This window comes from Sinohyriopsis cumingii, chromosome 7 (assembly GCF_028554795.1).
Source record: "Sinohyriopsis cumingii isolate HCF-2022 chromosome 7, ASM2855479v2, whole genome shotgun sequence".
Lineage (NCBI taxonomy): Eukaryota > Metazoa > Mollusca > Bivalvia > Unionida > Unionidae > Sinohyriopsis > Sinohyriopsis cumingii.
This window is the reverse complement of record NC_142967.1, coordinates 89,618,598-89,762,776: the sequence shown is the minus strand read 5'-3', so window position 1 is coordinate 89,762,776 and position 144,179 is coordinate 89,618,598. Positions and strand designations below refer to the sequence as shown.

Below are 144,179 nucleotides of genomic sequence, written 5' to 3'. Positions count from 1 at the left end.
AGGGAGTTCATCTTTAGCATAGACGACAGGATTCCAAGAAGACGTATACGAACTGTGGTTCAAAAGGTAATAAAGTTCCCAGGTATCCATTGTTTTGTGTTTTCTTCTTCACAGGTAATAATAAGTTGTCAATTCGATCCTGACTTTTTGCTTAAAAATGTCTGACGAATAAACGGTTATTCGTTCTGTTTCCTCACTCTGATTCAGGAGAGCTTCGATACGATGGATCTCTTGAGTGGTTAATGGTGGACAAGAATGTTCACGCAAGTCTTTATACCACTGGTGCAACACGTCTTTGTTCGAGATGAGACTCCAAGCTTCGTCCAGATACTCGTCCAATTTTTCTTCTTGACTTAACATCAGGCATTTATCGTGTTGAATTTGACTGGGATGATCGTTTTGACATCCATAGCAGTTTTTCTTGATCAATTCTGTTATTTTGTCGACCAAGTGTTTGGCAAAACAGGAGACTAAATGGGCTTCTTGTTCTGGCCATCTTGACTTCATCATGATCACTTCTTCTTCCACAGTTTCCTCACATTTCATGTCCAAAGTTTCTTCACTAGGTAAAGAGGGATAACAGTCTTCCATGACTTCTAATAATCTAGAATGACTTCTCTCAAACTGTTGATTTCTATGGTATTATCGAATTCTGCATACAGGATGACGTTCACTGTCTTGTCCAGTGGCTTTGCAAACTGAAGTTCCACACGAATCTGGCCTGATTTTATAGGGTGGAAATGTCCCTCGTCGCTGCCTTGGTCTGGAGTGAAATCGAAAGCCCACAAAGCATAGCCTCCGTCATATTCGTCGTAGTCAATGCCGTGACTGGTGTTGGTTCCTAACTGACCGGTGGCTTCGTACAGGGACAAGTACGATCTCAAGTAATTTTTGTTGGTAAAGTCAGTTTCAAAAGGTCGGGTACACAAGGTCTTGCCATCGCGACTGACTTCGATTTTCTTCACGTTGAAGTGTTGAAAGTTGAAAGGATTTTTAGGGAAGGCTCCGTTGAAGGCTTCATTCTCGACCATACCAAGGATTAAACGCTTGGGTAACTGTCCTTGAAACAGATGATCTTCGATCATGGAACGATGTTGAGCGGGAATGGTGAACGTTTTCACTTCCACACGTCGGATGGGATACTTGGCGGTCGTTCTGCTCAACGTTTGACTGATGTCGTTACCTACTTTGGGTAACACTTCCACGCGTCGTACGTAGAGTTTGGCCTCTAAAATTGTGCTTTTAGGACCCTTAGTAGCATCAGCAGCCTGCAAATGGAAAGTGGCACTGCTGCGATTCAGTCTCAAGCGAATATTGACCCCGTTCAGCAAATATTTCTCTTGCAACCACATGTCCAAATGCAAACGATCCATCAGTTCTAAACTCTTTTTACCTAGGATTTTGTTTTCTCTTCCCTCAAAGCCTTCATTGCTTGGATCTATTTCGTCGAACTTGTCCGGTGTGTCATCTGCCCACAGCACACAGGCACTGAGATGACTTGTCTTGGCATCTGTTCCGTACGTCAAGAGATTTTCCAGGTAGGCACGGTAAGGGTATGTATCCATGCTGCTGCTGACTAGTTTGTTATTCAAGTACAAATCCACTGAGCTGAACAAGGAATGCATGAAATTGTTGACGGGAGCTATATTATCATCGTCTTCTACTCCTTTATCATCTTTTTTTAGAACTTGGACTTTTAAGTACAAGTAACTGCTATTCAGATCGATGTAATCTTCGGGCTGTCCCTTGATTTCAAACTCGATGGGAGCGGAATCGGTCAATGACGAGACGGGATGAAATTCCACCCATTGGGATTCTTGCATGGTCATCATGGTGGGGGGCATGGCAAACAGATCCAGTTCCGTCTTGGAACAAGCGCAAGACTCTCGGTGCATCATTTTTTGTTGTTGCTGTGTCTCAATAATCGAAAACGTCTAAGTCTCGAACGGTTCTTCTTTTCTTGGCCTTTCTCGCTTGAAGTCTGGTGAAAGGGTGTTTTCTTCGTCGTCGTCTCTTTCTGCCTTGTCCTTGCTGAATGCCTGACTCGGTAGCGTGCAGGGCATTTATAGGTGTGTCTCGTCGGCCTAAAATGTCTTTGCCCGTTTGTAACAAGACATTTTTACCAGCCCTCATGAAGGCTTCTTTAGGGTTTTGTTTGTCGATGATGACATTTTGGAGAAATTCTTTGCCTTGCGTCAGTGCCGCATCTTTCAAGGCGTGCAATCCGCGTGTCACCATCGGTTTCAACACCGGGGCCACCGAACGAAAGGCCGATTTTAACATGTCTCCTAAACCGTGTCCTCGCTGTCGAGCAACCCCTCGGTACACTGGATACATGACTTAAGAGTCGTGAGAGAACCGTTTTCGAAAATGGAGTTTCACCGTGACTTTTCCTTTGGTGAATGGAATATTTTGTCCCAAATCTCCTTTTATAGCAATGTTGACCGTGTCCAAATACGACTTGCTGACCGGCAAATAGTGAGGATGGACAAATTCGCGGTGGATGTGGTAAGTGTTTCCACCTTCCTCGTCAGCGTTCGTGGCAGAATCTACTTTGAAAGGAATGACACGCAGTAATGGTACGGAGGTGTGTCCCACCACGTTGTATTCCACCACATCGGAATACACAAAGATCAAATTCAGTCCTTGGTTCAGTTCTACCGGGGTACGAAAATACTTGACAAAAGAATCGTTGTCGAAAATGCCTGGTAATTCGCCTTTTTGTTCTACTTGCTTCCTCATCTCCATGTCACCGCCCAACATGTCAAACAATCCAGGACAAAATACAATGGTTACGATTTTAGACCGTTCAAATTTCATCAAGAAGCGACGAGCTACTTTGTGGTACTCCATGGTGACACTTTTGTTCTTGACATTGACATTGGTACTCTTAAAAGCTTCCCCAAACACACTATTAAACTTGGTAGCTATGGTGTTGACCAAATGATGACCACTGAAATAATAGCCTGGGGGAATCACAAAGTTGTAGGTCCACGTTTTAGTGTTTTGATTATAGTCTTTATTGGTATGTGTGCTACTAGTCTTATCCAACTCTTGTTGCAAATGTGAGTCATGAACTTCCACCGTAAAATAATTTTGCTGGGGAATGACATTGTGGACTTGGGTCGGGTGAATTATTTCTACTAAAGCCACTTCCCAATGGGCTTCGTGATCTAAGGGGATGGCTTGAGGTAATTTGGCCGTGTAACAGCACAATGTGTTGTTGGGAAACACCTCCATGGAACTGTCACTGGGTAAGGTTAAGTAAAATTGGTTTCGGTGACTCATAATTCCAGAGTTCTGTGGCTGTCCGAAGGGTTAGTGGACGTCAGAGGCGTGTCTCCGCCCAAAATGGGGTTCTGGTTGTGGTTGTTGTTGTTGGAGTGGTGACTGGCACTGGCACTGGACACAACGTTCCCGTTCGAGGAGAATTTCAGGGAGGGATTAGGAAGTAGGTAACCGATGCAACTGCTCAATAAAATGGTCCACAATTGTTTGTCTCCTTGTTGCAAACTCAGATTGGCGATGGCTGCCCCGATGACACAATACACCACGAAGATTTGGCAGAAAAAGACGATTTGCGTTTTAGGCACACGTTCTCCACACCACACCCACAAGGGTTGTTTTTGTAAATCTTGCACAGAAGAACTAGGGGAAGAAGGACTGGTCGACGTAGCTGCGTCTGCTGCTGTGTGAAAGGGCATGATGGTCACTTCTTCTTTTTATAGTCGATGACTTGCGAAGCGTCGATCCAAGAATCGAAACTGGGTGGATATCCTTTCCAACGTACTTTGACTTCTTTGACACGTCGTTTGCCCACTTTACGGGTTCTGCGTTCGAGAATGCTTTCGATGTCGTACACGTCGTCTTCTTTTTTGGTGACACGTTGTAACTCGGGCAAATAAAACGTTCCTTTGAGTACTTCTCCGTTCATGTCTTCCAATTTATAGACGGCAGGATGACGGCCATGTACTCGTCCAGTGACGCGAAACAGTTCGGTCGTCCAGTTAGGTAAGTAACCTTTGTCGAAAGTGCGTTTGGTTTTGCCAATGCGCACCCAATCTCCTACGGTCAACTCTCCACTTTCCTTGGGGACAGCCCTCGTCGGGGACGTACCGAACAGACGCTCAAACACCAGCATTTCGTTGTCGGGAGTCACGTCTTGCGGGACACGTCCGATGCTTCGATGGTAAGATTGGTTGTACGCTTGCACCAGGTGCGGTAAGATGTCGATGTACTTCAGAGTGTGGTGATGCGTAAAATATTTCCACATGCGTTCTTTCAAAGTGCGTTGAAAACGTTCCACGATGCTGGCTTTGGTTTCGGGATTCTCGGTGGTAAAAAAAATGAATGTCACGTTTCTTTAATTCTTTTTGGAAAGCTTGGTTCAGAAATTCGGTACCTTTGTCCGTTTGCCATCGAAGAGGGTGACGACCGCTTTGTTTCAGCACTCGTTGCAGGGCTCGCACTAACTCGCTGCTCGATTTGGAAGTCAAGGGCACGACCCAGGTAAATTTGGAAAAGACGTCGATGACACAAAACAAATATTTGTAGCCACGATTGTAGCTGGCCAAATGAGAGACATCGGCTAAATCGGCTTGCCATTGATGATCGATGCCTTCCACTCGGGTGCGACTTCTGGCAAACTTGCGTCGAATGGGTTTGTGTAAAGTGTAGGTAGCTTGTTCTTGTAACCATCGTTGCACTTGAAGTAAACGGAGACTTTTCAGTCGCGTTTTGGCAGCACGATACAATTTTTGAACTCCTGCGTAACCTGCAGGATGGGAGGGATCGTAGTAAATGCTGGCTAAGACTTTTTCCATTTTTTTGTGTTTGTGTGTTAATAAGTCACCCACTCTTCGGTGATGCTACTTTGGGTGGGTCGAAAGGGTGGTTTGGAAACGGATTTACGTGTCCGATGGGCTACGGGAGTAGAAGTCGAAGGTAGTGGTGGAGGTGGAGGTGGCAATGGAATGGCTTTGGTTTTCTTTTCTTTTTTCGCTTCTGGTTTCCCTTCTTTCTTTTTCACTTCTGTCGAAGGAGGCGTGGACATCATCTTTTTAACCCAAGCTTTCATTTTTTCTCGTTGGGGTGTGGGGGACGGGGTCAATAAGGATGCTGCAATCTTACTCGAAATGGGAGCTGCTGACGGTGTTTGAAACACTTCGCGCGTTTCTTCCTCAGGTCTTTGTGGGGTAGCATCTCTGGTGACGGTTGGGGATGACAGTAGTGGTGGTGGTGGTGGTAATGATGATGATGGTGCTGGACTTTTCATCAAGGTCTTAAAATCTTTTAGAGTGGGTAAAGCTGTTTCGTCTAAAGCTTTCTGGTGAAAAAGTTGCAGTCTTTGCAAGAGTTGACCGTACTTTTGCGATTTTTCTGTTTCGGACAAATCTTGGCGATCCATCAAGGATTGCAATTCGTGTTGTAACTGGGACATCTCGCTCAAATTGGGATTGGGAGGTAAATGCGGGGTGCGTTGTTCTTGCCAACGATGGTATTCCATCCATCGTTTGTAAGGCACTAAAGCTAGTTTTCGTCCTTCCATGGGGTTGTCAGGGGTGAATTCTGAGATCTTGGGACTTCCGAGGGCCTTTTTATCTTGCTCCCACCAGTCCTCCCAACATGGTTCCCAAGACTCCTTTCAGTATGGGGCCTAACAAGAGAGGTAAAATGCCTCCACGTTGGACCAACATCTTCTTTTTTTGACGAATGGGAATTTTCTTTTGAACCATTTTCCGAAGAACGTGACGATGTTTGCCTAAGCATTGTTTCTGGTGTTTGGACAAAGGGATCGTGCCTTTCAAAACGTTCAAACAACATTCGCACACGGTATCGATGACCTCTTTGGAGGCCGTTTGAATGAGTTTTTTTCGTAGGGGTGGAGAAGCTTTGGACAGGACAGATAACATGTCCCCATGTTTGGCTAAACGTGGTGGCAGTCCTTTCCTTTTCTTTCCTTGGGGTTTTCTGGAGGGTGACATTTTTGCTTGTGGGTTCCGGGACATTCACCGAACAGACACTAACGTCGATGACTTAACGCACACCCTTTTATCTTTTTTTTTGGGGACTATCGCTTTGTCATAAAGGTGACAATGTTTTTCCCAAAATCGCCAAGGAATCCTCCCCTTTGTTGATGCCTCTTTTTCTTGGAACGACTGTGTCTTTTCTTAGGGTAATGTCGATGCTTGGCTAAGCGCTTTGTCGGATGACGCGTCTGCCTTTGTCTCTTTCTTTTTTGGCTTCTTGGAGGTGACATCTTTTACAAGTTCACTGATACCCCTACTTGGTCACAGACCTTTTTTATACTGGAACGCGTCGCCACTGATTGTCTTTACGGCGTATCAGTTTGAGGACAGGCATGACACGTCGTGCAGGGGTACGCAACGGACTAAATCGAGCCAGTTCTTGCTTGGACAAATCCAGTAAACTTTGTAACATGCCCGATCTTTCATGGACTTTGATTTTGGGAGAAGGTACTTTGTGAGCAGCAGCCACTGCCGCTAAATTGGAAGGTCCTGCCACTGGGGAAGTTCTTTTGGGGGTCATCAACGGAGAAGTTCTTGGTGTGATCAACGTCTCCAAGTACTCTTCAGTTCCTGGTGACATCAACGGAGAAGTGGACAAACGTGAGGATGCCGGAGACGCCGTGGCAGGTCGTGGTTTGCGAGTGTAAGGTTGCGTCCTGGCCGAAGTGCCTCTCTTGCGACTAGTTTTCTTCTGTGGACTTTTCTTTTTCTGAGGACTTTTTCTCTGTTTCTTTTTCTGGGGGCTTCTTTTCTTTTTCCGGGGTGGTGGTGTCTGGTAAGAGGAGGGTCCTGCCACTGGAGAAGTTATTCTTCTTGGGGACCTGGTCTTTTTCTTTTTCTTCTTGGGGCTTCGTTGAACTTTTGTCTTGGGGATAACTTTGGGGGCATTAGGATCCCATCTTAAAAGTGAGCGAATGATGACCCCTCCTAGAGTACCGCTCCCTCCAGGTTTCAAAATGATTTGTTTTTTGGTTTGAGTGTCGATGCGGGGACCGGCCAGTTGGACCAAAGCGACTTTGTTTCGATCGAAAAAGCGTTGGGTTTGATGAGGAATCTGAATGATTCCTTGGAGTATTTGACGTGCCGTCACCGTGAACCATCGTAAGACTTCTTTGAGACTAGCTTCTAAGACACGAGCTCGTGTTTGTGGATCTTTTTCTCGACTGATGCCATACAAGGCACGAATCAATTTGACGGGAAGATGCGACTGAAGGGACGTCATGTTCGCACTGTGTGAGACAGACGAAAAAGGGTCTGAGGTTTTTATAGATTTTTTTATGGGGAGTGAAATGAAGTCGAGGACGGAGACGTGTACAGGACAGGCCCTCCGTCTTGGCACCAGTGGTGAAACAAGTGGGTACGAAATCGCAAATCCTCGGGGGTCGTAGGTTTCAAATCGACGAGTAAATAGGCGTGTGGCGTTTGAGTGGCATCGTCGTACGCCTGAGTCAGCCAAGGCGTTCCTAACTGTTTGGCTAAGACTTGCACTTGCGATTTATCTCGAGGACTTTTAAACAAGACCACGTAATGCGCATTGAGACTGATGGTGCGATGGGCTTTACTTTGTTGAAACAAATTTTGGGTGATGTAAACGACACTGGCATTACGGTGATGCCCTTTAAGCGTAAACCACAATTTAATTTCTTCTTCGTCTTCTCCTAACATGTCGTCGAAAATGACCAAATGGGTTTGACGGGAGTCAGAGACGATGCCATCGTCTTCTTTAGGAATGCCTTCCACAAACACGATGGAATCGCCTTGACTTCATCGCAAGAGGCTGTACGCCGATTGCCACTCTTTGTAACACCACACGATCCGTTGAGGTGGCCGATCGATCAAATGATGTTTATGTTCGATCAAACGTTTGACGAATTCGGTTTTGCCTGAACCGCTAGGTCCAGCAATGAGCATGTTAAAGGGATGGCGAAGATACAAAGCCTCCCAACTGGCACGATCTAAGTGTTCGTCGATGACTTTGACAGTAGAGGAAGAGGGAGCAGAGACAGTAGAGGTAGCCATGGTGTGAGAAATGTCACTTGTGACACGAAAAACAAACAAGACAAGAGTTTATATACTTTTTTTCAGAACACGTTTATTGAATGTTTTTTTTTCAAACATGAATACGAAAGACAAAAATACATAAAAGCCAAAGGGTTAAGTACAAGGATAAAAGGCACATGATAACGATGAACGTGGAATAAAAACAAGTGTCTGTACAACATGTTTTGGGTAATGTTCTAACCAGTTCAACAGGGGGTAAGGTCACACAAGTGTCCTCCCGAAAGGGTCTTTCAGGTCTGTCCACGACAGTCCTGTCCTGGGTGACGGGTTCTTCTGGCACCGTCACTAACAACAGTTGAAAAGTAACTTTTTTCCTTGAACAACTCTCGTGCATACTGGGCCACTTCTTGGGTCCAAGCCTCAAAACCCCATTCTTTCCAGGCACGGACATATGTCCAATGGGGATGTAAGTCACAAGCTATACACACATCGTCATACACGTCTTGGGTAGCTAAAAGTTGATGAATCTTTTTTTCCTGTTGAGGTTGAGAAATATCCAGATGAAAACGCAAGACTTTGAGCAAAAGGAGTTTTTCGTGACCATTTAAGGCCATGGAGGTGGTAAGTACTGATCGTAAAGAGTCCACAAGGAATCGGCTGGTAAACGAAATCCCAGAAAACAAGTCACTAAGACACACACCACTTGTCGTCCCAAATTGAATGGATATAGTTCTTGTAATAATTGATGGTAATGATCCACGGTTTGAATATGGTCATTGAGTTCCTTCCACGGAATCTGTTGGATGACATGTGACATAAACCGTGGCATGGCAGCCTGTTTTTATATTCTCTTTTTTTCGGATGCAATAGACGTACTTTCTAGCCAGAGATCTTCGTTCTCCAGTAGGGAATCTAAATCTTGCATACTGTAACCGAAACGTCAGAGTTCGTTTAGGTGTTTCCTCTTCCTCTAAGTAGATTCCACGTAAAATATGTTGGTAATCCTTTAACTTGTCTTCCTCAATGCGTTGCACTAGGTGAATCTCGAAGTAACCATAATCATGAACATGTCGATCATTAGCGACCTCAAAGTTTTGAACAATGTCTGACCATTGAAAGAATTTCTGACGAATCAGTTCTCTTATACCATTCAGGTACCAGTGGTTAAAGATCTGGTGACGTATCGGATGCAATTGTTCTTTACGTTTGACTTGTATTTTGACCAGCTCTCGGTAAATGCATTCTCTCAATTCCACAGGCAAGGCACGAATGTTCTCTAGCAAAGTATCCATGAATAGGTCATACTAAATCCTCTTTGGTCTGACACAAGAAATGTACTGTTTGCACAAACATGGTTTTACTTCAGTGTTGAATTTAAATCGTTGAGTCACTAATCTACACATTACAATTCGTTCAGAAGTTTCCTCTTTCACCAAGTTGACATTGTGTTCAAGATGTTGGTAATTCGTTAACTCTTCCTCTGGAATTCGATGCAGTACGTTTACAATGATGTAGGTAGAATCGTCCATACCAAACCAATCCTTTTTAAAACTAGAGGATCGTTCATCAATGTCTGTCCAATGGAACACTTTCAATTGAATCAATCCTTGTATAGCCTTCAGGTACCAGTGGTTCAAACACCGGTGACGTAACGGATGCAATTGTTCTTTACGTTTCACTTGTATTTTGACCAGCTCTCGATAAATGCGTTCTCTCAACTCCACAGGTAAAGCACGAATGTTCTCTTGTAAAGTATTCATGAATAGGTCAGTCCGTACAATTCACAAAAGTAATCCACATAGTGAGTAATTTCTGACCACTGTCATTCAGGGTAACGTCCAAGAATGTCACTGAACTCTTTTGATGTAAACGGTCTAAAGCGATACAATAGGAGGAATGCACCCTTGACCCAAAGAAATCTAACACACTGGTTGACTTTTTTCACTTTCCTCTTATGAATTTCTCGACACAAAAGTTCTACAGTGACCCATTGAGATTTCACTCTGGCAAACCCCTGCCAAACTTCCTTGTAAATCTTCTCTTGCAGTTCTTTAGGTAATGATTCAATATCGTTTTTGAAATGAAGTTTAAGTACTGGTCTCGGTGATGTCCAACATTTGACTCCTAACCAATCTGGTTTCTTCTTCGTCAACGACATGGTAAGTTACTTCAATGTCTCGGTCCCACTAAGGGTAAGTAATGACAATTCGGTGACCATCGAGCATGTTCTACGTACGCTGAATCTTGCGGTTCCCAGTGGTGAAGTGACACACCGCAACTGAAGCACTTGACTTTATCTCCTTCGCCCAAGTAGAAAAATCCGGCTCTGGCTAATTCTTCGGGGGTCGGTCCTCCCAGATACTTTGGCCATTTTCCTTTGAACGATTGAAGACGATTTTCAAAGTCGCAGTATTCCGACAAACGCACAGGAAACGAATATTCGTCTTTCACAGGTTCGTTTCGATGAGGGTTGGGTGACAGGAACAGGAGTTTGCTCAGGGCTGGATGACTTCCGTAGGGAGGTAAACGTGAAGGTCGACATTCCCCTTTAAACCCGGTAAAATGTCTAAGAGGACGAGCGGCATCGCTTTCGCATCCCTCAGGTTTGACACGCACAGCATCACTTTCCATGATAGGGGCAGTGAGAACAAAGTTCCCATGATGCTTTACGGCATCGCTCAGGTCACAAGGTACAGCATCGTATCCATCGCAAGGCTCACAATCGCACTCGTCTGCAAACTCCGTTACGCAATTACAATGGTAACCACATGGACAATCGCAGTTTCCTTCCGGACATTTTCCGTCGCAATGCATGGGTCTTATCCATCCAATATTAGTCACACTAGAGGAAGATACAACTTTTTTACAATCCCCAAACTGGAACGATGTCTCTTTCAAAGTATTCATCTTGTTCGCTCGGTCTTGGTAGTCCCAATGAACTATCGATCTTGTCTAGGGTTCCTTTTTTATATACAGACCAATACCGACGTGACCGTACGGTAAGGTGAAGTGATTGGGAAGTCGCACTCGCTTCTGGTATACAATTTGATAGACTTTTTCCAAGGGTCGACTGACGATGTGGTGAGTGGGTAAACGTACAATCTTGTTCGGTTGATAGGTGGTCACTTTAAAGTTTCCATCCTCTCCCGATTGCAAGGCTTCTTTCAATACCCCAAAATTGACCACTCGACTGGTACGATAATTCAGAGTCAGTCCTTTCACTTTGCACGTCGTGTGCACTTCTCCTTGTTTGTCACGGTATTCGTAGCCGTAATTTTTGGGACCGCCACTGACGAAACTTAGAATCTTGTCGTCGGGATGCTCGTCTGTCCAGGCTCCTAAACGGTCTCCTTCGATGTTAGGGTGATGTTGAATCGGGTGATGGATGTAAATGCAACTGTCCGTGTCAAAGTACAGGACGCGTTCTTCTAACAGTTCTAAAGCTTCGTACAATTTTAAGCGAGCATGGGCTGTCACGTAAGCCGCAATGATGACATTTCCAAAAGGGTCGTCTTGTACAAAGTCCAGATCTTCTTCGTAATTGACCAAGATCAAATTCTCTCGAACGACGTCCACGTGTTTCATGTATTTGGTTTTGTCGTGAATCATCTGGAAGTAGCGGGAAGGTTCTGTCAAATATTCCGTCTTGGGTAAACACGGTCGTTGTGCCATTTTCCCCCACAAGCAATTTAACATCACTTTGGCAAACGATCGCCTGCCTTCGTTTTTCTCGATGTGGTCTAAAGTGATGCCTTCTTGTTCGTAGTATTTCTCTTTGAATTGTATTTGGTCTTCGGGAGTGTGACACCAGGAAGGATAGCCGCTGGCTTCTTGCTTCAGTTTCAAAAAGGCATCCACGTAGTCGGCGAAAATGCCTTTCTGAGTAGGGTCACCCTTGCGGTATTGTTGTGTCTTGGGAAAGTGGCAAATTTCGTACACTTCTAACAGTTGGTATCCCATGTCCAGAGCTTTGAACAATTCTACGCTGACCCAGGTTCCCGTCAAGGCCCGTTCTTCCTGGCTGTGCTGACAAGGTTGGTCTTGGTTGCACGTTTCGGCACAAGTACGGCACAAGGGAAACATCAGTTTGCCTTGACAATGGTGAGGTAAGACGGGATGGTATAGGTTCGTGGGAGGCAAAACTTTACACTTGATCAAGCCTTCGTATTGTCGAATGTTGACCAGGTCGATGTGTTCCGTGAACAATTGCGGGTGCCCTACAGGAAAGCGACAATATTTGCACACGTAGGGATACAGCGAACACACGTCCAAGTATTTGATTTCTTCTCCTTTCTCTTCGTCGGCTTGGTACAGCAAACAGGTGGCATTGGTCCTTCCTCCGTACAAACTATCCCTCGGGTTCAGCGGGTCCATGAACTGGTAACTTTCCACGAGGCGTTCAAACTCGGGATCGGTTTTCATACGATGATCGTATTCGTGTTCCCACATTTCCACCACTTGGTATCCTTGCTGTTCTAACTTTAGGCGCCGCTGACAAGTGTCCTGGTACAGGTCTTCCATGGTCCGTTGCAAAAACTGATTTTTAGTGTCACGGTCAGGGTAACAGACGGGACATCCGTGAAATAAGCAACCGTTAAACTCGTACACGATCTTGGGGTTTTCTAAGTCCCAGCCATCGACCGAATACGTTCCGATGGTCTTTTCGCCTCCTCCGTTGCGGGCATGCTGAATCCATTTGTCTTCCTTGTCGCACAAGTAATGTAACCAACGTAGGGCTTTGACCGAGTATTGACGTTTGACATAGTGGGTCGTTTGAGGGCTGATGACAGCTACGGTGTTTTCAGGCATGAATCGTTGCCGGTACACTAAGGAACACGCTTTGGCAATGGTGCAAGCTTCTTTCAAAGGATCGACCCCTCCGTGTTCCATGAACAGTTCTCGAAATTTTCCACAGCAACGCCGTAAAATGTCCACGTCGGAACGACAATACTTTAGCATTTCTTCCTGAAAGTCGAAAGGGTCCGAGGCGTGAGCCTGGTACCAAGCGTAGAAAGCTTCTCGTTGCTCGGTACGCATGTTGTCGGGGTCGTAATAGTGAGTCTCAGGCAAATGGGGTAGAACGGCGTGTTGATTGGCTTCCGTGTTGAAAAAGTGTGGAAAGTACCCTTTAGCCATTTCTGTCATTCCAAACGTTTTAGGCATTCGGCTCAAAGGCATGGCCAAATAGCTCATCGAATCTTTAAACTGTACTTGTTCCACTTGCATGAAAATGATTTTGGCTCCGTTCAAAGTCACTTTAGGATGTTCGGTGCCTTGTTCCGTATAGCACCTCAAAAGAAACTGTCCATCGTATCCGGAGAAATTGTGAGCCATCACCGTGGCATGACGATGACAATCTCCGTAACGTTCGATGTCCTCTTGGCTCCACGTCTTGTCGACGGGGTCTAAGACCCATCGAGCGAAATCGTCTAGCGTCTTTGGTCCCCGAAAGATTTTTTCACGCCCTCCAGGAATCTTGCTGCAGTGAGGGCAATGACTGAAGATAGGTTCTTGAATGCACTTCTCGCACGCTCGATGAGCCATGCAGAAATTAGGAATGTGAATGCCGGTCTCTTGCATGCATTCGAAATCGAAAAAGATGAAATTGCCTTTCTTCTTGTGACTGTCCTCTTTCTCTGATGGGGGTTGGTATTTTTGCACGTAACATTGGTGTTCCAAGTCCACAATGTGGTGACAAATGTGACATTTTTTCTTTCCTGAACATACGTGTGCCTTGGTATTATTGGTACGTATGACTTGTTCACACGTAGAGCACAATCTCAGCAGTAGACAAGCGCATTTCTTCTGTGAACCTTGCGTCTTCAGATGTTGTTGGTAACAGGTAGGGCTGACAAACGTGCGCAGACAAGTGGAACAAGGCACTGGTTCTTCGCTCAGACAGGGTGAAGAGGCCAAACATCCTGTGCATTTAGATCCACAATGCTTGTGTTGCTCTCGATTGTTATAACCATGGTCACATTTCTCACAGTAATAACTGTATCCCAGAAATCCAGTGATAGTGGTAATCGTATCGAAATGGTCATCGTGATAATAAAGGTGAATGTATTTTCCGTCCTTAAAATCTTGGCCTCGAAACAACAGAGGCCCGCGCATTTCTTGAGGGTGCACTTTCAAGGTGTAGCGTGGAGCTAGGGCATCTTGCAATTTTTGCATCTCAGGAATGCCACAGGGTGTGTCTTTGGACAGGCCAGCTTGTTGCAACAGGAGTTCTGCTTCGCTTCGTTGTTTGGCTCGGTCGGATCGTTGAATAGTGTTCCAGGTTCTTTTCCATTCTGCCGTGTCGTTCTTGTTGGCATAGGTTCGCCCCACCACGATGGCACGGGCTAAACACATCTGGTCATGAGGGTTGTTAATTCGGACGAGACTTGTTTTGGTGTTGCGAAGGTCGTCCACCAATAACATCTTTTTGCGTCCAGTCCCTTGAGGAGGAGAGACATGGGTCATGTCCAGTGTGGCTTTACCATCGGTGATGTCAAACTGATCATTAGATTGTTGTACGTGTTGAATCTTGTCCATGACTTTGGAAGCAGTCAATTCTGCAGGGGTGCTAAACTCGATCCAAACAGGGGATTTCAAACCGTCGTGTTGTATGGAAAGTCTCAAGCGATCGTCTTCTTTGGGTTGACATTGTCGCTTGAGTGAAGTGAGCAGAGAATCCCACACCCCAGTGATGAACACTTCTGCTTTCTCTAACGGCACTTCAGCCTTGAAATCTTTAAACTTCACCGTGTATTTGTAAGCCGTGGTTCTAAATTTTCTAGAGGAGCGCTTTTCCGTCTCTCGAATGGAATAGTACTTTTCAGGGTTGACTAAGGGTGGTGAACTTGGTTTAGAGGGTTCGGATTCTGGTTCACTCATGTCCTCTTCAAAATCACTGGCATGAATTTGTGCCAAGATTTCAGCCCTGGTTCGAGGCGATAAATCACGTTTCTGCCTCTTACTTTCTTCTTTCTTCTCGAATGAATGGGATCGTTTCATCTTGAGTGCAAAACGTCAAATGACTCAAGTTTAAACACCATAGACTAATTTATAGTCATGGCAAACCAGCGTATATAAAAGGGTGTGTGTCTTGTCCTTTTCACTATTCATTTCACTCTCAAGCCGAGCACAACGATGGAAGAGACTAACCAAATCGAACGTTTCGTCAGAGCTTTGCGAAGGGTCATTAGAAAATTCTCTTCAGACCAGCCTACGGACTACTCTCCTTCCTTTCGAGATAAAAGTCAAGATACTTGCTATATCTGTCAGAAGAAAGGGCATTGGTCTTCAGAGTGTCCAGACCGTCAAAAAAGAACAAAAACAGGAACTAAAAAAGACAAAAGTCAAGATACCTGTTATTATTGTAAAGTAAAAGGACATTGGTCTCCAGATTGCCCAAAAAAGAAACAAGAGGAGTCAGAAGAAAAGAGGGATTCTTCAGAAGAAGAGAGGGATTCTTCAGAAGAAGAGAGGGATTATTCTGAGGAAGAAAGCAGACAGGTGAAGAAAAAGAAACAGGAGAAGAAAAGAAGAAGGGAAGAAAGTGAGGAGGAAGAAGAGGAAAAGAGTGTGACGGTGAAAAAATTCAAAAAACAGAGAGACTAAACAAGGAGACAGAAGAAGTCAATGAACTTTTAATAAAAGTGTTATGTTGTGAATTGTGAATTGGATTGTAAAAAATGGAGAAAAGAATAAATGAATGATATAAGGTAAGTGTCTTTGAGTTATGATTTTAAAATAAGAAGCTACACTCACGCACTCATACAAAGACACGTACTATAGGGGTAAAATGGGTGGGGGTTTTTTTTGAGTTATTGGCAAATTGAAATTGTATTTCTTTTCGAGAAATGTGGGTGGCCCTGAAAAGGGCCTTTTTCTTTATGGTGTAGGGGTGAGTTTAAGCAATCAATTTTAACTGCCTTAAGCCTTTGCCACGGCCAAGGCCTACTTCTGGACTGCGTAATGTTGATGATTGGGTTGAAATCACTAAGGGTGGTACGGTAGGCTTAGTCACAGGGTTGACGTGTTTGGCTCGGGAAGGTCGTATTCTCTTCGGTCGTAATAAAGAAGTCTGATACATTTGTTTCAGACTTCTTAACTCCGCTAAAATGTCCAACAGTACCGTGACCGTTTCATTTTCACCCTCTTGTTTCTTTGCTGCTACTTCTTCTTGCTGTTGTTGCTGTTGTTTTTTCTTACCTCTTCTTCTTGCTGCTGTTGCTGTAGGAGAAAAGCCTGTTCCGCTTCCTTTTGTCGTTGTATAAATTTCTCCAATTCTTCTTTCTGTCTCTGTCTAAAATTCTCCACTTGCGGTAATGAAGAAGGTAACGAAGGTTCCGGAACAAATTCTTGCGAGGAGAGAAAATCCACAAAATCCCAATTCACCTCTTCTGAAAGTAAGTCCGAGTTCCCTTGGGCAGTCTCCCCTGTTGGTGCACTCCAATGGATCGTTTTCTGAGTTTCCGTCATGTTGAATCACTGTCGCATAGCTTGACTGCACACAAGCGCTAACGAATCTATATAGACTACGTGACGTCACAGACTGCTCTCTTCGGATTGTATGCGGGCTGACTGAATTCTGTAACGCGTGTTCGGATTGGTGAATGAACTCAATCCGTTTCAATCCTTCCTGTCCCTATAAATAAGCGTCGTTCAATGCATTGATTCACCTGTTCTCGTCGCTTCAAGATGTGGACTACAGTTGAGTCATCCACCCTTGTGTCTTCCATGATGTTTCGGACAGACTTGCTCATGTATGTCCGATCCAAGTGGACCGTTGTCCACAGGACAAACACCAGCCTGTGGATACGTAGGATTTACGTGGAGAGGCAAGGATGCCTCAAAAGAGTCCTGATGTACGGGCCAACAGTGAGACGCAGCCTAAGGACAAGAAGAAGACCAATGCGGTTTCCTTTATGTTAATGAATACATTAACATAAACCCAAAGGCCCTTTTCAGGGCCAGCCATATTTCTCGAAAAGAGATAGCCTTTCCATTGCCTACCCCTTTTTTTTAAAAAAAAATTTTTAGAAAAAAAATCCCATGTTCCATTCCCCTTGTCCCTAAACAACCCCAAACTCTATTCCCCATGTTAAATTCCCCTTGTACGTAAAGTGGCCCACAATTTATTCCCATGTTAATTCCCCTTGTACGTAGATTTGCCCACGATTTTTCTCCATGTTAAATTTCCATTGTACGTAGATTTGCCCAAGGTGTATTTTAATGCTAATTCCCATTGTACGTAGGGTGCCCCCCTTCACTACTGATACGTTCTGTGATGAAAGAAATAAAGGAGGAGAAGGAGGATGAAGAGGAAAGGATAAGGATAAGAGCATGGAATGAAAAAATTGAAAAAGAAGAAGAAAATGAGAAGAGGAAGAAAGAAGAGGGGGAGAAGAAGAAAGAAGAGAAAAAAAGGAAGAAAAGAAAGAAAAGAAGAGAAAGAGTGTAGGACAGAAAATAAGAAGTTGGTGGAGAAATAGAAGAAATTAGAAGCAGAAGAAACCCAAAGGCCCTTTTCAGGGCCATTCATAGGTCTCGAAAAGAGAATGACTTTCCATTGCCTACCCTTTTTTTTTTTTCTTTTTTTTTTAAAAAAAAAAATCCCATGTTAATTTCCTCTTGTCCCTATACAGGCCCACAATAGTAGTTAATGGGGATCTTATAGGGTCTATGGGATTTATCATTACAGACCCCCTTGGGAACATATAGGGTCTATGTAAATTTAACATGGAGAAAAATCGTGGGAACATATAGGGTCTATGGGAATTAACATGGCCAAAAACCCTGGGACAATATAGGGTCTATGTAAATTTAACATGGACATAAACCCTTGGGACTGTATAGGGTCTATGTAAAATTGAAACAGGGAGGGTCTCTATTTTTTTTTTTAAAAATAAAATAAAAAATAAAATAAAAAAAGGGGTAGGCAATTCAAAGACTATATCTTTTCGAGAAATATGGCTGGCCCTGAAAAGGGCCTTTGGGTTTTCTTCTTCTTCTTCTAATTTCTTCTTTTCCTCCACCAAGTTCTTATTTTATCTCCTACACTCTTCTTCTCTTTCTTTTTTTTCTTCTCCTCCTCTTCTTTCTTCTTCTCTTCCTCCTCTTCTTTCTTCCTCTTTTCATTTTCTTCTTCTTTTTCAATTTTTTCGTTCCAATTGCGTATTCTTATTCTTACCTCTTCATCCTCCTTCTCCTCCTTGATCTCTTTCATGACACCACTAATCTTGTCCTTTGCTTTCCTTAAGTTATTAATTTCCATCTTCACACGATGGGGACTATAGGAATAATGGTCTTCAACCAGTCTTAATAGCATCTGTTCCATTATTCCTAAGTTGTCTAAAACGTCTTGCAAGGTTTGTATTTTGTCGATTTGGTTTGACGCCATCTTCTTTTTATTCTTTGCAGAATGGTTTGAACGACGAACACTGTGGGTTATTATAGTGAAAGCGCGGACGTGATGGAAAACATCCCCCTAAAAAACATAAAATGGATCTTACCTAGATCATGACCCAACAACTCGCGAACGTGAAGGAAAACATCCCCACTTTTCTCATTTCATATAATATAACCCTAACTATACTCTCCACATACGCTAAGAAACAATAAAGAAACCCATAATCTACTATTCACACAAACTTACTTTATTAGTTACTAACACAAACACAAACACACAATCACATACACTTCCACTATTAATAAAGAGTTAGTGTTTATTTTCACACTACTCTACCTACACACATTGGCAAATCGATCGTTATTTCTTTTCTAGAGTATTGGGTAGCCCTGAAAAGGGCTGTTTTGTTTGGAACTTCATGGACACCTGGTTAATGGTGGCACCTTCCAGGCCTGGCGCCACATACACATCTTATCCCCCAGTTACTTTTTACCTTTTGGGGGGAGAGAGCAGAGGCAGGATATGTCGCTTCAGAATCCCAATTTTCGCTCTCTGGGATTTTGAAATTTCTTCTCTCCTTTTCCTCCTCCTCTTCTTTGTATCTTCTCTCCTCCTCTTTATATCTTCTTTCCTCTTCTTCTTCTTTATATCTTCTCTCCTCCTCTTCTTTGTTTCTTCTTTCCTCCTCTCTTATCCTTCCCTCCTCGACAATGGCTTCCGCGGCCAGTTCATTTAATATGCGCCTGGCATATTCCAGATGCACATGAAGCTCCAAAAGTTTCTCAAGTCTCGTGTTCATTTTTCGGTGTTGATCAATCAACAAGGGTAGCTGGACTGCCGAACGAGTTTCAATTTATACTGAAAGCGCGGACGTGAAGGAAAACATCCCCCTAATAACATAAAATTCATCTTACCTAGATCATGACCAAAAAAAACAACAACGCGCGGACCTAAAAGAAACACTCACTCACTTTTTATGCTACCCATCACTATTTTAAAATTTTTTTATAAATCACTTCAATAGACTATCCACATACTCAAAGCAATTCAATCTAACTCCAAATATGCACCTCAAACACTAAGAAAAGATATCATTTTAATCTACTATCCACACCAACTTACTTTAGCACTTACAAACACACAAACACATACACTCTCACTATCAATAAAGAGTTAGTGTTTATTTTCACACTACTCTACCTACACACATTGGCAAATCGATTGTTATTTCTTTTCTAGAGTATTGGGTAGCCCTGAAAAGGGCTGTTTTTTTGTTTGCTATGGCATTCTTTTTTAGTTTCTAAGAATGCGATGTCCTCTGAGGATAGACTTTCTGGCGATAGGTCTGCTTCTTCGGAAAGAGAAGAAGAACTCTTTGGTGTCGATACGACAATCGACAAAGCCTCTGTCAGCTTCAGGTTGTTGCTGCTGTTGCTGTTGTTGCTGCTGTTGCTGCTGTCTCTGAAGTCTGTACTTCTCCGTCCATTCTTCTTTTTCCCTGTTCACTTCTTCTCTGAAGAGCTCTTCTATCAGGTCTTCAGTGATTTTTAACATTCTCACATTCTCTATTTCTTCTGGCTTCGGTATCAGACTGTGTCTGACCCTATGCAAATTCACGTAGGCTTCGTTGAGCTTAGCTAGTTTGGAGCACATCTTCTTAGGAGGATGAGTCGACAATGGATGGCTAGACTGGAAACAACCCCGGTTATTATAGTGAAAGCGCGGACGTGAAGGAAAACATCCCCCACACGGTTTTTTGAGCCGCAACGTTCAATGAGTGTCATGAGAGGGATAGTAAGAAATGAAAGAGCATCAATTCAACATTCTATAAGAATAAACAAGCTATAAGCTAAACAAAAGACAAAAGCATTTTTTCAAAACACAACATTTTTTATTCAAAAATCACTTAACACTAAACAACAACTCTAACATTTTTAACAATAATCCAACACTATAACATCAAACAATTTTTTTTCAAATCACAAACATTTTTTTCTCAATTAACCATCTACTTTAAACAGGGCTGACAACGTTGTGAATGAAATTGTGATTTCCACTGTTGGAAATCATTAGGCCATTGATGGACACTACGTTTCCTAGCTTGAGACAAAAGATAAGCATAATGGTCACAAAACCATCGATCTACTTTCACATCGTTTCTAGCAGAAGAACGAGGATCAAAATGAGTCACTAAATGTTCTAAGGAATAGCCCAGGCTGCGATGATGCAGAAAATACACACAATATTGTCCGCACACCAAGGAATCTGTGCCTTGTAATTTCACATTATTGAATCGGGTGGTTTGAGCATTTCTTCTCATAAAGTCGATGATATCGTCTTCCAAAGGGGGCAATCCATACGAATCGAAATATTCCACACATCCTTCTTGAGGAAAGTAGACGGCTACCCAGTGGGTTCCTGGGAGATGACTGTCGTCCGTGTTGATCACGTAAGCTTGATGGTCTTTAGGTTTGCGATGAGGGAGTTCATCTTTAGCACAGACGACGGGATTCCAAGAAGACGTATACGAACTGTGGTTCAAAAGGTAATAAAGTTCCCAGGTATCCATTGTTTTGTGGTCTTCTTCTTCACAGGTAATAATACGTCGTCAATTCGATCCTGACTTTTTGCTTGAAAATGTCTGAGGAATAAACGGTTATTCGTTCTGTTTCCTCACTCTGATTCAGGAGAGCTTCGATACGATGGATCTCTTGAGTGGTTAATGGTGGACAAGAATGTTCACGCAAGTCTTTATACCACTGGTGCAACACGTCTTTGTTCGAGATGAGACTCCAAGCTTCGTCCAGATACTCGTCCAATTTTTCTTCTTGACTCAACATCAGGCATTTATCGTGTTGAATTTGACTGGGATGATCGTTTTGACATCCATAACAATTTTTCTTGATCAATTCCGTCATTTTGTCGACCAAGTGTTTGGCAAAACAGGAGACTAAATGGGCTTCTTGTTCTGGCCATCTCGATTTCATCATGATCACTTCTTCTTTTTCTACGGTCTCCTTACATTCCATCTCCAAAGTTTCTCCACTAGGTAAAGAGAGATAACAGTTTTCCATGGTTTCTAGTAATCTAGGATGACTTCTCTCAAACTGTTGATTTCTATCGTATTATCAAATTCTGCATACAGGATGACGTTCACTGTCGCTGGCAGAGGATCTGCAAACTGAAGTTCCACACGAATCTGGCCAGATTTTATAGGGTGGAAATGTCCCTCGTCGCTGCCTTGGTCTGGAGTAAAATCGAAAGCCCACAAAGCATAACCTCCTGCGTAATCGTCGTACGTAATGCCGTGACTGGTGTTGGTTCCTAACTGTCCGGTGGCTTCGTACAGGGACAAGTACGATCTCAAGTAATTCTTCTTTGTGGGATCAAAGTCGGGTTCGAAAGGTCTGCTACACAAGGTCTTGCCATCGCGACTGACTTCGATTTTCTTCACGTCGAAGTGATGAAAGTTGAAAGGATTTTCAAGGAAGGCTCCGTTGAAGGCTGAATTCGAGACCATACCAAGGATTAAACGTTTGGGTAACTGTCCTTGGAACAGATGATCTTCGATCATGGATCGCTGTCCAGTGGGAATGGTGAAGGTTTTCACTTCCACGCGTCGTATGGGATACTTGGCGGTCGTTCTGCTCAACGTCTGACTGATGTCGTTTCCCACTTTAGGTAACACTTCCACACGGCGTACGTAGAGTCTGGCTTCCTCGATTTTGCTTTTAGGATTGCCAGTCTTAGTAGCATCAGCATCAGCCAACAAATGGAAAGCGGCACTGCTGCGATTCAGTCTCAAGCGGATATTGACCCCGTTCAGCAAATATTTCTCTTGCAACCACATGTCCAAATGCAAACGATCCGTCAGTTCTAAACTCTTTCCACCTAGGATTTTCTTTTGTCTTTCCTCAAAGCCGTCATTGTCTTTTTTTAATGTGTTAAACTCATTTGCGTCGTCAGGTTCCCACAGCACACAGGCATTGAGATGAGTATCCTTGGCATCTATTCCGTACGTCAAGAGATTTTCCAGGTAGGCACGGTAAGGGTAAGTATCCATGCTGCTGCTAACCAGTTTGTTGTTCAAGTACAAGTCCACTGAGCTGAACAAGGAATGCATGAAATTGTTGACGGGAGCTATATTCTCAGTGTCTTCTACTGCACCATTATCCTTATCTAGAACTTTGACTTTCAGGTACAAGTAACTGCTATTCAGATCGATGTAATCTTCGGGTTGTCCTTTGATTTCAAACTCGATGGGAGCGGAATCGGTCAGTGAGGAGACGGGATGAAATTCCACCCATTGGGATTCTTGCATCGTCATCATGGTGGGGGGCATGGCAAACAGATCCAGTTCCGTCTTGGAACAAGCGCAAGACTCTCGGTGCATCATTTTTTTCTGTGTTTCAATAATCGAAAACGTCTAAGTCTCGAACGGTTCTTCTTTTCTTGGCCTTTCTCGCTTGAAGTCTGGTGAAAGGGTGTTTTCTTCTTCGTCGTCTCTTTCTGCCTTGTCCTTGCTGAATGCTTGACTCGGTAGCGTGCAGGGCATTTATAGGTGTGTCTCGTCGGCCCAAAATGTCTTTACCCGTTTGCAGCAAGACATTTTTGCCAGCCCTCATGAAGGCTTCTTTAGGGTTTTGTTTGTCGATGATGACATTTTGGAGAAATTCTTTGCCTTGCGTCAGTGCCGCATCTTTCAAGGCGTGCAATCCGCGTGTCACCATCGGTTTCAACACAGGGGCCACCGAACGAAAGGCGGATTTTAACATATCTCCTAAACCGTGTCCTCGCTGTCGTGCAACCCCTTGGTACACTGGATACATGACTTACGAATCGTGAGAGAACCGTTTTCGAAAATGGAGTTTCACCGTGACTTTTCCTTTGGTGAATGGAATATTTTGTCCCAAATCTCCTTTTATAGTAATGTTGACCGTGTCCAAATACGACTTGCTGACCGGCAAATAGTGAGGATGGACAAATTCGCGGTGGACGTGATAAGTGTTTCCACCTTCCTCGTCAGCGGTCGTGGCAGAATCCACTTTGAAAGGAATGACACGCAGTAACGGCACGGAGGTGTGTCCCACCACGTTGTATTCCACCACATCGGAATACACAAAGATCAAATTCAGTCCTTGGTTCAGTTCTACCGGGAAACGAAAATACTTGGCAAAAGAGTCGTTGTCATGAATGACTGATAATTCGGGGCTTTTTTTTTGTTCTCCTATCTTCCTCATCTCCGTGTCACCGCCCAATATGTCAAACAATTCAGGACAAAATAAGAAAGACATGAATTTTTTGGACCCCTCAGAAAATTTCATCAGAAAGCGACGAGCTATTTTGTGGTATTCCAGGGTGACACTTTTTTGGACATTCCCCAAAGCTTTATGGAACACGCCATTAAACCTGGAGGCTATGGCGCTGACCAAATGATGACCACTGAAATAATAGCCTGGGAGAATGAACAAGTTGTAGGTGGTTGTTTTAGTTCTGTCATCAGAGGTTTTATTGGTATATGTGCCAATCTTATCCAACTCATCTTGCAATTGTTTGTCATGAACTTCCACCTTAAACCAATTTTGCTGGGCAGTGATATTGAGGACTTGGGTTGGGTGAATCATTTCCACTAAAGCCACTTCCCAATGGGCTTCGTGATCTAAGGGGATGGCTTGAGGTAATTTGGCCGTGTAACAGCACAACGTGTTGTTGGGAAACACCTCCATGGAACTGTCACTGGGTAAGGTTAAGTAAAATTGGTTTTGGTGACTCATAATTCTAGAGTTCTGTGGCTGTCCGAGGGGTTAGTGGACGTCAGAGGCGTGTCTCCACCCAAAATGGGGTTCTGGTTGTGGTTGTTGGAGTGGTGACTGGCACTGGCACTGGACACAACGTTCCCGTTCGAGGAGAATTTCAGGGAGGGATTGGGAAGCAGGTAACCGATGCAACTGCTCAATAAAATGGTCCACAATTGTTTGTCTCCTTGTTGCAAACTCAAATTGGCGATGGCTGCCCCGATGACACAATACACCACGAAGATTTGGCAGAAAAAGACGATTTGCGTTTTAGGCACACGTTCTCCACACCACACCCACAAGGGTTGTTTTTGTAAATCTTGCACAGAAGAACTAGGGGAAGGAGGATTGGTCGACGTAGCTGCGTCTGATGTGTGAAAGGGCATGATGGTCACTTCTTTTTATAGTCGATGACTTGCGAAGCGTCGATCCAAGAATCGAAACTGGGTGGATATCCTTTCCAACGTACTTTGACTTCTTTGACACGTCGTTTGCCCACTTTACGGGTTCTGCGTTCGAGAATGCTTTCGATGTCGTACACGTCGTCTTCTTTTTTGGTGACACGTTGTAACTCGGGCAAATAAAACGTTCCTTTGAGCACTTTTCCGTTCATGTCTTCCAATTTATAGACGGCAGGATGACGGCCATGCACTCGTCCAGTGACGCGAAACAATTCGGTCGTCCAGTTAGGTAAGTAACCTTTGTCGAAAGTGCGTTTGGTTTTGCCAATGCGCACCCAATCTCCTACGGCCAACTCTCCACTTTTCTTGGGGACAGCCCTCGTCGGGGACGTACCGAACAGACGCTCAAACACCAACACTTCATTGTCGGGAGTCACGTCTTGCGGGGCACGTCCGATGCTTCGATGGTAAGATTGGTTGTACGCTTGCACCAGGTGCGGTAAGATGTCGATGTACTTCAGAGTGTGGTGATGCGTAAAATATTTCCACATGCGTTCTTTCAAAGTGCGTTGAAAACGCTCCACGATGCTGGCTTTGGTTTCGGGATTCTCGGTGGTAAAAAAATGAATGTCACGTTTCTTTAATTCTTTTTGGAAAGCTTGGTTCAGAAATTCGGTGCCTTTGTCCGTTTGCCATCGAAGAGGGTGACGGCCACTTTGTTTCAACACTCGTTGCAGGGCTCGCACTAACTCGCTGCTGGATTTGGAAGTCAAGGGCACGACCCAGGCAAATTTGGAAAAGACGTCGATGACACAAAACAGATATTTGTAGCCACGATTGTAGCTGGCCAAATGAGAGACATCGGCTAAATCGGCTTGCCATTGATGATCGATGCCTTCCACTCGGGTGCGACTTCTGGCAAACTTGCGTCGAATGGGTTTGTGCAAAGTGTAGGTAGCTTGTTCTTGTAACCATCGTTGCACTTGAGGTAAACGGAGACTTTTCAGTCGCGTTTTGGCAGCACGATACAATTTTTGAACTCCTGTGTAACCTGCAGGATGCGAGGGATCGTAGTAAATGCTAGCTAAGACTTTTTCCATTTTTTTTGTGTTGATTGGTGTCTTAATAAGGCACCCACTCTTGGAAGAGGCTACTCTTTTTCTCTTGGGGTATTTTCTTGGATTGCAAGGCTTTGCGTGTGCGACCGGCAATAGGTGTTGAAGAGGAGGATGTCTGAGCAGGGGATATCGGTTCTTGTTTCACTTCTGTCTTCACTTTCTTTTTCTCTTGTGAGGAAGAAGGGGTGGCCATCATCTTTTTAATCCATCCAATTCTGGAGGTAGGTGGTGTTGTTAACTTGCGTACTTTTTCTGGTGGAGTTTGAAACCCTTCTTCTTCTTCTTCTTTTCCTTTTTCTGTCTTGGTCACGGGTAGTGGTGGAACTGGTACTGGTACTGGTGATGGTGCTGGACTTTTCATCAAGGTCTTAAAATCTTTCAAAGTGGGTAGAGCTGTTTCGTCTAAAGCTTTCTGGTGAAAGAGTTGCAGTCGTTGCAAGAGTTGACCGTACTTTTGCGATTTTTCTGTTTCGGACAAATCTTGGCGATCCATCAAGGATTGCAATTCGTGTTGTAACTGGGACATCTCGCTCAAATTGGGATTGGGAGGTAAATGCGGGGTGCGTTGTTCTTGCCACCGATGGTATTCCATCCATCGTTTGTAAGGCACTAAAGCTAGTTTTCGTCCTTCCATGGGGTTGTCAGGGGTCGATTCTGAGATCTTGGAACTTCCGAAGGCCTTTTTATCTTGCTCCCACCAGTCCTCCCAACATGGTTCCCAAGACTCCTTTCAGTATGGGGCCTAACAAGAGAGGTAAAATGCCTCCACGTTGGACCAACATCTTCTTTTTTTGACGAATGGGAATTTTCTTTCGAACCATTTGGCGAAGAACGTGACGATGTTTGCCTAAGCATTGTTTCTGGTGTTTGGACAAAGGGATCGTGCCTTTCAAAACGTTCAAACAACATTCGCACACGGTATCGATGACCTCTTTGGAGGCCGTTTGAATGAGTTTTTTTCGTAGGGGTGAAGAAGCTTTGGACAGGACAGATAACATGTCCCCATGTTTAGCTAAACGTGGTGGCAGTCCTTTCCTTTTCTTTCCTTGGGGTTTTCTGGAGGGTGACATTTTTTGCTTGTGGTTCCGGGACATTCACCGAACAGACACTAACGTCGATGACTTAACGCACACCCTTTTATCTTTTTTTTGGGACTATCGCTTTGTCATAAAGGTGACAATGTTTTTCCCAAAATCACCAAGGAATCCTCCCCTTTGTTGACGCCTCTTTTTCTTGGAACGACTGTGTCTTTTCTTAGGGTAATGTCGATGCTTGGCTAAGCGCTTTGTCGGATGACGCGTCTGCCTTTGTCTCTTTCTTTTGTGGCTTCTTGGAGGTGACATCTTTTTTACAAGTTCACTAATACCCCCGACTTGGTCACAGGCTCTTTTTATACTGGAACGCGTCGCCACTGATTGTCTTTACGTTTTATCAGTTTGAGGACAGGCATGACACGTCGTGCAGGGGTACGCAACGGACTAAATCGAGCCAGTTCTTGCTTGGACAAATCCAGTAAACTTTGTAACATGCCCGATCTTTCTTGGACTTTGATTTTGGGAGAAGGTACTTTGTGAGCAGCAGCCACTGCCACTAAATTTGAGGGTCCTGCCACTGGGGAAGTTCTTTTGGGGGTCATCAACGGAGATGTTCTTGGTGTGATCAACGTCTCCAAGTACTCTTCAGTTCTGGGTGTCATCAACGGAGAAGTGGATGAACGTGAGGATGCGGGAGACGCAGTCACTGCCGTGGCAGGTCGTGGTTTGCGAGTGTAAGGTTGCGTCCTGGCCGAAGTGCCTCTCTTGCGACTAGTTTTCTTCTGTGGACTTTTCTTTTTCTGGGGACTTTTTCTCTGTTTCTTTTTCTGGGGGCTTCTTTTCTTTTTCCGGGGTGGTGGTGTCTGGTAAGAGGAGGGTCCTGCCACTGGAGAAGTTATTCTTCTTGGGGACCTGGTCTTTTTCTTTTTCTTCTTGGGGCTTCGTTGGACTTTTGTCTTGGGGATAACTTTGGGGGCATTAGGATCCCATCTTAAGAGTGAGCGAATGATGACCCCTCCTAGAGTACCGCTCCCTCCAGGTTTCAAAATGATTTGTTTTTTGGTTTGAGTGTCAATGCGGGGATCGGCCAGTTGGACCAAAGCGACTTTGTTTCGATCGAAAAAGCGTTGTGTTTGATGAGGAATCTGAATGATTCCTTGGAGTAATTGACGTGCCGTCACCGTGAACCATCGTAAGACTTCTTTGAGACTAGCTTCTAAGACACGGGCTCGTGTTTGTGGATTTTTTTCTCGACTGATGCCATACAAGGCACGAATCAATTTGACGGGAAGATGCGACTGAAGGGACGTCACGTTCACACTGTGTGAGACAGACGAAAAAGGGTCTGAGGTTTTTATAGATTTTTTGATGGGGAGTGAAATGAAGTCGAGGACGGAGACGTGTACAGGACAGGCCCTCCGTCTTGGCACCAGTGGTGAAACAAGTGGGTACGAAATCGCAAATCCTCGGGGGTCGTAGGTTTCAAATCGACGAGTAAATAGGCGTGTGGCGTTTGAGTGGCATCGTCGTACGCCTGAGTCAGCCAAGGCGTTCCTAACTGTTTGGCTAAGACTTGCACTTGCGATTTATCTCGAGGGCTTTTAAACAAGACCACGTAATGCGCATTGAGACTGATGGTGCGATGGGCTTTACTTTGTTGAAACAAATTTTGGGTGATGTAAATGACACTGGCATTACGGTGATGCCCTTTGCGCGTGAACCACAATTTAATTTCTTCTTCGTCTTCTCCTAACATGTCGTCGAAAATGACCAAATGGGTTTGACGGGAGTCAGAGACGATGCCGTCGTCTTCTTTAGGAATGCCTTCCACAAACACGATGGAATCGCCTTGACTTTCTCGCAAGAGGCTGTACGCCGATTGCCACTCTTTGTAACACCACACGATCCGTTGAGGTGGCCGATCGATCAAATGATGTTTATGTTCGATCAAACGTTTGACGAATTCGGTTTTGCCTGAACCGCTAGGTCCAGCAATGAGCATGTTAAAGGGATGGCGAAGATACAAAGCCTCCCAACTGGCACGATCTAAGTGTTCGTCGATGACTTTGACAGTAGAGGAAGAGGGAGCAGAGACAGCACAGGTAGCCATGGTGTGAGAAATGTCACTTGTGACACGAAAACGAACAAAACAAGAGTTTATATACTTTTTTAGAACACGTTTATTGAATGTTTTTTTATCAAACATGAATACGAAAGACAAAAATACATAAAAGCCAAAGGCTTAAGTACAAGGATAAAAGGCACATGATAACGATGAACGTGGAATAAACACAAGTGTCTGTACAACAATCACATCTTTTGGGTAATGTTCTAACCAGTTCAACAGGGGGTAAGGTCATACAAGTGTCCTCCCGAAAGGGTCTTTCAGGTCTGTCCACGACAGTCCTGTCCTGGGTGACGGGTTCTTCTGGCACCGTCACTAACACGGGTTGAAAAGTAACTTTTTTCCTTGAACAACTCTCGTGCATACTGGGCCACTTCTTGGGTCCAAGCCTCAAAATCCCATTCTTTCCAGGCACGGACATCTGTCCAATGGGGATGTAAGTCACAAGCTACACACACATCGTCATACACGTCTTGGGTCGCTAAAAGTTGACGAATCTTTTTTTCCCGTAGAGGTCGAGAAGTATCCAGATGAAAACGCAAGGCTTTGAGCAAAAGGAGTTTTTCGTGACCATTTAAGGCCATGGAGGTGGTAAGTACTGATCGTAAAGAGTCCACAAAGAATCGGCTGGTAAACGAAATCCCAAAAAACAAGTCACTAAGACACACACCACTTGTCGTCCCAAATTGAATGGATACAGTTCTTGTAATAATCGATGGTAATGATCCACGGTTTGAATATGGTCATTGAGTTCCTTCCACGGAATCTGTTGGATGACATGTGACATAAGTCGTGGCATGGCAGCCTGTTTTTATAGTCTCTTTGTTTCGGAAACAATACACGTACTTTCTAGCCAGAGATCTTCGTTCTCCAGTAGGGAATCTAAATCTTGCATACTGTAACCGAAACTTCAGAGTTCGTTTAGAAGTTTCCTCTTCCTCTAAGTAGATTCCACGTAAAATATGTTGATAATCCTTTAACTTGTCTTCCTCAATGTATTGCTGTAGGTGAATCTCGAAGTAACCAAAATAATGAACATTTCGATCATTCACTAACTCAAAGTGTTGAACAAGGTCTGACCACTGAAACAATTTCTGACGAATCAGTTCTCTTATACCATTCAGGTACCAGTGGTTAAAGATCTGGTGACGTAACGGATGCAATTGTTCTTTACGTTTCACTTGTATTTTCACCAGCTCTCGGTAAATGCGTTCTCTCAACTCCACAGGCAAAGCACGAATGTTCTCTAGCAAAGTATCCATGAATAGGTCATACTAAATCCTCTTTGGTCTGACACAAGAAATGTACTCTTTGCACAAACATGGTTTCACTTCAGTGTCAAATTTAAATCGTTGAGTCACTAATCTACACATTACAATTCGTTCAGAAGTTTCCTCTTTCACTAAGTTGACATTGTGTTCAAGATGTTGGTAATTCGTTAACTCTTCCTCTGGAATTCGATGCAGTACGTTTACAATGATGTAGGTAGAATCGTCCATACCAAACCAATCCTTTTTAAAACTAGAGGATCGTTGATCAATGTCTGTCCGATGGAACACTTTCAATTGAATCAATCCTTGTATAGCCTTCAGGTACCAGTGGTTCAAACACCGGTGACGTAACGGATGCAATTGTTCTTTACGTTTCACTTGTATTTTGACCAGCTCTCGGTAAATGCGTTCTCTCAACTCCACAGGCAAAGCACGAATGTTCTCTTGTAAAGTATCCATGAACAGATTATTATGGTAAGAAGTTACTTCAATGTCTCGGTCCCACTAAGGGTAAGTAATGACAATTCGGTGACCATCGAGCATGTTCTACGTAGGCCGAATCTTGCGGTTCCCAGTGGTGAAGTGTCACATCGCAACTGAAGCACCTGACTTTATCTCCTTCGCCCAAGTAGAAAAATCCGGCTCTGGCTAATTCTTCGGGGGTCGGTCCTCCCAGATACTTTGGCCATTTTCCTTTGAACGATTGAAGACGATTTTCAAAGTCGCAGTATTCCGACAAACGCACAGGAAACGAATATTCGTTTTTCACAGGTTCGTTTCGATGAGGGTTGAGTGACATGGGTAGGAGTTTGCTCAAGGCTGGATGACATCCGTAGGGGGGTAGACGTGAAGGTGAACATTCCCCTTTAAAACGAAACCCAGTAAAATGTCCAAGAGGACGAGCGGCATCACTTTCGCATCCGACAGGTTTGACACGCACAGCATCACTTTCCATGATAGGGGTAGGGGCACTAAAGTTCCCATGATGCTTTACGGCATCGCTCAGGTCACAACGTACAGCATCGTATCCATCGCAAGGCTCACAATCGCACTCGTCTGCAAACTCCGTTACGCAATTACAATGGTAACCACATGGACAATCGCAGTTTCCTTCCGGACATTTTCCGTCGCAATGCCTGGGTCTTATCCATCCAATATTAGTCACACTAGAGGAAGATACAACTTTTTTACAATCCCCAAACTGGAACGATGTCTCTTTCAAAGTATTCATCTTGTTTGCTCGGTCTTGGTAGTCACAATGAACTATCGATCTTGCCTAGGGTTCCTTTTTATATACAGACCAATACCGACGTGACCGTACGGTAAGGTGAAATGATTGGGAAGTCGAACTCGCTTCTGGTACACGATTTGATAAACTTTTTCCAAAGGTCGACTGACGATGTGGTGAGTGGGTAAACGTACAATCTTGTTCGGTTGGTAAGTGGTCACTTTAAAGTTTCCATCCTCTTCCGATTGCAAGGCTTCTTTCAATACCCCAAAGTTGACCACACGACTGGTACGATGATTCAGAGTCAGTCCTTTCACTTTGCACGTCGTGTGCACTTCTCCTTGTTTGTCCCGGTATTCGTAGCCGTAATTTTTGGGACCGCCACTGACGAAACTTAGAATCTTGTCGTCGGGATGCTCGTCTGTCCAGGCTCCTAAACGGTCTCCTTCGATGTCAGGGTGATGTTGAATCGGGTGATGGATGTAAATGCAACTGTCCGTGTCAAAGTACAGGACGCGTTCTTCTAACAGTTCTAAAGCTTCGTACAATTTTAAGCGAGCATGGGCTGTCACGTAAGCCGCAATGATGACATTTCCAAAGGGGTCGTCTTGTACAAAGTCCAGATCTTCTTCGTAATTGATTAAGATCAAATCCTCGCGAACGACGTCCACGTGTTTCATGAATTTGGTTTTGTCGTGAATCATCTGAAAGTAGCGGGAAGGTTCTGTCAAATATTCCGTCTTGGGTAAACACGGTCGTTGTGCCATTTTACCCCACAAGCAATTTAACATCACTTTGGCAAACGATCGCCTGCCTTCGTTTTTCTCGATGTGGTCTAAAGTGATGCCTTCTTGTTCGTAGTATTTCTCTTTGAATTGTATTTGGTCTTCGGGAGTGTGACACCAGGAAGGATAGCCGCTGGCTTCTTGCTTCAGTTTCAAAAAGGCATCCACGTAGTCTGCGAAAATGCTTTTCTGAGTAGGGTCACCCTTGTGGTATTGTTGTGTCTTGGGAAAGTGGCAAATTTCGTACACTTCTAACAGTTGGTATCCCATGTCCATAGCTTTGAACAATTCTACGCTGACCCAGGTTCCCGTCAAGGCCCGTTCTTCCTGGCTGTGATGACAAGGCTGGTCTTGGTTGCACGTTTCGGCACAAGTACGGCACAAAGGAAACATCAGTTTGCCTTGACAATGGTGAGGTAAGACGGGATGGTATAGGTTCGTGGGAGGCAAAACTTTACACTTGATCAAGCCTTCGTATTGTCGAATGTTGACCAGGTCGATGTGTTCCGTGAACAATTGCGGGTGCCCTACAGGAAAGCGACAATATTTGCACACGTAGGGATACAGCGAACACACGTCCAAGTATTTGATTTCTTCTCCGTTCTCTTCGTCGGCTTGGTACAGCAAACAGGTGGCATTGGTCCTTCCTCCGTACAAACTATCCCTCGGGTTCAGCGGGTCCATGAACTGGTAACTTTCCACGAGGCGTTTAAACTCGGGATCGGTTTTCATACGGTGATCGTACTCGTGTTCCCACATTTCCACCACTTGGTATCCTTGCTGTTCTAACTTTAGGCGTCGCTGACAAGTGTCCTGGTACAAGTCTTCCATGGTTCGTTGCAAAAACTGATTTTTAGTGCCACGGTCAGGATAACAAACGGGACATCCGTGAAATAAGCAACCGTTAAACTCGTACACGATCTTGGGGTTTTCTAAGTCCCAGCCATCGACCGAATACGTTCCGATGGTCTTTTCGCCCCCTCCGTTGCGGGCATGCTGAATCCACTTGTCTTCCTTGTCGCACAAGTAATGTAACCAACGTAGGGCTTTGACCGAGTATTGACGCTTGACATAGTGGGTCGTTTGAGGACTGATGACAGCCACGGTGTTTTCAGGCATGAATCGTTGTCGATACACTAAGGAACACGCTTTGGCAATGGTGCAAGCTTCTTTCAAAGGATCGACCCCTCCGTGTTCCATGAACAGTTCTCGAAATTTTCCACAGCAACGCCGTAAAATGTCCACGTCGGAACGACAATACTTTAGCATTTCTTCCTGAAAGTCGAAGGGGTCAGAGGCATGAGCCTGATACCAAGCGTAGAAAGCTTCTCGTTGTTCGGTACGCATGTTGTCGGGGTCGTAATAGTGAGCCTCAGGTAAATGGGGTAGAACGGCGTGTTGATTGGCTTCCGTATTGAAAAAGTGTGGAAAGTACCCTTTAGCCATTTCTGTCATTCCAAACGTTTTAGGCATTCGACTCAAAGGCATGGCCAAATAGCTCATCGAATCTTTAAACTGTACTTGTCCCACTTGCATGAAAATGATTTTGGCTCCGTTCAAAGTCACTTTAGGACGTTCGGTGCCATGTTCCGTATAGTATCTGAGAAGAAACTGTCCATCGTATCCGGAGAAATTGTGAGCCATCACCGTGGCATGACGATGACAATCTCCGTAAAGTCCGATGTCCTCTTGGCTCCACGTCTTGTCGATGGGGTCTAAGACCCATTGGGCAAAATCGGCTAACGTGTTTGGCCCCCGAAAGATTTTTTCACGCCCTCCAGGAATCTTGCTGCAGTGAGGGCAATGACTGAAGATAGGTTCTTGAATGCACTTCTCGCACGCTCGATGAGCCACGCAGAAATTAGGAATGTGAATGCCAGTCTCTTGCATGCATTCGAAATCGAAAAAGATGAAATTGCCTTTCTTCTTGTGACCGTCCTCTTTCTCTGGTGGGGGTTGGTATTTTTGCACGTAACATTGGTGTTCCAAGTCCACGATGTGGTGACAAATGTGACATTTCTTTTTTCCTGAACATACGTGTGCCTTGGTACTATTGGTACGTATGCCTTGTCCACACGTAGGGCACAATCTCAGGAGTTGACAAGCACATTTCTGCTGTGAACCTTGCGTTTTCAGATGTTGTTGGTAACAGGTAGGGTTGACAAACGTGCGCAGACAAGTGGAACAAGGCACTGGTTCTTCGCTCAGACAGGGTGAAGAGGCCAAACATCCTGAGCATTTCGATCCACAATGCTTGTGTTGCTCTCGATTATTATAACCATGGTCACATTTCTCACAGTAATAACCGTATCCCAGGAATCCGGTGATACTGGTAATGGTATCGAAATGGTCATCGTGATGATAAACATGAATGTATTTTCCGTCCTTAAAATCTTGCCCTCGAAACAACAGAGACCCGCGCACTTCTTGAGGGTGCACTTTCAAGGTGTATCGTGGAGCTAGGGCATCTTGCAATTTTTGCATCTCAGGAATGCCACAGGGTGTGTCTTTGGACATGCCAGCTTTTCGTAACAGGAGTTCTGCTTCACTTCGTTGTTTGGCTCGGTCCGATTGTCGAATGTTCTCCCAGTCTCTTTTCCATTCTACCGTGTCGTTCTTGTTGGCATAGGTTCGTCCCACCACGATGGCACGGGCTAAACACATCTGGTCATGAGGATTGTGAATTTGGACAAGGCTACGCTTAATGCTGCGAAGGTCGTTCACCAATAACATCTTTTTGCGTCCAGTCCCTTGAGGAGGAGAGACGTGGGTCATGTCCAATGTGGCTTTTCCATCGGTGATGTCAAACTGGTCATTAGATTGTTGCACGTGTTGAATCTTGTCCATGACTTTGGAAGCGGTCAATTCTGCAGGGGTGCTAAACTCGATCCAAACAGGGGATTTCAAACCGTCGTGTTGTATGGAAAGTCTCAAGCGATCGTCTTCTTTGGGTTGACATTGTCGCTTGAGTGCAGTGAGCAGAGAATCCCACACTCCGGTGATGAACCCTTCTGCTTTCTCTAACGGTACTTCGGACTTGAAATCTTTAAACTTCACCGTGTATTTGTAAGCCGTGGTTCTAAATTTTCTAGAGGAGCGCTTTTCCGTCTCTCGAATGGAATAGTACTTTTCAGGGTTGACAAAGGGTGGTGGACTTGGTTTAGAGGGTTCGGATTCTGGTTCACTCATGTCCTCTTCAAAATCACTGGCATGAATTTGTGCCAATATTTCAGCCCTGGTACGAGGCGATAGATCACGTTTCTGCCTCTTACTTTCTTCTTCTTTCTTCTCGAATGAATGGGATCGTTTCATCTTGAAAGCAAAAAGTCAAATGACTCAAGTTCAAACACCATAAACTACTTTATAGTCATAGCAGACCAGCGTATATAAAAGGGTGTGTGTCTTGTCCTTTCACTATTCATTTCACTCTCAAGCCGAGCACAACGATGGAAGAGACTAACCAGATGGAACGTTTCGTCAGAGCTTTGCGAGGGGTCATTAGAAAATTCTCTTCAGACCAGCCTACGGACTACTCTCCTTCCTTTCGAGATAAAAGTCAAGATACTTGCTATATCTGTCAGAAGAAAGGGCATTGGTCTTCAGAGTGTCCAGACCGTCAAAAAACAGGAGCTAAAAAAGACAAAAGTCAAGATACCTGTTATTATTGTAAAGAAAAAGGACATTGGTCTCCAGATTGCCCAAAAAAGAAACAAGAGGAGTCAGAAGAAAAGAAGGATTCTTCAGAAGAAGAGAGGGATTCTTCAGAGGAAGAAAGCAGACAGGTGAAGAAAAAGAAACAGGAGAAGAAAAGAAGAAGGGAAGAAAGTGAGGAGGAAGAAGAGGAAAAGAGTGTGACGGTGAAGAAATTGAAAAAACAGAGAGACTAAACAAGGAGAAAGAAGAAGTCAATGAACTTTTTATTAAAGTGTTGTGTTGTGAATTGTGAATTGGATTGTAAAAAATGGAGAAAAGAATAAATGAATGATATAAGGTAAGAGTCTTTGAGTTATGATTTTAAAATAAGAAGCTACACTCACGCACTCATACACAGACACGTACTATAAGGGTAAAATGGGTGGGTTATTTTTTTTTGAGTTATTGGCAAATTGAAATTGTATTTCTTTTCGAGATATGTGGGTGGCCCTGAAAAGGGCCTTTTTTCTTTACGATGTAGGGGTGAGTTTAAGCAATCAACTTTAACTGCCTTATGCCTTTGCCACGGCCAAGGCCTACTTCTGGACTGCGTAATGTTGATGATGATGATAATGATTGGGTTGAAATCACTAAGGGTGGTACGGTAGGCTTAGTCACAGGGTTGACGTGTTTAGCTCGGGAAGGTCGTATTCTCTTCGGTCGTGATAAAGAAGTCTGATACATTTGTTTCAGACTTCTTAACTCCGCTAAAATATCCAACAGTACCGTGACCGTTTGATTCTCACCCTCTTGTTTCTTTGCTGCTACTTCTTCTTGCTGTTGTTTTTTTCTTACCTCTTCTTCTTGTTGCTGTTGCTGTAGGAGAAAAGCCTGTTCCGCTTCTTTTTGTCGTTGCATAAATTTCTCCAATTCTTCTTTCTGTCTCTGTCTAAAATTCTCCACTTGCGGTAATGAAGAAGGTAACGAAGGTTCCGGAACAAATTCTTGCGAGGAGAGAAAATCCACAAAATCCCAATTCACCTCTTCTGAAAGTAAGTCCGGGTTCCCTTGGGCGGTCTCCGCTGCTGGTGCACCCCATTGGATCGTTTTCTGAGTTTCCGTCATGTTGAATCACTGTCGCATAGATTGACTGCACACAAGCGCTAGCAGATCTATATTGACTACGTGACGTCACAGACTGCTCTCTTCGGATTGGATGCGGCTGGCTGAATTTTGTAACGCGTGTTCGGATTGGTGAATGAACTCAATCCGTTTCAATCCTTTCTGTCCCTATAAATAAGCGCAGTTCACTGCATTGATTCACCTATTGTAGGAGCCTCAACATGTGGACCGACGTTGAATCTTCAACCCTTGTGTCAACAATGATGTTCAGGACGGACATGCTCATGTATGTCCGATCCAAGTGGACCGTTGTCCACAGGACCAGCAGCAGACTGTGGATAAGAAGAGTCTATATAGAGAGACAAGGTTGCCTCAAGAGGACTCTGATGTATGGCCCTGCTGTAAGACGAAGTTTGAGGACAAGAAGATGTCGCAAATGCCCTTTATGTTAAGGGCATATTAACATAAACCAAAGGCCCTTTTCAGGGCCAGCCATATTTCTCGAAAAGAGATAGTCTTTGAATTGCCTACCCCTTTTTTTATTTTATTTTTTATTTTATTTTAAAAAAAAAAAATAGAGACCCTCCCTGTTTCAATTTTACATAGACCCTATACAGTCCCAAGGGTTTATGTCCATGTTAAATTTACATAGACCCTATATTGTCCCAGGGTTTTTGGCCATGTTAATTCCCATAGACCCTATATGTTCCCACGATTTTTCTCCATGTTAAATTTACATAGACCCTATATGTTCCCAAGGGGGTCTGTAATGATAAATCCCATAGACCCTATAAGATCCCCATTAACTACTCACAATTTATTCCCATGTTAATTCCCCTTGTCGCTATACAGGCCCACAATTTATTCCCATGTTAATTCCCCTTGTCGCTATACAGGCCCACAATTTATTCCCATGTTAATTCCCCTTGTCGCTAAACAGACCCACGATTTTTCTCCATGTTAATTTTCCATTGTCGCTAAACAGGCCCAAGGGGGTCTTGTAATGCTAATTCTCATTGTCGCCAAATCGCCCCACTTAACTACTCACCATGGACTAATTTATAGTCATGGCAGACCAGCGTATATAAAAGGGTATGTGTCTTGTCCTTTCACTATTCATTTCACTCTCAAACCGAGCACAACGGTGGAAGAGACTACACAAATCGAACGTTTCAACAGAGCTTTGCGAGGGATCATTAGAAAATTCTCTTCAGACCAACCGACGGACTACTCTCCTTCCTTGCGAGATAAAAGTCAAGATACTTGCTATATCTGTCAGAATAAAGGGCATTGGTCTTCAGAGTGTCCAGAGCGTCAAAAAAAGAAAAAAAGGGGTTAGAAAAGACAAAAGTCAAGATGCCTATTATTATTGTCAAGAAAATGGATATTGGTCTCCAGATTGCCCAAAAAAGAAACAAGAGGAGTCAGAAGAAGAGAGGGATTCTTCAGAAGAAGAGAGGGATTCTTCAGAGGAAGAAAGCAGACAGGTGAAGAAAAAGAAACAGGAGAAGAAAAGAAGAAGGGAAGAAAGTGAGAAGGAAGAGGAGGAAAAGACTGAAGAAATTGAAAAAACAGAGTAAAAAAATGAGACAGAAGAAGTTAATGAACTTTTTAAAGTGCTCTGTTGTGAATTGTGAATTGGATTGTAAATATTTATAGAAGAATAAATTAGGTATAACAAGGTAAGTGTCTTTCGGTTTTGATTTTAAAATAAGAACCTACACTCATATACACGTACTATAGGGTAAAATGGGTTGGGGTTTTTTTTAGTTTGAATGGATGTTGGCAATTGAAAGTCTATCTCTTTTCGATAGGCGTGGGTGGCCCTGAAAAGAGCCTTTTTTTGGTGTAGGGTGAGTTTAAGCAATCAACTTTAACTGTCTTAAGCCTTTGCCACGGCCAAGGCCTACTTCTGGACTGCGTACTGTTGATGATGATGATTTGGTTGAAATCACTAAGGGTGGTACGGTAGGCTTAGTCACAGGGTTGGAGTGTTTAGCTCGGGAAGGTCGTATTCTCTTCGGTCGTAATAAAGAAGTCTGATATATTTGTTTCAGACTTCTTAACTCCGCTAAAATGTCTAACAGTACCGTGACCGTTTGATTTTTACACCCTTGTTTCTTTGCTGCTGCTTCTTCTTCTTCTTGTTTTTTTTTCTTACCTCTTCTTCTTGCTGTTGTTGCTGTAGAAGAAAAGCTTGTTCCGCTTCCTTTTGCTGTTGTATAAATTTCTCCAATTCTTCTTTCTGTCTCTGTCTAAAATTCTCCACGTGCGGTAATGAAGAAGGTGACGAAGGTTCCGGAACAAATTCTTGCGAGGTAAGAAAATCCACAAAATCCCAGTTCACCTCCTCTGAAAGTAAGTCCGGGTTCCCTTGGGTGGTCTCCACTGTTGGTGCACCCCAACTGATCGTTTTCTGAGTTTCCGTCATGTTGAATAACTGTCGCATGAATTGACTGCGCACAGGCGCTAGCATCTATATAGACCACGTGACATCACAGACTGCTCTCTTCGGATTGGATGCGGGCTGACTGAATTTTGTAACGCGTGTTTGGATTGGTCAACAAACTCAATCCGTTTCAATCCTTCCTTTCCCTATAAATAAGTGCAGTTCACTGCATTGATTCACCTGTTCTCGGCGCCTGAACATGTGGACCGACGTACAATCTTCCACGCTTGTGTCTTCGATGATGTTCCGGACGGACATATCAATGTATGTCCGATCCAACTGGACAGTTGTCCATAGGACAGACGCCAGCCTATGGATACGTAGGATCTATGTAGAACGTCAAGGATGCCTCAAAAGAGTCCTGATTTACTGTCCTGCAGTCAGGACAAGAAGAAGACCAGTGCGGTGCCATTTATGTTAATATATCTTAATATTAACATAAAACCCAAAAGCCCTTTTCAGGGCCACTCCAATCTCTTGAAAAGAGATAGACTTTCAATTGCCTACCCTTTTTATATTTTGTTATTTTAAAAAAAAAAATCGAGACCCCTTCCTGTTTCAATTTTCGCCTGTTCCATTTCCATAGACCCATCAGGTCGGGACCCTATTAAAATAGCAAGTTTATGGTGTCTTAGTCCCTTGAAGAGTTACAGCATGTATAAGGTGTCTTAGTCCCTTGAAGAGTTACAGCAAGTTTATGGTGTCTTAGTCCCTTGAAGAGTTACAGCAAGTTTATGGTGTCTTAGTCTGTTTAAGAGTTACAGCAAGTTTATGGTGTCTTAGTCCCTTGAAGAGCTACAGCATGTATACGGTGTTTTAGTCCCTTGAAGAATTACAGCAAGTTTATGGTGTCAAGAGCTGTGCACCCCCTTATAATGCTTTTCAGTATTTTCAGGGATATTTTCAGTATTTCATGTCACCTTTCAGTATTCTTTCACAAATGCACACCAATATTAACGCACAACATTACCGATGCATCTTTATTACATCTTGTAACCAAACTGACAATACAAACAATGATCCATATTGCAAAACTGATGCAAAATATTTCATATTTACAATATTTGAAACATATAACAGTTAAAAATAATGTATTAATGATCATCAGTGTTGAGCTTAGATGCTGAAGATTACAGCAAAGCAGTGTCAAGTTCAGTGCTACATGTATGCTGGAATGAGGATCATCGACTTCTGTACTTGTTCAACTGAGTGCTAGCATTGGGATTAAAATGGATGACCAGGTTTTGATTTAATAAGCAACAATGCTTCTAGAGTGTCGTCTCCCATTGATGACCTCTGCACTGTGGACATTACTGTGGGGAATGGTTAATAGTCGATCACTTTATGCTTCTCCGATTTTATGTGGCGAGAATGTCATTCCCGCCACCACTCCTGTCGCCCTTTCTGCTGTTAGAAATGAACGGCCAGCTCTTGCTGTATGATGTGAGAAACTGCTGTACTCGTCGCTTCATGTCTTTGATTAAAGTCAGTTCTTCTTCAGTCACTCTCTTCCTCATAGATACCATTTCAAATACATTTCCTGAATTCTGCACATGCGCCGTTGCAGAGCATTTTGCACACGACCCATCTATTTAATACAGAGGCTGAGAGCTATGACTATACATTCCAGTTTGTTTGTACCCCTCTAACAATTTCAATAACCAAAACGTTTAATGTGATACAAAGTGCACAGAACTAAGTCAACTGAATCATTGATTTATACTTTCTAACATGACTGTAACCATAATAGCACTAATACAGGCATCCCCTGCACCTTTCATGCTTAACGTACTTTCCATACAACATATTGCGTACACTATGGGCTAGTTTATTTCTATCAGACGACATAATGACATAGTTGATCCCATTCGGTAAACTGCCAGATAATTCCGAAAATTACCATTGCGTTGAGAGTTTGGTATATTCCTTTGCACACATGAACATAGAAATTAAACCTCTTGATAAATCAACGTGAAAAGCAAATTTGTTGTTGTAATTATTTTCCTTTGCTTGATGCGACATTGTAAATTTTGGAAGCAGAGGACATATGTATGTACATCGGTAGTAATGCACACGCCCCTTTGCAAGAAATGGACTTGTCCCAGAACTGGAAATGGATCTCGAGCATGTCCATTATATGGAAAACTTCCGTTAAGCATGAAACGCGCAGAAGATGATGCTTGGGACACTACTCAAAGTCGGGTTAGAAATTGTAAATCAATGAATGAATTGACTAAGTTCCTTGCACTTTTTATCACATTAAAGGTTTCCATGATTGAAATCGGTGGGGAAGGGTACAAAGAAACGGGGATGTACAGTCAGACTGTAACTACATCGGGTTGCTATTGCTTTACTTTCATACTTATTTCCTTTCTTTTTTTCGTACTTGCCAAATACAAATTTTCCGTATTTTACCTCGCACGAAATCAATTTAGCTCTTGATGCCATATTTCCGTATTTGATCTTTTTTCCCGTACTAAATACAGAAAAATACGGAGGGTGCACAGGGTTGTGGTGTCTTGGTCCCTTGAAGTGCTACAGCATGTATAAGGTGTCTTAGTCCCTTGAAGAGCTATAGCAAGTTTAGGTTGTCTTGATCCTTTGAAGAGCTACAGCAAGTTTAGTGTCCTAATCCCATGAAGAGCTACATGAAAAACAAAGAAAAAGAAAAGGAATCTTGTTCTGTAATTACTATACCGCCATGTCTGCCTATTCTGCACGTCGGGTAATACTGTGCAACGATACATCGTTTCTGTAAATATTTGATCACGTGCTATTTTGGGCCAAAAATCCATTTTGTATCCAGAAAGAAGAATCGTACATTAATTAAGAAAAGTGATATTCATAAAGTGTGCAAAAATATCCCACATTTAGCCTCGAAATGCACATAAAAATGTGATTTTTAAATGGCAACGTGAAGACCAACTCCATGACCTTCTTGAACCTGTAACCCAGAGAATTCGATTTAATATGCATCTTTTAGAATCATACAAATAAATACATTATATTAAAAATGAAATGTGTGCCTTAAAACAAAACTATTTTAATCCAAGTTTCCAATTTTGCAAGTTGTCCCACACATACAAAATCGTCTGCTACCCAACGTGTCTACTTGCCGCTAGAACATAAATTCACAAGTTCCCCGACATATAGTCTGTTTCTAAATTCTGTAGTAATTTTTCCCCATCAACAAGACGTTGTAAACACATTACATCCTATTCATTATTGTTTTTCTTCCACGTAATAGCTTATTTTTCATAAAATGTTGAACTTTACTAACTTTTTTACAAGATCGGTTTACTTTGCTTAATATCTCTTGCCATTTATTGGCATTTGTATGTTGAATTTTATAAACCTAGCTATAAACCTGATCTAATTACTCGACTGAACTGCTGACAGAAACAGTCCAAAGTAATATATTTCATTTCCATATCAAGATGGATAAACATTACACCTTTTCAAAGCTATGCGCAGTATAGGCCGACATATCGTGAGTCAGGAAGACAGGGGGGTGGTATCCCCTGTGTCCAAAATTAATACTATTTTGAACAGAATATTCTGGTGACAATTGCATCTTTTCAAATGGTAAGCATTGCTGTATTTTATTTTTGTCAATCGCACGAATTCGGTATGCGTTTTGCTTCAATATTGGAAACGAAAACCTTAGGTGGACAGAAATGCCCGACAGCAGTGTAGTAGAAGTTTAACTAAGCCAATACATGTACTACTGAAGTCAAGCTTGAGTTGGTTAGCTTTTTCTGTACAAGTGCAGTAATGCCTAACCTGCTCAAGCCAGCAGACTTAATACACAATGAAAACAAAGATATACCAAATGAATTTTGTATAATGGAAATGAAACACAGTATAAAATGGGCAATGGGGATTATCATTTTGTTTGGTCTTTAAATTCGTGGTAAGAGCAACAACAAAAAAAAAACAAATTATGAAAATGACCTTTAATGACCGCCAACCTTATGTGCAATCAAATTTCTAAGAATTATATCTAATTGCGAGATAGCAACAAGCCATTGAGCTGCATAGGGTTTGCAGCTGTACTAGAGGTAAACAAGGTCTACATGTACTGTAAAAATTGCAATTTTTCACTTCATGTTGTCATTAAGGACCAACTAAATATCACAAGTAGTGTTTTTGTGAAAACTCCATGTTGATGTGACCTTCAATTCAAAAGCACTAGCAATATCAAGCTTTTACAGATGGCTGCCATTACAGCCATACATGATCTCATGTGATAACACAAGTAGTGTTTTTGTGAAAACTCCATGTTGATGTGACCTTCAATTCAAAAGCACTAGCGATATCAAGCTTTTACAGATGGCTGCCATTACAGCCATACATGATCTCATGTGATAACACAAGTAGTGTTTTTGTGAAAACTCCATGTTGATGTGACTTTCAATTCAGAAGCACTAGCGATATCAAGCTTTTACAGATGGCTGCCATTACAGCCATACATGATCTCATGTGATAACACAAGTAGTGTTTTTGTGAAAACTCCATGTTGATGTGACTTTCAATTCAGAAGCACTAGCGATATCAAGCTTTTACAGATGGCTGCCATTACAGCCATACATGTGATAACCATTTTCATTTAGTACCAACTAGATATCACAAGAAGTCTTGTGGTGAAAACCCAATGCTGATAGAACTTTCCATCTAGCAAGAGTAGTGACAAGATTTTCAAGATGGCTGTTGTGGCGGCCATATCAGATCAGATAAGCACAATATTAAGACCAACACCAAAATAAGTACTGAAGAGAGAACTCCAGGCTGATATAACTTTCTGTTCTGAAGAAGTAGCAATCACAAGATTTTCAAGATGGCTGCGGTGGGGGCCATGTTAGAAGCCAGATCAGCACCAAATATAACATCCCATTTTAATTTAAACTCAACAGGATATCATGACCTTTACTGACAATCTGATGTTGATATGACCATCCATTCAGAAATAGTGACTTCAAGATGGCTGCCATGGTAGTCATATTATGTCTCTGAGCAACACTATTTTCATTTAGAATTAGTACTAAACTTTCATTTTCAGTATTACTAGTATTTGCACACTTTATGCTTTTTTCCTGTTCTTTCTATCTTTATTGTATATCGATTTAAGGTAATGAGTAGAATTTACGGTTACTAGATACCTTATCACTAGGTGTGCATCGAAACAATATAAAATGCTTCACAATTCTTTTTTCAAAGGATTAAAATAAAACAAACATGTATGAAGGCTAATATTTTATTACTATTTGACATTAATCAAATACTAGTAGCTTGATTAATCTGTGGGAATGAAACACAGTTCAACATGGGTAATGGGGCTTATCATTTTGTTGGGTCTTTGAATTCATGGCCAGGGCAACAACAAAAACCACAAAAATTTCTAAAACGAAATTAGTTTTGGATAAATAGCAATATGAAAATTTGTGCTGATGAACAAAGAGTGACAGGCATTAAATGAAGGATGGACGACAGGTAATCCCATATTCTCTTCTGGTCTATGACCAACCGAACTGAAAATTAAAATGATGACCCATTGTAAAACCTATAGGACACTCTACCCATACATCCTTCCACTCCATGAGAGTAACTTGTAAAGCCACAAAATTGATAAACATTTTTATCCACATACATGTAAATACACGTTTTTTTGAAAGTTGTTGGAAAGAACGAGTTTAACATGGCATAGTGGTTAGTACTGTCAGGCAGTTCTTTTCTCAAAATCATCATACTGTTTCACATTTACTAAATATTTTTAACTTTGACATTGTGAATAAAACTCAAAATGAATTGAGATATATAAAAGCTTCCAAAGATCTACAAATATCATAGTGCGGTCATCCGATAAAATACCTAACCTGCAACTTGAAAATAGGGACTGAAAACATCTCAGCACTGAACATCATCAACCACAAAAATAGTAAATGGTAGTAAAGTGTATATTCTATCGTGGGACATGGACTAACCCTATTCAACCTGTGTTTTGACTTGCATGACCTTCCACTATTTAGTAATTTTAGTAACACTAACACACCACACATATATATAGTAACACACACACACCACTTATATATATATATATATCAATTTACTGGACAAGACAAAAGACTTCTTTACCTATCAACAAAACCTTTTGAAGGATTTCATCTGATCATATGATATTCATACATTCTTTCTTTCTGCGGCATACCACACTGACAGATGAAATGATCTGCAGGTTTAATAAAGAATGGATCATAAACTTTGGATTATATACAAAAAGTAACAATTATGCCATTATCAGGAATGGTACTTTTAGTGGATAATACAGGGATAGTACTTTTAGTGGATAATACAGGGATGGTACTTTTAGTGGATAATACAGGGATGGTACTTTTAGTGGATAATACAGGAATGGTACTTTTAGTGGATAATACAGGGATGGTACTTTTAGTGGATAATACAGGGATGGTACTTTTAGTGGATAAAACAGGGATGGTACTTTTAGTGGATAATACAGGGATGGTACTTTTAGTGGATAATACATGTATGTTTATAAAACAATTAGAATGTATTCTTTCAAAAACTTCAAAAAGATAAAGATGACACTGCCTATTATCCAAATCATACTGAATTTGCCATGGAGTCAAGAAAATCTAAAGTCAAGGGCTTACATAATTGGCCATGTGTAAGGTTCTGCAGAGCACAAGAAATCAATAGTGTAATCTGAGACAGAAATTCCCTACAATGAAGAACAAATTAACTCTAATACAGTGCACAAGAGATCAATTATGTAATCCGAGTCAAATTCCCTATAATAAAGAAGAAATTAACAAAGTGCTTTTTTTCTCATCTTTTACATATAATATACATATCTTTTACATATAATAAACATCTGAATGTTTGAAGAAATAACCCAAAACGACCAGGACAACACAAAATTTAATAAGTAGATAAATGTATTCGACTTACATAATTTAGCACAACTTCTTTGTGCATGAAATATTAAATCATAATTATAAAAATTTTATCAAAGTCACATAAATTATTCTATGATTATTCTGTTCAGTAGTACTTCAATTAATTTATTTTCATACAACCTTGTATCTATATATTTAGAGTACAGGGCCTTGTACCTATATCCATCTCTATATAACATGCATCCTTGATCTCAAATAATCTTTCAAACCTGTTCACATGCTACTGAAGAAAAGGAAGGAGTAATAAATGTTTAAATATTCAACCTTCATATAAATATAAATGAATAATTCAATCATGTGTCTGAAATTTAATTTTAACATGGCTTGTGGATTTCAATTAGGCTTTCTACACCAGCTTTCAATCTGATTTTTTGCTTAATCTTTACCAAACTGTATTCAAAGACATTTCAAGAAAACTGGCATGCACAGAGACAAACGAAACTCTATTACCCAGAGTAGCTCTACTTCAGCACAATGAAAATTATTAATCTTCATGCACTGCATTATTGAAACATGTTCATCAAAATAAAAAAAATGAAATAATTTATTCTTCATAAAATTATCTTAGTACTGAATCCTAAAACCCTGGTCTACCTGGAGCCAAGTATCTTGTGAGCTCTTAATGTGTATAAATCTCCATTTCAATCAATAATCAATAATTTTGATCAGCTTCATTTTACAGTATATTATGCAAAATAAATAGGAATTTTAAAAATAACATAATGCATAATCTTAGTTATATTACTGAGAAAAAGCATAGACAGCTCGCAACATGTCTAAACATCTAACAAGGAAAGCGAGTGAAATTTTAACCAAAAAAAGGCTCAGCATTATTTACAACTGTCTGTACAAAAAAAGCAGGTGCTCAAGCAAACCAATACCTGAGAAAAATGAAATTACGATAGGAACACCTAAAGAGGGCAATATTACTTGAGAATATGGCCCGATTGCCTCTGTGCATGAATACACATGCACAAACAATTTTATTGTCTATACTCATATTTAAGAGCAAGTAATTGTTCCTAACCCTAACCATATGTTTCAGGTATCATACCATACAAAGGACAGAAAAATAAAATGACTAGTTATTGTGATCCATGATTGAGTCATAAGTATATGTACCTTTCTTTCTTTCTTTAAACAAACATTAAACATAAATGTCTTATTGGGAAAAAAGTCAGTTTTGGTTGCAAAAGATATTGTTGACTGGTATGTATTCCTTTCCATGCTGACAGAAATTCCCCACTGCTTGTCTGTACATCTGAAAAACTGCACTGACAATACACATTTATAATTAAATAACACTGAATATTTTCTGGTGAATTCCCTGCAGTAATGCTAGCACCAAGAGAAGAAGGGTGTTCGATGAGAGAAGCTCTGTGTGTATGAAAAACTTTCTGTGCGTTTACGACCATGCACTCCTTTTGTCCTCTCAACTGTTACCGCAGGCATCTGGACTAATTGAACAGGGGACTTTCCATCTTTTAAAGCTTGAGTCAAATTCAAGATCTGGAAAAAAGAACAAAGAAATATGTCAATGATACAAAGTGCCTATTTTACTCTCAAGTTAAAATCAAAATGGGTATTAAAACTACAAGAAGGCCTTGCCTAATATTGTTTCAATCAAATGAATTTTTTGTATGGTTAATATTGTCCACATTATGAAATGAAACACTTTTTCCCTGTGCAAGACATGTAAAAAAATTGAGTCATAACTGAGTTACAAAATTCTTATGTACGGTAAGCACGAAATCAGTGGCCCAAGTCGGCCCAGTATTGCTCACCTGGCATATATTGGTCTAAAAAGGTAAAAAAAAAACTGGTGAGACACCCACGTCAGTATAATGTTGAAGCTATTTGGTTGAAACTGGTTGTATATGATGCATTGATTAAATGTTTCCTATCAATTTGTATCCAAACTGGCAGAGCCATGCTGCAGAATTCGAAAATATGTCTTCTATCTAGTTGTTATGGAAGTCAAAAATAGGTCTCCAACTGGTTCCTAAGAAAGGCACAGCTTTACCATGGGACCTACACTGAATCCAGTTTCTCTTAAAATAAATTCATTCAATAGAAGCTGGAGATAAGTGTTCCATGTAGCTGCTTCGGGAAGCCACACCATTAGTGGTGGAGCCACCCCAGACAGAATTTTGGCACATCATATTCTAAGAAACACTCCAACCAGGTTTGTTCAAAACTGTTGAAGCCATTCTACAGAAAAAATAAAATAAGGATTTTCAAAATAGTGTTAAAAGTAACTCACATGATGCTAGGAGAACTACTCTGGAAACAATTTTGATGGGGCATTCATGCTAAGTCTGATCAAACTGGTACAGCGATTCAAGAGAAGAAGCTAAAAGCAGTTTTTCCATTTTGGAACAGCATAAGAAATAATTTGCCAAGTTTGATCCATATTGGTGCAAAATGTTTGGAGAAGTTAAAAACTAGATAACGAAGATAAATGGACAATTGATACAGGGCCATGCCATAAAGTTCATATGGCTTCTGTACCAGTTAGCGAAATTCAAATTATTCACAAGAATTTAGTTGTGCCTGTGCACTGCATGTGCTAGGATGTATACTGAATTTTCATACAGAAGAAAATCTAAATACTGCTAAGGACAATGTCACCTTTTATATGTTAACGCAGGCAACGTCACCAAAATAGGAATATATTCTGATTCAGTGCAAGAATCACTGAAAAATCATGAAAAACCACAGGACTAGTAATAATTAAGTCTGTAATCTAACTGTAATGCTCCTTTTAAAGGGAAGCCGGTGTGGCTCAGTGCTTAATATGTGGGACTCATGACCAAAAGAGTGCAGGTCCGAATCCTACCATCAGACCAGTCTGGGTCAGCTACCATGGTACAACTGCATCAGCACTAAATAACCTACTTGTGTTGCTGTGTCACAAAGTGCCCAAAAAAAACAAATTCCCTCTAAATAGTTCCTTCTCCCTTGGATGTGTTAGGCTTTTATAGCTTCTGGTGGTTTTGTGGCATCCAAATACCTCTAGAAATAAAGTTGTGAATCAGAAGCAACGTGTTATCAAGCATCACATTGATTCAGAGAATTTTTTATCTGGAATCAGAAGCATCAACTAAATGCAGATTACATGCAGTTTATTTATCTTCTCATTTCATCCCAATGTGTGAGTGGTCATCAGAAACATTTCACGATTCTTTATTTCTCACTTATTTTATATTATTTACATAAAATATCCAATTTGTAGATTAAATTTACTCAATACACCTAAAAATTCAACTGCCCAGATGGACTGGCATTACCCTTTTTCCCCCCAGCCTGCTACATAATTTGCTGGCATTTGACCATTGGGCTGGCAAAAATTTCACACACCGTGCTTATATTTAGCTCCAAGGCTTAGTGAAATTATGATCATGTGTTCATTGTCCAGTAAAATTTGCTTGTTGACGAAATCTTTGTATAAGGTAATTATGATCTTTGGAGACTTCAGAGTAATGTCTGTGGGCATGGATAGGGTCTTGCATGGTTGCTTCCCTCAAATTATCTGATGAAGTGAGGGAGTGTATGACAGCTCTCACTGTATGCTGATGGTTGCCTAGTCTTGGCTACAAAGCTTGGTTGTGTCATTAGAACCATGGAACCAGCAGATATGAACTGGAGATAGTTCGGATCTATTGAAAAGGCATGTAACTCACCAGACCTGCATGCCAAATCAAAGATTATGTATGACAGAAGCTACAGCTAGATCTTGGATAATGGCTCAACACTGAATTGATCCTTGTAAAATCTCAAGATTCCATATAAGAAAAAGGGTGAGGGATTTGAGTCTTTACAAGTCAACACCAGCTAATAGGTCTGATTGATCCTGATCCTGACCAATATCCCTCTGCCATGAGGTCTGAAAGTAGCTTTGAGAGTAACTGGGGGAAATGCTTTCTCCTCAACAGCCAGATAAAGAGATCAGTAGGACTGAGGCATCTCAAAAGGACAATGATGTTGACTCTGCATCAATCCCTGTACAAGGGCCACCTTCTCTTGTATGATTTTCGAGTGGAGGGCCTTCTAGGTCAATAGATTCTCACCACAAATTTCTTTCTTCACAGAGGTCTGTGCCCATGGTTAGGCGTTGCTACACGAAGTAGATAACTGACTTGGTACTTGTCAATTTCTATATTACCTTTGGTACTAGGGCCATGGGAAGGGGTTAGAGTGTAAGCAAAAGGCCCAAACCTAATCCTGATAGTGCATCCAGGCTTCTGGATCTAGGACCAGGGAGACAAAAGGTAGGCAATATGTGAAACCACCTTGTTGGAAAAAATGAATATTATCAGATGCCCCAAAGCACACAAATCCAATGAAAAAATTATTGATGAGTGGACCATTTGCAACGAGGAATCTGACACTTTCTTGAGTCAGCCTGGTCAATGAGCCTGCCATGAATGTGATTTGTATCGTTATATTCAGAAACGTCTAAACTACAATCAATCCGTTCAAGGAGATAAGCCACCACTGAATATTTTGATATGTTAAGGACTATATTCCTGTTGAGAAAATCCTTCCAAACATAAAAAGAACTGATTATACCTTTGTTTCTAAAAGGCTGATACAATGAGATAATTCCTTTGGATTCAACCTGCCAATGGCCATGTAAAAGCATGGCAACAGTTGAGTTCCCCAACTGTATGAACTGGCGTCGGTACAAATCTTTGTGGTCTGCATCAGAGGGATCACAGCTATGAACCAGTCTTTTTTGTGCCAGTAACAGTGGAATAATTCAGTCATGATCCAGACTAAGTTGACTGTACAATAGATATCACTGAGCTAGTAGGGCCATCTGCAAGGGATGCATGAAAAGGCAACAAAGCAGAATTGGATCTGCTGTCAAATGAGTTGTATGAACTCTCTTGCTGCAATCCCTGTTGGAAATTGGCTGTCAGACTGGCAACAAGCCCAGATGGACATCATATTTTTCCTTTAACAAAACAGCTAGGTAACCTAAATGGGACAGATCATTCCTGCATTTCACCATGTGTTTTAGTGGATGTCATCCAGATATATCGCATTTGATGCTGACAAAATGTACAGAAACAGGTTAAGATGATGTTAAATTTTATTAATGCCACGGACTCTGGTTTGGGCCAAATGAATGATATATTACTTGGTTGGCAAACTGAAGGAACTTGTACATAGCTGGGTGAATTGCAATGTGTAAATATGCACCAGTCAAGTCTCAATTGGTCACAAGTTCATCCCTTTTCATAAAAAGTCTGATCCACTGAGCAATTTCCATCTTAAACTTAAGGGCTGCAATCTATCTGGTCAATGATAAGCCTGAGCTTTCCATTAGTCTTCAATATAGAATGACCCTGCAACAAAACCAAAGAGATTTCAGTTTCCCAACAATAAGAAATTGCAGTATCAACCTTCTAACATGTTTTCACACTGGTTTATTTTTCCATCCCTCTGTAAATGTTTTGCTGTCAAATCCAATTACACCTTTTTCTAAATCCAACTTTTACCCTTCTGCAGATGCATGAGCGAACTAGACAAACGTTTCTAGCACAACTAGGCATCATGATAAATGATAATCTCTTGGATTTATTTCAATGTAATCAGAAGAGCCCCAAAATGCGTTTCCTACTCGCATTTCAGGCGAAAATGACAAAAATCTCCAGGAGGACGAGTTTAACCGGAATGTGTTTCAAATGCATGAACTTATCATACAACTGATTCAAAATAAAGTTATAATTCTAAACTGACCTGTCCCCTCATCACAGCCATCTGCTTCTCAAATGTCGACCTGTCAAATCCCTTGTCAGTCTGAAAGTAAATGACGACAAATTCATAATTTGTCAAAACTAAACTACTGCAGAGAAAACAGGGTTAATTATAAACAGAGGATTTAAAGTCATTACCATTTTTTTTGTTACAAAAAAGTATGTTTTATAGTTATGTAAATCTCAAGTATGATTATACATACACCAAGCACTGAAAAAAAAAAAGAAGTTAGAAAAATTAGGTGTGTACTTTACACTGAGACAACCAATCATATAATAGAGTAAGGCATGCATGCTCTGACAAAGCCTTCATCATTCAGTGTAGCTAAGATATAGTGACATATCATGCTTTACTAACCTTAAATAATTCATACAGGTCATCACACAAATCTTGTACAAAATTCATATCGGATAACTGGGGGAGAACCAGCTCCTTAATTTCATCTGAGAAAGGAACTTTGGCCTGAGGTAACCATGTCCAATGGTATGGATCTGAAAAGAATAACATAAGGTGAAGAGAAGAAAAAAAACTTTTCATTTTAAAATTGGATGATAGCACCATGTAAATCTCAAAGACTGGACTCAGCTAAGTGCTAAGCCCATTTCCCCGATATTTAAGTTTTTAACAATTTTAATGTATGAAACTTTTGCAAATGATCTTACTTTTGCCTCTCACTACCTTTCATGTACTCTGTTTGGTTGGACTTTAAGTTTCTACATGGATAAAAATCTCCAATTAAAACTAGGGGAAAATCTGACATGTTCTTCAAACTTGAATTTTTTACCTTGATGAACCAAACACATTTGCATATGTGGATATAAAGGACTTTAATATGTAATTTTGCATGGGGATATAAAGGACTTTAATGTGTAATTTTACATATGGGGATATATAAGACTTTAATGTTTAATTTTGCATATGGGGATATAAAAGACTTTAATGTGTAATTTTGCATATGGGGATATAAAAGATTTTAATGTGTAATTTTGAATATGGGGATATTTAAGACCTTCATGTGTAATTTTGCATATGGGGATATAAAGGACTTTAATGTGTAATTTTGCATATAGGGATATATAGGACTTTCATGTGTAATTTTGCATATGGGAATATATAGGACTTTTATGTGTAATTTTGCATATAGGGATATATAGGACTTTCATGTGTTATTTTGCATATGGGGATATAAAGAACTTTAATGTGTAATTTTGCATATGGGGATATAAAGGACTTTAATGCATAATTTTGACCAATGTTATTAAGACAGGCACATGTAGTGCTCAAAGAAACATTCTTTTAGACATAGGCCCAGGGATGGTGTTAGGGTTAGACATAGGCCCATGGATGGTGTCAGGGTTAGACATAGGTCCAGGGATGGTGTCAGGGTTAGACATAGGCCCAGGGATGGTGTCAGGGTTAGACATAGGTCTGGGATGGTGTTAGGGTTAGACATAGGCCCAGGGATGGTGTTAGGGTTAGACATAGGCCTCGGGATGGTGTCAGGGTTAGACATAGGCCCAGGGATGATGTCAGGGTTAGGCATAGGTCCGGGGATGGTGTCAGGGTTAGACATAGGCCCTGGGATGGTGTTAGGGTTAGACATAGGTCCAAGGATGGTTAGGGTTAGACATAGGCCCAGGGATGGAGTTAGGGTTAGACAGGCCCAGGGATGGTGTTAGGGTTAGACATAGGCCCAGGGATGGTGTCAGGGTTAGACATAGGCCCAGGGATGGTGTCAGGGTTAGACATAGGCCCAGGGATGGTGTCAGGGTTAGACATAGGCCCAGGGATGGTGTCAGGGTTAGACATAGGTCCGGGGATGGTGTTAGGGTTAGACATAGGTCCAGGGATGGTGTCAGGGTTAGACAAAGGCCCAGGGATGGTGTCAGGGTTAGACATAGGTCCAGGGATGATTAGGGTTAGACATAAGCCCAGGGATGGAGTTAGGGTTAGACAAGCCCAGGGATGGTGTTAGGGTTAGACATAGGCCCAGGGATGGTGACTTAAGAAAGGTCACAAGACTTGACTCAAATTCCACAAGACCAGACTCCAATTTCCATATGCCAATCATTTCCCCCGTTTAAATATTATTTGTCACACAATGTTACAATTGCTACAATTCAGATTTAATTCAACAGGGGATTTGAGGTAATGCAAGTGTCATTAGTGTTCATCCCCACACTCACTGACAACTGGATGGTCCTGGTGTTCAAACTTCTCTGCTGGATTCTCTAAGCAAATAAAGGTAAGAACCAAGATGATGTATGTTAATACGTTGTTTGCAGTATGTGCAAAGAATTAATTTCCTCTTCCCTACTTTTTTTTTTTTTTTAGCTAGTATGTTTCAGAAAGTAATTAGAAAAATAAATTAGAGGGGCCTCGGGCAGCGGGCTATTGGATTTTTTTTAGCACTGATACGATGGACCTCACTGTTTATTTTTGACTGATGTTACATCATTACAGCAATAACATATAAACATGGGATTCAAGTCAATTAACGGCAGGCATTTTTGACTGATGTTACATCATTACAGCAATAACACATAAACATGGGATTCAAATCAATTAATGGTAAGTATTTTTGACTGATGTTACATCATTACAGCAATAACATATAAACATGGGGTTCAAGTCAATGGTAAGTATTTTTGACTGATGTTACATCATTACAGCAATAACATATAAACATGAGATTCAAGTCAATGGTAAGTATGTTTGTCTGATGTTATGTCATTACAGCAATAACACATAAACATGGGATTCAAGTCAATTAATGGTAAGTATTTTTGACTGATGTTACATCATTACAGAAATAACACATAACCATGGGATTCAAGTCAATGGTAAGTATTTTTGACTGATGTTACATAATTACAGCAATAACATATAAACATGGGATTCAAGTCAATGGTAAGTATTTTTGACTGATGTTACATCATGACAGCAATAACACATAAACATGGGATTCAAATCAATTAATGGTAAGTATTTTTGACTGATGTTATGTCATTACAGCAATAACACATAAACATGGGATTCAAGTCAATGGTAAGTATTTTTGACTGATGTTACATCATGACAGCAATAACACATAAACATGGGATTCAAGTCAATTAATGGTAAGTATTTTTGACTGATGTTATGTCATTACAGCAATAACACATAAACATGGGATTCAAGGCAATGGTAAGTTATTTTGACTGATGTTACATCATTACAGCAATAACAAACATGGGATTCAAGTCAATGGTAAGTATTTTGACTGATGTTACATCATTACAGCAATAACACATAAACATGGGATTCAAATCAATTAATGGTAAGTATTTTTGACTGATGTTACATCATTACAGCAATAACACATAACCATGGGATTCAAGTCAATGGTAAGTATTTTTGACTGATGTTACATAATTACAGCAATAACATATAAACATGGGATTCAAGTCAATGGTAAGTATTTTTGACTGATGTTACATCATGACAGCAATAACACATAAACAAGGGATTCAAGTCAATTAATGGTAAGTATTTTTGACTGATGTTATGTCATTACAGCAATAACACATAAACATGGGATTCAAGGCAATGGTAAGTTATTTTGACTGATGTTACATCATTACAGCAATAACATATAAACATGGGATTCAAGTCAATGGTAAGTATTTTTGACTGATGTTACAACATTACAGCAATAACATAAACATGAGATTCAAGTCAATGGTAAGTATTTTTGACTGATGTTACATCATTACAGCAATAACATATAAACATGGGATTCAAGTCAATGGTAAGTATTTTTGACTGATGTTATGTCATTACAGCAATAACAAACATGGGATTCAAGTCAATGGTAAGTATTTTGACTGATGTTACATCATTACAGCAATAACACATAAACATGGGATTCAAATCAATTAATGGTAAGTATTTTTGACTGATGTTACATCATTACAGCAATAACACATAAACATGGGATTCAAGTCAATGGTAAGTATTTTTGACTGATGTTACATCATTACAGCAATAACATATAAACATGAGATTCAAGTCAATTAATGGCAAGTATTTTTGACTGATGTTACATCATTACAGCAATAACACATAAATATGGGATTCAAGTCAATGGTAAGTATTTTTGACTGATGTTACATCATTACAGCAATAACACATAAACATGGGATTCAAGTCAATGGTAAGTATTTTTGACTGATGTTACATCATTACACCAATAACATATAAACATGGGATTCAAGTCAATTAATGGTAAGTATTTTTGACTGATGTTACATCATTACAGCAATAACACATAAATATGGGATTCAAGTCAATGGTAAGTATTTTTGACTGATGTTATGTCATTACGGGAATAACATATAAACATGGGATTCAAGTCAATGGTAAGTATTTTTGACTGATGTTACATCATTACAGCGATAACATATAAACATGGGATTCAAGTCAATTAATGGTAAGTATTTTTGACTGATGTTATGTCATTTCAGCAATAACATATAAACATGGCATTCAAATCAATTAATGGCAAGTATTTTTGACTGATGTTACAACATTACAGCAATAACATATAAACATGGGATTCAAGTCAATGGTAAGTATTTTTGACTGATGTTACATCATTACAGCAATAACATATAAACATGGGATTCAAGTCAATGGTAAGTATTTTTGACTGATGTTACAACATTACAGCAATAACATATAAACATGGGATTCAAGTCAATGGTAAGTATTTTTGACTGATGTTATGTCATTACAGCAATAACAAACATGGGATTCAAGTCAATGGTAAGTATTTTTGACTGATGTTACATCATTACAGCAATAACACATAAACATGGGATTCAAATCAATTAATGGTAAGTATTTTTGACTGATGTTACATCATTACAGCAATAACATATAAACATGGGGTTCAAGTCAATGGTAAGTATTTTTGACTGATGTTACATCATTACAGCAATAACATATAAACATGAGATTCAAGTCAATGGTAAGTATGTTTGTCTGATGTTATGTCATTACAGCAATAACACATAAACATGGGATTCAAGTCAATTAATGGTAAGTATTTTTGACTGATGTTACATCATTACAGAAATAACACATAACCATGGGATTCAAGTCAATGGTAAGTATTTTTGACTGATGTTACATAATTACAGCAATAACATATAAACATGGGATTCAAGTCAATGGTAAGTATTTTTGACTGATGTTACATCATGACAGCAATAACACATAAACAAGGGATTCAAGTCAATTAATGGTAAGTATTTTTGACTGATGTTATGTCATTACAGCAATAACACATAAACATGGGATTCAAGTCAATGGTAAGTTATTTTGACTGATGTTACATCATTACAGCAATAACATATAAACATGGGATTCAAGTCAATGGTAAGTATTTTTGACTGATGTTACATCATTACACCAATAACATATAAACATGGGATTCAAGTCAATGGTAAGTATTTTTGACTGATGTTACAACATTACAGCAATAACATAAACATGGGATTCAAGTCAATGGTAAGTATTTTTGACTGATGTTACATCATTACAGCAATAACATATAAACATGGGATTCAAGTCAATGGTAAGTATTTTTGACTGATGTTATGTCATTACAGCAATAACAAACATGGGATTCAAGTCAATGGTAAGTATTTTGACTGATGTTACATCATTACAGCAATAACACATAAACATGGGATTCAAATCAATTAATGGTAAGTATTTTTGACTGATGTTACATCATTACAGCAATAACACATAAACATGGGATTCAAGTCAATAGTAAGTATTTTTGACTGATGTTACATCATTACACCAATAACATATAAACATGGGATTCAAGTCAATTAATGGTAAGTATTTTTGACTGATGTTATGTCATTATAGCAATAACATACAAACATGGGATTCAAATCAATTAATGGCAAGTATTTTTGACTGATGTTACATCATTACAGCAATAACATATAAACATGGGATTCAAGTCAATGGTAAGTATTTTTGACTGATGTTACATCATTACACCAATAACATATAAACATGGGATTCAAGTCAATTAATGGTAAGTATTTTTGACTGATGTTACATCATTATAGCAATAACATATAAACATGGGATTCAAGTCAATGGTAAGTATTTTTGACTGATGTTACATCATTACAGCAATAACATATAAACATGGGATTCAAGTCAATGGTAAGTATTTTTGACTGATGTTACAACATTACAGCAATAACATATAAACATGGGATTCAAGTCAATGGTAAGTATTTTTGACTGATGTTATGTCATTACAGCAATAACACATAAACATGGGATTCAAGTCAATTAATGGTAAGCATTTTTGACTGATGTTATGTCATTACAGCAATAACACATAAACATGGGATTCAAGTCAATGGTAAGTATTTTTGACTGATGTTACATCATTACAGCAATAATAAACATGGGATTCAAGTCAATGGTAAGTATTTTTGACTGATGTTACATCATTACAGCAATAACACATAAACATGGGATTCAAATCAGTTAATGGTAAGTATTTTTGACTGATGTTACATCATTACAGCAATAACACATAAACATGGAATTGAAATCAATTAATGGTAAGTATTTTTGACTGATGTTACGTCATTACAGCAATAACATATAAACATGGGATTCAAGTCAATTAACGGCAAGTATTTTTGACTGATGTTACATCATTACAGCAATAACACATAAACATGGGATTCAAGTCAATGGTAAGTATTTTTGACTGATGTTACATCATTACAGCAATAACATATAAACATGGGATTCAAGTCAATGGTAAGTATTTTTGACTGATGTTATGTCATTACAGCAATAACACATAAACATGGGATTCAAGTCAATTAATGGTAAGTATTTTTGACTGATGTTACATCATTACAGCAATAACACATAAACATGGGATTCAAGTCAATGGTAAGTATTTTTGACTGATGTTACATCATTATAGCAATAACATATAAACATGGGATTCAAGTCAATGGTAAGTATTTTTGACTGATGTTACAACATTACAGCAATAACATATAAACATGGGATTCAAGTCAATGGTAAGTATTTTTGACTGATGTTACATCAATACAGCAATAACATATAAACATGGGATTCAAATCAATTAATGGCAAGTATTTTTGACTGATGTTACAACATTACAGCAATAACATATAAACATGGGATTCAAGTCAATGGTAAGTATTTTTGACTGATGTTACATCATTACAGCAATAACATATAAACATGGGATTCAAGTCAATGGTAAGTATTTTTGACTGATGTTACAACATTACAGCAATAACATATAAACATGGGATTCAAGTCAATGGTAAGTATTTTTGACTGATGTTACATCATTACAGCAATAACATATAAACATGGGATTCAAGTCAATTAATGGCAAGTATTTTGACTGATGTTACATCATTACAGCAATAACACATAAACATGGGATTCAAGTCAATTAATGGTAAGTATTTTTGACTGATGTTATCAGAATATATTCACACAGAACACAAAGGTTTTCATGGTTTATTTTAAACTAATGCTATGTCATGATGTGCACATGGGATACAATGGACTACCTGGTTTAATTTATTTTACTGTTGTTGTGTTATTACAACATGTGCACATGAGATACAATGGACTACCTGGTTTAATTTTGACTATTGTTATGTCATGATGTGCACATGAGATACAATGGACTACCTGGTTTAATTTGGACTGTTGTTATGTCATGATGTGCACATGAGATACAATGGACTACCTGGTTTAATTTGGACTGTTGTTATGTCATGATGTGCACATGAGATACAATGGACTACCTGGTTTAATTTGGACTGTTGTTATGTCATGATGTGCACATGAGATACAATGGACTACCTGGTTTAATTTGGACTGTTGTTATGTCATGATGTGCACATGAGATACAATGGACTACCTGGTTTAATTTGGACTGTTGTTATGTCATGATGTGCACATGAGATACAATGGACTACCTGGTTTAATTTGGACTGTTGTTATGTCATGATGTGCACATGAGATACAATGGACTACCTGGTTTAATTTGGACTGTTGTTATGTCATGATGTGCACGTGGGATACAACTGACTACCTGGTTTAATCTGAACTGTTGTTATGTCATTACAACATATGCACATATGGATCAAAGGACTTAATGGTACAATTGATAGGGGTGAAAAAACACAGATATGCCACATTTCAATATGATTCATTACACACTGCCTGCGATAAAATACATATTGATACACATATGAACTTTATGATCTTTCCATCTTTGGAAGGTAGGTGGTGCCTTTTTCATACATGTTGACATACTGAATTTATTTCCAGTATGCAGATTACAGATTGACATATAGTTTTCATATATTTATATGCAATTTTCAATGATGACAAGATAACCACAATACTTTGAAACAGACAACCAGTTGTTTGTCAATTAATTTTATTCTGTTTTAGGCCATTTAATAAGGACTCCATTTAATTCACCTTAGCCACCAGACAATTTCTTTTGCATCAGATGAATGCTTTGAAAACATTTTATTACCAATTTCATATTTCACTTAAACTTGGAAGACATTACAATGCTATCTTGAAAACAAAGGAAATTATACAATTTCCTTGTGCAAAGAAAATCTTTTCTAGAATAAATCTGGGTACTGCTGATGCAAAAGACTGATGTGGCCACAGGTACTTGTATTTAAGAAAGAATACTATTAACACCCAGTCCTATTCTATAATTCTTTTAAAAATGTGCACAAGGTGATAAACTTGAGTGGTTTGAAATCTGCCTCTGATTCTGTTCTAATTTTTATTTATTACATTGGCACTTCATTCACTGGTTAAATATCTCTACATACAAAGAGAATTTCAAAATTTTGTTCCCCATGTACAGTTTAAGGAGAGATGCTGACAGGATTTTATCTTACAGGGGACCTCAACTTTTGTCACCAAAATAAGGGGACAGAGAAAAGAAGAAGTGGGAGGAGGAAACAGCCGTAGTTAAATAATTACCTAACACTTCAATATCTCTCTTTCTTCCTGCTCCAATTTTTTAGAGCTCTTAAAAGATGTCACCTCGAGTTTTATAAGCAACAATCTGTTAATTATTTGTGAGCATAATCTGTTCTTTGTCTGAGTGTGAATAGTGTTAAATGCTTCCTTCTGAAGAGGTATATACCGAGCTATCTTTGTCTGATTGAATATATTTGAGAAACCAATTTTTCCTAGTAAAATATGTTTCTTCGAGACAACTTACCTTAGGAGAACTGCTACTACCTCCCAAATCCAGCCCTGCCAGGTACTACTTTAAGCTAAAGGAAGCTTCTGACAACATATGTGGTGGTCAGGCAGAATGATACAAAGTATAAGTCTATGCAGCAAAGCCTAAAAATACCTCAGTTATGACTGAAGCAGAAGGCTCACTCTTTATGGATGTAACTGTGTGGAGGTTCAGAGGGTGTATGTGCATTATGATTGGGTAAGTATTCTTGAAAAAACATATTTTACTAGGAAAATTGGTTTGTTCATCAAATACGTTACCTAATCAAAATAGGTAACTGAGGTAGATCCCCTTAACCGCAAGATATCATCTCTAGTACCTAAGGAATGAGATACAGCTTCTAGGTAAGCCGACTGGAGAAGATTTCATCTGTTGGGGCACTGCTTCAAAAGGGAAAACATATTCCCCCATAAATCTAGTGGAAATTCATGAAGCTGTGCCTTAAGAAGCTGTCAATCAGTCTGGAAAGGTGACCTGTTCATATAATTCCGACCCAATCGAATTAGACCTTCTGGGATGATAGATCTCAGAGATAAAAGTTAGAGAATGTGGACTCCAATCTCCATCCAACAGCCTGAATGATGTTGTTGTTGTAGGGTTTAACACCATTTTTCAGTACATAATAGGCCATACATGGTGGCCAGTATTAATGGTGGAAGAAGAATCCGGGAAAACCCCGGAAAGAACCACTGACCCATGAGAAGCTACTGGCAAGCTTTCTCACATATCCACATTAGCCGAATCCAAGACTCAAACTCACGCAGACAGAGGTGAGATGGCAGTGATCTGTAACGAAGAGCACTTTAGACCACTCAGCCACTCGGGGCCCCCTCCTGAATGATGTCAGTTAGCGAACACATCTGATGCCAAGGTGGCACCTGCTCAAACCTCATGAGACAAGTGCATAATAGGTTCATTTGAGCTGGTGTTATTTCGATATATGCTAAGTGTTATGTCCCTATATGCTAAGCGAATAACCACCTACCTTGAGGAAGACAGAGTCTATTCTAATAGGTCCTCCTGTCCTTTTACGAGAAATAGAAAAAGGTGTGATCTCCCTCGACACAACAGTTCTGTTCTATTAAGGTACCACATGAAAGCCTGGACTGGGTATTACAGGTGGCCTTCAATTGATGTGTCCAGATGAGACAGAGGCTTCATGACAAACGTTTGGTTACTAGTGGAAGGGAGAAGGTTCTTGGCAATAAAAGAGAAAGCTATTATGAGTAAGACTAACCAGTCTTGTCAGAACTTGCATGTAATTTGGGTATGCTGACAGGGCATGAACCTTGCAAATTCTGCCTGCCATCGCAAAAGCCATGAAGAAGTAGGTCTTGTAGGAAGAGAAGTGCCAGTGATGCCCTCCCATGATGATGAAAGGTGTCATCAATTTGACGCCATTCATATGATGCCCTCCCAAGATGATGAAAGGTGTCAGCAATTTGACACCATTCATGTGATGCTATATATGTTACATAATTTTACAAGGTCATGATTAAAGGTCATTAAAGGTCATGTTTATCTGCAACAATAAAAGTTGTTTTTGTTGTTATTGTTGTGGTGAGATGGCATTGATCCATAATGGAGAACACTTTAGACCACTCGGCCACTTGGGGCCCCAACAATAAAAGTAAATGTCAGTTTCAATGTTATTAAATGATTGGTCTCGTACTGAAGGTTTATGTGCATTTCTTGGTCTCTACGACATATATTTGGGCCATACGACATAAAAACATTAGAAATTACATATTGCACTTAATTCTGATACATAATTCTAAAAGCAATACTTAATAAACTGAAACTAGAATAAGCAATAAATATGTGAAGTTATAGAAAACTAAAAATTAAAAAGTTATCTTTTTTAAGTGACAGCTGATTAAGTATTTTTATATATTTGTAATTAAATATTTTCATCTAGGTACTCCTATAACTTAAAATTACAATGTATAGTCTGTTGTGCTATTCTGAAGTCATATGGCCAAAATATGTTTCAGTTGATAACTTTACGATACTGGGAATGGTTTGAAACTTTACAATATTGGAGATGGTTGGTAACTTTAAGATACTCAGAATAGATGATAACTTTATGACAATGACAATGCTTGATAAAGATGAGATAATGAGAATGGCTGATCAAGTTAAGATTATGAGAATGATGACTAAAGCTACTACTTACATGCTCTCCACTCATCTGGATGTTTAAAAGGAAAGGCAAGACCATTGTCGATAGCAGCTATGGATATCTCTGGATTTTCTACCATGCTCCAGTCATCAGACTTTTAAAAAAAAGCATGAGAAAATGTTTGTTAGATCACAAGTCACATATGGATTACAAGTCACTGTATATTAGAACGTATGTCTGCGTGGGTTGGAGTCTCGAGCTCGGCTAATGTGGGTATGTGAGAAAGCTTGCCAGTAGCTTCTCGTGGGTCAGTGGTTCTTCCTGGTTTTTTCCAGGGTTCATCCTCTACCAGTTATGCTGGCTGCCATGTATAAAACAAGAACATTGAAAAAGTATGTTAAATGTCAGCATGTAGAATGCAGACAGAAAAAAACTGCTTTTCAGTTTTTTAGTAATGGTGGTCACATCTGATGGCAGATGGTTATCATTTCTATAAATCTAAAAGTACTTCATGTCAGGATAAATTTTATCAATTTCATCAAATTCACATGAGTGCTGTTTAAAAAGGAAATGTTTTTAAAAATTCAATTTAAGCAATGGCAACCATTTTTATAGCCATTTTAGAGAAGTGGTTGCTTAAAAGTTTTTCTATTTCTAATAATTCTGATGGCAAATTGGCATAATCTCTATACAAGCCTTTCATGCCAGGATTCTTTCTGCCAAGTTTAGTCAAATTCTCAAAAGTCATTTCTGAGAAGAATTGTTTATGGACTTTCTATATTTTTTCAAAGTGGCCATATTTGATAGTGCATTGTCAATATTTGTATGGCCTTCATGCTATGAGGGTTTCCCCACAATTTGATCAAATTTTGTTTTCCTATTCTATAAATGGCAGCAATATTGGAGTATGGGTCACCATTACTGTACAAACCTAAAATGACCTTGATTCAAGACTGTTTCCTGTACAATTATCTGCAACTGGGTCAACCAGTTTTTTTATAAATTGTTAATAATAATTGTGAATGGACAAGGCATGGTGAACAAAGAACACTACCAAACGTTCAGATATTCTAATGCAGGACCTGAAATTAGTGGCCAAATTGAATGTCTGAGCAACACCAACTTTCATTTAGGACCAACTAGTCAGCATAAGAAGTCGTTTAATAGAATATCAATACTGATACAATCATTCACTCAATGGATACAACAATAACAAGATTTTCAAGATGGCTGTGGTGGTGGACACATTGGGCGTGTAAGCAGCACCATTTTCACTTAGGACATCGTAAGAATTCTGGGTAAAACCCCATGGCAACATTACTTTTGTTCAGGAGTAGTGATAAGATTTTCAAGATGGCAGCTATTGCGACCATATTGGATATCAGATGAACACCATTTTCATTTAGGAACAACCAGTCATCATAAAAATTCTTTAAGTAAAACCTACTGTTGATATGACCATCCAGATTTTCAGGATGGCCATCATGTTGGCCATATTGGATATCAGAGTGACACCATTTTCCTTTAGGAACAACTACACCATGGGATGAATGTGTGAGAGTATAAAGTTTTTTGACAACAGACCATCCCAAAAACTCCTCATCTGTGACCAGAAGAGCTCCAAAAAAATCTAGTTAAATAATGTTGCATAATGATTACATTACATGGTTTCATTGAGACAAGGTTATCCACTGGTGCAAATTTATTTAACTTGGTTTATGACCAATTTACTAAATTTATTTTATCTCATATGTGACATACTGCATTATTTTATAAAATATATAAAGCTTTGTGTATGATATGTACCAGTGAAAAAAATATATACCTAGATCTACCATTCTGCTTCAGCAGATGTAGGAGAAAGATGGTCATTCCGAAAAGCACAGACCCTGATCTGGCAGTCCATAATGCACCAGCAAATCTGGATCTACACTGTTCACTCCATAAGCAACAACAGACCCTGATCTGGCAGTCCATAATGCACCAGCAAATCTGGATCTACACTGTTCACTCCATAAGCAACAACAGACCCTGATCTGGCAGTCCATAATGCACCAGCAAATCTGGATCTACACTGTTCACTCCATAAGCAATAACAGACCCTGATCTGGCAGTCCATAATGCACCAGCAAATCTGGATCTACACTGTTCATTCCATAAGCAATAACAGACCCTGATCTGGCAGTCCATAATGCACCAGCATATCTGGATCTACACCGTTCACTCCATAAGAAACAACAGACCCTGATCTGGCAGTCCATAATGCACCAGCAAATCTGGATCTACACTGTTCATTCCATAAGAAACAACAGACCCTGATCTGGCAGTCCATAATGCACCAGCAAATCTGGATCTACAGTGTTCACTCCATAAGAAACAACAGACCCTGATCTGGCAGTCCATAATGCACCAGCAAATCTGGATCTACACTGTTCACTCCATAAGCAATAACAGACCTTGATCTGGCAGTCCATAATGCACCAGCAAATCTGCATCTAAACTGTTCACTCCATAAGAAACAACAGACCCTGATCTGGCAGTCCATAATGCACCAGCAAATCTGGATCTACACTGTTCATTCCATAAGAAACAACAGACCCTGATCTGGCAGTCCATAATGCACCAGCAAATCTGGATCTACAGTGCTCACTCCATAAGAAACAACAGACCCTGATCTGGCAGTCCATAATGCACCAGCAAATCTGGATCTACACTGTTCACTCCATAAGCAATAACAAACCCTGATCTGGCAGTCCATAATGTACCAGCAAATCTGGATCTACACTGTTCACTCGAAAAGCAACAACAGACCCTGATCTGGCAGTCCATAATGCACCAGCATATCTGGATCTACACTGTTCACTCCATAAGAAACAACAGACCCTGATCTGGCAGTCCATAATGCACCAGCAAATCTGGATCTACACTGTTCATTCCATAAGCAACAACAGACCCTGATCTGGCAGTCCATAATGCACCAGCAAATCTGGATCTACAGTGTTCACTCCATAAGAAACAACAGACCCTGATCTGGCAGTCCATAATGCACCAGCAAATCTGGATCTACACTGTTCACTCCATAAGCAATAACAGACCCTGATCTGGCAGGCCATAATGCACCAGCAAATCTGGATCTACACTGTTCACTCCATAAGAAACAACAGACCCTGATCTGGCAGTCCATAATGCACCAGCAAATGTGGATCTACAGTGTTCACTCCATAAGAAACAACAGACCCTGATCTGGCAGGCCATAATGCACCAGCAAATCTGGATCTACACTGTTCATTCCATAAGAAACAACAGACCCTGATCTGGCAGTCCATAATGCACCAGCAAATCTGGATCTACACTGTTCACTCCATAAGCAACAACAGACCCTGATCTGGCAGTCCATAATGCACCAGCAAATCTGGATCTACACTGTTCACTCCATAAGAAACAACAGACCCTGATCTGGCAGTCCATAATGCACCAGCAAATCTGGATCTACACTGTTCACTCCATAAGCAACAACAGACCCTGATCTGACAAGTCCATAATGCACCAGCATATCTGGATCTACACTGTTCACTCCATAAGAAACAGACCCTAATCTGGCAGTCCATAATGCACCAGCAAATCTGGATCTACACTGTTCATTCCATAAGAAACAACAGACCCTGATCTGGCAGCCCATAATGCACCAGCAAATCTGGATCTACAGTGTTCACTCCATAAGAAACAACAGACCCTGATCTGGCAGTCCATAATGCACCAGCAAATCTGGATCTACACTGTTCACTCCATAAGCAATAACAGACCCTGATCTGGCAGTCCATAATGCACCAGCAAATCTGGATCTACACTGTTCACTCCATAAGAAACAACAGACTCTGATCTGGCAGTCCATAATGCACCAGCAAATCTGGATCTACACTGTTCATTCCATAAGCAACAACAGACCCTGATCTGGCAGTCCATAATGCACCAGCAAATCTGGATCTACACTGTTCACTCCATAAGAAACAACAGACCCTGATCTGGCAGTCCATAATGCACCAGCAAATCTGGATCTACACTATTCACTCCATAAGAATCAACAGACCCTGATCTGGCAGTCCATAATGCACCAGCTAATCTGGATGCACTATGTTCACTCTGTAGCAAACAGCACATACCCTGATCTGGCAGCAAATAATACATCAGCAAATCTGGATCAACATCTCCTTCCATAAGCAACAACAGACCCTGATCTGGTGGCACATAATGCAGCAGCAGATCTAGGTTCACACTGTTTATTTCATAGCAAACAACAGACCCTGATGATCTGGCAATACATAGCGCAATACATAAGGCACCTGCCGATCTAGGTTCACACAGTTTATTCCATAGCAAAAACCAGACCCTAATCTAGTGGCACATAATGCACCTGCCGATCTAGGTTCACACTGTTTATTCTATAGCAAACACCAGACCCTGATGATCTGGCAATACATAAACCACCTGCTGATCTAGGTTCACATTATTTGTTACATAAGCAAAAAATAGACTCTGATCTGGAAGCACATAATGCACTAGTAAATATGGGTCTACACCGTTTATAGTTAGATATGTATTATTCACTGGCAGAACAATATCCAGATTTCAGGTGATTGCCTGTGAAGCATTTTACCAACATAATAGAATAATCTTGTCAATTTGAGCTGCATTGGTAAACATTGATTTTATAGAAGACTATGTTCAATTCATTTAATATTTGACCTATCACATGCCTGTAGCCAAGACATGAAATCAACAAAGCTTTTTTTTATCTTTGGCCAAACAAGAGGTTTGAGTCAGGGGCATTAAAAGTCTTACCTCTTTATCTGTGGTCATATGGGAAGAAGCCTGTTCATATTTTATTAACCAGTTATCATTGCCTCTGTCTGAAAGGAAAAAATGTTGAAAACACTATGTCAGTATTAAATATATGTCATCTGAAGAAAAAAAAAACACCATATCAATACTGAAAATATTTGATTTGAAAAGAAAATATTTGAGACCAGGAAAAGATATTTTAAAGGTTTAAAGGTAGAATGAATCTGTTAAGCAAAATGAATTTGCAAATATAACTATACAAATCTTAAAAAAGTTAAATTGATGTTTGTCCAGCAATGACAAAGACCATAAATAATTATATTTTCTTGCTATTTATGTGTGAAATAACGCTGTTTTTGCCCTTCTCATCAACATATGCCATACGAGTACAAGTAGATATTTTGTGCATTACAATAATAATAATGATAATAATAATAATAATAATTATTATTATTATTATTATTGAGGAATAGTGAACAATTTGCTCTTGTATATAAACTCCCACCTACCCCTCATCACACCCATACCCCATGATGGATTAAAAAATTAATAAATAAACAGCGCATAACTCTTCTGTAAACAGTACATTGAGTGGTTAATATGCATATCTTTTGATACTCATAATGTGTACTACCATATATAGTCACATACAAGTTGGATCCAACTGCAAACTACAAAGACCAAGATAATACAATGGCAGATTTGGGTCGCTGCAGTTTATTTGGAGTAATCAGTTGAACAAACATTAAAGATGCTGACCTGCTGGCACATTATGAATGGCAGATCAGGGTCTGTGTTATTTTGCAGTTGGACTCAACTTATGATCAAGTATATACAGGATGTTTCACTGTAATCCACTGTAAACTGCAAAAGCAATTGCATACACAAAATTCTTTTATACACTGCATCCAGCTGCAATTCAAAAAGGGCTTTAGAAAATCATGAGGGAAAAAGAATATGAATATCATCAGACAATGACCATAACACAGTTCAACAACATACAGTCCATGGCCAACATGTGGCCTGCCAACAATCTGTGCAGACACTGACCCTACTTAATTTACTTGTATTTATGCTTTTATTACACACATTAAACTTCCACAACACAGCCTACTAATCCAATCAAGTCAAATCTGGCCCATGCAAACATCAAAGTTGTACATCAATGCCAAAACATGAACCAACAGTGATCCATAACAGACCTAGAAAGTTTCACTTGTCCTGGTTATTCAACATTCACATACATTTGGATAAATGCCATTTTAAGTGGATTCCATATCATGTACAGTGTGGCATGAGTGTGTGTGTGTGTTTTTGGATTTTTAATGTAGCTTTAATGATTTTTCAGTCATACTGTTACGATGTCCGCAGTGTGGCAGTTTATAGTAAAGTCTAGCACTGGCACATCTTGCCGCAGACATGTAGCACGATGTTCCCACCCAATCACATTATCCTGGCACCAGAATACTAGTACCATTTTTATAAGTCTTTGGTATGACTCGGCCATGGTTCGAACCCATAACCTCCCACATCCAAGGCGGACACTCTAACCACTAGGCCACCGGATTGGTTCAGTGTGTCATGAATGAAATTGATACAGAACAAGTACAATTTCCAAGTCACTTACCCTGCAAACTCAAATTTTTTCAAGCCATGCATATAAAACTTCACACTACATTCAGATGCAGGATTTAAAGGGCAACAACTCCAACAATAATTGCAAAAGCAAAGAGATTTGTCAAATGATGAATATGGTATGTAAAATGTTTCACAGTGATGCACCGTAAAACTAGCTGTGTTCATAAGATTCTCTCATACACCACATCTGTTAAGAAAGTCAACAAGTCCAACAAAAACTGCAATTTGTCGATATGCAGGCTGTCAAGCCAGTTTTAGGGCAAAAGTATATGACTAGGATTTATTTGAGAAAAAAATATAAGGTTTTATATTTTTTTAAAATAAAATATAGGATTTTTCTAAAGTACATAAAGTGATTCTAAGTTAAAATGTACAGGACTTGAGAACTTATCTAAAATGGTAAATGCTCTAAACTAAAATACAAACAGTAAAGTGGTTTGGAAATTTCTCAAAGTCTACATTATAACAAAAATAAGATGATGATGTCTACTAGTAGGATGTTAGGGTTAGGGTTCCTTATTGTTCCTTTTATTGTTCCTTATGAATTCAATGTCAGGATACAACATCCAATTGGTTTTAAGACTTACAAAATACAGTCAATAAATTATTGCAAAATACCTTTCAAGTATAACTGCAATAGAGAATGGTCTTGCCTTGCCTATACTTGCTGTAGCTCTTCTTGGAATTAAGACAACCTAAACTTGCATGGAGTTTGTAGCTCTTCATGGGATTAAGATACCCTAAAATTGCAAGGAGTTTGCTTGCAAGAAAGTTTCTTCAGTAAATGCCAGGCATTTTAAAAAAAACCTGTAACTGATGAAAGATTTTTCTTCTACTTTTCTGATTTAAATTTTCCTTAAACCAATCTTTTTTAACAAGTATGTCAGGCTGATTATGCAGAACATTATCATAAAATAAAGAAAAGCATTTTGTCATGTGCAAAGACTTCCATCCAAGTAACTGTTGATAAAATATGATGAATAAGAAAGAAAAACTTCTAAAATTATCACCAAGCAAAACAAAAATAAATTTCAAAGCATCACTATGCCACAAATAAAATCAACACTATTGGTACACTAGTATCACAAAATAAACACATATTTAAATTTAAACTTAAAATGGGAGTTCCTTGGATACAACTTGTTAACATAAATTTGCCAATTTAGCATGTCATTCTGAAAATTGAAAAATATAGGAATTTTGTAGGAATTTTTCTATTAGAAGATAGTAAAAATACAAATTCTGATATTTATAGGAATTTATAGAAACGTGACAGCCTGGACATATATATGTTCAGCTAAGGATGACAAGATAAAGCACTTTCATGGTAATGAACTGAAATAAGTGAGAATAGATGCATTCATATGATTCTGTCATTTACTGCATTTAACTGAAATACATAAAGGGCAATAACTCTTATAAATATTTCAATTAGTGCATCTTTACGTGATGACCATAATATTTGCCAAGTTTCTAGGCAATCCATCAAAAACTATAGGACTAGCTGTACTAATGAGATTATAAACAAGACACAAAGAAGGATGGACAATGGGACGTGAGGTTTACTATATGTCCCCACCTCTACAATGGCTAGTGTGTAACAATTGCAATTATTCCTTTGTCTATTTTTTCAGCATTTGAGAAAAAGAATAAGTCCACTGTTAAAATTATAAACGTTTACAGTTGTTGAAAGGTTTATCTATTTCTTCATCTGAAGGCATAATAGCAAAAGGCCTTTATGTCAGGATGTCAGATTAAGTCAAATTCTGCTGAGGAGCTTTAAAGAAGTAATTTTTCTATTTTAATAGCAGCAGCCATTTTTGTATGTCTAATTGTCCTCTTTCATACAATATTTAAAGTTTTCATCCCAAGATGCAAATTTTGATAAGTGGTTTCTGAGAAGTTTGTGTTTTAGCAATAGCATTAATGTTTTATGGCAGATCGGCATTCTTTTGCAAGACTTGAAAGCCTTTACGACAGAATGTTTTCTGTAAGGTTCGACTAATTCTGTCGAGTGGTTTTTGAGAATTTATTTAAAGGTTTTCCAATTCTTAGTTACAGCTATGATATGTGATGTGAATTGTCATCATTTGTATTATTTTTATAGGCCTTCATGCCAGCATGCTTTATGTGAAATCAAGTCGAATTATGTTGCAAATTTCATCAAGTTGTTTAAAGATTATTTTATGTAACAACTTAGAAATCTGGACAAATTCTGTCGAGTGTTTTTTTTAATTTAGTAACAATATCCATTTTATGGTGGATCAGCACAGTGTGTAAAAACATTGAGTACCCTGCATGCCCGGATTCTTCCTCTCAAATTAGGTTAAATTATTCATTTAAAATTGCATTCCCATGATGGCCATAACTGACACCATTTATGAAAAAGGACGATTTATGTCAAGTTGGATTTCAATTGTCATAGCAACTGTTGACAGACATAACGGATCTCACAATGCAAGCAGGACCATAATTCACTTGGCTTTATGTCAGGTGAGCCGAACACTAGAGACACTAACCTGTGTTTCTAATTATATAATCTAAAACAACTAATCGCTCAAAAAGCTGCTGGAATTTCTTTGCTGTTGTCTCTGGCAGAGCTTCATTGTCAAACCTTCTCAACCAGTAGTCAGCATCTTTATAACCAGTGACAAATAACTGGAATGAACCGGACTGAAATTGAAGAAACACAACATGAATATATACACCTGCCACATGTTTAATTGTCCTCTATGTAGGCGTACTAGAGTGCATGGTTGACTGGAGATATTTTTACCAATGTGTATCTGTTACCTTAATCTCTGGTCAATGTATGTGATCTAGAACTAAACGTCTGTGTAAGAACTATTATTTTCCTGTAAGCAAAACCATTCTCTTGTAAGTCACGCCATGATCTTCCCCTTTTGACATCAAAACCATTCTCTTGTAAGACACGCCAAGATCTTCCCCTTTTGACATCAAAACCATTCTCTTGTAAGACATGCCATGATCTTTCCCTTTTGACATCAAAACCATTCTCTTGTAAGACACGCCAAGATCTTCCCCTTTTGACATCAAAACCATTCTCTTGTAAGACATGCCATGATCTTTCCCTTTTGACATCAAAACCATTATCTTGTAAGACACACCATGATCTTTCCCTTTTGACATCAAAACCATTCTCTTGTAAGACATGCCATGATCTTTCCCTTTTGACATCAAAACCATTCTCTTGTACGACACGCCATGATCTTTCCCTTTTGACATCAAAACCATTCTCTTGTAAGACACGCCATGATCTTTCCCTTTTGACATCAAAACCATTATCTTGTAAGACACGCCATGATCTTTCCCTTTTGACATCAAAACCATTCTCTTGTAAGACACGCTATGATCTTCACCTTTTGACATCAAAACCATTATCTTGTAAGACACGCCATGATCTTTCCCTTTTGACATCAAAACCATTCTCTTGTAAGACACTCCATGATCTTTCCCTTTTGACATCAAAATCATTATCTTGAAAGACACACCATGATCTTTCCCCTTTGACATCAAAACCAATGGGTTAGTTTCTTACCCTAAGTACTAATGATGGATAAAGTGTGATCGAGGAACTTATCAAAAACAAAAGTTATTGTTTAATGCCCTTTGACCTTTTGACTCCAAAAACAAACTGGCCACTTCCACTAGAATGGATGTATGTTATCAAGATACTCTGTCTTATAGCAGGAATATAAACACAATGAACATATTTGCTTTTGCATGATGTATAATGACTACACAGCCACAAAGATGCAGACACCTAGATTCATCATCACAAAGTACACTGAAAAAACAAAATAACTCACACCAATCTACAGGCACACAATGTACTTAGAGATCTGATCAATGTTGCCAACTGTTGGGTAAGCATTCTGAATGGCAATTATGTTATCACGTCCAGAATTAATAGAAACTTATTAGCAATTGTATTTTTCTTTTTTTACAGAATCTAATCAAATGTTAAATACAAAATTTAAATTTCATGTTCAAACAACCAGATCAATTATGGCCATTCTGAAGGTCCTTGTGTCTATCTGTAATGCCCAATAGTAAGTATCTGTCCTTGTGTCTATCTGTAATGCCCAATAGGAAGTATCTGTCCTTGTGTCTATCTGTAATGCCCAATACTAAGTATCTGTCCTTGTGTCTATCTGTAATGCCCAATAGTAAGTATCTGTCCTTGTATCTATCTGTAATGCCCAATAGTAAGTATCTGTCCTTGTATCTATCTGTAATGCCCAATACTAAGTATCTGTCCTTGTATCTATCTGTAATGCCCAATACTAAGTATCTGTCCTTGTGTCTATCTGTAATGCCCAATAATAAGCATCTGTCCTTGTATCTATCTGTAATGCCCAATAGTAAGTACATCCTTGTGTTTATCTGTAATGCCCAATAGTAAGTATCTGTCCTTGTGTCTATCTGTAATGCCCAATAGTAAGTACATCCTTGTATCTATCTCTAATGCCCAATAGTAAGTATCTGTCCTTGTGTCTATCTGTAATGCCCAATAATAAGTATCTGTCCTTGTATCTATCTGTAATGCCCAATACTAAGTATCTGTCCTTGTGTCTATCTGTAATGCCCAATAAGTATCTGTCCTTGTATCTATCTGTAATGCCCAATAGTAAGTATCTGTCCTTGTATCTATCTGTAATGCCCAATACTAAGTATCTGTCCTTGTGTCTATCTGTAATGCCCAATAATAAGTATCTGTCCTTGTGTCTATCTGTAATGCCCAATAGTAAGTATCTGTCCTTGTGTCTATCTGTAATGCCCAATAGTAAGTACATCCTTGTGTTTATCTCTAATGCCCAATAATAAGTATCTGTCCTTGTGTCTATCTGTAATGCCCAATAGTAAGTATCTGTCCTTGTATCTATCTGTAATGCCCAATAGTAAGTATCTGTCCTTATGTCTATCTGTAATGCCCAATAGTAAGTACGTCCTTGTGTTTATCTGAAATGCCCAATAGTAAGTATCTGTCCTTGTGTCTATCTGTAATGCCCAATAGTAAGTACATCCTTGTGTCTATCTGTAATGCCCAATAGTAAGTATCTGTCCTTGTGTCTATCTGTAATGCCCAATACTAAGTAGCTGTCCTTGTGTCTATCTGTAATGCCCAATAGTAAGTATCTGTCCTTGTATCTGTAATGCCCAATAGTAAGTATCTGTCCTTGTGTCTATCTGTAATGCCCAATAATAAGTATCTGTCCTTGTGTCTATCTCTAATGCCCAATAGTAAGTACATCCTTGTGTTTATCTGTAATACCCAATAGTAAGTATCTGTCCTTGTGTCTATCTGTAATGCCCAATAATAAGTATCTGTCCTTGTGTCTATCTGTAATGCCCAATAGTAAGTATCTGTCCTTGTGTCTATCTGTAATGCCCAATAATAAGTATCTGTCCTTGTGTCTATCTTAAGGTCCAATGGTAAGTATCTTTCCTTGTGTTTATCTGAAACACCCAATGGTAAGAATCTGAACTTGTGTCTATCTGTAATGTCCAATAGTATCTGTCCTTGTGTCTATCTGTAATGTCCAATAGTAAGCATCTGTCCTTGTGTTTATCTATGATGCCCAATAGTAAGTATCATTTCTTGTGTCTATCTGTAATACCCCATAGTAAGTATCTGTCCTTGTGTCTATCTGTAATGCCCAATAGTAAGAATCTGTCCATGTGTCTATCTGTAATGTCCAATGGTAAGTATCTTTCCTTGTGTCTATCTGTAATGCCCAATAGTAAGTATCTTTCCTTGTGTCTATCTGTAATGCCCAATAGTATCTTTCCCTGTGTTTATCTGAAACACCCAACAGTAAGTATCTGTCCTTGTGTTTATCTGTAATGCCCAATGGTAACATTCTTTCCTTATGTTTATCTGTAAGGCTTAATAGTAAATATTTGTTATTGTGTTTATCTGTAAGATCCAATAGTAAGTAAGTATCTGTCCTTATCTATATCTGTAAGGTCCAAAGTAAGTATCTGTCTCTGTGTCCATTTGTAAGGTCCAATAGTAAATATCTGTCCTTGCACCTATCTGTAAGGTCTGATTGTAAGTATCTGTCCTTTTGTCTACCTGTATGGTCAAATAGTACCTGTCCTTGTGTCTATCTGTGAGGTCCAATATTAGGCACCTGTCCATCTTTGTGTTTATCTGTTAAGTTCCTTCTCCTTATAAGTCAAACTCAGTTAACAGTGATAGAGAGTGCGGTTTTATTAAGCAGTTTATGTCTGTATTAAGAAATACATTTACGATAAATAATAAGCAAATAAGAAAATTTACAATAATTTCCCATGAGGAGAAACTTCACTGATAAATGTTGATGACGATTTTAACTGTCAAGAAATTAAAGGGTCTGGAACAAAACTACAGAGTGAAAGAAAATTTAAAAGAATCTTAAGCAGGCTATATTTCATCTTCGCAAGCCAAGGTTGCAATATGTTAACCATACCTACAGGTTGGCTGATCGATGAAAGCATAAAGATGAAAGGAAATGGCCAGGCGCAACATTCACAGCCCTGGCTTGTTGTAGCATACAGATGAAAGGAAATGGCCAGGCCCAACGTCAATAGGAAATGGCCAGGTCCAACATCCATAGGAAATGGCCAGGCCCAAAGAATTTAACTTAAGTGACTGAAACCTTACAGACACTGGTGGACCAACTTTAAAGGTAAATAAGCACATTTTTTTTTTAATTTTGCAACTCCACAGTGCCCAAGTTTAGAGTGACAGGCTGTTTCTTTCAAAGTCCAATTTTTCCATGCTATTTTCATGTGATGTACATGATGACCATGTAATTTCATTGCTACTTTCCATGTTCCAAATACATGTCAGCACAAATTATCTTTTTGTTCTTGTAGTTCCATGACATTTCTAGGTACTCCATGTTGACAATGTGGAAAAATTAGGGAATGTTCTTGTAGTTCCATGACATTTCCAGGTACTCCATGTTGACTATATGGAAAAATTAGGGAATGTTCTTGTAGTTCCATGACATTTCCATGTACTCCATGCTGACTATATGGAAAAATTAGGGAATGTTCATAGAGCTTTTTATGAGCATGGAAATTTGAAGTGCATTATTTAGTTAGGGTTAGGGTTAGAGGGTTAGGGTTAGTGAAGTGCATTATTGCTTCTACAAATTTACTGCAGTCAAATGAATATCAAATCTTCACAAATGTTTTCATGGCAAACAAGACACAGGGAAAGCTGACTTTCCAAGCTGAAAAACTTTACTCTGTTGAGCAGGCCCATGGGAAACAGTTCTAATTAATTAATCTCAGTTCTAAATAATTAATCTCAAAATACCAGCATTAAAATAAGCATGTTATAATGAACCAAAAATTGTAAATACTTACTTTTGGTGGTAAACCTATCCTGTGGAATCTTTTGCCCACTATTGGAAATCTTTCAGATATATTTTTCTTAGTTGTAGATTTGGCTCTATCTATTGCAGTGTAATTAAATGTTTTACTGGTCAATTTTACAACCTGCAAAAATAAAGTTTTTTTTATACACATTTAGGGTAATTTAAAAATGGCAAAAGTGGTGTAAGTTTGGATTGTGCTAATATAAATAATCAACAGCTATACTTACACTGTATTTAGTGCAGCCTTCTATACAATTCCGAATATGTCATTTAATGGATACATTTCTCGAACTGGAGTTCAGTAGAAAAAAAAATCAAGTCCCAATTAATCATTATGAAAACCTGGAGATCTAGAGTCAGAAATTGGAATTTCTGTAAGCATGGACCCTCATTACTGTGTACTCTGATGTGAAAGACACTTTCTAGAAAAGTCAATCTATTGTGCTAATAGTTTGTTCCCTTTAAAATATGTACCACTCATTCAAAGTGAACTATTTTCTTATTTTAGTCACAGTGACACTGACCTTTGACCCCAAAACTGATAGGCTTTTCCTTTCCCCCAAGTGTAAGGATCCACAAAGTATGGTCCTGTTCTGTGATATAGAACTAGCATTTTTTTTGCTGAAACCATTTTTGTCAGACAAGATGTACCCACGTGTCAAGTTTGGTTACATGTATACTTATTATTTTAGGGGGAAAAAAAACAAGTTTTTGAATTGTCTTCATTTATATACACAAACTGGCTCTGATAGAAATCCATTCACATTTTATTTGTGCTATCATGACCACAAGCAATCTGATAGAAATCCATTCACATCTGTTTCTGTTACCATGACCACAAGCAAGTACTGCTAACATCACTGAAAGAAATCCATTCACATTTGTTTGTGTTATCATGACCACAAGCAAGTACAGCTAACATCAGAGTCCCTTAAGGGACTGATGCTCTACTGTGCAAAATGAATGTCCAGAAACACAAGATAAGACCATTTTTTTCTTTTTAAGTGCTGAATGTTGACAACTTCCCTAATATTCCTTAGCAATAACAAAACTGTCAAATTAGCTGCCGTGGTGGACATACTGGACGTCATATTGGCATCATTTTCATTTAAGACAAAGTAGACTTCATTAAAAGGCATAATGATCATCCATTCAGTGGCAACAAGATTTTCATGACAGCAGCCATATTGGATGTATGGCTGGCATCATTTTAATTTAGGACAAACTAGCTATTATAAGAAGTCTATTAGTGAAAACCCCATCTTGATATAGCCATCCATTTTGGGAGTAGAGGTAACATTATTTTCAAGATAGACACCATGGTGGCCATATTGAGGGTTAATCATCTGCATTTAGGATCAAATAAACAACAAAAGAACTCTTCTCATGAAAGCCCCATGTCAAAATGACTTTTGCTTTAAGAGGAATAGCTAAAGCGAAGGGCCACAAACTGGACAGCAGATCAATGTAAGATCAACAAAACAATACAAGGAGTCCTTTCATGAAAACCAACTGACATGACCAGTCATTCAGGATAAGTAGAGATATCTAGATTTTTAATCAGACTTCAGATCAGCAATTTAGGACCGAGCAAACATCACAGGAAGTCTTTTAGTGAAAACTTTCATGTTGATTTGACCATCCATTCAGGAGGATTCATGATAACAAGATTTTCAAGACAGGCAATGTGGTGGATATCAGATCTGCATGATATTTATAAAAGACCAACTGGACATCATAATAATAATTTTGGTGAAAACTCCACATCAATATAACTTTTGTTCAGGAGGAGTTGCCAACTAGAAGATTATCAAGATGGCTGCCATATCAGTCATAGCTGATGTCAGATCAGCACCATTTTCATTTAGACTGTGTTTCTGCAAACTTGACAAAAACAAATTCCATGTCTTTTCCAGGGCCATTTCATACCACAATATCTTGCATTGTCAAGTATATTAATAGTCATGTCTGAAACAAGTTTTTGAATCGGTCTTGGTACTCGATGAAATCAGTAGTTATCAAGTTTTTGAACGCCATTGTCAGTAATTACATAACTTTTCCAAAACAATGCAAGGTTTTGAGAAATTTCTTGACTATTCAAACCCCTGAATTTTTTTTTAAACTCCAAAACTTTTCCAGGATTCCAGGACCTGTGAGAATCAACTACACATCATACGAAGCATTTTAGTGAAAATCCCATGCTGATAAGGCCATCCATGTAGGAGTAGCTATAACAAATAGTTTAGCATGAGTTGTACATGTAATAAAAACTTGTGCTAAAGAATGGATGGACAACAGATGGACAAAAGACGATCCCATAAGCTCTTTTGATCCATGATCAGTAGTGCAAAGAATAGTCATGGCATATGACCTCTCTATCCAAGGGGCACCATTTGCATTTAGGACTTAGACCAGAATGTGTTTTTACCTTGCCTTTCCTATCAATTTCCCATCTAACTAATCAACTTGCCCTTCCTACCAATGTTCCCTGTCTAACACATCAACCTGTCAATTTGCCAGTCGAACACTTTCATTCTGCCCTTCCCACCAATCTTCCAAGTTAATACTTTCACACTGCCTTTCGTGCCAATCTCCACGGCTGACACTTTCACTTTGGCCTTCCTGTCAATTTCCCAGTCTAACACATTCAACTTTCCCTTCCTGCCAATTTCCCTATTTAATACTCTCACCCTACCCTCCCCACCAATCTCCCAGGTTAACACTTACACCCTGCCCTTCCCACCAATTTCCAGTCTAACACTTCCACTATGAGCTTACTTTCAAGTTCTCAGTCTAACACATTCACCATGCCCTTCCCACCGATTTCCCTGTCTAATAAATTCACCCTGCCCTTCCTTCTAATTTCCCAGCCTAACACATTCACCATGCCTTTCCAACAATTTCCCAGCCTAACATTCACCATGCCCTTCCTTCTAATTTCCCAGCCTAACACATTCACCATGCCCTTCCCACCAATTTCCAAGCCTAACATTCACCATGCCCTTCCCACCAATTTCCAAGTCTAACACATTCACCATGCCCTTCCCACCAATTTCCCAGCCTAACACATTCACCATGCCTTTCCACCAATCTTCTCAGTCTAACATATTCACCTTGCCCTTCCTGCCAATCTCCCAGACTAATAAATGAACCCAGACTTTCCTACCGATTTCCCTGAGTAACACTTTCACCCTGCCCGTCCCAACAATCTCCCAGATTAACACTTTCACCCTGTCCTTTCCATTAATCTACCAGGATAACAGTTTCACCTTGCCCTTCCCACCAATTTCCTAGTCCAACACTGTCACTATGCCATTCCGACCAATTTCTCAGTCCAACATTTCCATTATGCCCATCCAACCAATTTCCCCAGTTTAACACATTCACCCTGCCCTTCCTGCCCATTTCCCATTCTAACACACTTTCACCAGGCCCTTTTCACCAATCTTCCATGTTAACACTTTCACATTGCCCTTCCTGCCAGTCTCCCAGACTAATACATTAACTGAGACCTTCCTACTAATTTCCCTGAGTAACACTTTCACCCTGCCCTTCCTGTCAATTTCCCACCCTGCCCTTCCTGTCAATTTCCCAGCCTAACAGATTCACCCTGCCCTTCTGACAATTTCCCTGTCTAACACTCCCACCCTGCCCTTCCCACAATTTTCCAGTCTAATACTTTCTCCCTGCCCTTCCTGCCAATTCCCATTCTTAACACTTTCGCTTTGCCCTCCCTCCCAATTTCCAAGTCTAACCCAAATACAAATGTCCTTCCTGCCTATTTCCCAGTCTAACACAATCACCCTGCCCCTCCAGCTGATTTCCCAGTCTAACACAAACATAAATGTCCTTCCTGCCCATTTCCAAGTCTAACAATCACCCTGCCCCTCCTGCCAATTTCCCAGTCTAACACAAATACAAATGCCCTTCCTGCCTATTTCCAAGTCTAACACAACTTACACAATCACCCTGCCCCTCCTGCCGATTTCCCATTCTAACACAATCACCCTGCCCCTCCTGCCGATTTCCCAGTCTAACACAAACACAGATGTCCTTCCTGCCTATTTCCCAGTCTAACACAATCACCTTGCCCCTCCTGCCAATTTCTCAATTTAACATTTTCACAACAGAAAGACTTTAATTACTGTACTGTAATGAGAATGAAGACGAGTTAGTCCATCAGTAAATTAGAGAGAAGTACATAACTGGGAAACTGACAAATACCATTTTCATCTAATTCCATGTTACTCTGAAGTACTGGTAATACATTCAAATAATTAGGATAGTGTGTTAAACTATGTCTTTGGGACAATGTTTAACCAAGTGCTAACCTTTGTCTTTATAACCATGTTCAATTAACTGTTATCCTTTGTCTTTGGGACTCTGTTTAATGGAGTGCCAACCCTTGTCATCGAGATCATGTTTAACTGAGTATAATCCTTGTTTTTGCAACTATCCTGAGCCAAGTACTAACTTTTCATTAACTAAAAATTGACCTTTGTATGTTGAAAATAGTGCTAAACATTGTATTGGGACTATGTTTACACTAAGTGCTAACCTTTGTCTTTGAGACTAAGTTTAAACTAAGTGCTAACCTTTGTTTTTGGGACTAAGTTTAAAGGAGACTAGAAATCAGTGGAAATATACAATAATAATAAATGCACTGTAGAGTAAAACCTTGTTCTGAAGCATCATGTGTGACCATACTGCCAGTATTTAAATATTGGCGTATTTTCAGGGCGCTGAGTTTCTGTGACCTCGTATGCATAATTTCCGCGCCTATTCGGTTATTTTCGTAAAGTGACGTCATAGTAGCGACTCCAGCATCCAGATTGCCAGTTGCTAGGTTCATTTCATGTAAAGAGCAATGCCATTTTGCGTTGCTTTTGGGTGTAATAGCATACTAAGAAAAGGCTGTGGACTTCATTTTTTTTCTTTTCCAAAAGATAAAGGAATAAAAAAAGCATGGATGCATTATTGCAAGCGAGTTGATTTTAAAGCAACACCATACAGCACTCTGTGCTCCTTACATTTCTCAAAGGAATGTTACGAGAGGGATCCTGAAAAAATGGCTTCTCTTGGATACGCAAATGCTAGGCCAAGATTAAAAATTGGCGCTGTTCCAGACATACCTTTGGATATTTTAAATCCTGAGAAAAGCGTTAAACGCGTGGGTTATGAAAAAAGGCAGAAAACGGAGGTAAGTGACCACAAAATGCAACAATCCATTCACAGACATTTATCTACACTAGTACCAGACATGTATATAGTATCAGATTGGTCCATACGCTAACTGTATTGTAGCATACATGTAAAATACTCTGTAACTGAATCAGAAGATGCAATCTTTTTAATGTTTATATTGATTACTTTCTGAGTTCTGCTTTGCATATATATTTTTATATATTTTTGTTTGTTTGAAGAATTCTCAAGTTACGACCGATGAAAACCGTTCTCAACGTCTTTTACACCTCCTCGGTTTTAGTCTATTCGTCCAGAATGCAATATTATCTCTTACTGTTTCAGTGTTGGATGTACATTTTCAAGATATTATCCCTAGGTGGTGTGTGTGTGTATGTGTGTGTGTGTGTGTGTGTGTGCTGGGGGGTGGTGGTTATGAATGCCATTTACATATAATATGATTGAACCTCATGCTTCTTAAATGAATTTATTGCATGGTGGTAAATTTTTAATTTTAACTTTTGACACCATCACTTAATCATTATTTTTTCCACAGCACACAGTGTTTAAGTACTTATTTTAAAATGACATTGCTTATTAAATTCCAAATTATGAAATATGAGCACCTTCTTACCATTGTACTTTTCTACTTTCAGGTTTTGAACACATTGTTAACAGACAAAAGTGGGGAAGCTGAACACATTTTAAAACACGATTCCACAGATAGTCATGAGCATATCTCGGAAGTAGATTCAACTTTCAAATATGCAACTCAGATCTGGTCTCCTCCACCAGAAAAACAAAAAGGCGTTCATATACAATGTCAAACAAATTTTAAATCGATATTAAAAAGTAGAAATAGGCGCGTGCAGGTTAGACCTGATGTAAAGTCAAAAGGCACACAAGCAGTGGCACGTGTATCAGATGTTGGAATACAGTGCAGCCTAGTAAAACTGCCCCCACTGCATATTTTGAGGAAGGATAAAAATGAAGTTGAAGATCCAGAGAGTTGCTTGGATTTAGATGAACCTGGAAACAGAGATTCATATATGCCTTCAAACACAGATCAGGATCCTGACTATGTACCTGAGAGTGAAGTACGTGATGTAGAAGACATGGAAAGTGATCCTGATGAGGTACTACAACCATTAGGCAGCATTAAACCAGTAGATGAAAGGTATTTCCTTGTCTCTGAATCCAAGCTTTTTGAACTTCTAAAAATGTCAGCATTGTAAAAGTGTCTGTATTGTACAAGTCAAAAGTGTCCTTGGAACTATGATAACTGTAAATTCCATATGTAGTCATGGTCACACTTCCACATGGCACAGTCAGAATATGTGCCAAAAAATGCCATTGGGCAATTTGTTACTCTCAAATGCTATTTTAGTATCAGGTAACAGTGCTGCTCAGATCAACATCTTGTTCCATGCATTAAACTGTCCTATATTTTGTCATAGAACATATGACAATCTACAGAAAAATCATTTGATCCCAAGTGTTTACAGGCTGTGGGATCTTCACCAAGCAGACAACATCACAGCAGCACAGGGATCAATGTTGATTCTAGGAGGGGATGGAAGATGTGACAGTCCAGGTCACTCTGCAAAATATTGCAGCTATACTGTCACTGACCTGGACACCAATGTTATTCTGGACTTGAAGCTTGTGCAGGTAATAAAGTTGTACCATCAGTTCTTTAAATTGCACATTTGGTCATTTTCATTACAACCAGAGCAAATGGATAGGATCTAAACTTGCATGCTTTTCTGTATAAATTTGTAAAATGAAGTTCAAGACAGCCACTGCCAACTACATGTATTAATAAAGGTCCCATTTTGATATATCAGAATCTTGGATCACTGATCAAATAAATTTTCATACTTATGACTTTATCGCAGAAACTGAAAGTTCAGAAGCTATGCACATTTCTATTTCTCATTTGCATGTCTGAAATAATAGCATTTGAAACTGACAGTCACTGACTTGAAACTAAGATTTAATATGCAACAACACCAGTACATATTTACAGTCAGGTTTTGTTTTCTTCAGTCTAATTAAGTAAAAAATTCATTCCACATGGAATTAGAAGGGTTGAAGAGGTGTCTCCATAACTTGGAGGAATTTGGGCTTACTGTGGACACCTTGATCACTGATCGCCATGTCCAGGTTAAAAAGTTCATGAAGGAAGAGCACAAGGACAAAAGTCATTATTTTGATGTATGGCATCTTGCAAAAGGTAATCACCATCAAACACTAAAACAAATTTTCCATTTCTTAAAAGGAGCAATATTAGCTATTTACATATGGGTTTCAAAATAATTTATTTGTAAAGTTGAATAAATAATTGGTAGCTTCTGTATGTAGATCCGTGTAAAATGCATTCATAATAATTTCCCACTGGATCGTTTCCACTGATTTTTATTTTTTAAATTCTTTTTAATGTCTCATCTGCTCTATCTGTGCAATTTTGAAAACAGTATGACTTGCTAGTACATGCATGTAGCAGCAAAGAGAACCTCTTCAGCAATTAAAAACTTTTGCACTTATTTATTTTTGATAATGAGTAGGATTGTAGTTAGTTAAGATGCAACAGTCTCAAGAATTCTATCATATTCTATTTAATAGGTGTTTCAAAGAAACTGGAGATGACAGCAAAGAGGAAAACATTCAGAGATATTAGACCCTGGATTAAATCCATTGTGAATCACATTTACTGGGTTGCCTCATCTTCTGGTTCTAATGGCCCGCTGAAACGTGCAAAATGGATGTCCATCCTTAACCATGTTTCAGACATCCATGAAGGGCATAGTTTGGAGTTTCTAAAGTGTGAGCATGGTCCACTAGATGCTCGTCAATGGATTAAAAAAGGTACAGTAATTCACATGTAGTACAACTTCTCCTTGGCATACAATGATGAATATACAGTTTTTATTATATATGTTTGTTTTTCCCTGCAACTTGACAAGAGGATCATAGCCACAGAAATCCTTTTCATAAATGATTAATCACATAATATACCAATTTGCATTTTCTAAACCCTCTTCCCCCTCCCTGCCACATTCAGGTGGGTATCAAGAACATTTATCATGATCAACCATGTTACATTCTTTAGGGAGGGAAACATGCTTAATCCTGTCAATCCTTTATTTCCAAGCAAATTTATTACCAAATTTGACTCTGTACAAAAGTAATTTTGAAGAATTAAAAAAATCTGTATTTGCCAACACACTGATCATTTATATTTCAGGGTCAAGAGCTTACAAGAAGTTAAGGGAGATTGTAGAAAGTCCATATCTTTTAAGAGATATTGAAAAATTATCCCCCTGCCACCAGACATATGGACTTGAAGTCTTTCACAGTGTTGTGACCCATTATGCACCTAAAAGCACCCATTTCTTCTTTCCTGCAATGCAAGCAAGGTAAGGTGTCATCCATTTGGGACAGGAATGTGTAGAAACAGTGATAAGATTAAATACTTGTCATTCATTTACTGCAAGGGGACTGATGCCATTACACACAATAAAGTACAACAGTGAACTCTTTTTCTTTTTAAAATAAGGAAATATTAGATGCTTCACCACATATGGTGTGTATGTGGTGTGTGCAATGGTTCTGAGAAAATTTAAATGAGTTTGTCTGATATTTTACCTTTTGCATTAGATGAGAACATACATACATATTCTACATCATATGTTTATATTATTGAATTGCTATTAGTATCTCTTAACACTGAATTTGAATTTTCAACCATATTTTATTTCAAAATGAGGGCATTTATTATCACTTGCTTAAAACTGAACACCTTATAATTTTTCAGACTGTTTATAGCTGCATTGCACTATAATGAAAACTGTTCAAAGCAACAGGCAAGGACTAGTGCTGGACAACTCAGATGGAAAGTGTGTTACCCCAAATCCAAAAAAGGACAGGTGGCAGTTGTCAAGCCATGCAAAGAAGAGTCAACATATGGTTTGTTATTTCATTAAATCTTAAAAAAACTAACTTCATATTGTAATGGCAACAGCATCATGTTGTTTGAGGGCCATAACACACAATGCGCTATAATATAGTTCCAACATAGCATTCAACATTCACACACCCCAGCACATACACGCGCACAAATAAACTTTGTTGGAATATTTCTGCATTTGTAAATTAAAATTGTTAAATATAACATAATTGTCTCCTTTGATCAATGTCATGAAATTTGTATTTGGTAATTACAAACTTAAGCAGTGACTTGGTCATGATTATTCTTTTATAGATTATATCCAAGAGTTGAAAGAAACAGTCATGACAAGAAGGACATCATTACCCAAGTATGAACAGGCTTTCAAGGAGGCACAGAAATATTTAGGAGATGTCCCAGGAAATCTAACTGAGAACTATGCTGAAGTAGATAAAGAGTCTCTAGTAGAGGAGCACAAATCAAGATTTCCATTCAAGACTATGTAGACTATTTATTCCCGATTGGAAGAGATTGCATATAGGTGTAACATTTTCTATTTAAATCTTTGAAGCCATAATAGTAATCCAGTCTTGTCAGGGGGGTGTATTTGAAGAGAGAAAAAAAGGTGAATAAATTCTCTTTAATACTTTTAAATAGCTTTCAAGATTTTACAGGAACTTGGTATATATATATATATATATATATATATATATATAAAGTACACAAAGCCTAATGTCTGATTTACAGTTTTATTTATTAAATAGTCATGTACTTGAATCCAACATAATTTGACAAAGGATCAGGATATGTGTCACGAATCTTGCAGACCACACATGATGGAAGTGTTCTTCTATTTCCCTTTCCAAGGTGATGCCAGATCCAACTCACAAATTGGCGATAGGCTACATATCTGTATGTCCTGAGAAAGAAGAAAAAGGTGTTACGTTGTTATCATTCAAAACATTATTTTCATCAGTCATAATCTTCAATAAAACTGCCTACATTAAGTATGAACAAGAATTTATTTCTGTCAATAGTGATTAATAAAAAGAGCTTTACCGTTGAATTTGTGTACTTTTTTGTTAGATTTTCCAACACTATATTTTAAAATAGATTGTATATTATTGTTTTTTTGCCATTTACTATTTTCCTATAGCGGTCTTCTCCTGGTCCTTTCTTATTTGTATCCTACCTTTATCTTCAGAAATGAACAGTGGAGAGGGAGTACTTGTGCATTCTTGATCGTAGAATAAATACAGTGTTCCTATGAAAGAGATCATTCTCTATAGCTCCAATTCTAATACCATGATTGATATCTAGAAGCTTCAACTTAAACACCAGTGTAGATACAAATGTCCTAAAAGGACAAGGACTTACTCATTCATTGTCATCCAAAGGACCATCTTGATGAACCATTGTAATGATTCCAAGTTCCACACAGTATCTGTTCAATCAAGTAGCTTGGAATGCGTCATGCTCTGTGATGCATGCAATGCCCGCTTCATCCATCTTGGCACTAATGATAGACACTTCAGTACAACACAAACACTCGTCTTCAGAGGGCATGGCCTTGCAATGCTCACAATCACACCTGCAAAATGAGTCAAACTTCCATGCATGAGATTTGTACAAGAATATAATTTACCCTAGAACTGAACATCAAGCTCCTTATCTATTCTTTCTCTCTCTTTGTCTCTCTGACATACTTACAGTAGGTCAACAAATATAAACATATTTTTAAAAGTAAAATCTGAATACACTACATATGCATGTACAGATGCACTCAATCACATACATGCATTACCTATGAATGCAGATGCACATAAGCACATACATGCATACTACATATTGTAAACAGGACTAAGATGCTGGCAATAATAACACTAGTATACTTATAAGTCAATATACTGATATAATGTATATTATGCATTAGGCAGCACATATCTGATCATAGATATTGTCCACAATTTTTTTGATTTAAACCGTTATTTCATTACACATGTATAAAGTGTACAATCAAGGAATAATATGTCTTTGCGTTTATTAAGTTTACAGAATTTGGGGGAGGGATACAAACAATCCGGAAGGTTGTTGTGTGTTAGCCAAGGACACGTGCATATGTACACATTGCCTAAGCAAATGGTTATAGTGTTATTAATGACCCATATTAAACCAATGTACATGTCTGTCCCTGACAAGGAAATGTGTTTATGATGCAGTGATGCCAGGGTCAGGATATATTTCTATATTGTATAATTGGTCTGGTTTTTAATAAAGAGAGGGGTGGTGGAAATTGTTGATGGTACAGTTGAGCTTATGCATTGTCTTTCAATTTGAGAGATCCCGAATAACATCATCAGTGGCTGTATTTGTGATTTGATGGCAGATTTACTGTTGAATATTGTGTGGAAGTTCAATTTAATTCATTGAATCGCAAGATACTGTTACAAACATACATACAAAGAATTATTTGTGAATGTCTAAATATGATATTGTTCTTCGTGGATCTTGCCCTAATTAAAATTATTACACGGTAGCATAACGGTATTATCATTATTAGACGATAGACAATAAGTAGGCTGTTACATGTACAATATGATGATGGTAGATACAAACCAATTGGTGTGTGTTGTTCTTCCTCCAATTCTGTAAGTGTTATCTTGATCATCACTTGAAGATTGAGACTGCATAGAATTCTCATCGTCATCATCAATGCTAACAATAGCAGAGTCATCCCTCAGTGGTTCAAATTGGTACGGCTTGATGTCTGTCTCGCTGGCCATGTTTTTGTTTGTATACGAGGACTGGCTAGTATGACGTCACGGGACCACGTGATCTGTCGGCTCATCAAAACTCGGAAATACTCGGCAATTTACGGAATCGTGGTATCTTCTTCGCAATATAATCAAAATCCGCTCACGATATTTTTTTTATAAACATTATTTTCGAATTAGAATTTGAAAAGAATTACGTGCATAAAAGGAAAATTTTCATTTCTAGTCTCCTTTAAACTAAGTACTAACCTTTGTCTTTGGGACTAAATTTAAACTAAGTGCTAACCTTTATCTTTGGGACTATGTTTAAACTAGGTCTTTGCAGCTAAGTTCAAACTAAGTGCAACCTTTGTCTTTAGGACTACGTTTAAACTAAGTGCAACTTTTGTCTTTGGGACTCAGTTTAAACTAAGTGCAACTTTTGTCTTTGGGACTAAGTTTAAACTAAGTGCAACCTTTGTCTTTGGGACAATGTTTAACTGCAGTTTTTGGTCTACAAGACTAGCACCAGCTTCTGAGAGATAACCCTGGTTGGGTACAAGACAGCTACGTCCAAAACAGCATGGACAACACAGTTTGTGTAACCATTTGGTCCACTTGGGATTAAGCTGACCATAAGGCTCCTCATCCTTTGGCTTGTACACTCCTATGATGTTCTGAAGAAAAAAAATCAAAATAAATTAACAATTCCACTTTCATACAGCATAATATGGATTCTAAATTCATAAAAATGATTCAAGATCATTTTGATAACTGAGCCGAATGTTTGAGAGACTACAAGGCACAGCAACACATGAAGGTAATCTAGCAATCACAAAGTTGGATTCCAGCCCAACTCTCTTGATGCCGTGTCCATGATGCTAAACACCAAAGCCATCATGGTTCCAGGGACACCAGAGAAAGATGGTCACTTATTATCCAAGTATTCTGAGCATGAAACTCATGAGAAAACCAAGTCCCTTATTCTTGAAATGTATTCAGCATGAAGGTCAAAATCTTTAAATACTGAAACAGTTTTGGATAAAAATGCATCAATGAACTTTAGTCAATATGGAACCAGATAATTATAAAACTTGGAGAATATGTACATGCATACTGTATCATGGAAATATACAATGTTACTACCTAAGAAACAGAACAGTCTGCTATTTTTGAAAATATATTAATATAAATATCACATATATTATATTTAATGTAAATAAATCACATATTTAATGTAAATAATATCACATCTATTATATTCAATGTAAATAATATCACATGTATTATATTTTATGTAAATAATCATATCTATTACATTTAATGTAAATAATCACATCCCTTAATATTCAATGTAAATAATATCACATCTATGATATTTAATGTAAATAATACCACATCTATGATATTTAATGTAAATAATACCACATCTATGATATTTAATGTAAATAATATCACATCTATGATATTTAATGTAAATAATATCACATCTATGATATTTAATGTAAATAATATCACATCTATGATATTTAATGTAAATAATACCACATCTATGATATTTAATGTAAATAATACCACATCTATGATATTTAATGTAAATAATACCACATCTATGATATTTAATGTAAATAATACCACATCTATGATATTTAATGTAAATAATCACAATATTTGAACTTTGTTACTGGAGTGTATCTCAGATGCATTACAAGATTTCTGGTTTGGTAAAACAAGCTTCAAGGTGTTTTACATAGTGACTTTACTTAATTTCTGACAAATAAAGCCCTATTGTATAATGACAGCCATTAAAGCCCATTTGTATAATGACAGCAAACTAGCCTTTAAATAGTTGTCAGCACATCTGACATGGCCATGATGACATTTCATCACCCAATCAAACCATTTATGTTCACAGCTATCATTTCATATAGAAAAATGCCCATATCAGAGTGTTCTGTTCCAGTGAATACCATATGCACTCACTTATATGTTGAGTCTAACCACAAACTGCTCAGGCCCATATCTGCTGTTGCATAATCTGCCCACATGTCTGGGTGTATGCAGTTTGTTAGGAGTAATCAGTAGAACAAACGACATACACCCTGATCTGCTGGTGCATTATGCAATGGCAGTCAGGGTATGTTGCTTGCAGTTGGACTAGACTTATAAACAAATACATGACACAGTGTTGCTTTACATGATACACAGTGTTGCTTTTAAGTGCATCCTGTAGTTTGACAATACATGTACAAAAACTACCACACTGACACCTCACATGTAGAAATTGATGTCATTTGATATAGAACAATATGAACATTTCATAAGGCAGCCAACACGTTTTTTTCCCTTTATATTTATTTTCATTATACAGCCACAAAAAACTATATTCATAAATCAACAAGATGAAATACAGATGGATGTATGAAGAGAGGTAACATCCCTTTCAAATTTATGGCACAACACAACAAAAATGATGACACATTACAGCAAAAATGATAACACATTACAACAAGAATGATGACACATTAAAACAAAAATGATGACACATTACAACAAAAATGATGACACATTACAGCAGACAAAAAGTTCATACATTTTAATGTCTTCATTCATACATGTAGGATATGCAACACAAAAATGCATCATTCATCCATCCATCCAATGAGACATACACCCACTCTCCCATGTCCCAAATATGTATAAAAATTATATTAGGACATATCATGTAGCACAAAATACAGAAAATCTTGCTAGCAAATATGATTATGATAACTGATACAAACTCCAAATATAATTTTCAAAAACAAGAGTCCCTAAAGGGACAGAGACTTTCATGGACAAAACAATTTCCAGAAATCCAAATCCATTTAGCCTGTCATTGGACATCATTCTTTTTACCTGCTGAGTAATGAAAATTACTCCCCTCTGCAAAGAGTTTTACACCCTTTGACATCTGCTAACTACTCTGCCACCATATGGGACACCAACTTAAAGCAGTGAGACTTAAGTTATTTACTATGCCTACATACATATATAATTTCTGCTATTGTTTGAAAACTTTTTCGTAACCATCATATTTGCAATGTTTTATTTAACTGAGTGTAGTAAATACAAATGATATATATGGCCTCTGACCATGAGCATGATCTGGATTGAAGACCATGTCTCAGTGTTAGTGGGTATAACACATGTGCTAAGTCTGGATATAACACATGTGCTAAGTTTTGATATAACACGTGTGCTAATTCTGGGTATAACACATGTGCTTAGTCTGGTTATGTTAAAAACAAATGGGGGGAAAGGTTGCAAGAAATAAAGCTAATGAAGTGGCATGTATCAATTTGTATATGTATGTTTTCCTCAAATGCTTCTAAAATTGGGTTTCATTAAAAGAAAAATCACTTTGTACATGTTTGTGTTACACGTATTATGCTTACAAGCCATAACAGCTAAATATACCTAGTCAAGACCTTTAACAATCGAGTTTTTACTATGGTATTTACTTGTATATTAAATCATATCTAATCATAATGTACATTGCTCTCACATTCACTACAATGGAAAAACCAGATTCTGACACAAAACTTGGACAGAATAGGAGCGGTGGGCCATGTCTGGTGGGTCCCTGGTCATCTGTTAGAGTGGTGGGACAGAAGAAACTCTGTGATCGCCAACTGGACACCTCAAGGTATATGTTCGTTTTTTTGATGTAAATGTAATCAGTATCACCATTTGAGTGAACACCAAAATGTACCAAGTATCTCTGAGTGAAAATTTTATATATATATATATATATATATATATATATATATATGTATATATCCTACTTATGGATCAAATATTATTTGTTGTTGTACAAATTCCATACTTAGTGAATAATCACGTATTCATAGCTTTGTAAATTCATACTTTCGATACCTTTAAGGTAAATGCAATACTGTTTGTTCATTTTGTGTTCATTTCTAGACACTGACCATCCATAGTAATAGCTCATATTTGGTTTATAATTTCTGTTGATTAATTCTTGTTCATTACTTGTTTAAGTTGCATGATTTAATTCATTCCGGCTAGGAACATGGTGTGTATCATTTTGTAGGAATTTATGAGCCTGAGTTTGGTGTCATTTTGTAGGAATTTATGAGCCTGAGTTTGGTGTCATTTTGTAGGAATTTATGAGCCCGAGTTTGGTGTCATTTTGTAGGAATTTATGAGCCTGAGTTTGGTGTCATTTTGTAGGAATTTATGAGCCTGAGTTTGGTGTCATTTTGTAGGAATTTATGAGCCTGAATTTGGTGTCATTTTGTAGGAATTTATGAGCCTGAGTTTGGTGTCATTTTGTAGGAATGTATGAGCCTGAGTTTGGTGTCAGATTTAAATTTCAATCACAATATAAATAAACATCTTGTCCATTAAATTTCTTTTAGTGTCTTCACTGTAATCTGGCCCGGACCCAAATCTTCCTGTTACATTATGTTACAGTGATCCAATTTTGTGATGAGGGTGCTTGCCAAGATACATATTACTGCAAAGTTCCATGACTCCAGGAATAGCAATATGCAGACAGGGTGCATGACTCTAGGAATAGCAATATGCAGATAGGGTGCAAAGTTTTATGACTAGGAATAGCAGTATGCAGACAGGGTGCAAAGTTTCTTGACTCTAGGAATAGTAGTATGCAGACAGGGTGCATGACTAGGAAAGGCAGTATGCAGACAGTGTGCAAAGTTTTATGACTAGGAATAGCAGTATGCAGACAGGGTGCAAAGTTGCATGACTCTAGGAATAGCAGTATGCAGACAGTTGCATGACTCTAGGAATAGCAGCATGCAGACAGGGTGCAAAGTATCTTGACTCATGGAATAGCAGTATGCAGACAGGGAGCGCAGTTTCATGACTCCAGGAATAGCAATATTTAGACATGGTGCAAAATGCCAGAGCAACATGCAACACCTGACCAATAATGCACAAATAATGAACATACATACACAAGTTAATCATCTTAACTCCCTCCCAAGGTGAAGGTGATATGAAATCCACTCCCATCAACAGGAAGAAATTACTGAGACGCAGCAAGGCTGCACATATGTATATACTTTCATACATGTACATATTAAAGGTCAATCACTCATTACAATGTTGAGAATATTAAATTAGCAATAAACCTATAAAAGATATGGGAACACTAAAGTGATTGAATTACCAAAATTGCACATGAGATCCAAGCAATGACCTCTGATTTGACTCAAATGTCAATTAGATCTGGTTTTCAAAATCATCACGGTTCAAATGTGTTGGTGGTCAGATTTACATTATTTTCACTTGTATCAATTATGTGAAAATCTCATGTAAATACCAACACTAATACAATGGGAATTGTGCTAACATTTTTTTCAATGGCCACTATTAAGCCATTTTGGACATCAGATGAATAGCATTGTCATTCAGAAACAGTCACTATAAAATTTGGATGGTAGCCATACAGTGCACTGACTTATGATGCAGTACAAAATACGTTACTACTGAATACTGAACTGAATACATTACTATTGAATAATGAATACATTACTAATGAATATTGAAATGGGATGGTAGCCATACAGTGTACCTACTTATGATGCAGTACAAAATGCGTTACTACTGAATACTGAATACATTACTACTGAATACTGAATACATTACTAATGAATACTGAATACATTACTACTGAATACTGAAATGGGATTCAGGACCATATGCACCTTATTATAGGAGCGCTGTTCTAACTAATTAACCCCACATGTCACATTTACACATCATGAGCTTTGACACTACTTCTGAACTTTGTAATGTCAACATCATTTTGGATACACCAAAGTATTACTAAAGAAGACAAACGTAGCTCTACAATGATAAAAAATACTGTACACTTTCTACTCACATTACAAAATACAGCAGAAAAAAAACAATTTGTTTACACAAGTTTAAAGGCCATCAATTACCATTTGTCAGAACTGGAGTTTGTATCTGGACTTAACTAAACTTTTTGGCCCAAGATCTTAAGCAGACAGGTCGGAAATGCACACATATAGGTGAACCTTTCCAAAAAGTAGGATAAGTTTGAGATTTGGAGTAAACAGTAGTACAAGAAAAACAATTTGTCCACAAACAGTAGAAAAAAATTAAACAGTCTAATATTTACCCTTCTGCACATGCGCAAGCAAAACAGACAATCCAAAACATTTTTAACACAAACAGGAATCCAGCTAAGAAAATCACATGAAAGCAGATATATTTAGATGTATTCAAAAGTAACACCAAAATGCATTTCCTACCCCCATTTCCGGTGATAAATAACAAGAATCTCCACTCCAGGTGTTAATGAGTTAAGGAAGGAACTACAGTGAAAATTCCATGTGGATCTAACCATCAACTAAGAAGTGGTAATTTCAAAAATTTTAGGATGGCAGTCAAGGCAGCCATTTTGGAGGTAACATTACCATCATGTTACTACAAGAACAATGTAAAATAAAATGCCTGGACACTCGTGATTAAGTATGAATGCTGATCCAGACTGGTTGGAGTGTGTATTTGGTGCATCCAAAAAGTGATTAAGTATGAATGCTGATCCAAACTGGTTGGAGTGTGTATTTGGTGCATCCAAAAAGTGATTAAGTATGAATGCTGATCCAAACTGGTTGGAGTGTGTATTTGGTGCATCCAAAAAGTGATTAAGTATGAATGCTGATCCAGACTGGTTGGAGTGTATATTTGGTGCATCCAAAAAGTGATTAAGTATGAATGCTGATCCAGACTGGTTGGAGTGTGTATTTGGTGCATCCAAAAAGTGATTAAGTATGAATGCTGATCCATACTGGTTGGAGTGTGTATTTGGTGCATCCAAAAAGTTCTGCATCTTTATGTTTAATGTTGTTACATGAAAAATCTGGTCAGACAAAATATTTGCTTTGGTAAGTTGAAATGTTTAGATGCAATGTTCTTTCAGTCTCACTTCTAATTCCCTTTTTCTTCATTTATATATTGTTTTCCATGTGGCTAAGTACATTACATGTAATACAGTGACATCTCCCAAGCAAATTTTGTGCATGTGCTTGTAAAAATTTGGGATTTATCCATTTTAACACATGTACATGAAATACGACTGACAGAGGTGCAATTCAGTACTTTATCTGTGAAAGATATATAAATGAAACAGTAATGTTTACTTCAAAATCTCTTAATAAATAAATGTTTAAATTAAAGGCAATTATCCAAGCATATAAAATACCAATTGTTTTCACACATATGTTTTTGTTAGAAAGTAATGGATAGGACTTCTTACAGAGGAAGGGGTGACAAGAATCATTGCAAATAACAGTCTTTATCTGTAGGTTTACAGTACACATCAAACTTTATTATTTTCAAACTACTGTACCAATGAACATGATTTTGTTTCCTTGGAGTATACCACTGTAAACCAAATTTTTTGGTGGTAATAGTTACAGCATTGGTAGAATTAGTCCAAATGATAATGATAATGTCCATAAATCGTAAATGCATAAAAGATTTACAAGGTGCCAAGCAACAGCAATTTCCATTCAAAATTTCCAAGAAATTTATTGATCTAAGAATGGCAATGTCTCTGACTTGTAACTTATGGAAACCATCAAAAGTAAAGCTATTGCAGAGTAAAACCCATTTTAAATAAAAGGTATTTGGAAATTTTCCTGGGAATATGGCTTTTAAGTATTTCAGGAAGAAGGCAGAATGCAGTTCCAATATATTCAAGTAAAAGTGACTGGACAGTAATCTCCCAATATTCTGACATTCCAATATATTCAAGTTAAAAGTGACTGGACAGTAATCTCCCAATACTCTGACATTCCAATATATTCAAGTAAAAGTGACTGGACAGTAATCTCCCAATACTCTGACATTCCAATATATTCAAGTAAAAGTGACTGGACAGTAATCTCCCAATACTCTGACATTCCAATATATTCAAGTAAAAGTGACTGGACAGTAATCTCCCAATATTCTGACATTCCAATATATTCAAGTAAAAGTGACTGGACAGTAATCTCCCAATACTCTGACATTCCAATATATTCAAGTAAAAGTGACTGGACAGTAATCTCCCAATATTCTGACATTCCAATATATTCAAGTAAAAGTGACTGGACAGTAATTTCTCAATATTCTGACATTCCAATATATTCAAGTAAAAGTGACTGGACAGTAATCTCCCAATACTCTGACATTTGAAAAGCCACTTCATACTCGTCTGCTTTGTTGAATTAAAAAAGTAAGATTCATGGGGGGGCGGCATTCCACGAAAATTCATCTCTCTGCAAAGTACAGGATCATCTCAAGACTAGTAGCTATAGAAATTGATGAATGTGTGTGATTTGGGTTTGTAATGTAGCTTTTAAAAAAAATCGGTAATATCACTGCAATGTCTGCAGTGTGTCATTTTATAGTGAAGTCAAGCACTGGGGCATCATGATGCAGACATGTAGCATGATGTCCCACCCAGTCACATTATCCTGACACCAGGCCGACCAGTCCTAACACTAACCTCTTAATGCTAAGCACCTAGTGATGCAGTAGTTAGTACCATTTTTACAAGTCTTTGGCATGACTTGGCCGTGGTTCGAACCCGCAGCCTCCCACATCCGAGGTGGATGCCCTAACCACTAGGCCACCAGAGCGGTCATAGAGATTGTTGAAGGTAGTCTACTTGATTGTGTAGCTTGATACTTGGATGGGCCTAGTCTCTTAGCAGAAAGGAAGTAAGGAGTTGTTATATTTAATTTGCATTGTTTGTTAGGTTTTTTATATATAGTTTATTTCATTATATGCAATGGGTAATGTAACACTGTATCTAATTGATGACCTTGTCCAAGATCAGTGACAGTTTTGTACACAACACTGGATAACTATTAGGATTATTATGTTAAGCTGTTTCAAGGACATTTGAATTTCTTTGCTAGGGCTGTCAACGGGTACTCGGGTACCCGGGTACCTGACCGTATTGAAAAACCCGGGTATTGAAACGTAAACGCGGGTACCCGTAAAAAAAAATCGCCACACTCGTCAATCACTTCAAACAGGTGTGACAGCTATGGCTTTAATTAGAAACCAGATCCCTGCTTAATATAAATAAACAATACATCAGAGAGTCTGTTTGGATTAATAAAATTCATTGGCATTGTGCAACAGGACAAACCGTTATCCCCGAGGCATTATATACCAAGGTTAAAACATAGCATTGTTCTACAGGTAATAAACCTCTTTGTAGACGATAACTATTGATTGTGGGTGCTAAATGATCGGTACATTGCGTGCTCTTTTAATGAAATCCAGATGGATACCTTTGACTTCCGAACACACATGTCGAAGAAATCCCACAATTTATATTATGAACAATTATCACCTAGACACCTTGAAATCTTCGTACACACACAAACACACACACACACAAAGACGGTTTTAACGCATTACTCTTGACATGTGGTAAAGCTGCTTCACACGCATGCGTGGGTAATTCAAATCTGTGGTCAAAAGCCGATGAATAAACATGGTCTGTTCTAACAAGGACTTATACTTTAAAAAAAGGTGAGTGTTCTAAAGGATTTAACACGGCTGATCACAGTGATCATTAAAAGTTGGATTATACCTACCATCTGTGTACAAAGGTCATTCTAAATAAATTAATTAATAGCGTGCGGTCAGATCATTCGCAGATACATCGTTGCGGACGCATCAGACCGAGTAGTGCATTACACGGTTAGCCTCTATCGCCACATAAAATATTAAAGAAATGGGGATAACAATTAGGTGGTCTACGGTTGTACATGTCATTCATGTGCTAACGGGTACCCGGGTACCTGTTAAATTTCGCAACGGGTACCCGGGTTGGTTTTTCGTGATTTTTGACAGCCCCATTCTTTGCATAGCTAGATCTTGTGTACCTGTTGTTTGTTACATGCTTTATTGTAATAAGGTTTCTAACTGTTCCAGAACAATGATCTTTTGACCATCATCTGTTTTTTTTTTCTTTCCTTGTTTTAATTTTTATATAAACCTTCTTCACTGTAAAATTAGTCATTCATGCAATAGCATCTGAGCAGAATCAAGTTGTATTATTGTTGTGCAGTATTTTGATTTGGGTGAAATTATTTAATTCAAAATATGTTCATCAAGAAATACAAAGTGCTCAAAAATAATGATCTCAATCATAGAGACTTGGATTTATAGTGAAATTCAAATAAGGATTTATTCTTAGATTTTATTACTGTGATTCAACAAAAGATTTATGGCACATTGCCACGACACAGGCCATCACAGGCACATAAACACTTCCAGCATTGGATTTATTTTGGAATACCACTAAAGTTTATTTAGAACTATAATATTCAGGACTTATGTTTGATATTCTTGAATTATTGGGTATTTAATCTGCAACACTAAGTTATTTTTTTATCTTTTCACTTTGCATTCTAGGGGAATAAGTTATCTCCTGAATTTAACAAAGCCTGTTGCTTCTCATTTTTTTTTATTACCAAAGAGTCATAACAGAAAACTGGGGTCTGATCCAGAATATGAATGTCATTAAAATATTTAGAAAACTTTGTTTCTGAAATTTAAATTAACATTGTTTTGGGAATTTTTCGAAGCCTCGGGTATTACTGTCACAGAATTAGGCAAAAGAAATAACTTGGTTTTGTCTTAAAACAATTTGACTATTTCTCGTTGTACATGCGTACAACGTTATCTAGGGTGAATGTGTTTTTCCAGGTAAGCGACTGTATTAACATGTACCTAGCCACAGAGATTACTTGTGACGAGGTAACATGACTAACATGATATACACAGTTATTCTACCCCGACTTGTACTCACACTCCTATGGATTTAAGTAAGACCAATTTCTAAAACCACACTGGTCGTTTTTGGATCACGTCAAGGAGTATACACCCTCCATTGTTCTCCAGCCATAGGGGTAAGTGTTAAATTTACATTTTCATTTCATATGCGAAGCTTATTCAGTTTGTAATGTCTTATCGCGTAATAATGTATTTATTACCACGCAGATTTAAAGTATTATCTTATATCTAGAGATTATACAGAAACTATTATTATGTCCAATTTGGTTTTATTGTAGCTGACTTATGGTAGCTGACTGTGTTTGCAGCTGACTGTGTTTGAAGCTGATTCTGACTGTTATTGTAGCTGACTGTTATTGCAGCTGATTGTGACTGTGTCTATGAAGTGTGATTGTCAATGTGACTGTGAATATGACTAGAGCGGTCTGAAGCTGTCCGAAGCCGTCTAAAGGTGCTTTGAGCTATCTGGAGTTTCCAGAACATTTAATGCTACATGTTGTCGATACGTATGTATGTATGTATGTACATATGTCTGTGCCACGGATGTAGACGTAGCAAAATTGAAAAAGTGCTGTATGCTGTCTCTATGTGTAATGTATGACTGTACTCGTGGTGGATTCATAAAGGGTGCGAGCGGCTGATAAGAGTGTGGACCAACCCAAGGAATCGTGTGACTGTACAAGGGGTCTAGAAGCATATGTTTGGATCAACTGTTGTTCCATTGCATTTTTTTTTATCCACAAGATTATTTTGAATCTTCGTTATGTTCATAAGATTATTCTGAATCTTAGTTGTGTTCTTAAGATTATTTTGAATCTTAATAGAATTCATATTCGAGATTATGTGAATCTCTTATTGTGTAAAATACTGTTTGAAGCATATGTGCAGTCCATGAGGTTTCTTGGATCTGTACTTCATTTTGATTTAATATTTTTCGTTTATTTTCAATGTATGAATGTTGTGTAGAGTGATTTGAGTAAATCATATGTTGAGAGCGTGAGAGATTCATTGTATTTTTACATCATATATTTATCTTTATTAATTCATTCATAAATTTCTCTCTTTCTCACATTGTGTTTGTCTTATTCATTTAGTCTAAAGACCCACTCGGTTTTTATTCTGCGACAACTATTTCACATTTTAGAAATCTTTAAAGAAACCAACAAGCTTTCATAATGTCATCTAAAGTGGAGAACTCTATTTCAAATCCTACCCAGGAACTGTTAGACTCCTTCAAAAAGGATGAAGTGCTCCAGCTTGCCAGATTATATATTGTCTTTCTGATCTGAATGCTTCTTTAACGAAGCTAGAAATAAAAAAATCTTCTGGTCCAATATACAGTGGAAAAGAATGTTTTGGATTTGATTCGTTGAGTTTCCATCAGGCTCTAACTTAAAAGTTGCTATGTTGGATCATAATTGTGAAGGTGTAATTTATTTAGTTTAATGATATTACTTCCATAATAGTATTTATAACTCTCATGCAGGTATGACTAACATGCCTACTAACTTTTTTTAACACAAAATACAAACTTAATGTGACAATACAATGCAGGTCCACTTTAAATACAACAAATAATTTTGGAGATCAAATCATAGTCAGTACTCAGTTCTCACAGAACACTAGCATAGGTATAATGATAGATTAACATTCTGAACACACACTGCATTTATGATGATTAGACTGAAACATGATTTTTGTCTGCTAAGACTCATTTAATTTGTATTTATTCAGGTGCTGCCATCAGTAGTGACATTTTCATTCAATGAAATTTCATTGAATGTCGTTATTTATAGTGTACGAAGAATGTCGTTATTTATAATTGACTAAGAATCAATGTTGATATTTACTCTGTACTAAGAATGTTGTTTGGAAAGAAATTAAACAAAATATACGGCTTCTTATTAAAAGCTGGGAATTTCATAATGTTAATTTTAATTACTGGGGTAGCAGCAGAGAGACTGAGCCCACCAACTATTCGTTCCAACAGAATCCTCTATCGAGAACACTCTTGATAGAGGATCTTATTTCACAAAATAAACCCTCTATTCAGAAAACTATGATAAATAAGCCTTCTCTGCTGACTAGAACAGTTATTTCATGAAAAATAACTAACTATAAAAATACTTCTTGACGATAGGGGTGGTTAGACGAAACACTTGGTTTCTCAGTCTCTCTGCTGCTAAAAATGTAAATATTTTTAATCCTTCAGGATTTCTAACTAAAAATTGTATCTAACCCAACTCGATACCATGTCCGAGGATCATGTAAATTTATTGTTCCAAATCCGTGTGGTTTTGCCTGAGCACGACTAAAGAAATTTCTGAATCTATTTATGTCCATGTCGCCGCTGCACCAAGTCCGATGAATATTTTGTAACGTGTGCGTCAACGCCGTTAAATACCACAAGAACATTGCAGTTATCTCTGATCACTTTCGGGATTTGTGTATACACTTGAGTTACATAAATCACATCAACGTTTTTGTGCCTGCCGCGGGAAAATATCCTGGCAGGGCTTGATTGTTTGTCCAGCATGATATCATCGTACACGACTAAATTATTAATACTCCCATCAATATCATCGATACTCGGTGCTTCATTGATATCAGTTATAAAATCAATAACATCTTCTTCACTTATCGATTTTGCACTTTCGTTAAAATCTTTTAATACCTGATAACACCGCTGATCGTCCACTGATGGGGCTATCAAATATAATTTATCCCACGTCATCCACTTCATTATTAAATTAAGTAACAACTGCGTCTTACCCGACCCAGATGGGCCTATAATAATCATTCGAATTGAATTTGGTAGCACTGAGTTATGTTTAATTGGCTCTCGTCGTTTTGATGCAGAAAAGTCAGTGATCTCCATTAGATATATCATAAAATAAATATGAATTTATATTGTGTGAAATGCTGAGCACATACCCCAACTGCGGATATGACAACAGTTATAACAAAAAATGGTCGACATGCGTATACAGGCAAGTGTGAACGATGCGGTATAAAAAAGTTTAGATTTTTAAAAAAAATGAGAATGTGAAAAATTTTAGAGTCGGAGGTGATATCGCAGCCAAGTTAGCCAAGTTACCAGGGGCTCCGTGGGCTAAATACCCAGGAGAAAAACATCTTCCAGGATATAATTACTGTGGTCCAGGAACCCGACTTGATATCAGACTTGATGACCAAGATCAACCAAAACCAGGTGAATATCCGATAAATGCTATTGATAAGGCGTGTCATGCTCATGATGTAGCTTACCGAAGCAAGGATTTGCAACAGCGCCATCTCGCGGATGTGAAATTAATTCACGCGTTAAATGCCATCCCTGATAAATCTTTCAAGGAGAGGTTAGCATCCTGGTTAATAAAAACTGCAATGAAATCTAAGCTTGTATTAGGTGCTGGTAATTAATTATAGTGGAGTCGATTTATTATTCCCCAAGCGGATATTGGAGAGGTAACACAGCAATTAGTAAACTCGGTGAAGCAGCAAAAGTTACAAAAGTTACTGCTAAAAATTGGTTATCCCGACAGGCAATATGGCAAATTTATCTACCGCGTCCTAAACAAATTCACTTTGCACATTTTGATGTTAGTGTGCCAAATGAAGTTCATCAGGCTGATATATTATTTCTGCCACATGATACTATCCGAAGACGTACATACAAGTACGCGTTAACTGTAGTTGATGTTGCAAGTAGATACAAAGATGCTGAACCGTTAACGACTAAAACAGCATCCGAGGTTGCTTCTGCGTTTAAACGAATTTACCAACGTGGTCTACGTTGGCCAAATTTATTACAAGTTGATCCTGGCAAAGAATTTCAGGGTGCAGTATCATCGTTGATGAAGCAACATAACGTCACCATCAGACGAGGACATACTGAAATTCACCGTGATCAGGCAATTGTTGAGCGATTCAATCGAACACTTGCTGAGCGGTTATTTGGATATCAATATGCGAAGGAATTCATTCAGGATACGAGATCGCGCGAATGGGTTGCAAGATTACCAAGCGTGATAGCTGCACTAAATAACGAGATCACACGAACAACCAACATGAAACCTGCCATCGCGATCACAAAAAAACATATACCCGTACGACGTGATTCTTCAGCACAGCCAATACTGGGTAATGTCACTGTAAGATATTTATATGAACCGGGTGAACTTGAAGGTGGTAAACGAAGAGCGACTGATCCTATCTGGAGTGTTACCACACACAAGATAACCACCGTGACAAGATTCACTGGCAGACCAGCAATCTACAGGTTGGATTCAACTGCTCCTCAACGTGGATTCACACGTGAGCAATTACAGGTGATTCCTGAGGACACACAATTACCGCCAAAATCACTTCAGTGATTTCGATCACTTAACTAGCGCTGGCGCCTCTACGTCGATTACACTCAAGACAGGTCAACATGATATTATCACGTGTATGACCGCGATTGTTATCTTTTCTGTCTAAGGTAAATTGTCTTGAATTTTTATTCGAATACTGCCATAGCATTATACAATTACAGCTCGCACAATGCTTATTCTGCTGTTGTTTCAGCGCTCTGATAAATTCAACATCAAGATCAAAATCGCGATTATTTTTTTTGTCACTCTGTTTGTAACCAGCGAGTTTTTTTCTTATTACATCTCCATCGGTGATGCTGTTGTTTTCATTAGTAATTTTATCAGCGTTTGATTCATCCAAGACAATTCTTCGCAGTTGAGATATTCTTCTGACTCTGGACACCGCTAGGTAGACTAAGTTTGACCATTCGATTCGATCATCAACGATCCAGACAGTTGTATCTGAAATAGTCAGTCCTTGAGATGAATGAATGGTCATTGCGTATCCTAGCGTCCACGGAGATTTATTCATTTTTAGTGCATCTTTGACAGCATTAATATCAACTAACACAATATCATTCAATACTAAATTCTGTTTCCTTGACTCTGTCAAGATCCCTGACGCAGTCAGGCGCCCTGGTATATCAACATCTGTATTTTGTAACCGCGTATCAGCTGGTCTATAACATAACGGCGTTGGAAGCATTGGAAACTTTTCTTGTTGTAATTGAAATAGTTGTTGTTGAAGTGTGTCTCTGACTATCTTTCTACTTGCCACTATCAAATCGTCTGGTTTCCACACATCCCAAAAGTCGCTCATCGAAGTTTCAGGAATCATCTCGCGCATAATTTCACATTGAATTTTATTCGGTTGTAATCTGATTAATTTTTTAAATTCTTTCAACGTTGCATCAAGTGCTCTATGATCATCAGACACTTCTTCGTAATAATCAACAAAATTCCTCAGCCAATTATGTGGGGATGCGCCGACAAACGGAGGTGGTTGACCGTGATCGCCGCACATAATTACTGCAGTATTTTTCGTTAGCAGCCAATCAAGAAATGTTTTTAACGTTTCCAACGGCACCGTACATATCTCATCCCAAATTATTTCATCAGGGATATATTTTGTTCCCATTCGATCTGGAGTCCACACACCGCCGCTGTATTTGAAAAAGCTGTGCCAAGTACAAGAATTGACTCCTCGCTGTTTCATCTCCCTGGCAAGCCTGTGTGTAGGCGTTAGCACAGTCATATCCGATTTTCCAAATAATTCAATCGCTCGAGTTGTTTTACCAGACCCGCCCGGCCCGTTCAAATAAACGGTTTTGTGTCTAGTGATTGGATCATACACAGATGGTGCGTTCGACATTTCTGACATTTCTGATTTACAATAATCATCCTTAATTGCAACATCGGCGGATTCACAATATTCGTGTAACATCTCCGCTTTTATTCTCCACGAACTCCATGATTCATCAGTGCTTGTAAAACGAGCCAGCGATTCTGAATATTTTTTATTAATATAAAATGAATCCGTTGCAACTCTAACTGCGGTGTCAGGAAATCGATGTATCATTGAAGTAAATTTATAGAAACATAACCCAGCATTGAAGATCTTAGATGTGTGTACTGAGGCAATTCTCCGTCGATATAACTTACAATTGTGCCCAACTTTTTCCCGTCGGACAAGAACACATCCTCCCGATTACAAAATATATTTCTCGCAACAGCGTCAGCAATTATAAAATCCAATTCAGCATCATCGATAATCAACTGCGAGTGATGCATTTTATGATCAAATGCTGCACCCTGAGTAAATTTACCGATTATTCTTCGTCCAAGATCTTTTGCTGCTTTTTCACTATTGCTGTGTTTTATCTTAAGAACTTTTGGAGCCTCATTGACAATGACATCCATCGGGGTATTTGGACTTTCTCGTGCATACTCGCCGATAACTTCATCTACACTGACACGCTCCGGTGTTGGCAATCAAACTGAGGTCTGCGGTTGATATGATATGATTGCTTCACTGACAGTCAATGATACCAGTATTCGGCTGTCAAGCATATATCGCAATAACACTATTGGTACCCAGCGCTTCTCTGAGAAGTGTCTGCCAAACCAAACATAACAGCATGGATGAAGTCCCGCAGTGAATTCAAACGAAGTCACACGAGCAAATCCTGTCAGGTCAGCGTCGGGTAAAACGCCGTTTATAGCAACTCATGTCATCGAGTTCGTGGGATGTCCAAATCGCTTAAAGTATTCGCTGCACTCGCCGTTCCCGAGAAAGCTTCCTGGGTAGCAAGCAATCATATCCACGGAAATCATATCCCGGTAGTCTCCACGAATTTCTTTCTCTGGCGGCATGAGCGGCAACACTTGGAACTGTAAAACAATTAACCAATAACTGCTCAATGTTTTCTTTCGCATATTTCTCTGCGAGTTTTTTCATTTGTTGTTGCAACGACTCCGTCCGGTATAATTCCCCGCTGGGTTTTACAAATTGATCATACTCGGAATCTTCGGAACTCCTAAATAACCACACCGACACAGGGTCGGTTTTACTCAACGTGTAAATAGCATCAAATATGTTTCCGGAATAAAGTTTGACAACACGATCTCGTGGAAATATTGTAACTGCATCAGTCCAGGCATGAGAGTTATGATCAATAATTTCAATCGGTGATCCTGACTTTTTATAATGCTTCGAATTATATAATATTTCCCCGGTTAGTGTTTTTACTGTTATTGAACATTTTAATTTACTTGATAGCACAGCAACATCATTTATTGTTGCCCCAGTATCCTTAACCGATTCAGCCCATGCTGTTATTTTTTCACGTCGCAGATCGGTTAAACCGTTTCCTCGTTTTGTGTTTTTAAAATGTTCCATTACTCGCTCGGCTACACAATTCAGCGTAGTCATTGATGACGTCCGCATCGGGGTGAGTTTATCAATTTTTGGGTTTTTTACCGGATATATTCCATAAATGACTGCAGTTACAGGATACGCTCGAGCGTAATATGGTTTATCAATCCCGGTCAGCATTCCTGGTTTGGAATCTTTACTTAACAGAATGGTCTTTCCGTTAGCAAGAACAGGGTCGAGTTTGTCACGGATAATCCATTCATCGGAATCTGTTTGCACAATAAATTTTATTCTGAAAAAATATTTCTTGTTGTGTTCATCACTTTGATATCCATCAGCGAGGTAATCAATAATTGTTTTTGCTCGGGCATCAGTCATTGTACCATCGATGACTTCGTCAGTGTCGCGGATAATTTTAAATGACGACCATACATGAGAAGCGTCGTCGTCGCGGAATTCTTTTTTGCCCTCGTTGATAATTTTAAACAGATCAGTTAGATTCCGTCGTCGTGGATCTATGTTTAGCCTGTCAAGATCGAATCTCCCAGTGCCAAATAAACCCTTCATATTATATTTAAGACAAATATTTAAATAAGAAATATTATATATACAATGAATAACTGCAAGTGGTTAAAAGTTGGATCTGTAACAGTCTGTGGTAAGCCCTGCACGAAGGAATTCTGCGGTGAACACATACAAAGCATCAAACGAGGAAGCACAGGACCTATTCCCTGCCTGCGATGTGGCATTGGTGTCAGGGGTAAAACACAATTATGTGCGGGATGCGGGGGGAAACGATACCGGGAACTCAAGCGATATTACAATAAAAAAAATAACGGAGACGCGCTAAAATCCGAGAGTGATTATATAACTAAGTTTTCAGACAAATTATAAATTAGACAAATACATTATTATATAAATGAGCCAAGAATTTGTTCGACATCCAACCATTAAGAATTACAAAGCATATCGCGAGGGAATAGTGAGACACTGCAGAGTGAAACAGCCAGTTGGTGTCGTTAATAATGCTGGTTATCTGGTGTTTAGTGTTGGAAAAAAAAAGTTATCCTAATCACAGGATTGTGTTCGAGTGTTTCCGAGGAGAGATCAAAAAAGGTCTTGTAATTGATCACATTGATGGATAGAAACTTAATAAAAATTTATCCAATCTGAGAGCTGTGACGCAGAGCGAAAATTGTAGGGCTGGTAATACTGGGGGAAAGAGAGAGTCTAGGGCAGTTGTATCTATAAATTTAAATACAAAAGAAGAAATAATATTTCGCTCAATGACCTCAGCTGGCAAGTATTTTGGTATTTGTGCACCCTCAGTACAAAAAGTTGCAGAAAATATTACCAAATCAGCTCTGGCAAAAAAGTATAATAATCAGAAAATTATATTTCGTTATTGTTAGGTAATTTACTGTAATCCGAGAATTTTCCAAACGGAGATAACTCTGCAGTGACTGTGTGAAAATCCGAAGGATTTTTGAAGTCAATGATACAATTATTTCCCCGTTGTCACCTTGACAGGTAACAGCAGACGATTTTCTGCATAAGGAAGTAAATAACTTCCCTTTATTTTATCAAGGTGGCAGCGCAAGAATGATTTTATCCTTGACGCTGTCAGGAATAAACGCGTATTTATCTTTTTTTTTCACAGATAAAATCTTTATTTTATTACACTTGTTCGGGTTTATGGTACATCTGTATTTTTCACACAATCATATTTAAGAAAATACATTTTAAACAAATCACGCTGAGCTATTTCTGAACTTCTGGGTATCAGTTGGTTTATATAAAATATCGTCCTAATACTATACGGGGTTTCGAAACCCAACGAAGTTGCACAACTTTCTCCGTATCGCCCCGTTCAGGGGTTGTCTTTTACCACTCAACGGGATTGATTTCGGGGTGGGGGTGCAACTTCGTTGGATGTAGAATATAACCCCGCATCTATATGTTTGTACCGTCCTAGGATAAGTTAGAATTAAGTTATATGTTTGTACCATCCTAGGATAAGTTATATATGCAATTGTAAATACAACTGCTGTAAATATGCTTCTACTGTAAATATTGTAAATACAACTGCTGTAAATATGCTTCTACTGCTGTAAATATGCTTCTACTGTAAATATTGTAAATACTATGTGTTTGTGCCGTCCTAGGATAAGTTAGAATTAAGTTATATGTTTGTGCCGTCTTAAGATAAGTTAGAATTAAGTTATATATGTAAATACAAGGGTCAAAACGACCCACATTTTTTTATTTTAAATATATAAAAATATATATAAATATGAATCATGAAAATATCAATAATGTGATTGATGCTATTAAAAAATTAGAAAAACAAGGATTTAATATATTACTAAATCCTGAAACAATTCTGTCTGATTTTGAATCATTATATGAAGCTAAATGTGCAGGGCGTTATATTCTTCCTGCTCAATATCGATTCATAAAGATGATCCAAAATAATTTGTATAAATCACTGGCCAGCGCAGCGGAGGCACAAATAAATGAATTTGTTCCACTGTCTCGTGCAATCGAAAAGATCAGGCTGGCACTGGCAGCCGAGTATGAAACTAAAAAGATAATAAATAATCGAGTCCGAAAATTGAAACATTGTATGTCCACTGACTTTGTCACTGACAAGGAAGTAAATACCTCACCTTGATTTCGTCAACGACGAAGTCAAATACCTGGAAGTGAAATCGAAAGTAAAAAAAAATATTACTTTTTTTTTACTGTCCAAATTATGCAACTTGGACAATTTCGTTGGTTTTCATAGCAAAATACCCTATCAAATCTGCGACTTTGGACTGTTTTGTTGATTTTTACTAGCAAATACCCTATCAAATCTGCGACTTTGGACTGTTTTGTTGATTTTTACTAGCAAATACCCTATCAAATCTGCGACTTTGGACTGTTTTTATCATTTTTACTAGCAAATACCCTATCAAATCTGCGACTTCGGTCTGTTGCAGAAAAATACTATAAGAAAAAATAAAATCCCGCAGAAAAAATAATTATTATATGAAATTTATACAAACTGCATGATTTCATTGATTTTTACTAGCAAATACCCTATCAAAATCAGCAACTTGGACAATTTCGTTGGTTTTTACTAGCAAATACCCTATCAAATCTGCGACTTTGGACTGTTTTGTTGATTTTTGCTAGCAAATACCCTATCAAAATCAGCAACTTGGACATTTTCGTTGGTTGCTACTAGCAAATACCCTATCAAAATCAGTGAAATTGTCAGTGTTGTAAAAAATATATATAAAGTAAAATATTTTTACTGCACAAAAAAATAAAATTATTGTGAAATCGTCTGATTTCTGTGATTTTTCCCCCTGTTGACTTTCACTGCAGTATCTTATCAAGATGATCCTGTGAAATGCACGAGTGAGCATAATTCATGATTTGGTTTGGAAAACATGTAATCGCTATGATATGATTTTCTTGTAGTTGTTTCAACTGCGATTCTGTCAGTAAAACATCATCATTGCCGTATTTATCAATAACTATTTTAACTACACCTAATTTCATCATTGATGAAATCGACGACGCTCCGCTGAATAATTTTTTTATATATTCTTCAAGTGTTTGTTTGTCGTATATGAAACATTTCACGTGCTGATACATGCTATATTATTTTTTTATCATTTAATATAATTTATTGTGACAGTGCTGTCATTGATGGTGATGTTACCAACAGTGCCATCATCGTCGTCACTGTCACTAATAATAAAATCACTGTCAGTGGAAATGTCGGAGACATTTTCATCTTCATCACTAACAATAAAATCACTGTCAGATACATCTTCATCATCATCATCATACTTCCGGAAATTCGAAGATTTTTTGGACATTATTATGATATGATATTGTTAATTGAAAGTCTACGATTTCACCAGTAAGTTTACACTAACCGTCTCACCACGTATGTCCAACAAATTTCCTGACTGGTCAGTGAGTTTAAAATTTATTCTTGACAGCCACGGGTTATGACACCGCAGACAGACCGGATTGATCGGCTCTTGCACAATCAGAAATCCAGGTGGGTCTTTAGGTGTAAATGAATACAGGATGAACCCCTGCTGTGCTGTTGTGGTTGTATCTGATGCGCTGTAGCTACTGTCGATGACATCACATACAAGATTGACCGCAACCACATCTGTGATATTTACGATCCCCGGAGAGATATGACTACCAGTCGATTCTGTGCTGTTGTCGTGTCTGAGGATAACGGGTTCTGGTAGTGTTTGCTTGTGCGTGGCAAGGATATCCTCGAAGGATTCATTGATGAGATCATCACAAAGTTTTTTACGATCAGCCACAGACACATATCCGGGGACTTTCCACGCCGGTAATTCAGCCTTTGTGATTTTCTTATTGGTTAAAAATTTTTGAAATGCTTTATAGTTGCCTTCAGCTTTATTTAATCTTGCTTGCTTGCCTAACACAATCATGTCTTCTCCTCCGGGGAGGGGTTTTACTCTCGCGGGGGCACCAACATAAAAACTAAGGTATTTATCTAAATCCTCTTCAGCTTCTTTAAATTCTTTTTCTACGCCACCTGAATACCCAATAAATGTTCGAACAAAATGATCGTGTATGTTTTCAATGGTAACCGAAAGATGATTTAGTTCTTTAATTTTCTTGATGAGTTCATCACGATGTTCAAAATTTCCGATATGTGATTGAAAAACCCCACGCAGACTAGATAATTGTTGTCGATAAAGTTTGTTATAATAATTAAATACATCGATGAGATCTTCTATCGTGAAACGTATATCATAATAACCTTCGATAGGATAAAGCCATGCAGTATTTTCAAAATGGGGATCTATCTTCACGAATCCTAATTCCCAAATAAAGGGGATTTTAAATTTTGGATTAGTGCCGTTTTCTTCTAAGAATTTAGTTTTCCAATCATCAGAAAGATCTGTTACGTAGTCGGATTTTTTAGGTTCTGGTGGTCGTGGTATCGTCGGTGGTTTCGTTTCTGGCCATCCTAACACTGTTCGGATTGAACTGTTATAGATATCTACAGCGTAACCGGGCGTAGCAATCTCGATGGCCGCGGACAGCATTGGTTCATGAGCTTTTATTGATAACTTTGATTCCTTAGTGGTGATTCGTTTTATTTGACGTTGTATCTCAGCATTGATTTCTTCGATCTGAAAAATCCCAGTGGGTAATACAATAACATTCCAGTCGGGAACCCCATCGGGATTATCCCGGTGCGAAAACACAAACGAATTATTTGGCTGCAGTCCGCCAAACGGTGCCGATCTGATATTGGGCCAGCTATGGTATACTCACAGTTGTGCCAACGCAATCTCGGTGACTGGAATCGGAGTTGAAAAATTAATACCGAATTCGGGTCTCGTCGAGGACACTGTTATCATCGTGGTTTTCACCGGGTTTCTATTCACGACTATTTGTTGAAGTAATTCGTTTGGCGTTGACATGATTATTTATTTGTTGCATTTTCAAATCGGAATTGAAATTCTTCGAATTTACTTTGGAGAAGTCATTGTATGTGTCCGCCATTAACTTGAATTCAGAATCTGATATTGCCCCACCGGAGCTACTTCGTGCGTCAAGACTTGATGATATCAGCGATGACAATTTCTGATGTGCGGCCGTGGCTGTATTTAATTTTACCATGTAGTCGTGTAATTTTGTGTTCGCGCATGATGATATCTTTTTTGCGATGATACCAAAGACACCCGTGGTAGTTGTAGCCGCGGAAACACATATCGTTGCAGCGATTACTGCAGACACAGGGGTTATCGCTGATAATATTACTCCGGTGGATGCAACTACCGCAGATACCGAATAAACCATGATGTCTAACACGGTAACATGTCTACGGTATTTTTTTTACTTTCGACGTATACTCGTCGATGACGGTTTTCAACTCGGATTACCATTCACGTACTTGATTGTATCTGTACTCGTTTGCGTCCATTATTTGTTTACGCGGTGACCAATTGAGGTGTTTCTGCGACGAATTCCAGACACCACCAGTAGGATGTTGCGGTTAATTTCTTGTCTGCGGCTTCCAGTATAAATGTTTCTTCGGTTTCCTTGTTTAATATGATAGTCACAACCCCGGAATATTTGTCAGTGGAATGTCTCCAGGGATATGTTGTGAAGATCTCAAATTTAGCGGCACTGAATACAGACAGTCTATACACGCCAGTGGCTGTTGCTGTATATTTGATAGTATTATTTTGTCGGTACCATGTTGCGAATCCCGATGATACCATGTATACGATGTTGGTGATATGCCCGGGGGGTAACTCCAGTGGGGACTTTAATCAGACTGGTTTTGTGAACGATCTCAGGAATTCCCGCTACGATGTTTTGCTGTGTTTGTTTGATCGTGTTAATGTTATTTTCTATTATCTGAATTTGATCTGAAAAACTTTTTTCTGTTCTGACTACACCTAACCGGGTATTAATCTTGTTGATATCGTTGGCGTTATTAGTAAGATTTGGTATGATTTCAGAAAGTTTCATGTCGATGACTGGAGGAACCCCAAAGAACTTATCAATGGACTCATCAGCTTTTGCAAAGTTTCTTCGAAGTCTTGTAAACGCGCCTACGTGAACATCATACTCTGCCCGCAATGTGGCTAGTTTACCGTCAATGGCGCTAGTGCTTGCGTCTACATATTGTTTGTTTGCGGCATCTTCCGACAATGTTGGATCTCTTAAAACGGTTATTTTGTTACCGTTCATGCTGAGTTCACCTGTCATTGTATCACCGGTCTTCGCTACACGTTCCCCTGCGGCTTTTCGTGCATCATCTCGTAGCATCGCGATTGATATCAGCGAATCTCTGATTCTGCCGCTGTCAGTGAATACAACGATGTTGTCCGCGGTAGCTCCAAGGACCCTGCGAATTATGTAATTCCACCTAATGTTACTGGTTTTTAGCTTGCCATGTCGATCTTGAAAAATTACAACCTCATCTGGGTCTATCCCGGTCAGATTTAAAAGATTATCAATTTCATCTTTGGTCGCATACTTTGATAAATCGATATCTTCTTTTTCTTCCTTTGTTCTGCTTGATCTTCCGTAAATATCAACCATTATTAGTTATGGGGTTGTTTAAATTTGGAAATCACAGATGTGATTTCAACGTGTATTCACGCACGACTTTGTGAGGAGAATTCGCTGATTTCGAGATTGCATCAAGAACATTTAATACTTCACGGCCACATATCGGAGGATCGGTTAGTGTTTGTGTTGGTAACATTGAGTACCAAACTTTCGCCGTTGACGAAGTCAGCGGGGATACATATCGAAGAAACTCAATTGGCGGTGCTAGCCCGTACGAATCAAAATAGATAATTCCACGTGGATCGATCGCGTAAGCAACCCAGGGAGTTCCAGGACCGTTTTTGTTGTCGAGATTAATAATACCGGTTTCTGGATTATTCGGTTGTTGCGGTAATTGATCCCGCAATGCGCAATTTTTTAACAGCATCGAGTAAATCAAAATTGCTCGCTGGAAGCGTTTTTAAAACCGTTTTGGATACCATGAGGCTGGGGTTCCTGGGAGTCTGAGACTGCGGCCCGTTTTTTTATATCCTCGTCCAGAAAACGCTCTATTTACACCAGCCACAAGTGGTCCCAAAATATCTTTTCTACTAAGAACAGTTTTTACAAGCACTGGAGCCAACGCCGTGATAGCTCGCATTTTTGCACTTGGCTGTGTTGATATAGGAATTTGTCCGGTCATTGCCGCTAACGCCGGAGGAAGAATCATTCCTCCTCGTTTGTTATACCCTTTTCCGACTGCTTTCTTAAGTGTCATTCCTGCTGCGGTTCCAACTGCTCCAAGTGCTGCAGCTCCAAGTGCTGCTGGTATTGAAGCAGCTAATATTGGAATGAGTGGAAATATTCCACCAGACTTAACTATATCACGGACAGCTGTGGCAGTAAAATCAAGTTTGATTCCTTTTCCTGATGTTCTGGCTTTGTTGATTTGATTAAGCTGTGTTTGAGTGACCGATAACTTATTTTGACCACCACTAAGTTGTCCGTGTTTAAGTGTTATTGACGTTCCTGACACTGATGCTTGCTTTGATTTTAGTTTGTTGATCTGACCCGGAGTCAGAGCAACGTTAGCGTGATGATATGACATTTTATTTAATACAAGATTGATCTAATTGTTACATATTTTCGGAAAACCTACAGGTTTTCTACTGGGGCGTCAACGAGTATCATTCGGCCGCCAGCACCTTCAAGCAACATTGCTTTATCGGAAAGTATGACCCAACGGCTCTGTAATTAGCTATAACTCCTGTGTCTCTATTCACGATAGCTCGAAAGTGAATATCAACGACAGACTGTCTGGTTAAATCAAGATGCTCCAGCGAGAAGTAATAGATTGGATAATGAGATGTAAAATCCAATTGTGATATTTGCAAACCAGTATCGATATTTAGATCACGCGCTAGATATTTCGTCAATCGTTGATATGCACGTGCAACATGGTTGTTAGCAAAATTTAGCATTATGTTCTCAGATGGTTCTTGATGTCCGTTTATTCTCAGAGAAACGTCAGTGATACCAAGTTGATCAAATATCATATGCAAACATGCTTGTGCGTTTAATCGTGTAGCATTTTGAAGAGCAATGAAAATAAGTCTCGGTGCAGAAACCCCCTGCTGTGATGCTATATGCCATGTGAATAAACCATTAACGTCACTTTGAATACTATCTGTGGTTGTTGTAAGCCACGATAACAACGATTTACCACCTTGATCCATAAAAGAAAGCAGTCGCTGTTCTTCGGTAATTGCAGGGGTCATTACCGGCATCCACAGTGATAGTTTTGTTATGTTTACTTTACCATCGTCACCTGCAGGTCGCCATAGCGCATCATTGTCGTCGCCTTTTCTAACAAGCACGACTGTATGTTTTGCTCCAAAAATTACCTTTCTGACATCTCTGCAAAATCCAAAAATATGGGACAGCGGAATTGCACATGAAAATTTTCTACGATTATCTTTCAACATTAGTTTACATGCAGCAAAACCAAGATTGTAATCAGGGTTGGGAAATGGTAAATCTTCTACGTTAGCAGGAACAGGATTAGGATTAGTACGGTCTACTGGTTGTCTCAAAATGCTAGGTCTATTATCCGGATAATCAGAATTATCCTTAGCGAACATCATTGATGGACGAGCTGATCTTGTATAATCATCAGAATATCTTGCTAGATCAATTATTGTTGTAGCAACATCAACATCATTCTGAACTGATTCGATATTTTTCCCATCAATCATATACGTGGCGCTACTAAACAAGGCCATAATTCCGTTATTGACAAAACCGATTCTAACCTCAGGTAGAAACGCATTATTATTATCTGCTCTTAAAATTTCTCCTTCTACTTCAATAAACGCTTCAGCGGGCAGGAAATACCTACTTGTATCCTGGACCTGTAATTCAATTCATCCTGGTCTATTCGGATCTCGTGCGTCATAAGAATAATACTGATAATCACGCACTGATTCATTTTTAAGAACCGGTTCGTCTAAGTCGAATGCCGGATCGGATTCCCGTTTAAACATTTTATTATAAAAGTTATCGTCTAAAACGAAGACCACTTCCCGCAATCAAACTTGTATTCATTTGTTCAGGATTTATCAGCGCCGCTAGTTTTTGATTTGCGGCTTCATTTATTACTTTACTAACATTTGCTGGCATATCTGCGGTGGCTGGTAATTTTACCAGCGGAGGTTTTCTGCGTATCAGTCGTGCTAGTCTGTCCTTGATTGCCGTGAATGCTTTACTGGCAGTGCTACCAACAGCGCCAATAGCTTTATCTTTAATAACATCAATGGCTTTCATCGATAATTGTTTTGCGATCAGTATTGCTTTAGGTGCCATCCTCGCAAATAAACCCTGAACAACATCGCCTAATCCGTTTCCATAAGTCACCCTGTATACAGGTACTCGTGAATTTACCACCCTGACCATGACTGGTCTACGATGAGAATTGTGTACTATCATTTTATTTAATTAGTTATTTCTCTAATCGCTGTCGACGAGTTCATCAATGAGCTCTCGATAGATGTGAGCATCCATGATGCCGCCACGAAATAGTCGCTGACAGATATCAGCTGCTTCATTAATTATTTCCGGAGAGTTGTTTCCGGCACGCATTCCTCCTAAGAGAACTTCTAGCCGTGATACATCACTGATGATATTATCAGGACAAGTAATGTGACCACCAAGACCACTACCTGTAGCCCCATAGAGTGAGCCAAGATCTTCGAGAACATCAACATTTTTTTCATCTGGACGCTTCTCCAATGGCGGTGAATAGGGAGGTGGAAGTCCTTGTCGTCTACTTTTGTCAAGTTTCTTTACTGCATTTACAAGTTTTGGGTATCCCAAATCGACCTTTATTTTGTCGTAGTATATACGATACGCCCATTTAGCAAAATTTGTATCATTCGTGGACTTATATTTCTTGTTTAAAACTTTTTCTTTGCTATATAAACCAGCTAATATCACTTCAGGTAATTTTTCTTCTGGTGTGCTTTTAAGGGTTTTAATAAAATCCGGATCAAATTTTGCAGTTAGTTCAACAATTTCCTTTGCTGCTTTGGGTGCAGCAGCTTTGGCGACTTCAGTACCTTCTTTAGCGGTGGGTGGAGGTTGAGCTACAATGGTGGGTGGAGGTTGAGCTGCAACTATATCAGTTGGAAGCTCTCGTAAAATCTTTTTTGTTTGTTTAGTTCTCTTAGCAATCTTTTCAGCCTGCGTGGCGGTTTGTTTTAGCGTTGGAAGAATACCTTCATCTCCCAATAAAGCTTTTTCAGTGACCGCCGCAGCTTTTTCAGTGACCGCCGCAACTTTTTCAGTAGCTGTTGTAACAGGTTTAAATAATTCTTCTACACCTGTTGCAAATTCAACTTGTGCTTGCTGCAGTGCTTGTAATTTTTGTCTTACACTGTCTCGCACAGGAATAAAATTTTTTATTGCTTCTAGTCGCTCTCGAGCTAGTCTAGCAGAATGTACTTCTCCAATGTTGGCCATTATTGTTAACTTAAATTTTTAATTCACAACAGAAATCCTAGAATATTTACATTTTTAGCAGCAGAGAGACTGAGCCACCAAGTGTTTCGTCTAACCACCCCTATCGTCAAGAAGTATTTTTATAGTTAGTTATTTTTCATGAAATAACTCTTCTAGTCAGCAGAGAAGGCTTATTTATCATAGTTTTCTGAATAGAGGGTTTATTTGTGAAATAAGATCCTCTATCAAGAGTGTTCTCAATAGAGGATTCTGCTGGAACAAATAGTTGGTGGGCTCAGTCTCTCTGCTGCTGGGGTATTAACCACCATTTCAAAGATAAAATGAGTGCTATACAAAGGTTTCCTTTACCAATTTTGATTGTGATTTTCAACAAATAGGGGTATTTTCTAGTAATAAAATAAAACAGAATCCACAATAAAAGCAGGTTTGTGAGCATTCCATAGTTATTGAGGGACTAGTCTCTTATTTTCCAGCTTCTCACATTTTGTATTTTTAGTAGCCATTGAATCTTCAGTGACACTTTCTGTTAATTTGGTTATGATTTTGATGTGGAGAAAGTTTCTCTTTCAGTGAGCTATCACAAAACTTTTAAAATTAGAACCCAGAGATATTAAAAGACAAAATGTTTTCATATGGTCAGGCAGTGTTACAACTGCTCCAGGTCACCAGTATTTTCAAGACTGAAGTATCACTTATACAGTATGTCAATGGGAAGATGTCATCTGAGATTTTCTGTAAGCATGCAAGTACTTGTCCCAAAACATGTTACCAACCTACATTTAAAAGGAATATTTTATGTGCCTCAGCCAATTCTCACCATCTATCACACAATTATGCTATCATAATTTATTTATAATGCAGATAATTTTGATACAACAGCTGATTGCAGGCCCAACACACCTCTTTTGGTTTTGGGCCAATACAACAAACAAACCCAACACAGAAAGTTAATTTTTATGTGTCACTACAAAGCAACACTTAAATCTTGTTAATTTTCATGTCCCCACAAAGTGGTATTTAAATCTTGTTAATTTTCATGTGTCCCCACAAAGTGAAACCTAAATCTTGTTAATTTTCATGTCTCCACAAAGTGAAACCTAAGTCTTGTTAATTTTCATGTGTCTCCACAAAGTGAAACCTAATCTTGTTAATTTTCATGTGTCTCCACAGTGATATTTAAATCTTGTTAATTTTCATGTGTCTCCACATTGTGACACCTAAATCTTGTTAATTTTCATGTGTCTCCACATTGTGACACCTAAATCTTGTTATCTGCTATCTGCCTACAAGACCAGATAAAAATCTTTGGATAGTTTTTGTAAATTTCAATCACTATAAAAGTGAATGTTGTGTGTACTTACAAGGTGTCTATCCTTGACAAAATAACAACCACTAGTGCCCTTGGAACTTAGCTTGGGGTCTTGCCCCAGACCAATAGCCAGCTCTGCTTCATACACAGCCCTTGCAAATTCTGGGTCCTTTTCAAATCTGTTACCATACGGGGACACATAGGTAGACAAGTCAAGGTTTACTTCAATACTCTTGTAGGAAGAATCAATATTGGAATCTTGACGCTTAACTATTCGTACCGTATCGGAATCGGATGCTGACATGTCTCATGCAGTGCTCCTGTAAATTTTTCAATTTAGTCCAAAACCTATTATTCATGTACATAGTTAATTAACATGACATATGTACATGATGTTTCAACTAATCCGAGATATACATAACCTCAGTAAACTGTAAGTCCCATATAACTGTATATGCATATGTATCACTTCCACCTCTGACAGTGTTTAGTTCGGTTGACTCAACTACAATAACACGTGGCCTATCTCGATACCACGGAAATCTAAGAGTCCTAATACCCTTCCCTTTCACTTGACACTAATCCGTCAAATTACTATCTCGATGTACAAAGAATTGAAGATGCTGTCAAGAATGACTACTTCCCGTTCGGGATCAAAAGGAAAGAGTGCCCCACTAAATCTCAACTAGTGGTTTATCAAATAGTATTCACGTGTCAGTGCTATTTATAGCAGTACAGAAAGAAGAATATTCAAGGGAGATAACGTCAGATGTACTTAAGGCTGACGGCCCTGAGTGGATGTTCCTAACAATATAATGCCCGGCTCATCGTCATGAGTTTCTGAAATTCATTAATAATAAAACTTTATCACGAGTTATACAAACGGTTTAAAAAAAAAACAATGTGCAGATGTAGTGGTAGATACAGAGGAGACGTTGGGGGGAGGGGGGACAATATACAGATGTAGCGGTAGATATTGTATCACGGTACCAACTGTTTTTCCATATAGCTCAATGCTAATGCTTTGTGAAATAAATATACTTTTTATCCTACGTCAGCATGCATGTCACACACTGTCATAGAGAACGATGCTAGACTGTCAATTTGACAGGAAAAAACCAGGTACTCCGTTGCATTTAAGAGAGATAACTCTGCTTAAACTAGACGGGTAAGAGTTATCTAGTCACAACAGACAGTTTCAGCCATGTGTACCACATTTTAAAAAATCATAAAAAATACAAAATATGATCTAGATATGAATTAACATAATCTCACATGTTGCCAAGAGGCACAACTTTTTTTTAAGCCTAACAGAAAGTACAACTCTTACATAATGCACCAATCACAGCTAGTGTTGTTCTTATTATTTCTGAATGCAATGTTCCAACACCTTAAGCTCCGTCCACCTAGACTTGCACAATTGGTACCATTATACCATATAGAGGAAATTGGGTGTGTGAAAAATAATAAACAAATGTAGCGGTAGAGATAGAGGAGATGTGGGGGTGTGGTTGAAAAACAATATACAGATGTAGCGGTAGATAGAGAGGAGACGTGGGGGGGGGATGTTAAGCAGAATATACATATACACGGTTTTCATGTGAAACTGTCTTTTAAAAATAATGATGGCAACTGAAAGCATATCCTACCATCATTTCTCAGTACTGAACACAACACAACACTGCTGATAAAATTATTCTTGATTTAGCCTGATATCTCTCTCTCTCTCTCTCTCTCTCTCTATATATATATATATATATATATATATATATACTGAAAGGAAAGAGCAGTTCTCATCAAGATTTATCCTCAGATAAAGTTTCATGATTCTAGATAAGACAGTACTGAATGTACATATCCAATTGTTCATGAAATAAATGCAAAAACTTCAGTCAGTAAAATGTAAAATGTAGGTCATAAATGATCTTTTTGTGAGGATATAACACTAACTGAGGTGTTTACAATAATCTAATTTAATGATTCAAGCATGAAACAAAGACTTTAGCCATAATCATTGAAGCCTGAAAGCTGGATCACAGTGACCTTTTCAAGATGATGTGTACTGACCATCAAGATGCATCCTATCATTAGTCCTACAATGTTAAGACATAGCACGTTTTTATTTTAGTGCTATGTCTTACTACCCAAATGACAGCAATGGAAAGCCTGTTCTGATTTCAGCTGACATCGGAATGAGTAGTCAAACTTTCTGGAATATCTCACAAACTTGGCCGCCAATATCGACACTCTTCCACTAATTTTAGTGTAATTAATATGCTTACTGTGCTGCCTTTTTTCTGGCGGAATGAAAATATGACACTAGCAAATGGATTCATTTTCATGCTCCGTTGACATAAATTTGTATCTGTTGCAATGTGATGTTAGTCGAGGTATGCCAAAGTATGTTTAAATAAGGAAATGTGCGGGATATGTTTCTTGAATGAAATGAAATGTTGTTTACAGTTCCAATAGGCATAATATATTCTTATTCATTTCATGAAAGAACAATATTTCAACTTAATCCGATTTCGGCATTCCCGGCTTTCATCGCTTTCCAGCCAACTGAAATGTAGGCCAATGAAACTTGAAAACAGGTCCATTTCTTTGGTGAGAATTTGAATTTATTAGAGAAAAGACATCAGGGTAAGTAAAGTCTGACAAAAACATTATAACTTTACTTTGTAGAAAAGTGTCATTATTGATTGCTAGATGTATGATATTCCTGAAAATTTTATTTTTGTTACTATTAGTCAACATCACAACATGCTACACACAGCCATTAATTATGCAGTAAGACCCAACAGCCCCTAGAACAAAAATATACGGTTATGTGTGTTATGTTGTAGGACTAATCCTGATTCCAAATCTAAGTTGGGGCATGAGTGAAGTGCAAAAGCTTGTCTTATGCCACTAGTTTACGAAGGCTGCAACAAATTCTGAAACAAGGTCAGGATCTGGATCAACACCTGGTGTTCATAAACTTACAGTCAAGGTCAAATGATTTTCTAAAAAAAAGTATCATCTCTAGTGAATAAATTTACATTACAATATCATGCAATGAAAAATATAAAAAAATAAAACTGACAAACAATTAAATTGAAATAAATATATATTAAATCAGATATAATTAAATCTAATACACACAACACTTCCCCTCATAAAGAAAAAGAAAGATTTATACATAAAGCTTCCTTTTTACCACAGACTAAGTATACATGAGGTTTGAAAGAACTCATAAATTACATATTGTTATACATGAGAAAGCACATCTGCCATTAAACTATATTTTCCCTTTGTGTGCCTGATGTCAAGATTATATTCCTGTAACAACAAACTCCACCTTAATAGTCTCTGATTTTTATTTTTCATCTTGCCAATGAAAGTAAGAGCGTTGTGGTCACTAAACACAATAATCGAAGTAGGAGCTGAACTAATGTAAACTTCAAAATGTTGTAATGCCAATATCAAAGCAAAAAATTCCTTCTCAATTGTTGAATAATTCCTTTGTTGCTTATTTAATCTCTTAGAAAAATAGCACAATGGTTGATCAATACCACTTTCATCTTCTTGAATCAAAACTGCTCCAACCCCAACATCACTTGTATCAACAGACAGTTTAAAAGATTGGCTGAAATTTGGAGCTGTAAGAACTGGTGCACTTTTAAGTATGGCTTTCAACTTGTCAAAAGCCACCTAACATTTTTCAGTCCAAAGGAACTTGTTTTTCTTACTCAATAAATTTGTCAGGGGTTCAGCAATTATAGAAAAATTGGAACAAAATTTTTGATAGTATCCGGCCATACCTAAAAATCACATCAGTTGCTTTTTATTAACAGGCATGGGAAATTCAGAGATAGCCTTGACCTCAGCATCTATAGGTTTAACTTGTCAGTGTCCCACGATGTGTGCTAGGAAAGTAACACTAGCATGGCAGAACTCACTTTCAGATAAATTAATTTTCAAAAATGCATCTGTCTGTTAAAGAATTTCCGAATTGTTGCTAAATGTTCTTTTCATGTGTCATTGTAGATGATGACATCATCGATGTAAGCATTGCAACTGTCTAGACCAGAGGTAATCATATTCATGAGGTGCTGAAATGTACTCGGCAACTCTTTCATCCCAAACGGCATTAAACTATATTGGTAAAGTCCATCTGGAGTCATGAATGCCAAAATTTCCTTTGCTCTTTCCGTTAGTGGAATCTGCCTAAATCTTTTCAGGTCAAATTTGGTGACATACTTGGCATTCCCAATCTTATCAATACAGTCATCAGTTCTTGGTAATGGGAATGAATCTGTTTTTGTCACAATATTCACCTTCCTATAATCAATACACATACAGGAAGTTTTATCTGGTTTTGGAACAAGTATGCATGGTGAACTCCAGTCACTTTTACTGGGCTCTATAAAGTCCTTCTCCAGCAAATATTGAATTTCTTTTTTCAAGTATTCCTGTTTGCGAGGGTTCATCCTGTACAGGTGTTGTTTGACAGGTTTTGAATTTACAATTTCAACGTCATGGAAAATTTTATTTGTCCTTGTAGGTACATCTGGAAATAAGTGCTCATATTCAAATAATAACTGTTTAAGTTCATTTCTTTCTTGCTCTTGCAAATGTGAAAATTATGGTCCAGATCTTTCATAATTTCTGAATTCCGAAGACTTGTCACTCCAATATCAGTAGAATCTGATGATATTCCTTCACTTAAATCTTCACTGAGTGGGACTGGTACAATTAAATTAATTGCATGTTTAACCTGGCTATCTCTTTCAATATACTCTTTTACCATGTTAATGTGAAAGAGTTGTTTTTGTTTACGCCTCCCAGGTGTATTTATGATGTAATTTAAATCATTTATTTTCCTGTCAACTGTGTAGGGACCATAATACTTGGCATGAAGAGGATTTTGTGGTATTGGCAAGAGAGACAGGACTGCAAGCTCCTTTCCTTCAAGTTTTTATCATATCTTGATTTCATTTTGGATTGAGTGCAGATTTGCTCTTGCGACCTCACAAGCCTTTGATAACTTGTATTTAAAAATAGAAACATAATCAAGAAGATTAATTTTAGAATCTTCATTAGAAAGAAGTTTCTTTCTCAATAACTTCAATGGGACTGAAACCTAAAGATTCTTGAACTGATTCCCTAACAGCAAACAACAGTAAATGAGTGCCTTTATCCCAATCTTTACCCATATCAAAACAATATGATGAATCATATTTTTCAAAATATGATGGAATCTTTCGAATGCCCCTTGGCTCTCAGGGTGATAGGCAGAAGATTTGATTTGTTGAATGCCTAATTCATACATAACTTGCTGGAAAATTCAGGACATGAAATTTTAGCCTTGATCAGACTGTATGGACTTCAGTAAAAACTTTATCAAAGATCTGACTATTATTTTAGATTTTATATTCCTCAAGGGAATTGCCTCTGGAAACTTTGTTGACGCACACATAGTGGTCAACAGGTATTGGTTACCTGACTTGGTCTTAGGTAAGGGACCAACACAATCTACCATAATTCTACTGAATGGTTCGTCAAAGGCGAGAATAGGTTGTAGATGAGCCTTGGGAATGTTCTGATTTGGTTTTCCTACCATTTGACAGGTATGATAAGATAGACAGTAATTATCAACATCACTTTTGATTTTTGGCCAACAGAAGTGAGTTTCATGGGCCAGACTAAGTATTTCCTGTCTGTAAGGTTTTGTAACTATAATTTGTTAGTTCACTGACCATTCGTCATCAGCAGGTACCTCGGGAGGTCTCCGTTTTCTCACAAGAATTCCATTTTTAATGAAACAACAGACGAAACTTCAGTAGCTTCAGTATCACTAATGGCCCTCTGCAACAAACAAGAGATCTCAGGATCTTTTTCCTGTTCGGCAACAAGTGATTGTCATTTATTACCCTGATTAGAATAAAGAGACTGAGTCCTTAAAAAAGGATCACTGATCAATACCTTCTGATTGATCCAAATAAGGAGTGAAAGTGACCTCATCAAAAGCCTGACCAATACATGTGTCAGCTAAAGGAATACTTTCCTTATCAACATTATTCTCAAGAGCTTTCTTTGCCATAGCTCTGGTAACTGCACAAGATGGAAATACATAGGGAATTCTTTTTCAATTGGATCAACTTATTGATCCACGCATGGCTTGTCAGTTACAGGTGGATTAACCACAACCTTGTCTCCAGCTAGGTCATTGCATTGTAATAAATGAATGCCCTCAACCGGTAAAACAGACACTGTGCCGACTGTCATGGGTCCTGGACTAAGGCTGATGACAAATTTGCACAATGGAAAGGAACATTAACAAAGCCACACTCTATACCCTGAATAAGAACACTCTCATAAGAATAAGACTTCTCAGAAAAAGGCAAAGTACCTGACAATAAAAACCTCTGAGAAGCTCCTGTGTCCCTTAAAATTTTAATAGAGATAGGATTGACTGATTCACCCAAGAGTGATATAGAACCCTTCAATATGAATGGTTCATAATTCTCCAGAATCAAATCAGACTGGGGTTTATTAGATCCAACCAATGTATTGCTTTCAAAACATGACAGTGACCTTGACCTCTTAGAAATAATAGCATTGGAATAGGTATGTCTTGATTCTGATGCCTATTTTTCAATTTGTAGCAATCAGAAATAACGTGTCCTTTTCTCTTGCAATAGGTACATGTAGGAAGAGACAAGGATCTTTTATCAAGTTTCTCTGAAGTTTGATTTTTTGAAGTTGTGCCAGTTTGAGTTTTAGAAGGGCTTGTATTAGGCTGAAATACTTTTCTGCCGAAATATTGTTGAGTAGAAGTCTAGTTACAAAAGGAATTTTATGAGTTAAAGAATACTCATCAGCAGCCTGAGCATCATTTTTCAAGGTTTCAATCTGATGCTCGTCAAGATAATACAAAATGTCACTTATGGACACAGTTTTTGAAATCTTCAAGTAATACAAGTTGTCTGAGACTTTCATAATCTCCCTCAATTTTCTTGGCTAAGCACCATCTATCAAATAACTGCTCTTTTTTTCCAGCAAATTCGACATGAGTTTGTCCAGCTTAGTTTCTATAGTTTCTGAATTTTTACCGATAAAAATTGGGGACTAACTCATAACCCCTTAGGATTCATTCTTGAACCACATCATAATTACCACTTTGGTGAAATGAAAGTGAATTGTAAATATCACTAGCCTTGCCAGTGAGTACACACTGTAATAACTGAGTCCAATGCCCCCTTGGCCATTTCAGATTTAAAGCAACTTTTTCAAACAAGTAAGCTATTTGTCTACTTCTTTTTCTCTGAAAAGGGGCACTAATCTAATATTCTTTGCAAGGTCAAAACTTAAATTTGGATTTGAAGTATGAATGTGCTGTTCACTTGCCAGTTCCATTTCCTTTATTTTACATTATTATTCCCTCTCTTTCTCTCTTTCTTCCATTTGCATTTGTTCTTTTTGTAACTGCATTTGTCTTTCTTTCTCTCATTCTTCCTTACCTAAATGCATTTGCGTCTGCTTTTCTTTCTCTCTTTCCTGTCTCTCTCTCTCCTCTTTCTCAAATTGTAATTTTATTTGTTCTTTTTGTAATAACATTTATTCTTTTTCTTTCTCCAGTTTCATTTTTTATTTCTTTTTCTCCAATTTCATTTGTTCTTTTTGTAATAACATTTGTTCTTTTTCTTTCTCCAATTTCATTTGTTCTTTTCTTTTCCCAACAGTAACTGCATTTGCATTTGTTGTTCCTCTTTATCTTTCTGAAGTTCCAGCTTCCTCAACTCCAATTCCATTTTGTATTTTAATTCTAATTCCTTCATTTTTGTGTCAGAGTCTGATACAGACTTAATGACTGAAACCAAAGCACTTTTATCCAAAACATTCTTTTCTACCAAATACTGAAGCAAAATATTTATTTCCTGTTAGTTAAGGAAGCCATTATTTCAGAAAGATCGTATTTTCTGTCAAGTTGAATTAAATCATTTTTTTTGAAAAGATGTAATTGTTCCTGTGTAGGATTTGAAAGAAAGATTTCCACTTTTGATGACATTTTAGAAAAAGCATGCCGATTTCACTAAGATTTCAAAACCTAGAAAAATTAAAATGTCAAAAAACAAAGTTTTCTGAAATATTCTATTAAAAATTCAAAATTATCCTTAGGATGAGCGCCTAATTTCTTATGTTACTTGTTTACGAAGGTTGCTACAAATTCTGAAACAAGGTCAGGATTTAGATCAACACTTGGTGTTTAGAAACTAACAGTCAAACAATTTTCTAAAAAAAGTATCATCATAATCATGTAATGAAATATAATTTTTTTTTAAAAACTGACAAACAATTAAATTGAAATAAATATATATTAAATCAGATATAATTAAATCAAATATACATAACACTTGTGAAAATGAATAAAATGTGTCAAGTAGACTTTTTTTAACTGAAATGGTCTGGTACTAACAGAGATGCATACAATCATTTATTTTTATGATTTTTGGTATGAAACAGTGTCTGAGACTAAATCCAAGTCAATGAAGCACGAAAGCAAGATTACAGTGAATTTTCATGGTTCCAGGTAGAAAGAGTGGTAGAAATTTTAACAATCTAGGTATAGTCTTGTATACAGGAAGGTAAAAATCCATCTGAAAGGGTGGCATAAATTTTAAGAATCTAGGTACAGCCTTGCATACAGGATGGTAAAAACCCATCTGAAATGGTGGTATAAATTGTAAAAATCTAGGCATAGCCTTGTATACAGGATGGTAAAAACCCATTTAAAAGGGTGGTAGAAATTGTAAGAATCTAGGTATAGCCTTGTATACAGGATGGTAAAAACACAGTTGAAAGGGTGGTATAAATTTTAAGAATCTAGGTACAGCCTTGCATACAGGATGGTAAAAACCCATCTGAAAGGGTGGTAGAAATTTTATGAATCTAGGTATAGCATTATATACAGGATGTGTAAAACTGAATTACCATATGGAACTCATATACAATGTCCATGAAAAATATCACGATGCCAAGTAATGAGAGCAGTGAGATCTCTTGACAGAATCATGTTACACTCATACTTGTAACCCTACTGCTATCAAACTTTCCATATTTAAAGTACAGCTATGGTCAGTACTGATAATATCAAAGAGAATTACAAAATATTCCTGAAATGCATACAACGAAAGATTTATTGGCTTCTTTATATTTTACTTTTTTCATCCCTTTTTACATGGTAAGTACTTCTCTATGTATTAATCCGCCAAAGTTTATATGTTAGGGTACCATCAGTCTTTCATTCTTAATACCCGTCTCATGATAATGAAAAGTACTTGCCATTAGCTATGTATCCTAAATAAGCCTTTTATGTATGCAGAAACATGATGTATGAGAACTACTGTAGTTGTGGTACACATTTCCACCAGTGTGGGTAAATTGGTTTTTATCACTGTGCAGTGTAGTCATTTACAATGGCATAGGATGCTTTAGAAAACAGGAAACAAGAGGCAGCTTAATTAGTTGGTGGTCTACATATCAAACCAAAGTCTACATTTTTTACGTACTGCCTTGACCAATTACTAGAATTTAAATTCACGATTTGTTATTTAACAAAGCATAGAAAACTGAATTACCAACTGTGGAAGAACAGATAGGTATGTGAACAGCATGTACAGAAGGATAAGTGAGCAGAGAATATGACAGATCACTCCGGTGGTCTAAGTGATTAGAGCATATACCTCGGATGTGGGAGGTCACAGGTTTGAACCCCAGACGAGTCATACCAAAGATTTATAAAAATGGTACTGACAGCTGCCTCACTTGGCACTCAGCATTAAGGCGTTAGTGTTAGGACTGGTCGGCTTGGTGTCAGGATAATGTGACTGAGTGGGAACATCATGCTACATGTCTGCGGCATGTTGCCTCAGTGCTATACATCACCATAAACTGCCACACTGCAAACATCATAGCGATATGACTGAAAGATTTTTAAAGCTATGTTAAAAATTTGAAGCAGACGTTCTGACCACTTTAGCCGCCGGAGCAGTCTAATCATTGATTTAAATAGATCATCTGATTATATTCAAGGATTTGAATATCTAATTTTATTGGATTATGTGAAACTTTCCAGGACTTCATTGTTAGTCTATGTTCATGAGATTAAATGAGATTAAAGCAAAAACACTTGGATTAATAATGCTGTTGAATTCAGCTGTGTTATCATCACAGCACATAAGCACTCTACAAGCTTTGTTCGGATTATCTCTTAGAACAGATTAGTGAGAAATTGATAGAGCAGATCAGGGTTATTAGGATTACATAATAGGAATTCATACACAGTAAGTAATTTTTACATCTTGTGCTTCGTTTGATTTTGCATTTTATTTAAATAAATTTATATTTTGGAAACTTAAATGCTTGTTGGATTGCCTTGACCAGTTACTTACGTTTAAGTCCCTATATGTAACAAAGTTAAAAGTAGCTAAGTAAACCACCCTGGACCAGAACAAACAATAAACAACAATGGGAATTCAGTGTAACTTATTTCAATGCATGACACCAGCAGCACAGCTTTCAAATTCAAGTAAAGTAAACAAGATACAAACCAACCAAAAAACTTCGCATAAAAGTGGGTATTAAATGACTGGTAAAGGATTTCATTATACATGTAGAACAGGGTCAGCATTAGTTATTTTGGTACCTTTCCTTTAGGGTTAGGGTTAGGGTTATTTTGCAGGGCTGAGCAAATCCCATAGCCCGACATCCCGGACTAGTCATTTTCAAAGTCAGGCAAGACAAATTGTCCAAGTCGCTAGTCGGGGACAAGTGCTTTTTAAAAAAGTTGGGCTTCTCCTTATTTTCATGCTTTAATCACTATATCTACCAATCATGCCCTCTGGGTGTACTGAATACTTGATTCTACCACTCTTCATGTATACATTTACATCCTGTTACTGCTTGACTGTATATTTGGCTAAGCGACCAAATTATCGGCAAATCAAAACATGTCAAACAAAAGAAAGCCAGTAAGATCAATTAGCAGTGTTGTAAGCAGTTTTGTTGCAATGAGTTTACTCAATCTAGATCATAACAAGCGGCTCACTATGATTTTCATCCAGCGAGTCAGTGGAATTAAATTAATGAAAGGTACTTTACCGACATCAGTGTTGGTTTCCTTTATGAACTGATTAAATGACAGTAACGATTCTTTAATTTATAATTGATTATACAGATGATTCACTTCCACGTGTGATATTGTGTTTGAAGCGAAACAATTACGCTAATTAATGAGCTGTTTCAGTTCGTATTTAAAAGAGAAAATTGATGTTATGATCACTTTAGAAGTAGTTGTCAAGCTAATAGTTACTATGTGGATAAAATGAGTTTGCTAAATTATTTTCACAAAGAAGGTAATAACAGCGATTTGGAGAAGGTAAATTTGTTTGAAAATGGAGGGATAAAACGTACATGGACATATTTTCAAATCCATCAGCTAAAACATATATACATGAACCTGAAGAAGCCAAATGTATAACAACCAATGTTTCTGAAAAATTAAATTCTTTTAAAAATAATTATGTTGTATATTTTTTTTTTCTCTATGGATTAGGTACATGTACATGTCTCATCAAATCTCAGCAAGTGATTGCCATTTTGGGACCAGTGAAAAGTAAGGTGGGACTAGTGAAGAGAAAGGTGGGACTAGTGAATTTTCTGAAACCACTTGTCCTGGACTAGTGGTTAAAAAAAATTTTTTTGCTCAGCCCTGTTTTGGTACCTTTCCTTTATGCTGGACATGCTTTGGGACAAGATAATTAGCACAGAAATGCCAGGGGATGGGGGGAGGGGCAAAATATGAATGTCTCTTTGTATTAATTTGCAGAAAGCATGTGAGTATTCTGAATAGTTTTTCTGTTTTTTTGTTTATACTACTAAAAATGACTACCGGTACCTGTGCCTCCAACAGCTCTCTCAGATGAATTCTCAATTTAAAGAATAACAAGGCAAGCAACTAATAATTATTCGTTACTGCTTTAGACTAAAATAACTTGAATATGATAAGTATCATTCTGCATTGAATCTCCACATCTTAGATATCCATACAGCAAAAGTTCTGATGCATCGATGTATCAATAAACTGTTTCACTCCCAGTAATGAGCAGAAACCGTACAGACAGCGAGGACAATATCACTTGGAAATAACTAATGAGCTGATGTTACTCTTATATTGGGGTGATACTGCCTTCCATGCATGTGTCAGCAGTTTAAATTTCAGGTGAATAACCAATGGATTCAAAGGTGTTTTGTTCTGAAAGGTTTTTTTTCTAACAAAGGAATTCTGTTCTGAAGGATTTAATAGGGCTCAAAAGAAGAGGGATTTTCTTTACCATCCACATAGAAAGCATCTTTGCTAGCCAAGGTTCTGATGTGTTAACCCTATCTAAGCCAGGGCAGATCAATCCGATAACTCAATGCTTTGGGTCTGTGAATTTAATTGGATGCAGCGACAGGCAACCGTGTCCAATCAAAATAAAGTTGTTCAAAACTGAACACAGTTCCTCATGATCAATACAATGGGAGCACAAAACTGAAATGGATTGACAATCAAGCACTGTCAGTCCATGTCTGTACAAATACATCCTCTCCCTCACATGTAATGGCTCTCTGGTATGTAGCCATACTTTCAATGTTAAACTTACAAAATATCCTTTTGAAGTCAATTGCCTCTACCATTTTCAGATGATATACAATGTAACAATGCACCACTGTTACACGCTATTAGTTAGTTGGCATTATAAACTAAAGGAGACAACTCAAGAAATCAACTAGATGTCGCTATCACAAGGCTCTCTTATATCTGATCAATCCGCCAAGGTGCAGATTGGATTAATACATCGTAACCTTGGCTAGCAAAGATGCATACAAAGATCAGTCAAAATAAATATATTAATTACTAGCATGTGGCCCAATAGACAAAGATATCAAAACACTTATTCTCCAGCACAAATTGGGGGCCCCGAGTGGTCGAGTGGTCTAAAGCGCTCTCTGTTATGGATCACTGCCATCTCAACCTGTCTGCATGGGTTCGAGTCTAGGATTCGGCCAATGTGGGTATGTGAGAAAGCTTGCCAGTGGCTTCTTCTGGGTCGGTGGTTCTTCCTGGGTTCTTTCTCCACCATTAATACTGGCCGCCATGCATAGCCTATCGTGTGCTGAAAAATGGCATTAAACCACACAACAACAACAAAAAGGCAGAGAACAGCCCTTAAAGCAAATAAGACTACATTTTTCGGAAAATTTCACATTTTCAATATGCGTTCTGACCTTCCACACAAATAAAAATTACTGTCCAAGTATGTAAAAAGTGGTGAAAAGGTTAGTGGAAACTCAGACTAATATACCCACTGCATGTTCAACTTACCCCGTCAATATTTTTGACAAAATAACTCCCACTAGAGCCCTGGTAAATTCTTTCTGGATAGCGCCCACATTCTATTGCCTCCTCCGCTTTTCTAATAATTTCCTGATATTCAGGATCATCGGGAAAATGGTTTTGAAAGTTTCCATATTCATGCTCCACACGTGAAGTTAACAGAGGGGAGCTTTCTTCTGTGCCCGTTCCCCGGGTGGGGGATCGAGGCGCACTTCTATGGTAGGAATCTCTTTGGGGGGCGAAAGTTACATCTGGAGGTGGTGCCGCTAAGTCCATACTGTCCACCTCGGACTGTAGTGGCTGATCGTCTATGTCGCTCATGAGGTCTTGTGACTAACTTATCTCAGCCATAACGTGTCGAAAACAACTTCACGTAAAGCAGATGCGGAAGTTAGATCATCGCTATAGGGCTTCAACTTATTTCAGATGTTATGCTTGTTCCGGAATAATGCGAATACTTCTAGTTCCTGGTCGTTTGTACATACCACATTGCATTTGTGTGTGAATGATGAAAAACATTGGATGATTCATTCTTAAACAAATTATAAAAATATGTTTTCAATTGAATCCTCATAAGCTATCCCTGATAATTATGTATCTGTGCACGCAAGAAATAAAAACAGGCAACCATCTCTATAGTAAAAGTCAAAAATGTCATGTAAGGTCATTATTAATATAAATTGAAAAATTAATTTTAGTTTTAACATTTAATCGCAATATAATTCTAACAAAGTTTATTCAATCGTGATTTTTTAGTGGTCAGCTCAATAATTGTCGTAACTCAATTTTCAGACGAACATTATCGATTACTTTGGGCTTTTTCAATGACAGTTCTGCGTCAGATTGAGTTGATATTGGATTGAACTATTACTAGTGCAGGGGAATCAAGGAACAAAAAGATGCTTAAACCACGAAATTTCTCAAAACGCATACACGTTCTTGAGGCTGTATACAGTATCATTATGCATCAGTGGCAAGCAGCAACTGCCGGATCGATCAATACTTCCCAGGCTTTATTTATTACATCAACCACAACTGATGCAAATCTTATCAAACAGTCTATCTTGCGTTGCCTTAAATTCAGAGGGAGATGCTCTATTTTGATTTAATATGTGCCGAGTTATAACAACTTTGGCAATATCGAAAAATAACTGAAAATATTTCTGGTGAAAGAGCTGGAAATACCCGGTCGGCCTACAATTACTATCAATGCTTACTTTTACATGAGGCACAAATAGTAATGGGGTGGTTTTTTTTTTTTACATTAATTTGTAAAGGAAAGAAGTCAATCACGTGTTTTCCAAACGATTTCTTAACGTCAAATATGTGGTTTTCATTTATACTCTCAACACAGATACGTAATCGAGACAACTAACGCGCCGTACTCTCATAAACCAGATCGCTCGATTGGACATTTGTTTTATTAAGTAGGGAGACAACCCAGTCTAGATGGAAAATGTGGAAAGTGAAAGGCAATTGACTACACATATTAGCTGACTGTAAAACATCACATGCTTACAATTAGGCGCTTGGCAAAATTTCAAAGAACTAATTGAAAATGCATAGTATGGAAATCTCCTTTCATATTAAAGAATTACTATGGTATATAATGTCAAAAATCAGATTGACGCTAATCCTGTTTTTAAAGAGTTTATTGTGGTCTCAAGTAAAGGCATTAAACTACCAAACGACTCGGACATAAAAAGCGTCCCAGAGGAACTGAAATAGCTGCATCATTTCAATGCATCATATCGATTTATCATAGAGGCACAAAGTTGCAATATGCGTTTTCTGAGACAAATATATAACACATTGATAAACTGGTTAACTTAGGAGTGACATTAGAAATGGAACGGAATAAATTGGTGAACGTTTACGAAGATAAAAAGAAAAAGAATTTATATAATTTTGTACATAAAAGAATAGCGTCTGACTAAATCGCCCACTACGTCTGAAGCGTCCTCAATATTTGATGATTTTAGTGAATGTTCTATCTGTAACGATGATGATATCAAAGAGCAAGCCAGCTAAACAGATAATTTTTGTTTGGAGGGGATGGGTATTAAATAGCCATTAAATCTAAACAGTTTTACAAAATAATTTACCACGATGCAGACGAGAAACAGCGCGAGCACACGAGGAAATTATTGGTTACGTACTACAGTCTAATACAATTTATGTTGGCATTGTATTTAGTGACGGTAGTAGTAAAGGAGGTCACTTTAGCACAATGTAACTTTAACGTTAAAGTAGGAATTTGCACTTTGTCGACAATGGGAATTTAACATGGGGATGTCACCTGGAGGTCAATGGAATTGAACATTGGGTAGTGTCATGGGATTTATAAGATCAACACTTTTTATAGGGTGAAATGTATTTGTAAGGACAAAGGGTTGATAGGGACAAACATAAACATCCAGAAACAAATACACATTTAAACACACAGAAAAGAGGACAGAAATGTTCTAAAGAAAGACTCACACATATAATAGAGGCTCGAAAAAAGAAAAGGCTATGGTATGGGTTCAAAACATTTATTCAAGTATATATATGGGCTCTCTGGCCTGTTCTTTGGTCTAAGCACTATCCATTTAATACATAAACATTTGGACATGAAACAAACGTATTTACGAGTTATTTAGTTCTTGGTTCGAGCAAACTACTGTTTAAAATTAAAGTTCACGCCTTCCTAAAATCACTTCATATACAATGCATTTACATTAAATGTTCATTTATAACAAAAAGCTAAAACAATACAAGTAACAATAAATCAAATAGGACAAAGTTCATCTCTCTCTCTCTCTCTCTCTCTCTCTCTCTCTTCGTCAAACATGTTGTTTAAAATCTGGTCAGCTACCATTTGTGTCCCAGTGTAGCTGTTTCCCATCACGTACTCCCTTGCATTCGTAAATCTGTTGTCATGTCCATCGTGCTACGTACACTTATCGGTAAGCAGATCAAGTACAGTCATCGTCTTCTTCCCATGGATGTATAACGTATGCCATATGAATGGTCACTTTTCCATCGGTGATGTCAAATGTTTCTCTCGTCGTCGGCACGTCTTCAATAGCCCTCAAAAGTTTGGAAGAAGGTAGTTCTGCAGGTGTGCTAAACCCGAGACATACAGGCGAGTTCAAACTGTCGTGATACATAGATAGGCTCAAACGACCTTGATCTTTGACTTGGCAATGACATCTGAGCTCCTCTAACAGGGAGTTAAGTAGGTCCGTAATGAAACCTGCTACTTGCTCGGCTGGAACGTCAGACGCTAAGTCTTTAAATTTCACTGTGTAGGTGTAAATTTTCGTCCTAAATTTTATCGAGGTCGTTGTCTGAGTCAGCATGCTGTTGTTCCACACTCTCTGCGACAACCTGGAGAGAGTTGTTGATGCCTTTCCGATCCGCTTGTTGAGCTCAGCATCGTGCTAGAGGTTGTTGGTGATGGTAGAGACGAGGTAAATGAACTGACTCACCACCTCAAGTTCGTAGTTGTTGATGATGATGCTTGGGGGGGGGGGGGGGGGGTCCGCGTCCTGAACCATCACGTTTGCTTTCTTTAGGCTTATGGTTAACCCAAACTCATCGTATGCTTTAGCAAAGCGGGCCATCAGGCGCTGAAGCTCAGCTTCTGTGTGGGTGGTTAAAGCAGCATCGTCTGCAAAGAGCATGTCCCTAATTTTTACCTCACGCACTTTGCTCTTTGCCTTCAGTCGTGCCAGGTTAAACGGTCTGCCGTCTGATCGCGTGTGCAGATAAATCCCTAGTAGTGAAGGGGGGCACCCTACGTACAATGGGAATTAGCATTACAGGGACCCCTGGGTCAATCTACGTACAATGGAAATTTAACATGGCGAAAAATCGTGGGTCAATCTACGTACAAGGGGAATTTAACATGGGAATAAATCGTGGGTCACTCTACGTACAAGGGAATTTAACATGGGATTTTTTTTAAATTTTTAAAAAAATTTTTTTAAAAAAGGGGTAGGCAATGGAAAGGCTATCTCTTTTCGAGAAATATGGCTGGCCCTGAAAAGGGCCTTTGGGTTTTCTTCTTCTTCTAATTTCTTCTTTTCCTCCACCAAGTTCTTATTTTATCTCCTACACTCTTTTTCTTCTTTTTTTCTCCTCCTCTTCTTTCTTCTCTTCCTCTTCTTTCTTCTCTTCCTCCTCCTCCTCTTCTTTCTTCCTCTTCTCATTTTCTTCTTCTTTTTCAATTTTTTCGTTCCATTTTGTGACGATCGTCGATAAATACCTATGTATCTATAATCAGCTGAAATTCCTATGAAATCCCACTATCTATTTATAGCTCCAACTTGTGGGTTTTTCCTTTGGAAAATCCCACTATCTTTTTATAGTCTCAGCTTGAGTGACGTTCCTGTTTATGAATTCTAGTATATATGTATAGCTACAAAATGTGGAAATCCCCAAGTCGATATTTATAGTCTCGAAATTTCCAGCGTCAGTGACGTCACTGTACTGAACACTAGGGATAAAATATCAACGGTGTTGCAAGTGGCTGACCTGAATACGCGCTGCTGCAGGTAGGTAGGTAGAGTGTATCTGATAGGGATAAAGTGAGTTTTATACGGACAAACAGAGACCAATAGACACACACAACGTACGCGCGCAGACACACACACACACACACAAACACACACACACACACACACACAACGTACGCGCGCCGACATACTCACACACACACACATACTCTCTCACACACATACTCACACACACACACATAAACACACACACTATAAAATAGATAAAATTAGTAACTACTTACAATATCAACTTCTGTGACGATCGTCGATAAATACCTATGTATCTATAATCAGCTGAAATTCCTATGAAATCCCACTATCTATTTATAGCTGCAACTTGTGGGTTTTTCCTTTGGAAAATCCCACTATCTTTTTATAGTCTCAGCTTGAGTGACGTTCCTGTTTATGAATTCTAGTATATATGTATAGCTACAAAATGTGGAAATCCCCAAGTCGATATTTATAGTCTCGAAATTTCCAGCGTCAGTGACGTCACTGTACTGAACACTAGGGATAAAATATCAACGGTGTTGCAAGTGGCTGACCTGAATACGCGCTACTGCAGGTAGGTAGGTAGAGTGTATCTGATAGGGATAAAGTGAGTTTTATACGGACAAACAGAGACCAATAGACACACACAACGTACGCGCGCAGACACACACACACACACACACAAACACATAAACACACACACACACACACACACACAACGTACGCGCGCCGACATACTCACACACACACACACATACTCTCTCACACACATACTCACACACACACACATAAACACACACACTATAAAATAGATAAAATTAGTAACTACTTACAATATCAACTTCTGTGACGATCGTCGATAAATACCTATGTATCTATAATCAGCTGAAATTCCTATGAAATCCCACTATCTATTTATAGCTGCAACTTGTGGGTTTTTCCTTTGGAAAATCCCACTATCTTTTTATAGCCTCAGCTTGAGTGACGTTCCTGTTTATGAATTCTAGTATATATGTATAGCTACAAAATGTGGAAATCCCCAAGTCGATATTTATAGTCTCGAAATTTCCAGCGTCAGTGACGTCACTGTACTGAACACTAGGGATAAAATATCAACGGTGTTGCAAGTGGCTGACCTGAATACGCGCTACTGCAGGTAGGTAGGTAGAGTGTATCTGATAGGGATAAAGTGAGTTTTATACGGACAAACAGAGACCAATAGACACACACAACGTACGCGCGCAGACACACACACACACACACAAACACACAAACACACACACACACACAACGTACGCGCGCCGACATACTCACACACACACACACATACTCTCTCACACACACACACACACACACACACACACACACAGAGAAACACACAACGTACGCGCGCAGACATACTCACACACACACACATAAACACACACACTATAAAATAGATAAAATTAGTAACTACTTACAATATCAACTTCTGTGACGATCGTCGATAAATACCTATGTATCTATAATCAGCTGAAATTCCTATGAAATCCCACTATCTATTTATAGCTCCAACTTGTGGGTTTTTCCTTTGGAAAATCCCACTATCTTTTTATAGTCTCAGCTTGAGTGACGTTCCTGTTTATGAATTCTAGTATATATGTATAGCTACAAAATGTGGAAATCCCCAAGTCGATATTTATAGTCTCGAAATTTCCAGCGTCAGTGACGTCACTGTACTAAACACTAGGGATAAATATCAACAGTGTTGCAAGTGGCTGACCTGAATGCACGCTACTGCAGGTAGGTAGGTAGAGTGTATCTGATAGGGATAAAGTGAGTTTTATACGGACAAACAGAGACCAATACACACACCCACACAACGTACGCGCGCAGACACACACACACACACACATACACACACACACACACACACACATACAGAGGGAAGAGGAAAAAACAAACCCCAAATATACTATGAACACAGAAGGGAGATGATACAGACCCCAAATAAACTATCCACACAAACGTACGCGAACGCATACAAACCCCAAATATATTATCAACACAGAGTGAAGAAGTAAAAGTTTTTTGAAAGCACCTAAGCCCTCACCTGCAATGACCAACTCTGCCAAACACCTACACCCCACCCCACCCCACCCCCACTCCCAACACTACAAAACCCATTTAACCCGTTATTTTATGGCATCAGTGTGTGATTTAGGAAACATCAAGACACAAAATAATGGAGGAATAGACTGACTATTGTTTACCGACTTGCATGCCTAAAGAGCGTGCGTGAAGGAAAACATCCTTCCATTTCAATTCTAACTAAAACATGATCCAGAGGGATAGAGATAGGTGAAAGGGCACAATTTCATAAAGTGTGAGTAGAAAACAAAACACGCCATCCTTATTATACAATGTCAAGACCAAGAGACACGTACGTGTTCTTTCTGGTCTATTCTCTTTTAGAAGGTAGTATGAAATTTCACATCAGGGCCAACGCATCGGCTCACATTGTCAATTTTTCCATTTCCATGTCTTTACTGGCACAAGTTCTTCATCATCTTCAATTTCTTCTTCTTCTGAATCCCTCTTCTCTGTTTCGTCTTGTTTTTGTTTCTTCTCTTTTCTCGTAGGGCACTCTGAATTCCAGTGTCCTTTCTCCTGACAACGATATTAGGTATCTTGACTTTTGTCTCTCTTTCTTAGACGAAGCAGGTATTCTGGAGACAAATACCCATTTACCTTTGCAGATATAGCAAACTTCATTAGCACTTACACACTTTCGTATGACTCTCATCAAATCAACGATCAAAAGAGTAAGTTTTGTTGCCACTTTCGCATGTGAATTATGCTTTCGTATGACTTTTAGCAAATATTTGACCAGCAGGTCGATCTGTGCTGACTCTTCCATCTTCTTGATCGTTTGAGAGCGGAATGAATACTCTGACGCTAAGACACTCTCCTTATATACAGGGACCTGCTGCGTATGAAACCTAGTCAAATGTAATTTTGCAATAAGATGAAACGATTTCATTGAGGAAGTAAAAAGCAATGATGTACCGTATCGCCTCACACAAAACCTGAAGTGTTAGTTCAAATCCGTGTCAGCGATTTCGAAGACGACATAACTGAGCTTTAATCAATGCTCTCCAATTATGCCACAAAACCACGAGTCCTGATTCACGCCAAAAGAAATTTCGTTCGGTCCATAAAAAATAGTTTCATATCTGAGAAACGCAAAAAGGAACTTCCAGAAAACTGAGAAAGACGGCTTACACCTACAACGTAAATGTATGAGTTCAAGTAGTGCGTAAAACTTAGTCAAATTAAATTTTTATAGTCAAGACGAAACGATCTCTTTTCGAACAAGAAAGCAGACACCAAGCGACAATGGCAATCCGTGTCACACAACACTTTTCAAAATGTATATTATCAGAGGTTTGTTCTAGCGATCTGCACGGTTAAACTAAATGTTGATGTATTTTGCAATAAGACGGACACAATTTCCATGGGATCGCCCATGGTACGAATGTTCGTGCATTAGTTTAATTTTTAAAAATATTTTTTTTATATAAATCGCCTATAGGATAGACCCAGTAAAGCATGGCCATTCTCGTCACTGTCTGAATAGCTACTCAAGTCAATTCGAAGCGAACGCGGTAAGAAAATAAGTATAGCCAATGAAATGGCTTACAACGGGTGATGCATTGTTTTGTTCTAGGACTGTGTGGCATAATAATCCCTATGTTCTTGCGTTGTTACCATTACAGTGCAGACAGACTGAAATGTGAACTTACAAGCCCTCTTTGTGTGTGTTGTACCATTTCCTCTTACCACATCAAAATACTGAGCGTCACAGTATTGGTTCGCGTTTTCAAACTGACCATTTTTTTATATCTCACTTAAACATTTCGACATAAACACTCACACTCACATCGGTAGAGTCAGAACAGACGTGTTACAGTATTGAGGGGCATGTTATCTTTTCGTTTTCAAACTAATAAATTTGGGGCTTGTATGAAGTAAAGAACCGAAAGTACAGTGAAACTCAAGGATGATGACCCAATCTGTCTGTCTATTGATGCGTGTATTTACTTAAGAAGAAATATGACCTCTAAAACACAAAGAGATACGGCAAGCATGATTAGATCAAACACAACGATGTTTTCCTTCACGCCCGTGTAATTTAGAGTTTTAATCGTCTTTGAAGACAAACTTGGTCTCCTTTTGTAGGGCTTGAAATAATAAAAGAAACTGAAAAATCTTAAGCACTTTGCTATAGATAATTTCATCAACAGACTAAACAACATAAATACCGTTACAACAATAGAAAGCCTTAAATCTTCTATCAAAAAGAAATGCATGAAAAAAATTAAAGATTAACGATAACTAACCAATGAAACCGAATTTAACAAAGGCAATGACATGTGAACAAATGCCTCTCACTTTGGAAAGGTAGGCGAATGTACTCTGTCATGCACCATCAACTTGAAAAAAATTATAAACAGAGAGAAACCTGAATTCAAAATTCAGTTGTTTCTTTTTCTTCAAAATTGTTTCGTTTCTTTTTTCTTTTTTTTTGGAACAAATCTAAGCACTAATATAGAGTGGAAAAGGGAAAATGCACATACAAGCTTTGATATTTCTGAAAAAATGAGGGGATATTCCTAACGTTCATAACCACCTATATATGCTTGGACTTGTCTGTGACTTATCCACAAAACAAGATGTACATATTTCTGGTCAAGCTGCAAGTGTGTGCGTGTTTTTGAAAATGGTAAAAATGGGATATACAATTTTCTCGTGACACTTATAAAGTGAAGAGTCTGTGCAAGTGTCAAAAGCCAAAGTCATATAAGTTTTGTATTTTGTACGGCTTGTAAAGATTTCCACTTTAGAAAATGTGAAGTATCACAAGTTATTATCACAAACAGAAGTGGAACATAGGGGCTTGCAAGAAAGAAAATAACCCAGACAGTTGGTGTCATCAAGAGTGCTAGAGACGGTACCCGAACTTGCTTGCTTGCTTACTTGAATTAAAGTGATTTTCGCTCTAATGGAGCATGTATCACTGGTTTAATAACGCACCGCGTGATTTTTAATTACTCCTGGGGAAGGAAAGAGAGCCTCATCCCCCCAGGCTTTTATGTACTCACAGACTACATTTAAATTTAGCCAATCAGGTGTAGGACTAACTAGTCCTTAACAACCTGACTGAAAGGCTTTAAACATGAGTGGGAATTGTCTCACCACACACTCATTTTTCTGTCCGAGCGTGGTAAAGGAGGAAAAAGGTGCTCAGCAAGACAGCCATGGATGTTAAGTACTCACCAAAACGCTAGCCCATACTTATTTCAAATCAAGTCGTGTCACCAAAAAAGACGACGTGTACGACATCAAAGGCATTGTCAAACGCAGAATACCTCAGTGCTAACTGGGTAGGTCTGCATTTCTTGCTCCCGCTGCTGTTGCGTATATTTCTTCCCTCCACACCGAGTTCTGGGCCTAATTCTTTAAATTTCGTTGTACCCGAACTTACATTATCCATATTATCACCAACAAAAAAAAAAACCAAAAAAAAAAAAAAAGCACAGACCTAAAAGAAACACTCACTCACTTTTTACAGAACATTACTATTTTTAAAATTTTGATAAGCGACGGAAACGAACAACTTAGAGTCACACTTTCTAACCAAGATAAAGAAATCATGTGCTGATAGACTCACTTCTGTATTTTTTCTTCTAACTGACTAACATATCATAGGCAATGGAATGTTATTTCTTTTCGAGAGTATGGGGTAGCCCTAAAAATTTTTTGGGGAACTTGAAGCTATGGCTATGGCGATCGCTTCAAGTTCCCCAAAAAATTTTTAGGGCTGCCCCATACTCTCGAAAAGAAATAACATTCCATTGCCTATGATATGTTAGTCAGTTAGAAGAAAAAATACAGAAGTGAGTCTATCAGCACATGATTTCTTTATCTTGGTTAGAAAGTGTGACTCTAAGTTGTTCGTTTCCGTCGCTTATCAAAATTTTAAAAATAGTAATGTTCTGTAAAAAGTGAGTGAGTGTTTCTTTTAGGTCTGTGCTTTTTTTTTTTTTTTGGTTTTTTTTTTTGTTGGTGATAATATGGATAATGTAAGTTCGGGTACAACGAAATTTAAAGAATTAGGCCCAGAACTCGGTGTGGAGGGAAGAAATATACGCAACAGCAGCGGGAGCAAGAAATGCAGACCTACCCAGTTAGCACTGAGGTATTCTGCGTTTGACAATGCCTTTGATGTCGTACACGTCGTCTTTTTTGGTGACACGACTTGATTTGAAATAAGTATGGGCTAGCGTTTTGGTGAGTACTTAACATCCATGGCTGTCTTGCTGAGCAC

The 144,179-nt window shown here is 38.5% G+C and overlaps 2 protein-coding genes across 3 annotated transcripts; both read right to left on the bottom strand.

Moving 5' to 3' along the window:
* Positions 1-44,630: 44,630 nt before the first annotated feature.
* Positions 44,631-133,701, bottom strand: LOC149795683 (phosphatidylinositol 4-kinase type 2-beta-like). 2 transcript variants are annotated; one of them, XM_089965545.1, is made up of 9 exons: positions 133,263-133,701; positions 89,850-90,050; positions 77,480-77,611; positions 72,616-72,769; positions 68,459-68,526; positions 63,674-63,773; positions 52,488-52,621; positions 52,113-52,172; positions 44,631-47,873 (listed from the first exon to the last, which is right to left on the bottom strand). In XM_089965545.1, exons 1-9 carry the CDS (start codon positions 133,593-133,595, stop codon positions 47,703-47,705), a joined length of 1,353 nt encoding a protein of 450 aa, XP_089821671.1. In that variant the 5' UTR covers positions 133,596-133,701; the 3' UTR covers positions 44,631-47,702. The 2 variants fall into 2 exon arrangements, with proteins under 2 accessions (XP_089821671.1, XP_089821673.1); XM_089965547.1 differs by lacking the exon at positions 133,263-133,701 and adding an exon at positions 119,904-120,261.
* On the bottom strand, positions 87,356-89,599 carry LOC149795684 (uncharacterized). Its single transcript, XM_089965548.1, has 3 exons — positions 89,237-89,599; positions 87,998-88,211; positions 87,356-87,539 (listed from the first exon to the last, which is right to left on the bottom strand). The coding sequence occupies exons 1-2, from the start codon at positions 89,401-89,403 to the stop codon at positions 88,073-88,075; spliced, it is 306 nt and encodes a 101-aa protein (XP_089821674.1). The 5' UTR covers positions 89,404-89,599; the 3' UTR covers positions 87,356-87,539; positions 87,998-88,072.
* Positions 133,702-144,179: the final 10,478 nt, after the last annotated feature.

Bases quoted from the DNA above. Each gene is read 5' to 3' on its own strand.
- LOC149795684 (XM_089965548.1), bottom strand. From the start codon at position 89,403: ATGGCCAGCGAGACAGACATCAAGCCGTACCAATTTGAACCACTGAGG. The intron at 88,212-89,236 runs GTTTGTATCTAC...CTCATTTTGCAG, and splicing joins AGAACAACACACACCAATTG to GTGTGATTGTGAGCATTGCA.
- LOC149795683 (XM_089965545.1), bottom strand. From the start codon at position 133,595: ATGAGCGACATAGACGATCAGCCACTACAGTCCGAGGTGGACAGTATG. The intron at 77,612-89,849 runs GTTGCACTTAGT...TTATTTTTGCAG, and splicing joins ACATTGTCCCAAAGACAAAG to GTTGTAAAATTGACCAGTAA. The intron at 63,774-68,458 runs GTAAGACTTTTA...TTTTTTTAAAAG, and splicing joins ATATGACCACAGATAAAGAG to TCTGATGACTGGAGCATGGT.